This window comes from Lampris incognitus, chromosome 15, assembly GCF_029633865.1.
Source record: "Lampris incognitus isolate fLamInc1 chromosome 15, fLamInc1.hap2, whole genome shotgun sequence".
Lineage (NCBI taxonomy): Eukaryota > Metazoa > Chordata > Actinopteri > Lampriformes > Lampridae > Lampris > Lampris incognitus.
Genome location: NC_079225.1, coordinates 34359202 through 34503380, shown reverse-complemented (window position 1 = coordinate 34503380; position 144179 = coordinate 34359202). Strand labels below are relative to the sequence as shown.

The 144179-nt window shown below is 45.0% G+C and overlaps 4 protein-coding genes across 7 annotated transcripts in view; 2 read left to right on the top strand and 2 right to left on the bottom strand.

The window, feature by feature from the left end:
• The window catches only part of cdc42bpab (CDC42 binding protein kinase alpha (DMPK-like) b), a 127632-nt gene extending 93878 nt beyond the window's left edge, over nt 1-33754 (top strand). For 2 of the 4 annotated variants that reach the window (XM_056294069.1, XM_056294068.1), the window contains 24 exons: nt 1844-1968; nt 5420-5525; nt 5806-5954; nt 6465-6556; nt 7246-7322; nt 8814-8852; nt 9733-9852; nt 12090-12173; nt 12884-12989; nt 13428-13564; nt 14231-14370; nt 14542-14623; nt 15288-15507; nt 16024-16086; nt 16612-16865; nt 17358-17482; nt 17928-18142; nt 18922-19019; nt 19340-19424; nt 20394-20517; nt 23143-23260; nt 23944-24061; nt 25430-25587; nt 31009-33754. In XM_056294069.1, the coding sequence (XP_056150044.1) occupies nt 1844-1968; nt 5420-5525; nt 5806-5954; nt 6465-6556; nt 7246-7322; nt 8814-8852; nt 9733-9852; nt 12090-12173; nt 12884-12989; nt 13428-13564; nt 14231-14370; nt 14542-14623; nt 15288-15507; nt 16024-16086; nt 16612-16865; nt 17358-17482; nt 17928-18142; nt 18922-19019; nt 19340-19424; nt 20394-20517; nt 23143-23260; nt 23944-24061; nt 25430-25587; nt 31009-31140 (2967 nt within the window). In that variant the 3' untranslated portion in view covers nt 31141-33754. The remainder of the gene's footprint in view (nt 1-1843; nt 1969-5419; nt 5526-5805; nt 5955-6464; nt 6557-7245; nt 7323-8813; nt 8853-9732; nt 9853-12089; nt 12174-12883; nt 12990-13427; nt 13565-14230; nt 14371-14541; nt 14624-15287; nt 15508-16023; nt 16087-16611; nt 16866-17357; nt 17483-17927; nt 18143-18921; nt 19020-19339; nt 19425-20393; nt 20518-23142; nt 23261-23943; nt 24062-25429; nt 25588-31008) is intronic. The other 2 variants (XM_056294070.1, XM_056294071.1) reach the window with 2 other exon arrangements.
• A 4211-nt stretch (nt 33755-37965) lies between these two features.
• On the bottom strand, nt 37966-66306 carry fzd3a (frizzled class receptor 3a). The gene is made up of 8 exons (XM_056294656.1): nt 66106-66306; nt 52202-52398; nt 51317-51779; nt 50776-51075; nt 49991-50242; nt 41273-41421; nt 39564-39821; nt 37966-38224 (listed from the first exon to the last, which is right to left on the bottom strand). Exons 1-8 carry the CDS (start codon nt 66304-66306, stop codon nt 37966-37968), a joined length of 2079 nt encoding a protein of 692 aa, XP_056150631.1.
• Nucleotides 66307-70242: 3936 nt separating this feature from the next.
• fbxo16 (F-box protein 16) lies at nt 70243-81614 on the top strand. Its single transcript, XM_056294196.1, has 9 exons — nt 70243-70341; nt 71614-71649; nt 72204-72410; nt 73695-73859; nt 74573-74844; nt 78602-78697; nt 80138-80249; nt 81279-81323; nt 81417-81614. The coding sequence occupies exons 1-9, from the start codon at nt 70243-70245 to the stop codon at nt 81612-81614; spliced, it is 1230 nt and encodes a 409-aa protein (XP_056150171.1).
• A 6517-nt stretch (nt 81615-88131) lies between these two features.
• Nucleotides 88132-137241, bottom strand: fam49a (family with sequence similarity 49 member A). The gene is made up of 12 exons (XM_056294638.1): nt 137129-137241; nt 107931-107985; nt 101333-101412; nt 97203-97324; nt 96368-96473; nt 94706-94842; nt 94373-94450; nt 93404-93520; nt 92144-92223; nt 91062-91188; nt 90616-90686; nt 88132-89064 (listed from the first exon to the last, which is right to left on the bottom strand). Exons 3-12 carry the CDS (start codon nt 101400-101402, stop codon nt 89001-89003), a joined length of 972 nt encoding a protein of 323 aa, XP_056150613.1. The 5' UTR covers nt 101403-101412; nt 107931-107985; nt 137129-137241; the 3' UTR covers nt 88132-89000.
• Between the last annotated feature and the right edge of the window lie 6938 nt (nt 137242-144179).

The following is a 144179-nucleotide window of genomic DNA, read 5'->3' as shown; positions in this document are numbered from 1 at the left end:
AAGGAACAATACAGGAAGAAAAAAAAAACTCTGGCTCGATTGAAAGTGGATTCAAGTGTTGGTCGGCTTGGAGCAGAATCAGGAAACACCCATTTTGGTTGACTGCCAATAATGGATGGCAAATCCCAAAACTTACCTCTTACTGCTACTCTGACTGTTTTACCAGCCAAGTTGACTTCTAGGTTGAAATAGGGCCTTTAGATAAAGGACTGCCAGATATCACAGCAGAGCAGACAAAATAAATCCACCACAGTCCGAGTTTCAAAGCATTTCGCTGGTGTCTGGTGTTAATTCCCTACTCTAGAAAAGGATGTGGGAGTCCAGGTGCAAGGACAGTCTCGGCACTAAAAGATAGATGTGAAAAGGAATCCCTTGGGTGTCACATCTCACCTGTCCCCATAAATCAAATTTGTCCAAAATCATAGTTCAATAGAGAAAATTTTTTTTTGGAGGATTTGATTTATCTCACCATGCAAATGATGTTTCCACTCTTGGAGCCACCAGAGTGTTCAAAGTGCTAAATCAAGCCTTCCTATAGTGGTTTAAATATTTTGAACATTATTAAAAGTCACATTCCAAGCGCCACTCACTGTTTTCATCCATACCTGTTGTAGTTATTCATCATATGGAGTGACTGGTTCCCCAAAAAAACCCTCGCATAACAACATATCTTATACTGTTAAGTGAATTCTTTCATCCAAAGTACATGGGCCAGTATCAGGATCACATATAATGTTGTCACGACCGGGCCCCAGTGGGAACAGAACCTGTGGCAGCGTATGTGTTAAGGTACCCACTGAGACAGGCAGAAAAAAACACATCGCGCTACCCACTGAGACAGGCAGAAAAAAACACATCGCGCTAAACACACTATTCCCACAGCTGCTGTGTGACTTGATGACATTATAAAACTTGAAGAGGAAGTTGCACATTTTTCACAGATTGATTGTGAGTGACTGTGTGGCTTAAACAAATTTGGGCCCACCCTTTCCTGTCTTTGTCCCAGCAGTAGGCAGACTTTTGGAAGAGAGATGACTGGGGCTATCTCTCTATAGATTTCCTCTAAATCTAATTTCTGTGAAGGCAATCTAGTGATGGAATTTAAAAACTATTGCAAAAAAAAAAAACAAACACTGTCTACACCTCACATTCCATCATTCTCTTGACAAAACGGCAACGATACATTTTTTAACTGGCCCCTAATTGAGATATTAAGCAATCTTAAGCTTAGTAAACTAACATTCTGTGTTGAGACAGTGAAGTGTGTCACTATGGGTATATCTTAACACACCTCTATCATTCACTGTAAAGCAGACCAGCAAGCTAAGTTAAACTAAGTTGGAAAAAAAAGAAGAAGCTTTTTTGCCCTTTTTGATACCCCCCACCCCCACCTCTTTGTTTGCTTCCCTTGAGGAAGTGTGGTCTGGCTCGGTTGACCTGTTTGCAAAAGATTTGGCTCAATCACTCCGAAGACCTGTTAAGTTCATCACACCCTTGATACAGTCAAAACATTATCATGGAGTCAGTAATGACAGCCCCCTCCTCACTGCAAGCCGCTCAGCTGTCTGGGTCCACCAGGCTTGGTAAATAGTCTGGTTTGCAAATGTATTCCTGAAAAGTGAAAATTTCATTAAATGGTCAGAATGTGCAGCAAATTGGGAATAATTGTAAATAATCCTAACTTGCTTCACCTCCTGTTGGTGTCCATGTTTTAACTGCACCATCAGCATTTGCCAACAGTGGTTAATATGGTGTGTGTGTGTGTGTGTGTGTGTGTGTGTGTGTGTGTGTGTGTGTGTGTGTGTGTGTGTGTGTGTGTGTGTTCCTAAACTTATTCCCTCAGCTGACGTCCATGTTTGAGAAGTTGAGCGGTTCTAACCGGCAGCTGGAGGAGGAGATGAGGGAGCTGGCTGACAAGAAGGAGAGCGTGGCTCACTGGGAGGCCCAGATCACAGAGATCATCCAGTGGTAAGATGCACACAAATGTATACACACACACACACTTTAAATTTTCCAATAATTGTATATTATATGTAATTGTATTATCCAATAAAGTATAAATACACAAATGCATAACAGAGTTCCTGGTTTACCAACGTAGATATCTGCATGTATTATATCATGCCACGGCACACGTTGAAAGTAAATCCAACACGTTCTTACTCAGAATTACACATACGTGATGTTTCTGACGCACTTTCTCTTCCACACACTCACTCATATCCATGACGTCTAACACGGTATTGTGCTACACCGCTGAGTAAAGTCATAGCAATTCCCGCATACCTCCTGAAGATCGTAGCGCAACTTGACCCTCCCATTCTCTCAGATCATTTCCCATCTCAGCTGACGCCCTGCCAGCTGCTCGCCTTCCCCACGCTGAACAAGCCTGCAGTCTTCACATATCACACATACCAAACACACATGCATACACATGAAGACACAAATGCACGCAAATACCAACACACAAGCGTGCACACACCAAAAATAAAAAAATATCCTATCCATGCGCACATACACAAAACACCGACCTTTGAATGTACATTTATGGTTGTTTATTTATTCGGTGGTTAATGTTGCCCCCTGGCGGCCAAACTATGTTACTGCAAGGGATAAACCAGAACGAGAGGCCTGAAGGTTGTTTAAAAAAACCAAACTGGACAACATACAGTGTCTAAAACGTTAAAAACACTTGCTTTGTTTTTTTTAAGAAGATCGACTAACTGAAATTCAAGTGACAGCTATAAATCCCCTAGTTACGTTGCTAGATATAGTCCAAGGACACGAATGGAGAGAAGTTATTTAAGAAGAGGCATATTAAAGCAAGCAAGTTTATTTATATAGTACATTTCGCATACAAGGCAATTCAGTGTGCTTTACACAAATAAAAACAGAAAAGGAACAACAATATAAAATGTAATTAAAAGAGAGTAAATAAAAACAAATAGTAACAATCATATAAAAATATAATTAGAAGAGAGTAAAAAAAATCAAATAGGAACAATCATATGTAAAAATTAAGAGTACAAAGTACATAAAATGTACTTTGAAATATTAATAAAAAGAGTAATATAATTAAAAGACAGGCACTATAAAAAGAAAATACAAAGTAGTCTCTTCCCCGCTGGGAGTGACCAGAGATCTACTTCCAGAGTTGAAGTGCTGTAGGAATAAGGTACAAGTTTTAATGCTCAATCATAGACATAAGAAAGAGAAATGTTTTTAACCTAGATTTAAAGATTGCTGTTTGGGGCACATCTAAGATCTTCTGGTAGTTTGCTCTGGTGGCATGCAGCACAACAGCTAAATGCTGCTTCACCGTGTTTGGTTTGGACTCTGGGCCGAGCTAACTGACCTGAGTCCATGGATCTTAGAGCCCTACCCACTTTATACTCTTCGAGCATGTCAGTGATGTATTTTGGGCCTACACCATTCAGTGATTTGTAGACAAGTAGCAGCACTTTAAAATTGGTTCTGTAACTAACTGGAAGGCCCTGTAAGGATTTCAGGACTGGAGTAATGTGCTCTGTCCTCTTGGTCCTGGTTCAACCTGCAGCAGCAGCGTTCTGAATAAGCTGCAGCTGTTTAATGGTCTTGTTGGGAAGACCAGTTAAGAGACCGTTACAGTAATCAATTCTACTGGAGATAAAAGCATGGGTGAGCTTCTCTTGGTCGTTTTGGGATAATAGACCCTTGATTCTGGCTATATTTTGAAGATGATAGAAGGCTGCTTTAGTGATTGCTTTGACATGGCTGGTGAACGTGAAATCTGAGTCGATTAAAACGCCAAGATTTCAGACTTGGTCTTTGGGCGCGGTGGCACGGTGGTTAGCGCGGTCGCCTCACAGCAAGAAGGTCCTGGATTCGAGCCCTGGGGTGGTCCAACCTTGGTGGGTCATCCCGGGTCATCCTCTATGTGGAATTTGTATGTTCTCCCCATGTCTGCGTGGGTTTCCTCCGGGGGCTCCGGTTTCCTCCCACAGTCCAAAGATATGCTGGTCAGGTGTGAATGTGTCGTACTGTGATGGACTGGCAGCCTGTGTGTGTGTGTGTGTGTGTGTGTGTGTGTGTGTGTCAGCCCTGTGATGGCCTGGCGGCCTGTCCAGGGTGTCTCCTCGCCTGCCGCCCATTGACTGCTGGAATAGGCTCCAGCATCCCCGTGACCCTGACAGCATGATACACAGTTCAGATAATGGATAGACTTGAATTGTTCGTTTATAATAGTTCCCTTCTCTTTGTTGCCAAACACAATAATCTTTTATTTTTTCCTTATTTATTTGAAGAAAGTTTTGGCTTATCCAATTATTTATTTGCTCCAAACAGTGGCACAGTGAGTCTGTTGGGCTGAGATCATCAGGTGAGAGAGCCAGAGGGATATTTTTAGCCTTGAGATGGTTGAGTTGTGGATTGTGCAAAAAGAGTTTCAACACATTATTTGGACGGCGTGCAACTGTATATATATGTTCCTGTGTAAAGGTTTTTTTTGTTGTTGACTATTTAGTCTCAGTTAGCCTAAACAAGTGCAGCAGTCTTGCTGTGTTGTAGACATAACCCCAATTTATTGTATTCCAGTATTATGGGGAGTCTCTGAAATTGTTGTCTTTGGTTTCTACGGTGTGAGTGTGTGCTTATGTGTACAGGCATGGGCCTGTTTGACTGCGGACGTACGTAGGTGCACGATTTTGTGTTTCATTTGGGTCAGCTTGGGTTTATGCTTTCATCACAACCACTATCTGTTCTGCCTCAGCTGCAGAGGTAAGTTTGGTGCCCAGAGCGACCTGAACATTTGCATGTATTCATGTGTGTATGCCTGTGGATTAATGACACCGAAGTGATGACAGGTTTGGTTCAGTCATAGTGCCTCCAGGGTGTGTACATTGATGTCATCTCGTCTCTCAGTCGGTGTTTACATTATGAGTGTGCATGTGTTCTTTATTATCTGCTATCTTGTAAGGACACTGACAGGAAATGTTGGGAAATTTCAGCAATGTTGGACATGACATTGAAAGGGTTCATCTTGGGGCAGGCGTCAGGATTTAGAGGGTAATGGTAGTAGAGAAACCTCTGGCTTTTGATCGGACTATTGTTGGCTTGATCAGGGAGTTTAAATCCACATCAGGGAAGTCGGTTGAGAAACATTCCTCCTACTTCAGTTGATGGCAATAACATGACCTAAAACCAGGCATTTAACCCCTAAACTGCCCCAGTGGAGCTGCTCGGTGGCCAACAGCAGTGAGCTGGGGCCAGTTCCTGCTTTCTTATATTGGTATTTGTAACTGTGTTAGTGCTGGTGAGGCTAAAGTTGAAGTTAGTTGACATTAGTTGAAACATTTTTCTATGCATACATATTTGTAAAAATGTGTTCACAAGTACATTGTGTGTGTGTTTGTGTGTGTGTTATTGTGCATGCTTTTGTCAGGGTGAGTGATGAAAAGGATGCTAGGGGCTACTTGCAGGCTCTGGCCACGAAGATGACTGAAGAACTAGAGGGGCTGAGGAACACCAGTCTGGGAGCACGGGCCACGGTGAGACACACACACACACACACACACACACACACACACACACACACACACACACCACACACACACACACACGTACAAGTGTTCTCAGAAATGTAAACACAAAAAGATCTGTTTTCATTATTGGTAAATTTGGCTATGAGGGGGATTAGATTAAATTCTAACACATGGTGTTATTCTTCCCACTGTCCCGCTGCTTTCTGTCTGACTAACTTTCTCTTCTCTCTGTCTGTCTGACTGTACGGTTGTGTGTGTCTGTGTTGTGTGTGTCTCTGTGTCCCAGGACATGCCATGGAAGATGCGTCGCTTTGCCAAGCTTGACATGTCGGCACGTCTGGAGCTGCAGTCGGCCCTCGATGCCGAGATCAGAGCCAAGCAAAGCATTCAGGACGAGCTGAACAAGGTGAAGGCCAACAACATCTCCACGGAGTGGTAAGAGACCTTTTATATACACCCATTTTACAATTTTGCCGTTTCTCTGTGCTTTATTTGATGGAAAAGTTGGATACGATGGTAAAATAGAAAAACTGAATATGATTTGTGGTATTCTCTGTGCTGGTTTGCTTTTGACGATTATGCAAAAATGGCAATTTTGTTCACTTTTGGGTTCGTCCTCTAACAGTGAAACAATGTGTAAGAACCGCACACCCGTTTGAATGGAAACACGACGCAGATTATGTATGTTTTGTCTTTCTCAGTGCTGTTATTTTTCTTGCCCTTTCCCATCTGTTTAAGTCAGAGAGTACTGCTGGCGTCGTGTGTGGCTGTCGCCTTTCCCTCTTGTAGCCCCCCCCCCCTTCCCATCCGCCCCTGTATGTGTTATGTTTATCTGTTGTCTTGTTTCACCGCCGTTTAGTGTAAAGCAACTTTATTGTAAAGCGACGAGTGTTAGAAAAGCGCTATATATTTGATTTATTATTATTATTTCTTCCTGCCCCTCAGTAAACTCCAGGATGTAGAGGCTAAGAACCAGGAGCTCCTTTCTGAGATTGACAGGCTGAAAAAGGAGTCCGAGGAGCTGCGGCTACGCAGGGGTAAGAGTTGTACTAATGACCTTTGACCATCTTTGTTACCATTCCACACAAGTAAAAGACATGTACAAAAAAAAAAAAAAAATCTTGTGTTTTCTGTTCAGCCGTCCGAAGGAATAAAGAACTTTTCAGCAGCTGGTCACTTGAGAAACACAAGTTTTGTCTTACCACGTGTGGATTTAGTTCAACTGTAATACATTAAAGCAAGGATTTTCGAATGTGACCAAAACACCACTAATGCCCAATTGATGCCGGATAAAGGGGCTTTTGCAGTCACTACCACTGTAAGATGCCGGTTACACTGCAGCTATGCAAAGAATTCCCACCAGGTTCAATAAATTGGATTTGCATACATCAAGTTTCAAATGGCATTAAAACATATTTTTGAATGTTGACATTGTTTAAATGTAAAGTCTCTCTCTCATGGCTGTTAAGATTGTATGGACAATAACTGAAAATAAGGATTTTTAATTTTAACCTTAATTTTGCCCTGAAATCTGTTTTATTCTAGTGAGCAACCAAAATAAGAGATCAAGTGTTATCCTGCCCCCCAGATTCCAGAAATTAACCTGATCCCAGCTCATTACAACTATTTCTTTTGTCTCAAAGGACCTCCCGGAAATAATCCCATTTGATGTTTTAATATCGGCTAATCAACCGTTGTGGTTGCGTCATTTGTTCTGTGTCTTTAGGTGTTAAGCATCAGGATTCACAGAATTCCTTCCTGGCTTTCCTCAATGCCCCGACCTCAGCTCTTGACCAGTTTGATGTAAGTAGCAGCTCATTAAATCATATAGCACCTAAAACTAAGGACGCAGGGAAACCGGAAGCCGGTGCCGTACTGGGCTACCTGACATGTACATCCATCTACCAGCCTGGGTTTGAAAACGTGCCCTGTCTTCTTCAGAGATGATACTTGTCTATTTGTACATTTTCCTAACCATGGGACACCATGTCCATCAGGACTTCATTTTTACAAAACTAGTGAATCAGGATTAATCCTCTGGTTATTTTCACGAGTTTTTCTCCTGGGGCCTCATGTATCAATCATTACTATGGGCAAATTTGTGCGTACACACCCATGGGATTTTTGAGCCCTGCATTTTGTCTCAGAGACCAGTGTAGAACCTGGGTAACCCCTGAATTTACACACCGATTGGCTAACACTGATGTCTTTGCAGGCCTGGGTGATTGCTTGTTGCAGGATATAGACAATAGATGTTAGGAGGAAGGAATTACAAATACCCATCATGCTTTGCTGCTGACTGTCAGACGAACTTGAGGGCTAAAAAATTCCATGGGTGTGTAAACACAGATTTGCCCATAGCAACGACTGATACACGAGGCCCCTGATCTTTCAGTTCTCTCATTCTTTCGACAGATACAGTCCTTTAAGTTACAATGTTGCATTTCCCGGAGCTTTCCGTTTGTTCATATTAATTTTTGCTTTCTTGCTTCATTTTGTTGTTATTTTCTTGCTTTCATCCTCTGGTACATCAGGACTCTTACTCCTCATCCTCATCCTCTTTAATTGAGTTTTGGGAAGATGTAAGTGTTTCCAGGCTAGTAGGAGGTCTATGTGTATATGTGTGTATGTGACTGTAGTTGTAGTTGTCTGCTGTAGGACTGGGCATTTCCAACTAGTGGAGAGAGAGAGAGAGTCGTGTGCGTGTGTGCGCGTGTGTGTGTGAGTGTGTGTGTGTGTAATAGATAATTATTAGACAATTAGCATGCATGTGTGACCTAGCGCAGTCTTTGCCCTTGTCCTTGCGTTATGAAGTATTCTGAGTGCTGGCCAGTCCTTGCTGTAGTTGGCTTTTGGGCTACCTGAATGGTTCTGCCTCAGCTTTCTTGTGCCTGGGCTCGGCTTGAAACCCACCAACAGATTACTCAGCACACGATTAAAACAGATGCTTAATGCATCCTTTCATTTCCACAGTTAGAAAAAAAAACAGCTGGTTGCTGTTGCTGTACTTGGCATAGACTTTCCCACTTTCCCATCTGTATTTACCCTATCATCAGGTGTGTCCCTCACACCGTTTAGTATTCCTAACCGTCTAAACTCAGTCCCTCAGTTCAGCCTCCTTGTGGCCACATCTTGATTTAACCAAGGACCATTTCCGCTAATTCCTCTATTCAAATGTTTTTAGTTTTTTTTTCTTTTTTTTTTTCTTAGCCATGTTAGACAGCCTTTTTATCACGATTAATGACACGTCTCTTTGTTTCTGCCACTCTCTGCCTTTCCTTCCTCCCACTGAAGCGCTCTCCATCGGTCGGCCCGGCTAGCAAAGGCAGACGCGTAAGCACCGCCTCTGTGCTCACTTTACTGTCCACACAAACAGCCCCCCCCCCCCCCAATGTGCTGTATCCCTCGTCGCATGGAGATTTTGTGGGTGTGTGGGTGTGTGTGCACGTGTGTTAGTCTGGTCCACGTGTGTGTATTTGTGTATGGCTGTCTGGTTGCATGCTATTTTTTGGGGATGGGGGTTCTTTGGATAACAGCTCCCTTGGTTATTGATTGTTTGGTAACAGAGTTGAATAGATAATGCTCATTAATTCGGCTCCTTTAACTTGACTTTTGCTTGCATGGGGAATCGGTACACATGCTTTCCTGCCCTTCAGTGCTCGTGTGTGTGTGTGTGTGTGTGTGTGTGTGTGTGTGTGTGTGTGTGTGTGTGTGTGTGTGTGTGTGTGTGTGTGTGTGTGCGCGCGTGTGTGTGTGCGTGCGTGCGTGCGTGCGTGTGTTTCATGTCTCTGTGTTTTCTCCAAATTGCTCACAGTGGTTCTGTCGATGGCCATGCATGGCGCATGGTGTACGGTCGTGGTGTCTCAAACTAGAGCAGTCGAGGGGTTGTCTGTGGATAGTGTGCTCTCCTATTAACTCCCGATGTGGACGCATATTTTTATATTTTTATTCTATGTGCTGTTTGGTACTGTATAATGTCTGCTCCTCCTTCTAAGCATGGTTGGTGCACTCAATTCTGCCTCGGTCTCCGGTCTCTTCTAACTAACATCACTCCTCTCTCTACGTCCTCTCTCTCTCTTCTCTCTTCTTTCATCTCACTCCCTTTCCCCTCTTCTTATGGTTCCCTCCTACCCTTCTTTATCCTACTTCCTTCCCTTCTACCTTCCCTCTCTCTCCTCTTCTCCTCCTTTCCTTCCTCATGTTACCTCTATAGGTGGACTCTGTGGATAACTTCACCCCCTCCAACACTCCATCCCGGGATGAGGATGCCAAGTCCCACCACAAGTCGCGCTCGCGCTCACCGTCCATGGCTAGCGATATGGAGCCCATAGAGGTCAGAACATGGGCTCTTCGGTTGTTCAGTCTGTTGGCCAGTGGGTCTCAATCTGTTCCTGATGGAACCCAAGTGCCGCTATTCTGTTTTCTATTTTACCATGTAGTTAGATAAGTTCTCCTGTTGTGCCAGGGGTGGCACCGTGGCGCAGTGGTTAGCGCGGTCGCCTCACAGCAAGAAGGCCCGAGGTTCGAAACCTGGGGTTGTGCAACCTTGGGGTTCATCCCAGGTCGTCCTCTGTGTGGAGTTTGCATGTTCTCCCTGTGTCTGTGTGGGTTTCCTCGGGGTGTTCTGGTTTCTTCCCCGCAGTCCAAAGACATGTAGGTCAGGTGAATACGAAATTGTCCCTAGGTGTGAATGTGTCGATGCTGTGATGGACTGGTGACCTGTCCGGGGTGTCTCCCTGCCTGCCGCCCAATGACTGCTGGGATGGGCTCCAGCATCCTGTGACCCCCATTGGGATAAGTGGCTTGGATAATGGATGGATGTTGTGCCGGGACTAAAGAAAAAAATCCCTTATTTGAAGGCTGTCGCTGCTGACAGAGCAGATAAATGTAATTAACTACCTGTTAGAATAGAAAACCAGCAACGCAGGAGCTCCATGAGTACCAGATTGAGGACCACTGCAGCAGGCCACAGCAGTTCCTAAGGTCTCGGCCTTTTCTGCTGTTTTACTAGCCGTGAAATTTGTTGCATGCAAGCCGAGATCAGCAAAACTGTGTTGATTTCTGCTGCTGTTTTTGAAGTGTTTCACATCGAAATTGCAAGCCAAGCGCGCATGTTACCAAGAGTGCTTATGTAGACAATCGGTAAATTGGCAATCGTTCTAATCCCCCAGCTTCATTTTGGTTTTGTTGGCATAGGCTGCTTACGCTTACTGGTTTTGCCTACAAATGTGATAAATGTCTGATTGCTGCCTTTTAGTAGTAACTTGTATGTCTGAGTATCAGTAACAATCAAAACTATATCACATTTTTTCAAGGGTATCAAATAAAAACATCAGACAAGTACATTGAGAATTTTGGTCTACAGAAGGATCGTCTATACGAAAAATCCCCGTTTTATTTTCATGACAGTAGTTGAACTTTTTTTCCGAGAATATGGGAAACGGCACGGTGGCGCAGTGGTTAGCATGGTCCCCTCACAGCAAGAAGGTCCTGGGTTCGAGCCTGGGGTCATCCAACCTTGGGGGTCGTCCCGGATTGTCCTCTGTGTGGAGTTTGCATGTTCTCCCCGTGTCTGCGTGGGTTTCCTCCAGGTGCTCCCGTTTCCTCCCACAGTCCAAAGACATGTAGGTCAGGTGAATCGGCCATACTAAATTGTCCCTAGGTGTGTGTGTGTGTGTGCGCGCGCGCGCTCGTGCGTGCGTGCATGCATGTGTGTCAGCCCTGTGATGGCCTGGCGGCCTGTCCAGGATGTTTCCCTGCCTGCCGCCCAATGACTGCTGGGATAGGCTCCAGCGACCCTGAGAGCAGGATAAGCGGTTTGGATAATGGACGGATGGGAAAAATACAAACCAAGTACTCTTCGTCAGTCCTTTCAGATGAGCACCCACAATCTATTTCCTTACATTGGGGTCTGTTCAGACAGTGGTGTTAAAATGAGTGGTGGTAGAAAGGCAAACTTTTCAGTCATCCATGCCATCATTGAGATGGTTGGACTACAAAATTATTTCTTTATTTTTTAAATATTCTGAGTTCCTGTCCCATGATGCTTAAAAAAAAGTTCCCATCTATACGATTTGAGAAACTCGTCTCTCCACAGATATCTAAATGATGGTTGCGATTATGGCAGATTCTTTATGGAGTGTGCCTCCAACTCTACACAGTCAAAGGAAATGCTGTATTTGCAAGGAAAGTGTGTTTGAAGTCTGTGGTCGTCCACCTTTTATTTGTGATTTGCAAGTGATATACCTATTTTAAAATCTTTTTGATAAGATATTGTTAGCTGTGAGTGAAAATCCTTGCAAATCGCTTTCATGAAACATCACCGGGTCAACGGTGATGAATCGTCAGTGGTCTAATAAGGGACGAGTATAAGAAGACATTTCAACCTCTGACCTCACTCTGAAAGTCTTTTGGCCCATCTCATGCTTTGGGGGAAGCTTTGTTCTGGGTGGCTTGTTAACCGCTGGGTTTTTGTAACTAATAGATTTGTCAAAGGGACAACACACAAGTCTGTGTATATACACAGCGTCTGTGTTGCTCGATGCTGATTTTGTGGCTTGTGTCATGCAGTTGATAGACCATCCTCCTCGTACGGTGCAGACCCCAACCATGCGCTCAGGAGGATATGGCAGTATCGGACGCTCCTCACCTAAGGTAAGATGGTTGTCTGTCTAGTCGTTTGTCCGTCTTTTTTTGTTTTTTTTTTTACCCCCCCCCCCCTTTCTATCTGGCCAATTACCCCACTCTTCCGAGCCGTCCCGGTCGCTGCTCCACCCCCTCTGCCGATCCAGGGAGGTCTGCGGACTACCACATGCCTCCTCCGATACGTGTGGAGTCGCCATCCGCTTCTTTTCACATGGCAGTGAGGAGTTTCGCCAGGGGGACGTAGCGCATGGGAGGATCACGCTATTCCCCTCAGTTCCCCCTCCCCTGACCAGAGGAGGCGCTAGTGCAGCGGCCAGGACACATTCCCACATCCGGCTTCCCACCTGCAGACATAGCTAATTCTGTCTGTAGGTACGCCCGACCAAGCTGGAGGTAACACGGGGATTAGAACCGGCAATCCCCGTGTTGGTAGGCAATGGAATTGGACCACTACGCTACCCGGGCGCCCCCTTCGGTCTGTCTGTCTGTCTGTCCGTCCATCTGTGTATTGAGCTTCATTTAGGAACAACCCAGCCATTTTTAAAGAAGCAATTCTATTGTAAATTGTAAATCAAGTATGATTGCTTTGCTTTATAGAGAGCCGAACTCATTTTGTTGAGGTCTTTATGTCAGGTCTATGCTTGTATATTTACCATTTGCTTCTTTCTGTCTTGTCTCTCTCTCTCTGTCTGTCTCTCTGTCTCTCATTCCCTCTCCAGCCAAAAGCCCACCAGTTTGTGGTGAAGTCCTTCAACACTCCCACTAAGTGTAACCAGTGCACTTCCCTGATGGTGGGACTCATACGCCAGGGCTGCACCTGCGAAGGTAAGGAGAGGAGGAGGACATTCAGCAGGGGGAGGGAGAGCAACGGAAGGAAGACCAGATCGAAATTAAGAGGGAATATAGTTGATAGAAGGTAGCTGATCTTTTTCAAGTCTGCTTGCGTAAAGGTTTGAGTGAGTTCCAATTCCTAAACTATAACTAGATATCTGGATTTTGTGCAATGCAATTTTTTTTTTTATATGTTAGACTAAACCTCACTAGAAATCAGTATGATTTCCAACACTTAATGTGTTTAACCTGTAGTTATTCCTTTCTTTAACATTGCATTTTAATCTGTACGTTTATTAATAGGTCACACAACTGTCGAGTCACACACTGAATCACTTGAAAGGCCCAATACTAGTTTCCATTTTAAACATACATTTGGAAATACTTGACATGTTAAATCTTTATTTTATCTTCATATCTGCAATTCTCCAGTGTGTAACTTCTCCTGCCATGTGACATGTGCGGACAAGGCGCCAGCGGTGTGTCCTGTGCCCCAGGACCAGACCAAGGGTCCGCTAGGTATTGACCCCCAGAGGGGCATTGGTACCGCCTACGAGGGGCATGTTAGGGTAAGTGAGACTGATCATGGTCAGTGATGAAATAATCAAATTCTTTTTTTCCCTGAAGTTCATTGCAGAAGTTTGTTGACCTCAAGTCTAGCCCTGGAATCTTAATCATGTCTGGTATGCTAATCATATAGAATGATGCACCCATGTTTGCCTATTATCATTTTGACCCAGCTTGAATGACCTTCATCCCACAGTCATTCAAAGATAACATTATGCTCGTCATTTGGTGGACATGTCAATGGAAGGCATCTTTTTATACCATGAGGGCATACATTTTTAGCATGGGAACATTGTATTCCCTCTGGGAGCAGGACCCCTATCTCTGGCAGTGTTGGTGGCATGCTATATCCATTGAACTAATACGTCTCCATCACATGGGTCTCGCTATAACCATGTCCACAATTTGAAAAAAGCAAACATTTTATGATACATCTACAGTTACAAAATGAATGATGCCAGAAACTTACTGGTACTAGTGAAAGCATAATGATTAAGGTGATCCTAATTTTTCTTCAAATGGTAAATAGCTTCTTGGAGCTTTCACTTCATTTGACAGCATGCTTATAACGTTTAATATGCATTGAGAAGCCCTTCAGCGTTGTTCACATTATATGACACATTATTGCGAGTCTATGTGTCATTAAATTGTGTCTGTATTTGCTTCAGGTGCCCAAACCGACAGGAGTGAAGAAAGGGTGGCAGAGAGCCATGGCCGTGGTGTGTGACTTTAAACTGTTCCTTTATGAACTGGGAGAAGGAAAGGCCACACAGCCCAGCGTAGTGGTCAGCCAAGTCATAGACATGAGGTGAGAAAACTACAACCTAAATGATTTTTAACCAGAACTGATAATGTTTTGTAACACAGTTAAAATTCCTTTATGATTTAGCAGACCCTTTGTTCTAAGGTAGTTAATATTATACTTTATATAGAGATGCACTCCTTGATGTCTGACCATTGGCCTCATTCTGTCATACAGGGATGAGGAGTTTTCAGTCAGCTCTGTCTTGGCCTCTGATGTCATCCATGCCAGCCGAAAGGACATCCCCTGCATATTCAGAGTAAGTTCTCTTAGAATGATTTACCACTGTCAGCCCGACAGTTTGTTAACCAAACAATCTGATTGGTCAAAGATGTATTCATTTATATAGAGAATACATACTTTATTGAGCCCTGTGATGGCCTGGTGGCCTGTCCAGGGTGTCTCCTCGCCTGCCGCCCAATGACTGCTGGGATAGGCTCCAGCATCCCTGCGGCCCTGAGAGCAGGATAAGCAGTTCGGATAATGAATGGATGGATACTTTATTGTTTGCAAGGCCAGTTATTGCATTTACCAGGGAGCTAATTGATAGCATTCTGTATGTATACCTCTTAAAAGCAACTTTTCAGACAGTATGCGTGCATAGGTGACTGCAGTGTAAACGCCATAATACCTTTCAGGTCTACACTTTGTATCTTCCTATTGAGAATGTAGAACCCCGGCAATAAAAACCAAGAGGGTGGATGATAATTATGCCTTTCATGTTTCTTATGTATATTTAAGTTAGGTTATTTTGACAATGGTTTCTTTACAACTTAGTCAAGAATCACTTCATTCTCCAGTCACAAATAATTTAAAGATATCAGTCTGGGTTTGTGGGGGTGCAGAGACCCACCAACACCCAACAGTAGGAGCAATATTACCCAGCAATATTACCCCTTTGACCTTTTGCCCTTCCTTCCCAGGTGACGGCGTCCCAGCTGTCGCCCTCCAGCAGCCACAAGCCCTCCATCCTGATTCTGGCTGACAGCGACCAGGAGAGGAACAAGTGGGTGGGCTTGCTCAATGAGCTCCACCGCATCCTCAAGAAGAACAAGCTGAAGGAGCGCTTTGTGTACGTCCCCAAGGAGGCCTACGACAGCACGCTGCCGCTCATTAAGACCACGCAGTCCGCCACCATCATAGGTGGGTGATGGAATGTCCCAGTAAAAACCATGCACACATGCACACTATGTGCTTGTAATCCATTTTACAAAAGTGTGTGTTCTTCAACTATTTTGAGTGTATAAAAAAAAAGAATGAACTAACATCTACTAGTATTTCACTTTACAAATATTAGTTGTTTTTATTGCCGTATTTGCTAAAGTGCCCACATTTAGATTGTTCAAATATATATATATATATATATGATTAACTTTATTTTGAATTGATGAATACTGTTAATTTGTTGACCACAAACAGGGATCTGAGGTAACTCATGTTGTATATGGTCTCAATATTATGGGGAGCTTCATGGCTTCCTGCAGAATTCATGGAAAAGTAATTGCATCCTGAGAAACCCTTCAGGGATGGCAGCTGAGCTTTACTATGTTATGAAAATAGAAACTGGGCGGATTGGAACATCTTCAGTCCAGAATGTCCTTTTATGTCCTCTGTCTGGCACTGAAAAAAGCATCTCACGCTCCTTCCCTTTGGTTGCAGATCATGAGCGTGTCGCCCTGGGCAATGAGGAAGGCCTTTATGTCATCCATGTTACCAAAGATGGTAAGACCATCTTGAAAGCTCTTTTTTTTTTTTTTTTTTTTACTTCTCCCCTGTCCTTGTTAATGTCTTTTCTGCACACTGAGCGACAAGTAGACGATGAGTAGACGAGTAATTGACTTTTCCCTTGCCTTTTACCCCCATCCTGTTTTCTGTTTGACAACTCTATCCCTCTTTTCTCTCCTCCCTCACTTTTTCTCCTCACCTCCTGTACCCTATGTCTCTCTCTTTGCCTGCAACCCCCCCTCATCCCCAACCACCTTCATTTCCTCCATCCTTCATTTTAACCCTTTCTCTTCTGTGGGTGCTTCTCCTTCCACACTCATGTTTTGACCCATCGTACCTCGTTAATACTTCTCTCTCTCTCTCTCTCTCTCTCTCTCTCTCTCTCTCTCTCTCTCTCTCTCTCTTTCTCTCTCTCGCTCGCTCTCTGGCTTTCCTTACCCCCTCCATCATGGCGTCATCCCTCTTGCTCCTAACTCTCTCCTCACCGTCTCTTCTTTCCCTGTCTTCCGTCCGCCCACACAGAGATCATCCGGGTGGGTGACAACAAGAAGGTGCACCACATCGACCTGATCCCCCAGGAGCAGCTGCTGGCGGTCATCTCCGGAAGAAACCGCCATGTCCGCCTCTTTCCCACACAAGCCCTAGATGGCCGCGAGACCGATTCCTACAAGCTGGCCGAGACCAAGGGCTGCCAGGCCATCGTCTCAGGCCCCGTCCGCAACGGCTCGCTCACCTGCCTTTGTGTGGCCATGAAGAGACAGATAATCTTCTATGAGGTGAGACATCGGGGTTAAAACCAGATGACGGCTGGTTTGGTGTGAGGACAAGAATAGAATGGAGATTTGGTTCAGTGATTTTAAAGACAGAAAGATGAAAAAAGGCATTATTTGCTTTGATTATAGACCAGAACCATAAGGCCATTAGCAATTGTCACTCCTCTCATGTATCTGTTTATATATGAACAGCATGGTGATGATGTAGATGTAATGTAGCAATTTAATGAACTTGATGCAAGACATGACTTACCTTCTTTCTTTTTTCTTAATTTTTTAAATGATAGACACTGCATCATCCATATTAATTGTCTCCTATATGTTCTGTTTGTTGCATTATAATGTATATTATAGTACATAATATACTATATATATAATATACATATAGTATATTATAGGATAGTACATAAGCCTGTTCCTTGCTGCTGACAAGAAAAACTTTCCCCTTGGAAAATATGTATTATCCTCCTCCTGTTCTCTTCTTCCCTGCCCCAGGTTAACAAGAGCAAGACACGCCACCGTCGGCTGCGGGAACTACAGGCCCCGGGGCCCGTCCAGTGGATGGGCCTGCTGAGTGAGCGCCTCTATGTAGGCTACCAGGCCGGCTTTACACGCTACAGGTAACGCCACGGCTGTTTGCATCAGTTCTGAAGACTGTAGTCTGTCTGTGTTAAGGTTATGTTTTTTTGTGTTTACACTGATTATATGATGTATACAGTAAGTTTTTCTTTTATCCATGACAGAAAGATAAAAATAGAAGATAAAATATGATGATCTTTTTCATGTCACCACTTGACATTTTTATGACTGTTCATATGGATTGAATATATTAATACCCATCATTTGTATACAAATTTATATACAAAAATTTGTATACTATACAAATTAATACAAAATCCCTATAGGGATAAAGTGAATCTTAGCTCTTTATTAAAAAATCTTTCCCATTACTTCCTGAAAACAAGAAAACTGACTCTTATTTGAACTCTAGCAATAAACAACAAAAAATCTCATTCTATATAATAAATCCTAATACTGGTTCACGTTTACGATTTCCCTCCACAGTGTCCATGGAGACATGTCCCCCGTCAGCCTGCTCCACCCGGAGGACCACACCCTGGCCTTTATTGCCCAGCAGACCCTGGAAGCCCTCTGTGCCGTGGAAATCTCCAGCAAGGAGCTGCTGCTGTGTTTCAGTTCCATAGGGGTGTATGTGGACTCACAAGGCCGCCGGTCGCGGCAGCAAGAGCTGATGTGGCCAGCCATACCCAACGCAGCCTGTGAGTTTAGTGCATTTCGGCTCTCACCCTTAAACCCCCCCCCCGCCACTGTGTGTCTAATTTAAGTTTAGTCAGCTGAGCCTATTACACCTAAAATGTATACCCCTATACTGAAGCCTGGATTGCACAAGTTGTCCCATGAACACTAGTTTATTTGATTATAGGCTATAACTTTTTTATATTGGTACAATAAACTGGATTTGACAGAATATGTTAACAAATGAGCAGTATTTGTTGAGATGTGGCTGTGAACAACTATTGTAAAAAAGGGCCAAATCTCTTTCATGAGGGATGTTTGTCAGATGTAGTTCTGCAGTTTGTTCTCATCACAGAAATGCAATATGCTGCCACGGTGGTACATTTTATTATCTTATAACAGATTATTGCATTTAAATGTTGTTCTTTTTGCTAGTGAAAGATCACAAGCAGATCAGTAAAATATCATAGTGTCAAATTTTATAGTTTACATTAAAAAAACAAAAGATTAGACATTTGCCTCTTACGCATAACCGTGAATAAGCACATCATATGTATTGTATCTGACTCTTCTTATTCCTTGTTATTATATAGTCTTTTATGGCATTTGTAGCCCTATTTTTGGTTTTTTTATTGACTTTTATTGTTTTTATGTGCCACTGTGTTTCTTATTGTTCTTTCTTCTTTTTTTTGTCGTCATGTCTCCTCTTGTCTTTATTGTGCCTTACTGTAAGCTGAATTTCTCCCCGTGGGACGATAAATGACTAAACTGAACTGAACTGATGTTATGCTCTTTTCTCCAGGCTACAATGCCCCCTACCTGTCAGTCTACAGTGAGAATGCCGTGGATGTGTTCGACGTCAACACCATGGAGTGGATCCAGACCATTCCTCTGAAGAAGGTTGGTCCTGCTGGCTGATGTTTACATGCCGAAGGTGGTTGGCAAATGTCATTTTTATTAGAGCCTCAGTACAACTGTAGGAAACTTGTCACGAAGTGTGTGAGGCTGTCTCTTCCCTCAGACCCGAGGAGCTTAACAAGGGCTATCTAGCTGCCGCACTGTTGCCGTGGTAACCTCACTCATTCTCTGAAAGTGTTGATGCCTCAGATTTGTGTTATGAAGAATGTGGTACTGTCAAATCAATGGATTAATGTTGCGCTGTAGTATGTGTTCAATCATTGCCAAGTGGCTGCTACTGACTGTTAACTTCTGACCTTTAGGTGCGACCTCTCAATGTCGATGGCTCTCTGAATCTGCTGGGGCTGGAGACTGTTCGACTCATCTACTTTAGAAACAAAATGGCCGGTGGGTATCCAAAAAGTGTGATGCGTGGTGCCCTGGGGGCTCGGGTTGGGACTCATGCTCGTCTACCACTTACTCACATCACTGTGGGCTCTGTTTTCTACATGTGGCTCATAGTCTTAGTCACATGTTACGCTCTCTCCGCCATCCTTTTTAAAATCAGTCTTCAAGTCCGCGGTGGCGTAGCGGTCTAAGCATCGGCTTGGTGTCGATGCAGTTGCCCACTGGGGACTGGGGTTCGCGCCCCGGTCTCGTCAGATCCGACTATGGCCGGACTCGATGAAGCAGCAATCATTGGCAACGCTGTCTTCGGGAGGGGGGCGGAGTCGGCTTGTGTTCGTCATGTGAATGCGTCTCTGTGTGTGTCGGAAAAACAGTGGTTCGGCTTGGATTCGCCTTGTCACGAAAGTGGGGAGGCACTTTCCTTCGAGACTGCCGGCCGGAGAGATGCAGTTGGCGAACGCATGCAATACGAGGGTGGGTGTTTGAATTAAAATAGGGATCAATTGGCCACTAAATTGGGAGAAAAAAGGGAAAAATCAGAAATAAATTTAAAAAAAATAAATAAAATCAGTCTTCAAGGCTCAGCGTTTTCGGTTTTTACCGATTTTCACTGAAAAATACACAGATTTTTTAAAAGGAGCAGATCGATTTAAAATGATTTTCACCTAGATTTTATGTTTCCACGGATCCAAAAGTTGTTCCTGTTCATGTGAGGTTATGTAACAGTGTCCTCTTGTGGCAAAATTCGGCATGCTGGATGGCTTTGAAAAATAAAAACCAAAAACGCTGAGCCTTGCAAGTCTTAACCTGGGTCTGTTGCTGCCAAAGACAAATTGCAGTTTTTAACAGACCTGCGTCTGTAAATTCAACAGATGAACGGTTTTCCCCCCAGAAACCCATTTAATAGAATGATGTCATTAATGTTTTATGGCTGGCCATGTAAAATGTTATGTTGCGGTGATCTTCCAGAAGGTGATGAGCTGGTCGTCCCGGAGACGTCAGACAACAGCAGAAAGCAGATGGTCCGCAGCATGAACAACAAGAGACGCTTCTCCTTCAGGGTGCCTGAAGAAGAGAGGCTTCAGCAGAGAAGGTAGTTTACCTACCACACCAGTTTTTGTCCTCCGTTAGAAAAAGGGCACACTAGATAATGACGGGTGATTTGCAGGTGGGTTTCAGCCATTTTCAGGTGACCAACCTACTGAACCCTGAATTGTTCCTCACCAGTCTGTCTGAAGGATTCACTTTTCACTGCTGTTGCCATTATGTAATCCAGTGTGGCCGGGTCTTAGCAAGCTACCCCACTTTTTTCTGTGCTTGGCGTTGTTTCCTCCGTTTGTTTTGATATGAGAGGTTTTATAGAGCTTTATACATGAATTTCTTGATTACATAAGCTAGTCTTTTTTTTTCCCCCACCCTTTTTCTCCCCAATTGTGTCTGGTCAATTACCCCACTCTTCCGAGCTGTCCCGGTTGCTGCTCCATCTCCTCTGCCGATCCAGGGAGGGCTGCAGACTACCACATGCCTCCTCTGATACATGTGGAGTCGCCAGCTGCTTCTTTTCACCTGACAGTAAGGAGTTTCACCAGGGGGTGTAGCGTGTGAGAGGATCACGCTATTCCCCCCCAGTTCCCCCTCCCCCCTGAACAGGCGCCCTGACCGACCAGCGGAGGCGCTAGCAGAGATGAGGACACCTACCCACATCCGGCTTCCCACCCGCAGACACGGCCAGTTGTGTCTGTAGGGGTGCCTGACCAAACCGGAGGTAACACGGGAATTCGAACCGCTGATCCCCGTGTTGGTAGGCAACGGAATTGACTGCTACACTACCCGGACGCCCCTACACAAGCTAGTCTTTAGTGTCTTTTTTTTCTTTCTTTCATTTAATTTTGCTTTTGTGTATGTAAGGGTAACATTTTGGCTCCTATTTTTTTACTCCCCACAAGTAAGTTGAACGCTTTACAAGCTTAGTGAGTAAACATTTGCTCCTTGGCCAAACACTTACTCACAAGCCCAGAGATCAAGGAGGCTAAAGCTGCATCAGCAGGGGAGTCAATGTTATTTGTATAGCTCAATATCACAAATTACAAATTTGCCTCCGGGGGCTTTACAGCAACACAACATCCTGTCCTTAGAACCTGGCATCAGATAAGGAACAACTCCAAAAAAATAAAAATAAAAAATAGGAAGAAACCTCGGGGAGCGCAACAGAGGAGGGATCTCTCTCCCAAGACGGACAACGTGCAATGGATGTTGTGTTTACACAATTTACACAATACAACATTGAAAGAGGATAGCAGAATTATAATGGAATTATAAAATATATGAAGAATATGATGAGGAGGATGCCAAGCGATGAATGTCCAAATGCCACCAAAACAGCCCAGGACCCGAGCCACATGACCACCATCACCATGTAGACCAAAAAAAAGGGAAGGGTTTGATACGTTTCACTTATATACCACCTTTCCAGAACTCAAGGATGCTTTTACAGAGAGTGCTTTTGCTGTAGAGCAAAACCAGAAGGGGGGAAGAGCAGCAAAATAACCAGGCATTAGGGCGCAAAAAGCCAAAAAACTTTACGACAATTAAGCAGTTTAATGGCGAGTTAAAACAACATAGATGACAGAATAGCAGGACTAAGAGAAGCTAAAAAAAAGTGAGCTTTTCATCTTTGGATTAAAACAGGTGTTGGTGGCTGTCCTCAGGGAGTCGAGTAGATTGTTCCACAGTAAAGAAATCACCACTTTGGGGGTGTTCGGGTAGCATGGCGGTCTATTCCATTGCCTACCAACATGGGGATCTCGGTTCAAATCCCTGTGTTGCCTCTGGCTTGGTCGGGCGTCCCTACAGACACAATTGGCCGTGTCTGCAGGTGGGAAGCCGGATGTGGATATGTGTCCTGGTTGCTGCACTAGCGCCTCCTCTGGTCAGTTGGGGCACCTGTTCGGGGGGTAGGGGGAACTGGGGGGAATCACGTGTTCCTCCCACATGCTGCGTCCCCTCGGCAAAACCCCTCACTGTCAGGTGAAAAGAAACGGCTGATGACTCCACATGTATCAGAGGAGGCATGTGGTAGTCTGCAGCCCTCCCCGCATCGGCAGAGGGGGTGGAGCAGAGACCTGGATGGCTCAGAAGAGTGAGGTAACTGGCCAAGTGCAATTTGGGAGGAAAGGAGGGGGGGGGGCAAAAAAATCACTACTCTATAAACTTATCAACAATAAATGCTACAACTCTACTACTGCTGTCTGAGCACAAGCACCCTCCACTACGAGTGCTCAACACACTTCAGCACAACTTTACAACAGGACAGAAGGGTGGGGGGGGGGGTTCAGGATTGCTGACAAAATGAAAAGCAAACCATTCACAACAGTCTTGTGTTCTTGTGCTCTTCATGTGTAGCATAATAGAGAGGAGTTCTAGTCCAGCAGGCAGCTGTAGGCACTTACTGCGGTCACTCGGTCTTACTCCCTTCTGTGCACCGCTGCACTCAGTCTATCCAAGCCAAAGCCAGGGTGCATGCATATACGTGCACTTATGTTCACGTGTTTTAAGTTTATACACGTTTGTTGTGTTCTGCTCCTCTGTGCTGGACTGTCGGAGCCTGTGTAGCCGTGTGTGTGTAGAAAAAGAGAAGTCCTGTTCATGTATTTGTGTCTATTTTCAAGTACGTGTGTGAGTGTGGACACACTAATCTTTCTGTGTGTTGTCATTCCAGAGAGATGCTGCGGGACCCAGAGATGAGGAACAAGCTGATCTCCAACCCCACCAACTTCAACCATGTGGCGCACATGGGACCGGGCGATGGCATTCAGATCCTCAAAGACCTTCCAATGGTAAATGCATGTGTGCGTCTGCACATGCACAGACACACACTCAAAAATGTACAGAAATTCTTCCGAGACCTGGAAAGTAGTAGCCAGGTGCTCACAAACACACACATAAATGCACACATGCAAGCACACACAACACAAGCACGCCCGTACACACACTTTTTAAAACACACCAAAGTTAAATAGTTATTTTGTATAGACATAGCTTTTTGTGCATGAATAGTGTCAGCTCTTCCCTCCCCGTGTCCCACAATGTACGGCATGCACATACTTGAATCCAGAGAGTTGGGGCAATTTCATGTTTGCCACCCATTTTCCAAATTGGCTGTGAATTAGCATGAATTGCATGATAGCACTCACCATGGGGAGATTTGTGCACAACACAATCCTTCTCTAAAACCCATCCCTTATTTTGCATGTCTCTCAAAACTCACATGACCTGTTCCTTCAAGTGTTGCATCCATGTATGCTTATTTCCCTGACGACACCCTGGCTGTTCACACAGCATAGTCCACATTCACACACCATTGTTTGAATGTGTCACATGTGGACTAACTTCCACATATATGTGCGTATTTGTCTGTCTCTGCTCGCTCCTCACTCCTTGTTCCCTGCACTGCACTCTGTTTGGGGTGTGTCTGTCTGTCTGTCTGTGTGTGTCTGTGTCTACCTTGTATCTAAACCAGAACGTCCGTGTTCAGGAGAACCGTGCAGGCTTCAGTGGTTCTGTCAGCATCCCCTCCATCACCAAGAACCGGGCTGAGCCGGGCCGCTCCATGAGTGCCAGCAGTGGGCTTGGCATACGTGAGTAGCAGAATCCCATAAAGGATTTGGTAGTATATTCCAGTTCAAATCGGTTCACTTCATCAAAGGAGGACAATTATTGAAATTATGGTAAAATAACTTTGCCGACTCCAATGGTTAGAAGAGAAAATAAAATGTACTAGCCCATATAGGCTTTTGTCCAACAAGTAGACTGTTTGAATTACCAAAAAAAAAACTTAAAAAAACGAAATTTTGGTGGCTGGTTAGTCATCTTTTAAGGTAAGTGTTTTCTAAAATTGAGAAATGGACCAATTGAACAACCAGAATTTGCTAGCTCTCTATTCTGAAAAATACACCAGTAAATGTCTTGATGCATGCTCAGTTATCCAGGTAAGGAAATCCCAGAAAGTGAAATCAGTTCATCTGGACACAACATTTAGTGGCAAAAACGTTTCATCACTCATGTAAGTGACTTCTTCAGTCTCACCTGACTGCAGGTATCCTCGCCCTTATAAACAATACAGTTGCATAATGACCCAAACCAACGATCGTTTTCATATGCAGATCGCTGTGACCATTGACTAGAGTTACAATGGCCATGTGTACTATTCACAGAGGATTGGGGAATAGTTGCAATCACAGCATTGTAAGATGGGAACAGATGTTGCTTTCAAACCCCAAAACACGCTGCGCCAGAAATTGGTCCACCCCAAGGATCATGTCCCCTGGCACAAACAGAGCAATATAGTGTACGCTGTTGAGTTCTGGGAGGATTGCTGTGACTTGTACATCGGGGAAACCAAACGGATGCTGGCCAAGAGGATGGCACAACATGGAAGAGCTACCTCAGGCTAGGACACCGCAGTCTACACCCATCTAGAGGCCAGTGGCCACTCTTTCAAGGATGGGGATGTGGACATCCTTGATAGGGTGGAATGCGGGTTTGAACAGGGAGTCAAAGAAGACATCTGTGTGGAGAGGAAACGACCATTACTGAACCAGGGGGGGGCTAAGCGTACATCTGTCACCATCGTACAATGCTGTGATTGCAACTATTCACCAGTCCTCTGTGAATAGCATACATGGCCATTGTAACTCTAGTTAATGGTTATGGCAATGACATATGAAACCGATCATTGATTTCAGTCGTTTATAAGGGTGGGGATACCTGCAGTTAGTTGAGACTGAAGAGATGACTTAGATGAGTGATGAAACGTTTTTCCTACTAAATGTTGTGTCCAGATGAACTTGCTCAACTTTCTTGGACACTGGTAAATACCAACATTAGTATACACCGGTAATCAACACAGTATTCAGCATGTCACATGCCATGTTCTGCTTCTTGTTTACTTTCTGGTGACAAATCTCTCTCCCTCTGCCCTTCTACCCCCGCCTCCCTCTCTCCAGGCTCATCCTCCCAGAATGGCAGTGCATTGCGCAGGGAGCTGTCGGGTGGAAGTTACGGGTCCAAGCGCCAGACCATGACCTCTCCTTCTGAGAGCTCCCTGTCCTCCGGAGGGGGCATGGACTGTGGCGACGCTCCCCTCTCCCAGTTCGACAGAGAGGTTGGTGGACTCATCCAAATCCTTCTCCTAGCACCAAGACTCGCATTCAGCTTCACCATGTGGCTGAGTCTAGCAGGAGTTGAATAGTGCGGCTAACGCTGAGATAGTTTAGCAAAATGTCCCTTTCGGTAATTAGAAGGCATGCAGTCTTAGGATGGGGTCTGAAAACCACAACAAAACCTCATCATTGTACTGATTTTGGAGTGGAAGTGTGCTTTCTGCCAAGCCTTGCTGAGGCTTGAGCTCAACTTCTAAACTGTGAGATGAATTAGAGCAAATCCAATTAGACCTCTTGCTCCCTTGCAACGTTACAGATTTGAGCACAAATTGGGCAGTCTGCTTTTCCTTCTGAAAGCAGTAATGCAAGTTTTCACAGCCGTCCCAACAACCTGTTCCTATTTCCCTTACGGCACAGGACATTGGTCCCATGCTGCATCAGTTTAGAATCTATACATTGCATTGAATTTTTTTTTCAATTGAAACGCATCACATTGTTGCCCATAAAGATCCACCCTCCTACCCCACCCGTCACATACGATGCCAGCCTCTTTTCATCTTCATCCCACCCCCCAGCTCTGATCGGTCATTTCCCTGTGACGTCCAGCCTCGGCTTCAGCGCTTTATAGCAAAGGCAGCCACTCTGCTGAGATGCCTGGTCTCCCTCTCCCCCTGCTTAGGAGCTGTTTCCTCCCCAAGTGAGCTCTGTTGGCTGGTTAGGCAAGGTGTTGCCTTATGTCACGCAAGGTTTTCAATACATTGTGTGATATGATGAAATATGATCTCATTTTGTTTCTTCTTGTTTCTTAAATACCTTTTCAAGCGAATTAACCCTAAAATCATAAAGAAAAGAACAACAGCAAATAAAGAAGTACATATTTGGGACGGTGGGGTTTAAACGCAGATCTCATCACAGCCATGTTATTTACATAATGTAATGTAAGATGTGGAAAACCTTATTTTTTCCATTAGGAGAGTGAACTGATCATATTTTTTCCTGAGGGAGAATGTATTTGCTGGAACATGTTGCCTATCCTGTATATGCATTTTAGAGGGTTTTATTTATTTATTTTTTCTTTTACCTGTCAGCTTGAGGAAATAGTGTTCCTTAATTAGAAGTGCTTTATCTCTCTTTAGATTTGATTTTCTATTTTGCTTTCTTGGGAACCCTTACCCCTTTGTAGAGTTGTCGAGGACAAATTCATTGGAGACAGTTAATTTAGATTTTCACTGGGTCTTGTGTCAGTCCCCGTTACTTTCCTGTTACTAGTTATGTTATGTTGCTTCCCAGCCATGATACCCTGAAACAAGTCCCACTGCATCACAGTTTTAGTACTAGGTCAGGTGCTGTGCAAACCTTCCTCTGTTATGATAGCTTTGGTTGTTGTGAGCAGTCTCTAGCCCAGTCCATCCACCCATCCTCAGATGGCCCCTGGAATAACAACTATTCCTCCCGTGGCTCCTCCACCCACCCACCTACCCACCCCATGCCTGGCCACCGAGTGCCCCATTTTGCCCCATGTCTCGCCATCCTCTCCCCTCGCCCAGCTCTGCTCCACCTTGCCCTGACTTGCCCTCCCACCCCAGCATGCTGTCTGTGGGCTGGGCGCTGAGTCTTGACTTTCCTCTGCAGTGGCAGGCAGTCTCGCCATCGGAGAAGACCCCCGATCTGAAAAGGGCTTTAAGGACCTTGCTTAGTAAGATGAAGGTAATGTCAACAGCTGCAATGACCTCGCACCAAACACACAACACCGTGAGCACTGTGTACCTTTGTAGCATTTGCGCACACATATGTGGCACAGATTAGCGTATTTTGGAAATATAGACATGCACACCACCACACACACACACACACACACACGCATCAGAAAAATGCTTAGATTGTCACTGTTTGTCAAGTTTGGCCCTGAATTCACCGTCCGACCCCAGTCTCTGCCCTGCACCATTTCAACCCCAGCATCCGAAGGCTTCTTTCCAGCACGTTTCACTGGCATTGGCCCCGGGGCTTCGGCCTGTGCCACCGTTCTATCCCAGGCCCGGACGGGTTGGCCCAGCCTGTTCCTCTTCATTGCCTTTGACTTGTGTAAAGTTTGTTGGAATGGTGCAATGCTGCTGCTGCTGCTCAGCCATTTTATCAACCCGTACCCACCGCTGCCCGCCCACCCAATCACCGAGCATGTCTGCTTCCATTCTGCCCTCTGGTGGCCAGCCCATGTTTCCAGTCATGGGCTGTTCAGTTCTGAGCACATGTTGGCTACTATGGTAATGGATGTAGCAATAGACAGTTTGCGCTGTTTAAAGGGTGCACAGGATTCTCTCCTAATAAGTTGTGATGTGATCTTGCTGGGTCGCTGTGACGATAATGAATAATTCTCCAGCTTAAAGTGATTGATTTCAAGTGTCCTGGTAGCGTAGCGGTCTATTCCATTGTCTACCAACACGGGAATCACCGGTTCGAATCCCCGTGTTCCCACCCGCCATGTCTGCGGGTGGGAAGCTGGATGTGGGTGTGTCCTGGTTGCCGCACTAGCGCCTCCTCTGGTCGGTTGGGGCGCCTGTTCGGGAGAGAGGGGGAACTGGGGGGAATAGCGTGATCCTCCCATGCGCTACGTCCCCCCGGTGAAACTCCTCACTGTCAGGTGAACAGAAGCAGCTGGCGACTCCACATGTATCGGAGGAGGCATGTGGTAGTCTGCAGCCCTCCCCGGATTGACAGAGGGGGTGGAGCAGCGACCGGGACAGATCGGAAGAGTAGTGGCTGGATGCAATCGGGGAGAAAAGGGGGGTAAATTTTCAACAACAAAAAAAAGTGATTAATTTGAACCACGTGCACTGATGGGGGGGCTTCACAGGACCACCGTCACGTGGTTTAGGGGAGAATCCTGCTGAAGCGAATGCTGTGTGTGTGTGTGTGTGTGTGTGTGTGTGTGTGTGTGTGTGTGTGTGTGTGTGTGTGTGTGTGTGTGTGTGTGTGTGTGTGTGTGTGTGTGTGTGTGTGATTGTTATGTACGCCTAAACTCTCTTTACTGTTGCCATGGTATCCAGGTGGCTCTTTTAGGGCGATGAAGCTGGGCAATTTTCCTCTCCGTTTGGGATGGATTCAAGAACATTGAGTCAAGGTTCAATCTAGGATAAATTTTGATTTATTGAGGAAATCAGTACAGTTGATAAATTCCCCATCTTCATTGACCTAAAATGTTAAATCTCCTTGTGCTAGGTATGTTTGTCTACTTTTGTATGTGTTGTGAGAGACAGGCTACTGGTGTAGCTTTTGAACCTCTGGAGAACCGGAGTCCGGGTCCGACCAGCTTGCACGACAAGCGCCGGGTGTGCCTATGTTATTACTGTAGCTCCGGTCGTCCTTCTCTACTGTGGTCATGGATGATAATAGAAACGGTACAATATGGTGACAGTAGAGGTCAGTGGACTTCAGTGTCTGTGTGTTTTGTCTGTGGGGGCAAATGCATTTGACTGTAATAGAAGTGAGCAGAACCCAGCTGCAGTAGAAACCTCTGATCGTGCCCATCTGCTCCGTGAGCTTTGCAGGAGAACGTTTCTATTGTAAATGGGTTGTTGTGGATTTTCATGTTGTTTCATACTGTTCAACAGGCGCTTAACAAGTTGTAGTGAAAAATTTTGTTTATTCATGATTTCAGTTCTAGTATCAGCCCTTCTGACCCCCCCCCCCCAACAGGGATACAACAAATACTGAACATATGTTCGGTTATTTATATTCGGGGTAATTGTCAAGATATCTATATGTTATGCCTCTATAGGGAAGGTGTCAGCTACCCATAACCAGATGAAGGTGAAATTCAGAAGTCCAGAATGGGTGACAATGCTTTCTGTTTGTGGACAGGTGAATCTTATTGTTGTCCCTAGTTGTAACTCTACTGTTGAGATGTTGTGAACACCATTTATATTTTATTTTCACACTGTCCTGTTCAAACACGGCCACAGATCATGAACCCGGTCCCCTCGTGTGTTTTACTCGTGCGTAGCGCTGCAGTCCACGACCAAGTGCTCCTCTGAACATCATCCCTCAGGCCCAGCATTACTCGGCTACTTGAGTCCAGATTGGAAGAAGAGATGAGACGGGGAACATCGTCGCTGAACTGTAAAAAGATGCCTACATACAGCGCACGAGATAATCACATGAGCCTAAATCGAATACGTTATCGTTGAACTGGAAGAAAGAGACGCATGCAGTACACAGCGTCCACGTGTAGTCCTGTTACCGCTCAGTTTGGTGGACTTCCTCTTGCTTGGAGGTAGATGAATGGAAAGGTATAACATTGCTTTTCAATAAGTTTACCCTTTTAAAGCGGGGAGGACATAGGTTGGAAGAATTCTGGTCAACGACAGTGATCCTGCCTCCCCCCATCTCGCCTTCGTCTCCGTGTGTTTGTTGTCCCCTCTGCTGATGTTTTCTGGTCAATCAAGCTGCTCGGTCGCTGGTGATGTGTAGAGTAGACGGGAACGGACCGATTCACCAGAGTTGTGGTTCAGTCTGATGCTCAGAGTCTGCAGCGCTAGTCAAACTGCGTATCGACGAGTGGCTGAGATTGTTGCGCTCTGCTGAAAGGAAAACACACACACACACACACACACACACAAACTCATACATGTAGGAAGCAAGGGAGGTCCTGGGGACGTGTACTGACATGGGCCTGTTGAACCCCAACTGAGAGCTGCTGGTTGGTGTACAGTTGAAACCGGGAGTTAAGTGGAAATCGCTGGAAATTTGTGAAAACGTTGGGGTTCACTCCATTTATATATTCATGTTATATGTGATAACCCAGGTCAAACAGATTTTCTCCGCCTTTCCGCCGTCTGACCTTTGCACTAAAGGTTCTGTGTTTGAGTTGTGGTTAGGCACAGAGGTCTTGGCTAGCTTAAGGCGTAGTTTGGTTGAGTTTTCTGCTCGCTGTGATGTAGAGAGGGTGATCATACCATGTTGGTATGCACATCAGTGAAAGAGGGTGCTAAGTTAATAGCCCCGTTGGCATGTCCTGTCCTGGTACTCTCAAACCTTCACCAGCTAGTCTAGGTTGCTTACAAAAGGATGTTGCCTGTTAGATGAGCCCGTAGATTTGTGAAATCGTAAACCTGTTGTCCTTTATATGTGGTAGATGCCTCAACCATTGTGTTTGTACAGTAGCGTGTTGTCCGAACTGGCCTTTGGTGTGAATGCTGGCTGCAGAGTATGGTACGAGAACTGTTAGCATCATATCCTGTGTCTGCAGTTAAATGCAAGTGGAAACTAATTCTTGTTTTCCCTCTCATCTTTTTCTGTTCCCTCTCTGTCCTTACCTCACTTCCGTCTGTCTCTTTTTCCATCTCCAACACACCCCATCTCTTTCTCTCTCGCTCTCTCCCTCTCATCACTCCATTCCCTGCTCCTCCTCTTCTTCTCCCTTCCAGGACTCGGACTCCCCTCGCCACTCCACAGCCTCCAACAGCTCCACCTTCAGCAGCCCCCCCAGCCCGGCCTCACCCCACAAGACCAAGTCCCTCTCACTGGAGAGCACAGACCGCATGGGCTGGGACACATGAGCCCCGCCCACCCTACCACTGACTGGCCGACCGACAGCACAGGACTCCAATCCCCATCCTCCATTATGTCCTCCGTGCCCCCCCCCCCAGGGCCCAGCCTATCGTATCTTATCTTAAAAATTTCCTCCCAACTGCCCAGAGAACTGCACCCGCTGTCTACTGGTCCCTCGCGTGAAACCCCCCCAAGTTTACCCACTTTAAAACCCCTTATAAATCCCAGTTAGGCCGCCCAATGTCGTTTTAAGACGGGGCTAAAACGTCCGTATCACCAGAGGGAAAGGGTCTATAGCCTCTTTTACGCGAGAGGGAAACTTAAGGAGAGAAGACGTCTCTTGATACTAAGTGTTTGTAGTGGCGTGTGCGGGGCGGCGTCCATGGGTGAGGGTGAATGTGTTCGTGTGTTTGACAGGCGGTGTGTGCTTGCATTTGAGTGTGTGGGGGTTTATTAGGAAAGGGCATGTGATATAGGAAAATATATATATGATCCATCACCTCAGCAGATTGGCTCTTTTGCTCAGAAACCCGTTTAACCTGCGCGTTTGAGCTTCGAAGACAGACCACAGCAGTCGATGTGCCCCACTGTTCAGTCTCCCGGCGATTCGCCTCGATCAGAGACGATCAAAAGTCCTCAAGACGCAACAAAACAAAAACGTGGATTATTATGGAAAGAAAATTATTTGTACTTGTACATAGGACCCAATGGGTTTTAGGGGACAGTATTTTAATTTATTTATCAATCTTAGACGAGGAAAGGAGGCGCTTCTTGGCCCGGAGCAAAAGGGTGGATTTTGTAATCCAACACTCGCTTACCTCCTTCAGTAGCTTTCTCTTTGGGTGTTAGTTGGCAACAGCTGAAGCCGGGAAAATTTAAAAATGTAACTAAAGAAAAAAAAATCAGAGAAAAAGAAAGCAATGTTTTTTGGTTTTTTTTCTTGTTTTTGTTTTTCGTTTCCATGAAAGTGATAACTAAGTGCAGTGACTTTACAATTTGTTTTACCATCAGCGAAAAGCTATAGGCAGCCTAAATAAGCAACACGGTAGGGGTGTTTTATAAATTTAGATGACCCGTACCAGCTTCCTGTCTGAGAGAACCTCATTAAATGCGCGTAGGAACTGACAGAACATTCTAGACGATGACGTCGTCGCGACTCTTTTTATGCTACTCTCTCCTTATTGGGCCAGTGTGCGTGACATCATCCAACTATCGGGGACCACTTCTCCACGTAGCGTAGACCTTCCCATCGACATCACCACTTTGCTGTACGCCAAACCGACCAATTTGCAAACGCCGATTTCCCATCACAATAATGTACATAGGTTCAAAGTAGAGAGTAATATATGATAAGGAAAAATGCTATAGAGAAAAATACACGGGAGCGAAAAAAAATTCTCGGTTGTTTTAATTCCTTTTTGTTTTTGAGTGATTTTGGGTTGTATTCACACGAAAGCCATTTAAACCACTTTCCAGTTTTTTTTCCTTTTTACGATTGCTTTTAGATTTGTCATTTGTTTTCTATTGTACGTACGAGTGTTATAATTTTATTTTTTTTAATTTTTTTTCATATTCGGTTTGCGTTTGAAGAAGTTCATCAATGGATCGACACTACTGCCCACGACTGTAGAGTGAACACGTGCATCGATCCGACGCAGGAGTCCGATCATGAAATATCCTGTAACACATGTAAACACGTGCTGACACGTAATCTGCGCACGCATGTCGGAAGAGGCGGCGAACGCCTCATCCTCCCACTCCTCTCTCTCTCTCTCTCCTCTCGGTGTTGGACGATCAGCGACTCGGAGCACGGTCCCCCCCCCCTCTTCTCGGCCACGTTTATCAACCAACAACGTGTGGTGTTCCCCCACCCACCCCCGCAAACTCCCTGTGGTACCCCGCATGTAAACAACCGGTGGAACAAATCTTCGGCGAAGATGAGTTTTGAAAGAACCTTGTTGTTAAAAAAAAGAAAAAAGAAAAAAAAGGAAGTACACGAATAATTTCGAACTGAGATGTGACAGGTCCTTATGGTGTCCTGCTGCCTGGCAGCCTTGCTTATTCTGAAGAATGTTGTGACGATGCTGAAGGTGGAGAACGCTTAGAGCCGAATGGGTCGTCGGCTGCAGTGTGCGGGCAGCCCGAGGACAAACCTGACGCAACACTAAAACGAGAATGTAAAGGCTCTGAGAGGGTTCGGCACTTGTTTAACCTCTGTCCGTTGTTTTGACCGGTTGTCGATGTGTGGAAATCCTGTCCCATCAAACAACCTCAGCGCTAATCATTGTGTCTTCTGTAAAGGAAATGGATCGGGTCTCTCAAAAGCGAGGTGTTTTTGGCAGGGTGGTTAAGGCCTCTTTAAACCAGCTGACTGCTTAAAACATGTTTCGGTGGCGCGCATATATATATATATATATATATATATATATATATATATATATATATATATATATATATTGTGGCAGGAATGAGGAAAAACACAGGAGACCAAGGCGAGTTTGATGTTTATTCCTCAACTCCAAAAACCAACTGCAGCAGGAACAACCCTGCACCGGCCAGCCCGGGAACGTAAACCACGCCCCCAGCTCACAGTCCTGCTGGGTGAGAGGCATAGCCCCTAGTGTCCGCCACTATATATATATATATATATATATATGGGGAGTGGTAGCATGTTACTTGAAGTGTCCCTCATGAGGCATTATTAGTAATTTCAGGGCCGTTTGTGAGCACATTTTATTTATAATCAGAACAGTACCTTGTGAAAGAAGTTGGGCTGTGTGTGTGTGTGTGTGGGGGGGGGGGTCCGGTGTGATCTAGGGCCACAGCAACTTAACAGCATTGGTCATAGCGGTTTTGTAGTGCTTGTGGCAATGCATTCGGACGTCTTAATTTCTTTGTGTGACGACAGCGCACATACACTGAGGCTCGCCATGCCGTGCGGAGCCCTTCAAGTAAGCGGTTACTCCGGCCGGTCTTGGTCTTTGAGAAACCGGTGCTTTTGAGAAACCGATCCCCGATGGAAACGAACAGAAGGGTGCTCGCGCTGTCTTGTCGCTCTGAGTCTTTGGATGTGCAGAGACCAGCAGAACTTGCTAGGATGCCTAACAACATCAGGCAAAGGGACTGCCGATGGAAACTAGCCTCTTAGCTAACTCGGCTACAATTACAGTTGTCCGGATGTTGTTTAATGTACATTGCCCCTTCGCAATTACACGTTGAAATTAAATTAACTTTGCTCCCCTTCCCCCCCATAAGTTGTTGTCTAGATCGAGTCTCATTTGGAAACGGAGGCGGACATTCTGAGAGTTGTTTGTGTCTCCTCTGTCGAGGTGTGTGTGTGTGTGTGTGTGTGTGTGTGTGTGTGTGTGTGTGTGTGTGTGTGTGTGTGTGTGCGTGCCACAATGCATTTTTCTGTCCAAGGCAGGCTAAAATGAAGTCAGAGAAACACAGAAAGGGAGGAATTGGCCGTTCATTCCCGTTAAACGACAGCCTTCCCTAATCTATGCTACAGTTGTATTCCTGTTGAAATGTCATTCCCAACGTTCCCACTATTCCATGTCGCATGGAGGGCTCTGAGCGCGCGGCTGTCACTCAAGTGCAGCAAAGCTGGTTTTTATTCCAAACCATCATCATCTTTCTGAGGCGTCGTTCTCACCATAGTCTCCTTATCTCCTGCCTGCTGGACTGTTATCCGTAGAATGTGCGAGCTGAGGTCGAGTTGAATCGCTTAGTTTGAGTATTTTATTGGCCAAGTATTTTATACTGTACAGAAAAAAGGAGCCCTGAAATCCCACTTTTGAGGAGAGAGGAAAAGAAACTCAGGAAATGTCAGTACCAATGAATATTTTCATCTTACACATGAAAATGATTGTGTTAGGACTTTGAGAGGTATGGATGGGCAGACAGACGGATGGACGGATGGATGTTTTGAGTGATTGAGGGAGACTATAAATCTAGCTGTGTAGTGCGGACTCGAGACGGGTGTTTCTGGACTCATAAGGTGACAGTACCAGGGCTGAAGGGTGCGAGGTTGGTTTGATGGTAATTGCAGGCTGAGGTGCCACAGCGGGAACCTTTTTAGGAAAAAGAAAGATTTAAAAAAAATCACGCCTTTGCATTTCAGTGAGGTCTTATCTACAGTACCTTCTATATTATTTTGCTCTTTCATATCATATTACACTTTTTTTCTAGGATTGCTTTGTAATAATTTGTACAGTTTTGCATGTTATAGATGTAATCATTTTTGTTTTTCGGTTTGTTGTTTTACTTGGACTTGCTTCTTTTTGAATGGTTTGGGCGTTTTACTGAGGATAACCCACTACAGGTGATGTAGATTCTTTTTTGCACAAAAAATATTTAAGGTGTAAGGTCAAAACAAAAAATAATGTATGGATACTGGCTGCCACGCTTATGTGGAGAACTCATATTAACCTGACTCCGATGTATTTCAATAAAGCGGAGGGCTGTTACAAATACAACGCCGTTGTGTTCCCGTGTGGTGATTTCTTGTCGAACATATTCTGACGCTGTTGTTTTGAGAAAGCTTTATTACAAAACTGACAAAACGAACCCACAAAAGTTTTACATCTATGCACATGTGACGCTAGAAGAAACATGGGGGCTAACGTTGTTCTTCACACGTCTGGGCACACTCCAGCAAACAGGATATGGACAAGTCTAAACTAGCTTAAGGGCGAGAAACACACTATCATCTATCGCATCAGAAGTGTAAGGTTGACGCTAGGCCCAACGGGGCGTAGGCACGGAAGTAGACGTGATTGGTTGTTGGTTAGGGTTTAAACTCTTTGAATTTCCATTGTTAGCAAGCGTTAACGTTAGCTATGGTTACAGTACGATCTGGCAATGTTGAGGTCACTTGTAAACTAGCTAAGCCAAATGTTTCAGTGCGCTTCCAGGTTCCGCGCTGTCGATTGGCCGACGCAACAGCCAATCACGGCTACTTCCCTGCCTACACCCCGTTGACTCTAGCATCAACCGTTAAGTGTAAGGCAGGAGTTTGGATTTAGCTGTATTTTGCTTCCTTCCTTCCTTCCTTTAAAATGGCCGACCAATCCCGACAGCACGTGTAAGCCTCGCTCCATCGTTACGTATTTCGTTGTCAGGTGCATCCACCTGAAGTGCAATAAAAAACACAATCTGAAAATCCATTTGAAATGGATAAACCACCAGTTATGACCAAGATAGAAGACTTTTGTAAAGGTAGGGAAAAAAAACAAACCCCGAGTTGCCTTTGCGGACGAGTGCTGTTGGGAATGTGCTTTTTGAGGACTTTTTTTTTAACCCCCCCTTTTTTTTCTCCCCAATTGTATCCGGCCAATTACCCCACTCTTCCGAGCCGTCCCGGTCGCAGCTCCACCCCGTCTGCCGATCCGGGGAGGGCTGCAGACTACCACATGCTTCCTCCGATACATATGGAGTCGCCAGCCTCTTCTTTTCACCTGATAGGAGTTTCGCCAGGGGGGCGTAGCGCGTGGGAGGATCACGCTATTCCCCCCAGTTCAGCCCCCCCCCCCGAACAGGCACCCCGACTGACCAGAGGAGGGGCTAGTGCAGCGACCAGGACACATACCCACATCCGGCTTCCCACCCGCAGACACGGCAAATTGTGTCTGTAGGGACGCCCAACCAAGCCGGAGGTAACACGAGGATTCGAACCAGCGATCCCCGTGTTGGTAGGCAACGGAACAGACTGCTACGCTACCCGGACGAAAACTGTTTTGACTGCATTCTCTGGTGTTTACAGATTTTGAACAATTTCCTGATTAATCTTTATCAATTATCTGCATAAATGGCACAGCAAATAACCTATATTCCCTTATTTCCATTGTAAGCCCTCAGCTGATGTGTTCACTTGTTGCAATACTACACTCAGCCACCACATGCTTCCCCAACCTAAACAAAGGCAAATTACTCCAAAATGGTGGATGCAAATAACTAATGGAAACACAAAGAGCTGCAAAACAATGACAATGGGGGCCCACGTCTTTATAAGATACCCTGCTTTCACCCACCTGAGTGCTAAAATGAACAGATGGACAAGAGAATGCCCATCCAATGTCCAGTGCTTATTGAAAATAGTGTTCTTCGTATTTGAAAAGTCATTTATAAAGATGATTTCAGTACAGTGAAAGGATGAACAAGCCACTAGGGGAGCCTCCTGGCCAGTGTTGGGTTGTATTTTCCTCATGATGGGATCAGCTGGATAGGTCCACACAGCAGGTCCTTATAACAGTGTGTAAATCCATACGTCCGGTAGTCATTCATCATGATCTGGCACATGGGTAACCAGAATCATCACAGCAAGATCAAGTTCCATTGTAAGTTAAGTGGGTCAAAATTAATCTTAATTCCTATTGGACGATTTAAGGCGCCAACTCAAAATCCAGCTGGCATTAAACTCTCAGACTTTGCTAACTTGTAAACAAGCTACACTACCCCCCCCCCCCCCCGTCATGTGTGAACTTCCAGCTCTCCATCCTCTACAGATCTGATTCAGTTAACTGGATAACAAAACAGCGGCTACTCCGTGAGTGGAGCCAGTCTGGGCTCTTTTTGTCCCAGTTTGTCATGGCTCATTTCACATTCATTGACGTTCATTAATAGAGACAAAAGAGTCTTTCCTTTCCAGTCAAACGTACGCCCATTAACCACGTCAGATCCCGTGTTTGCCTGTTGTATTTGGTTCATAAAAGCAACTCGACCCACCTTTCTGATACAGAACCAGTTCCCATCAGAATTATCTGGACGTAACCAGCAACATGAGTCCAGCTAGTTACCTTGAGGACGGACACAATAGGAAACTGGGTTGTATTTCAGGCCGTAGCACCATCTTCCTCTAGGACCCTGTGGATGCTGTTTCCAGGAACACTATGGATGGCTTGGGTGCCGTTGCTAAGGTCCCGAATGCTGCTGTGCCGCGACTGGCTCTCCAGTCTCTGGGTGGAGCCGTGTCGTGATAGGCTGTCCAGGCGGCTGGTGCTGCAGTGTCTGGACTGTGATTGGTCGTTGAGGCGGGGCATGCTTCCATAAGGTAGCCGGTCATCAGCAGCCCGGAAACCTGATGCCGTGTATCTAGGATAGAGCAGAAAGAAGGAGGGAAGAGTGTGAGGGCCCAACCTATAAAGATGCAGCCAACACAGATGTCACACTCTTCACCGCTCATATAAAACCATTCACCCGGAACCATGACTAAACCTCGAGATGTAAAAGTTGTGCTTTTTACACCTACCACTACATACTTCTGCAAGAACTGAAGGCTTACTGCATCCCACAAACACATTCTACACCTTAACCCTAAACAAATCTAATGAGAGTTCACATGTCTCAATAAGAAATAACAGGTGCAGCAGCACTGTTCACATGCAATTTGAACCCCAACCTACAGAAACTTCCCCAAACCTTCCCAAGGCACCTTTGCCACAACCGCAATGCATAAATCTCACTCTTAACTACTGTTGTTTTCTTCCATCCCCAAGAGGTGTTGTTTTGAAAGAAACAAAGATCTGCCCTCTTTACTGGAAAACACTGTTAACCATCTAACTAATGCCAGGACCAGACCACGAATTCGGTCCGATTTTGACCCGATTTTGTCATCACTGACAAATTTCCAGCGTCGGGCCCAATTATGAACGTCGGGAACGACAAACGGGCGTCTTTACCCCATGTAGTGTGACATAATCGAAGAACAGCGATGTGGCGTCTGGCACCTCACCACACCCCGGCGAAAAGTCCAGCATGTCAGAATTTTTTGTGTTTTCCTGCCTCGTCCGACATCTCCTATGACGTGTTCCTTGACGTTGACCAATAGGATGACAAGAGTACTCTCTGGCGCACACATGGCAAAGAGAGGGCGGTGCAGCTGTTGTTGCTGTCAGGTGGACCAATGAAACCGAGGAAAGGTGCGTTGGGCAGCGGCACCAATACCCCCTGCCTTTTTGACGTTTCCTCAAGGGAGGACCATGACAGGGTCAAAAAAGATGGGCTAAATGTGTGTGAGAAATAGCGGAGGCACTCCAGCAACCCGGTGAGTAGCTGGTTAAGCTATGCTAGGTTAGCATTCCCAAGTAGCGCTAGCCGCAACAGCGTCCACAATTGTTTTTTTTTTTCCTCTCTTTTATTTTTCTTTTGGGAACACAAGACCGCTAGCGTCACACTAGCGTTTCTGTACCCATGACTGACGAACCGCCAACTTGCGCATGATCGTGAAAGGCAGCATACGATGATTGGTCGGGGTCATACTTCTAAATTGCCAGTCTGCCGGCCAAGACGCCGCAAGAATTTCTGGCACTATGATCGCTAATCTGACATGTTGACCATCGTGAAAGACAAAAACATCACGTAGTCTGATCTTAGCTTCCAGCAAGTGTGTCTGTGTAAGAAGAGTGTGTAATTCTTCCACGTGCGGACCTACCTGCCGTCACGTGAGCGGTGCAGGCTGCCGTGGTAACTGCTCATCTTGGAGCGGGCACTGTGGACGGAGCCCGCCCGGCTGGTGCTGGCACTGGGCGGCTCGTCCAGCATGGCCAGGTGGGTGGAGGAGGCATGGGTGGAGGTCCCCTGGGTGGAGGTGCCCCGCGACTTCCTCACGATGGGCGTGTTGGGGTCTCTGAGCAGCAACTGAGCAAAGTCAGGCTCCTGGAGCACCTGGCGGCTCTCGTTGACCATCACGCTGCAGGGCGGAGAGCGGCAGGTAGAGAGGGAGGGGGAGTAGGAAGAGAAGGGGAGGGAGGGCAGGGAGAGACGCAGGAGGGTGGAGAGGGAGAGGGGAAAGGTGGAGGGGTGAAAGGCGTGGAAGGGGAAGGCGGAGGAGCATGTGGAGGTGGGGGTGGGAGAGGGGGTTAATGCTCTTGAGTACGGAGGGGGGAGGGGGTGAGTGCAGAGAGGGGCCTGTGTTCACTATAAAAAACCCACACAGAACTGCTGAACACTGCGGGCCACGGTTACACTTGTCTCATCCCCAAGTAACGTGAGGAAAATTTTAGGGTTTTTTGTTCCAATAAATAAATAAATAAAAACAAAAAACTATCCATTCATCCATCCAGTATCCAAACCGCTTATCCTGCTCTCAGGGTCGCAGGGATGCTGGAGCCTATCCCAGCAGTCATTGGGCGGCAGGCGGGGAGACACCCTGGACAGGCTGCCAGGCCACCACAGGGCCGCCACACACACACACATACACATTCATACCTAGGGACAATTTAGTGTGGCCGAGTCACCTGACTTACATGTCTTTGGACTGTGGGAGGAAGCCGGAGCCGCCGGAGGAAACCCACGCGGACAACATGCAAACTCCACACAGAGGACGACCTGGGACGACCCCCCCCAAGGTTGGACAACCCCGGGGCTCGAACCCAGGACCTTCTTGCTGTGAGGCGACTGCGCTAACCACTGCGCCACCGTGCCGCCCAAAAACACTTTGCAAAACTAAAAAAAAGAAAAAAGAAAAAAGCCTGTCCTTCAAAGCATCCTGGCACAACTGCATCATTAAAAATGATTTTAGGAAGACCAGTGTAACCGCAACCATGGATTCTGTCCCTCATGCCTGGCGACTCTCAGGAGACATGCGTGACATAGTTCAGTATCATTACTACATAACCTGTGCCGTTTCACTGTTCAAGTGCATTTTCAGTCAAGTTGCATTTTTTATAGCGCTTTTCTAGCTGTGACAGCCAGTCAGAGTGCTCGAAGCTGTTGTTCGGATGACCAGATGGTGCAGTGAAGTAGTCCATGACAAATACACTACTGTCTAAAGTTTCTCGTACTCGGTCTCTTACACAGCTCGTCTCTCTTGGCGCTCAACAACAAACACGGGAGAGTCGTCTGCAGTTCTGTCTGACCCAAGTCCAACAGTAGGAAACTGGATCAGATTTAAATTTGACTCGTCTTTCTGGTCATTATCACAACAAAGCGAGGCATTTTGCATATTATTAGCAACGCAAGGAAAACTCACATGGTGGGCCAAAACGCCGGCGTGACGTTAAACATGAATTAGCTCGTGTTTAATCTGCAGTTGAAATGGTTTTCGCTGCGGATTTAAAGCTGTTTTTCTGTAAGCGCTGAGCCCAGCGCCGGGCTCGTACACCGCCCCCACAAGGCCCGGCCGTGGCTCAGAGTACCTACTCTTTGCGGCGCTTGCCGTGGAAGAAGCTGGCCCACTCGAAGCAGGTTTTCTTGCTGCCCACCCAGAAGACGGAGGGGATGCCCACAATCAGCATCATCAGGTACTTGATCAGAAACAAGGCCAGGTCTGGATGGTTGGTCTGCTCCACCTAAAAGTGGAAAGAGGCGCACACACAAACACAAACACACACACACACACACACACACACACACACACACAAACACACACACACACACACACACACACACACACACACACACACACACACACACACACACACACACACAGTCAAGTCAATTTTATTTGTGCAGTCCAATATCAAAAATTACAGATTTGCCTCAAGGGGCTTTACAACAACACAACATCCTGTCGTTGGACCCTCTCATCGGATAAGGAGCAACTCCCTAAAAAACCCTTGAACAGGGAGAAGAAACAGGGAGCACAGTACACTGTGTGATAGTGAATATTGTTTTTGTGGATTGTTTTGCAGAATACTGATTACAGGATGACGCATGTGTGAGAACAGTGAATACAGAGATAAACGTATGGATGCATCTTTTTGGACCCCCCCCCTTTCTCCCCAGTTTTATCTGGCCAGCTTTGGGTAGTGACTGAAAGGGTGAAATATGGGATACAAGCGGCTGAAATGAGTTTCCTCCATAGGGTGTCTGGGCTCAGCCTTAGAGATAGGGTGAGGAGCTCGGACATCCGGAGGGAGCTTGGAGTAGAGCCGCTGCTCCTTCGGGCATCTGATTAGGACGCCTACTGGGTGCCTTCCTTTGGAGGTTTACCAGGCACAGCCAACTGGGAGGAGACCCCAGGGTAGATCCAGAACGTGCTAGAGGGACTACATGCCCAATCTGGCCTGGGAACACCTTGAGATCCCCCAGGAGGAGCTGGGGGGGCGTTGTTGGGGAGAGGGACGTCTCGAGTGCCCTACTTAGCTTGCTGCCACCGCGACCCGACCCCGGAGAAGTGGCTGAAGATGAGATGAGATGAGATGAGATGTATCTGGCCAATTACCCCACTCTTCCAAGCCGTCGCGGTCGCTGCTCCACCCCCTCTGCCGATCCGGGAAGGGCTGCAGACGACCACATGCCTCCTCCGATACATGTGGCATTGCCAGCTGCTTCTTTTCACCTGACAGTGAGGGGTTTCACCAGGGGGAAATAGTGCATGGGAAGATGGTGCCATTCCCCCCGGTCCCCCCCCCCCCCGAACAGGCGCCCCGACCGACCAGAGGAGGCGCTAGTGCAGCAGCAAGGACACATACCCACATCCGGCTTCCCGCCCGCAGACACGGCCAATTGTGTCTGTAGGGACGCCCGACCAAGCCGGAGGTAACACGGGGATTCGAACCGGCGCTCCCCGCGTTGGTAGGCAACGGAATAGATCACTACGCTACCCAGACGCCCATGGATGCATCTTTGTGTGTGTGTGTGTGTGTGTGTGTGTGTGTGTGTGTGTGTGTGTGTGTGTGTGTGTGTGTTTGTTTGTTTGTTGCTGGGAGTTGCTGCTGGTCCATTGATTGACATGAGGGAGTTTTGAGGTTTGATTCCACCCACATATAACCTGAGGTGACTGGGAGATGGGGAGTGGGAGAGAGTGTGTGTGGGTGTGTGTGAGTGTGTGTGTGAGTGTGTATGTACACTACCCGCAAGACAGCATTGACAGGGGATAGGGCAATAATGGCTTTGTTAGTCCCCTAGTCCCTCGTGTTTAATTGTAAAGGTTGAATAATGGGGTTTTTAGACTGAACCAAAGCGCACACTGAGTGTGTACATGTGTCGCTAGCTCTGAGGCTATCAGACGAGACTGCTGGCTGAGAGGAGGAGCCAGAGGCAGCCATGTGAGATCTTCTGGCACGACATGTTTACAGTCATCCACTACACTGAGTCACACATGTATTTATGAGTGGATATAAGTTCACGCTTGCTGACAGTGTGCGCTCATTTTGTGTGTGTGTGTGTGTGTGTGTGTGTATTTTCCACATATCATCACTGACAACTGAGCAGCCTCACGCTAGAGGCATAAACACAGCAGCCTTCAACACAGTGTTATGACTCTTTCCCCGTCTGTCAACTTATAACTCTCTCTCTGCAGGTCGCTCAGTGTTTCTCCTATTCTCCCCCGCAGCCGCTCTGCTCCCCCTCCTCTGCTCCCCCCCTCCCCTCTGTTCCCTCCTCTCCGACCAGCGGTGTGCCTTCCAGATGGACCTCCTGCACGGAGCACACACTCCTTGCCTGTTTTTACTCTGTTTTTTTGGCTGCCATATTTAAACAACAAGAGTTCACCAACAGGTTGGAGGTCAGTATGAAGGGTTCGATCACTATTATATAAAGAACATATACATTAAGATGACGTAGGAAAAAAACTTTAATTCATAGCATCCATCCATTATCCAACCCGCTTATCCTACTCTCAGGGTCGCGGGGATACCGGAGCCTATCCCAGCAGTCACTGGGCGGCAGGCGGGGAGACACCCTGGACAGGCCGACACACACACACACACACACACACACACACACACACACACACACACACACACACACACACACACACACACACACACATTCACACCTAGGGACAATTTAGTATGGCCGAGTCACCTGACCTACATGTCTTTGGACTGTGGGATGAAAACGGAGCAACGGGAGGAAACCCACGCAGACACGGGAAGGACATGCAAATGCAAACTCCACACAGAGGACGACCTGGGACGACCCCCAAGGTTGGACTACCCGAACCCCGGACCTTCTTGTTGTGAGGCAACCACGCTAACCACTGGGCCACTGTGCCGCCTATACACACACACACATATATATATATATACGTATATATATATATAAAAATCGAAGCTTTTTTTTTTTTGCAGATGTGAAAACAAGTTCACTTGTCTGCAGTGGCGGCCTCACAGCACACAGCTCAGAACATAACAGCATAAAACGGCACTGCACATCGAGGGTTAGCACAGCCCTATTTCCTTCTACCATGGCAACAGTGGATAGCATGCAGCTCGCTGTGCATGCACGCATCTGCTCACACACGCATGCTGCATCACTGCATGTCCGGTCTCCATTCCATCACTCTCTGCCTCCCTCATACTATACTTCATACTCACAATCTCATTCTCTGTCATTCTTACCCCCCCCCCCACACACACACACAAACACTCACATACACCCACACAGATGCAGACGAAATGGCCTCATTATGAGTTGACCAGGCATTGAGCCCCGGGGCCAAGCGACCCTCAGATGAGGCTCATTAAGGAGGGCAGATCCCCATATGCACAGGTCACCAGACTGAATCACTGCTGTCAGCGTTCTCCTTCAGATCTGATCTGTCGTACCCCCTCTGTCGTACCCCCTCTGTCGTACCCCCTCTGTCGTACCCCCTCTTGGGCTGATACTTTATTTTACTAGTTTCAAATGTCATTTGCAATTTCAACAAGTGAGGGGCAATCTGAGTTATCAACTAATTTTTTACACCGGCGCTGGAATAGCAGGCGATCTGGCAACCCTGGAAAAGCCCACAGCGACGAGGCAGTGCCGGATGCAGCTTCACCGCTGTGCTAGTTAGAACTCCCTCTCCATCCAGAATCAGCTCCGGTAGTTATAGTAACCGAGGAGACGAGGAGATACACAACACTGGCCTCTGTTCTTCTGACAAAGTGTGTGTGTGTGTGTGTGTGTGGGAGTGTGTGTGTGTGTGTGTGTGTGGTTGGGAAGAGCATGGCTCTAGATGTGCGTGAGCGGTACTGAGCAGTAGAGTGCTGCGCCCCGGGGAAGAGCTTTTTAGATAAATATAGAAAGGCACGATGAGTCTCTTTGTTCAGGAGCCATCATTTCATAATTTTGTATGTGCTTGTGTGTGTTTGTGTTTGTGTGTGTGTGTGTATTTGTGATACAAATCAATAAAATACATCTGTTATCTTAATATTTGACATATAATTTGTTAAATCTCATTTTTATCTTATTAACTCGTTCTTTATATCTGATTTATTTATTTATGGCGGTGGGGACTCGAGCCTTTACCAGTCCACACTAGGAAAACACCAAGACTCCACAAAAAAAAAAAGGGGAGCAGAGCTCAAACCTGTGACCTTCTTGCTGCGAGGCAACAGCGTCGTATATCATACAACAGGATATGAAACGATCTCCGATTTAGATAAAGAGCAGCTAGGCATCATAATATTCCAGTTCTACAAGTCGCCGCCAAAACCTGCACCCAGCAACCCCTCATCAAGCATCCAGCTTTTATCACCCACTTCCCCCCCTGTTGCTTTGTCTAACTGACCAACACATATAAAGCCACATCGCTACACCACATCGGTGTGCGTTGTGCTGCTCCTGTGAGCGTCCGGGACGTGATGCGAGGATGTGATGGCGGCGCGTGACCTCACTGACCCCATTCTACTCGAACGGAGACACAGCGGATTATTGCACACCGCTGCTCTCTTACACAACTCCACGTTTGCGTGGGAGATTAAGAGTAGGAATACACATCTGAACGCACAATTCCCCCCCGCTTACTCTTTGTATACATATGCCACTGTAAAGGCGCTAATGCACGGATGCAAAACATGCAAATGTTGTCAAACGTATACAGAAACACGAGACGGCACAGGGGAATAAATATGTACACACACAAACACACACACTAATGCAGCTAATGCACTGTTCTGAGCTGTGCATGATTATCCATGTTGGGGGTCAGATACACAAAGCTGTGGTGGTGGCCATATCTCGATTGTAGTCTCTGGGGGTGTAGCTGTGTCAAACCACGACTTCTACTCTGAAAACGGCGGGACTCAACAAAGATCAGCCAAACGGGGGCGTCTGGGTGGCGTGGCGGTCTATTCCGCTGCCTACCAACACAGGGATCGCCAGTTCGAATCCCCGTGTTACCTCCAGCTTGGTCGGGCGTCCCTACAGACACAATTGGCCGTGTCTGCGGGTGGGAAGCCAGATGTGGGTAGGTGTCCTGGTCGCTGCACTAGCGCCCCCTCTGGTCAGTCAGGGCGCCTGTTCGGGGGGGGGAATAGCGTGATCCTCCCACGCTCTACGTCCTCCTGGTGAAACTCCTCACTGTCAGGTGAAAAGAAGCAGCTGGTGATTCCACATGTATCGGAGGAGACGTGGTAGTCTGCGGCCCTGCCCAGATCGGCAGAGCGGGTGGAGCAGCGACCAGGGATGGCTCAGAAGTGTGGGGTAATTGGCCACATACAATTGGGGAGAAAAATGGAGAACCCCCGGGAACCCCCCCCCCAAAAAAAAAGGATCAGCCAGATGACTGACTTAAACAGCTACATCTCTGTAGTGGGTCTTTCCCCGGGCCGTCTGGGTTGAAGACACCATCACTGCAACAGCATACTGTCTACAGCCTCAGCGCCGCCCCCATAAGGCTGTGGATGACCCAGCTACCATCAAGCTGGGTCACCCTTAGACGCTCGTTGAAAAACGAAGAAGAAGAAAACTTGTTTACTTTGTCCCGTTAGCAGACAGGAATCCGGGTCCATTTCCGCTCAGGTGACAAGTCAGCGTATGTCCACGTGCCACTTCTAGAATGAAGTAAGAACAAGTGTTTGTTCCAAGCCAGGTTACTGCAGTGTCAGTGCCTGTCCGTGAGTTAGAGAGCTGCAGTGACAGGTTGTCGGTTCGTCAGATCCGTTAATGACTAAAAGCCAAGACAAACAAAACCAAACGGGCCTTGGTGGTTCCGGCAGTCGTTTGAAGTGTGTTTCTATATGTGCGTCTTTAAGTCAAACCTGCGTGTGCATGGCTCCTTATGACTACTTATGACTCGTTATGAAGCAGATTAAATTATGTTTAATTAAGTTATGATTACTGGAAATGAAACACACACGCCACCTTGTGAGCATGAGCAAGCAGGGTGCTACCGAGCTCACCGGGTCATTCATGGCTCCACCAGGGTGTGAGTGTGTGTGTGTGTGTGTGTGGGTGCATGTTTTGTTGTGTTTGAGTGTGTGTGTGTTGTGTTTGAGTTTGTGTGTGTTTTGCTGTGTTTCAGTGTGTGTGTGTGTTGTGTGTATGTGTGTTGTGTGTGTATGTTTTGTTGTGTGTGTTGTGTGTGTGTGTATGTTTTGTTGTGTTTAAGTTTGTGTGTGTGTTGTGTGCTGTGTGTGTGTGCTGTGTGTGTATGTTTTGTTGTGTTTGAGTTATGTGTGCGTTGTGTGTGTGTTTGAGTTGTGTGTGTGTGATGTGTGTGCATGTTTTGTTGTGTTTGAGAGTGTGTGTTGTGTTGTGTGTGGTGTGTGTGTACAGTTGCACACACTCGGTATATCAGTAGAGGTGCATTTCAGTTGTGTAGAGTGCTGCCTGTTGTCGTTGTTGCAGCAGATCAGGCTACGTGTTAAAAGAAATTGCGTGTTGAAAATGTCGCTCGCAGACAAACAAACAAAGCTGAGTGTGAAACCTGAACTGCACCTGCTTCACCTGTGCATCCACCCTTCTGAGCTCCACACAACAGCCGTTCCAAAACAGGAGCTGTGAGGGCGGATGTGGGATCATGGGTGCTCTCCTGTGGAGCGGTCTTTGTGCGGTAGGCATGAAAAGAGAAGGAGGGCTGTTTGAATTATTAACTGCCCCGCCAGATGAGTGGGGGAGTGTGTGCCCCTGCCGGGGGGCACAACAGTTCTGTGAAGAGCCTCCTCTGTGGCAGAGAGGCAACGGGAGAGTCACACCGACACACTTCCCCCTATGAGCACCGCTGGGTTTTGCTTTAAGTGTGTGCATGTGGGAGATTGTCGGCACGGTTGTGCACAATCTTGCATGTGTTTGTGCTGTGTGTGTTTGTGTGCACACAAAAACGCACGCATGTATGCGTCCGCAAACATGTTCACCTGTATGTGTGCGCATGCCTGGGCTTGTGCCCCCGATACATGTGGAGTCGCCAGCCGCTTCTTCTCACCTGACAGTGAGGAGTTTCACCAGGGGGACGTAGCGTGTGGGAGGATCACGCTATTCCCCCCAGTTCCCCCTCCCCCCCGAACAGGCACCCCGACCGACCAGAGGAGGTGCTAGCGCAGCGACCCGGACACATAGCCACATCTGGCTTCCCACCCGCAGACACGGCCAATTCTGTCTGTAGAGACGCCCGACCAAGCCATAGATAACACGGGGATTCGAACCAGCTGGTAGGTGACGGAATAGACCGCTACGCCACCCGGACGCCCAGAGGAGCGAGTTTTAAGACACAAACTAGAACATGACAACATAGCCAAAGACTGGAAACAGGTTCAGGAGTTTTAAAATGGAGGCAGCTGATCTGCTGAAAGGAGGGGAAAGGGTTTTTCAATAGGCCCCGACTGCTGAAACACCACTGCAATTACAACGTACCACCACAAGAGTCAGTAAACAAAAAAGATTCAAACAACAGAGAAAAGATCCAAAATGAAAAACAGAAAAATAATGTCTAAAACAACTGAGAGTATACCTCAGTATACACTGGCAAAAGTATGTGTGTTTCATATTGTGGGGTAAGCTTGTGGAATGATCTAGATCAGGGGTCCCCAACTACCGGGCCACGGACCGGCATCGGGCCGCAAGGAAACAATATGATACACAATATTCAAATAAAAACCCGGTCTAACTGGACCGTGTAACACTAGAGGGCTTTTAATTTGAAAAGGATACTTTGAAGTGTGTACAATGATGTAATATTATCACTCATTCACGTGGCACTCGGCAGACCAAAGGTAACTAACTTCATAACTAATGGTAATTAACTTCATAACTAATGGTAACTAACTTCATAACTCAGAGCCACTCGCTACTAGCAGCTAGCTAGCTACCATGAGTACCGGTAAAAAATAAACGTTACTTGAGAGTTTCTTCGGAAGAGGTAGAGGAGATAAAAGGTCTAATGACGATGACAACGCAGAGACAGCAGAGGCCAAGACAGCAAAAAAAAAAAAAGAAGCTTCCTTCAATAGGAAATAAGACAAGTCATACCTAAAATACGGCTTTATTGCGACCGGTGACTCGCATGCTCCGAGCCCCCTTCGTGTGATATGTGGAGACAAGCAATCTAATGAGGCAGTGAAGCCCCCAAAAACTGCTTCAGCTCGTTGCTTTAAATGTTATGATACTATTGACTTATAAGCCTAACTTATATTCCGGTCGTTATTAACCCACCCCCGCCCCTCCCCCGGTCCGCCAGAATATTGTCAATATTAAACCGGTCCGCGGTGCAAAAAAGGTTGGGGCCTCCTGGTCTAGACGAAGAACTCAAGGAAAGCACAAGTTTAAGTCAATTCAAAAAGAGGTACAAAAAGAATATTTTCAAGAGGTACAAGGATGAGGAGGAGGTTTCACTCCTCTCATGACTGTGACACCCATGGTGGATGCTGTTGTAGCTGTTTCTTGGAAATGATTGTTATTGCTTTCTTTCTTTTTTTGTTTGTGTTGTTTTATTGTTTTTATTTTTTATCGCTTTTATTATTTCTTTTATTGAGTCATTGAAAAACTAAGTTTATTATTTATGTTTAGAGAGGAGGCAGGGAATTATAAGTAGTAACTTCCTCCTGCTCCCTTTTGAACATATAATTTTTGTTGGATTCTCTATTGAGAATTCTTGTTGAATTCGTCTGGTTTTATTTTTATTATTTGTTGTTATTTTTTTTAATGCTTGGTCATTTTTATTTTATTTTGCATGTTCGAAATAAAGACATTTGAATCTGAATTTGAAAATACCTGGAAGGGACAGGGGATGTGGTAGTCCCGGCACTTCTCCTGGACCCAGGTGGTCTCCCAGACAGACCGGTAGCTGTTCTCGTACAGGTAGCAGGCCAGAACGGTCAGCAGGGGGACCAGGTAGAGCACCGAAAACACTCCGATCCGGATCATGAATTTCACTAGTTTCTCCTGGTTCTCCTTCTCCAGGGGGATCTCCATGCGGACCCGGTTTAACGCCGCGATGCCCGCCAGCAGTAGAGCCACACCCACCTGCAGGAGCATGGAGGAACCGACAAATCCAGCGATCAATCCATCAGCCAACCAAATCTATTCGTGTAGTACATTTTGGTTCTGAAATACATGTAAAAAAATTTTTTCAAATATATATATATATATATATATATGTACGTGTGTGTGTGTGTGTGTGTGTGTGTGTGTGTGTATATATATGAATATATATAGTATATAGTATATAGTATGTGTGTGTCTTTTCCTGTTCCTGTTTAATTCTGTAAATTTGGCCAGGGTCCTCGTGTTTTCTACTCACCTGACTAAAGTAGATTTAAAATAGAAACACTACACACAATTGTCGAATTATTGATCAGTTTGACACTACTAATAATAATGATAATTTCTATTTGTGTAGTGTATTAATGGCTTTCTTACACCCCAGGACACTTTACAGAAGTGAAAAATAAAAGAAGATAATACAACATGCACTAAATTAACAAATTGTTCATCAACTTTATAACATAGAAAGTCTTCAGCCTGTCTGGGTTTGTCTCACTTCCTGTACAACGTACCACTACGTCCAGCCCCAGTGGGGCCAGCAGGAACCAGCGCAGCGCCGTCACATCGTAAAGCCCCACGAAGCAAACGCCGCTCACGCTGTCGCCCTCGATCTTGTTCATGGCCAGCAGGGTCACGGTAAGGGCCCCCGGGACGCCCCAGGCACAGGCGTGGAAGAGGAGGGCCTTTTTCTCTATGGCCTCACTGCCCCACTTGGGGACCGCCGCCAGGAACCAGGTGATGGTCAGTATGACCCACCACACACTGCCGGCCATGGTGAAGAAGTAGAGCACCATGAAGAGGAGAGTACAGGCCTGGAGAACGGACAGACAGACAGACAGACAGACAGACAGACAGACAGACAGAGAGAGAGAGAGAGAGAGAAATACATATAGAAAGCTAGTGATGTCACTGCCGGACAATCTGTGAATGTGAAACTTGCTTCCTGGTTTGCCAATAGGCTATGCTGTCTAATTCTGAAAATCATGACTGTTTCCCTTTAAAGGTGCAAAGATAAGCAAAACCTTGGGTGACCAGAAAATGTTGCAGCCTTACCTTATTGTGTGACCCTTGCGTCACAGTTGAGGCTCGGAATTTTCCGGGACTCGCCGCATTACAGGACACTCTGTCCTCCAGCAGGAAGCCCAGGAAGAAAACCAGGGACACCATCATGTAGCACACGGCGTAGAATATAATGGGCCGCTCCGGGTAGCGGAAGCGCGACACATCGATGAGGAAGGTGAGGAAGGTGAAGAGGGTGGCGGACAGGCAGACGATAGACACCACCCCAATGAAGTAGCGGGCGAATGCCAGCTCCTCCCGCTTGAAGTACATGTTGGGGCAGGGGGGCGAGCAGTCGCGGATCCCCATGAAGGAGTAGCCCAGGTCGGGGTCGATCTTGAGCTCACGAGGGCACCAGAAGCCATAGTCACGCTGGACGGAGACGGGGGATTCGGTGGCATCCGAGACGGAGAGGAGGTCCACGGGACGGGGGTAGGGCTCACTGCAATCTGGAAACCTAGACGGAAGACGGACGGATGGGAAACAGCTGAAAGTTACACAGCGTTACACAAACCTGGAACGAGCCTGCGTCAAAGAGGCACATTTAAAAAATCTCAATCAAATCTATTCTATTCAATTCTGTTCTACTCTGTACTAATCCAGTGTGCTAAGAATAGCCTGGGTCTTGGCAGGTCTCCTGACTCGGCCTGTGCTTCTTGCAGAGCCCTCTAGTCTAATCTATTCAAGTCTATCCCCTTTCACACATGCACTTCACTTGCACTTTACATCCTCTCTGCATGGCTGCTTCACTGCTGCGTCGCCCGCAGGAGGAAGACGCTGCACTTCAAATGCAGAACAGTGCACTTGTGCCACGCCACTGTAAGTAACCCAGAGCAACATTTAAGAAGTAGAGAGACGGGGTCTGTTTCCTCTCCCAACCTGCTGCACTCCATCTCCTCGGGCCAGCTGACTCCAAACATGTCCATGAGTTTGTAGCAGTCGCTCCTGGCGCGCAGGCAGAGGCCTCGGCACGGCAGCGTCATCCGGCCGTACTCGGTGCAGACGGGGGCGTACAGGGCACACAGGAACATCCTCAGCTCTGCAGAGCACTGCAGGTTCACCATGGGGTGGAAGGGCTTCAGAGAGGGAGAGAGAGAGAGAGAGAGAGAGAGATTATTTCATCTGTGAGTCGCCGCCCTTATGTGGCATTTAATGGCATTTGCTACAACAGCCCTATGTAGTGTTGTTATTCACATTTTCATTTACAGTATAGCCAACTTCAGTGTAGCCCACCAAACACAGTGGGAAATCAGGAAGTGAGGGATGTATTTTTCACACTCGCCAACTGTCCGCCAGTGACGCCACTGACACTCCCGTGGCGTTTCAGAGACGTACAGAAAGCTGCTCAGCATAGTGGCACCTAATGGAGCATTATCCTGACAACATATATGTACAGGGAGATAATGTGGAAAATGGGACCGTTTCCCTTTAGGGATTTGTTTGGAGTTTGGTCATCGCATTCTCATATTGGATAACTGTCCCTGTCACGCCTCCAACTGCTCCTAAATTATGCTCCCAGGCTTCTGACCGCCTCTGGAGAGAGAAAGTGAGTACATTTCCTGGCCACAGAAAACAACTTTTGGGGTCTCCCCAGTTGTATCCCCCCCACTCTTCCGAGCCATCTTGGTTGCTGCTCCCCCCCCCTCTGCAAATCCGGGGAGGGCTGCAGACTACCACGTGCCTCCTCCGATACATGTGGGGTCGCCAGCCACTTCTTTTCACCTGACAGTGAGGAGTTTCGCCAGGGGGACGTAGCGCGTGGGAGGATCACGCTATTCCCCCCAGTCCCCCCCCCCCGAATGACCAGAGGAGGCGCTAGTGCAGCGACCAGGACACACACCCACATCCGGCTCCCCACCTGCAGACATGGCCAATTGTCCCTGTAGGGGACGCCCGACCAAGCCGGAGGTAACATGGGGATTCAAACCAGCAATCCCTGTGTTGGTAATCTGTGTGTGTACAACAGTTAATATGAAAGGTTTGCAGCTGCAAAAGAAACGCCACGACACATGTAAGAGGTAGTATGACTGGTTTTCAGTCAGGGACAAATACTACGTATATAAGAAAGATGGAGGTGTGTCCTGTTGATGAAAGTGTATTTGAGACAACGAGTCACAACCTGCTCACTCACTGTACATCACTACATCTACATCTACAACTTCAGCCAAATCACCAGAAGTTAACATGCAACAGGTCTCTACTTCTCTTGGAGGGCGGAGGTCTTAAATATAACACACAAACGGTCCCTAAACCCTCCCTACAGTAATTATTCTCTGAAAAAAGGGTCCATTTAAAATTCTCCCTCTGAGTATAACCCGGCACATCTGACAAAAGTGGCGAGAATACTCTGGCCCTGTTTACCCCATCTGCCCCCGTTTGGACAGAACTGATATTTACATTACTGAAGGTCTCTGAGCCTCAGGCTGAAAGAGATAGGAGTTGGGGTTAACCTATGCTTAAAAGGTTATTTATCCCCCCCCCCCCCGGGTCCTCAGCAGGGACACGGCTGCCCATGTCTGCCTGGTGTGGTGTGACACACATGCACACACACTCGCAAATGCATGGAAGCAATAGGTTTCCCAACAATGCATGTTTAGACATATGCATTTAGTCTCTCTCTGTCTCTCTCTCTCTCTCACACACACACACACACACATACACACACACACACACACACACACACAGAGACAGACAGACACACACACACACGCACACGCACACCCCTTCTTCTCTCCAGGGATTTACATATTTAAGACATGCCCTCAAGATGCTCCCTTCCCCTTGGTGTGTGTGTGTGTGTGTGTGTGTGTGTGTGTGTGTGTGTGTGTGTGTGTGTGTGTGTGTGTGTGTGTATGTGTTTTGTGCAGTTGTGTGTGACCATTCAATGTGGTCATATCAGGATGTACAAGTGTGTGAATAATAGACCTGGGATGGTATGTGTTTTTGTGTGTCTGGTGTATGTTACTGAATGTGTGCATGCACATGATAGCAGTGTGTCTGTCACTCAGTGTGGTTCTCCCTCTGACACAAAGACTTTGTCAGCCCCTCCCCTCACTGTGTGTGTGTGTGTGTGTGTGTGTGTGTGTGTGTGTGTGTGTGTGAGAGAGAGGTGGGGGTTGCTTGTTCAGCTCCTCCTATCTCTGTCTCATTGTGCCACAGAAGGCATTGGACAGAGGGGAGGAGAAGAGAGGGGGAGTTCAGGGAGGGGAAGAAGAAAGGAGGAGAGAGGAAGAGAAGAGGTCACGGAGGAGGCGGAAGAGGAGGAGGGAGGAACGGGGGTGCGATATCGGAAGGGGGATTATTGGGAAAGGGGCCAGAGTTGTTTTCATAGACTCATCTACAGAAATGATGTCTGACAATACGCTCCGGCGTCCTCTTTGTGCGCCCCGATTCGAGTAGTCCCCGCGGCGCCTTCGGCTTCGAGCTGCGGTGTCAACTTACCAAGCGCTTTCAAATACAAAACCGGCGGAGTTGAGGTTAGCCCGGCCTGTTTCGCCGTTATGCCTTTTGTGACCTGGCGTACAAACACACAAAAGTGCACATGCAAACTCAACTCGTGTGCAAACAGCCATCGCCGGCCACCATGACCTCTGATCAATACGTGCACAGCCACGGAAGCCACGCTTTGCATTTTTCCTCCATTAAACTGGCCCACTGTGGCAGCTGCTGCAGCGCCCCCCCCCACATCTATTAGCACTGCATACAGTGGTGTCTATTGTAAAAGACCTCGTCACTCCACATATACTTTTACATCAGCATTGTGTACCGTGGAAGCCCTTTCAGGGCTCTGCTCAGCAGTCATCCATCCTGCACCGAACACTGTAGGGTCTAGAGAAAGGGTGCAGCATCAGAGGATGGAGCCAGCACATTTCACTCTCCGGACATATAAGCCAACCCAAACACATCAATAATACACCGAGGAAGCCTACTTTCCCAACCCCCTCCGTCGCTCTCTCTGCAGATCTCCCACCCCCTCTTTGGTCGGCGCCATAAAAAATGAAAAGCACATCTTAAATGGCAGTTTAATATTTCAAAATGTGACTGTCAGTGGTGATTGTTAGCATGGGAAATCACAGTGTGTGACATTTTCATGTCTGATGTGTTTGGTGACCAGTACTGACGGTCTTCGTGACTTTCCTCCAGTTACATGATCTGTTCTTGGTAACCACAACACACCTAGAGATACTTTATTGAGCCCAGTGGAGAATTTACGCTCTACATTTAACCCATCCTAGCTGTGTAGCTAGGAGCAGCCGCCGTGCAGCACCCGGGGACCAAATCCAGTTCGTCTGTCCACTGCCTTGCTCAGGGGCACAGACAGCAGTATTAACCCTAACATGCATGTCTTTTTGATGGTGGGAGGAAACCGGAGCACCTGGAGGAAACCCACCGCAGACACGGGGGGAACATGCAAACTCCACACAGAGGACGACCTGGGATGACCCCCCCCCAAGGTTGGACAACCGCGGGGTTCGAACCCAGGACCTTCTTGCTGTGAGGCAACAGCGCTAATCACTGCACCCCCGTGCTGTCATATTCTCAGACATAGTTTGCAACACGATCCATCTCAACCGTCTTAGAAAAACCAAACGCAGAAATCCCTCTTCAGAGAGTTAGAGATGCTTATGGTGGGCGGTGATTTGGGATTTTGCACCAATCAAATTAAATTTTCAGAACCGGAGCTTAGCTTTAATAGATTCTTGGCGTTTTTTCATCCCCGGGTCTAGACTCACGGTACATCCCGATAGCGCGACACGCATCCCACTCGTGACGGCGTGCTGCATCTAGTTCGCCACCCACGTGTCACGTCGGTATGCAAAAGGGATTAGAATGGCTGTTAGGCTCGGGCCCCCGAGAGCACAAAGCATCCACATCCGAGCAGCCTTTGTCAGCGTCTTGCTCATATCTCACACAAATGTTCTGGCAGGATTTTCAGCTGTCGTCATGAAGACAGAGAGCGACGGGGAAGCAGACAGGCAGGCGTTGAGGTGGTCATATATAGCGGTTTCAACGGTCGGGATCAGATGTCACTACTGAGTGACGGGATTGGCGGAGAGGGCGATGACACTGTGTTCAGAGGTCAAATCCATAACGTGAGCCTTAACTAGACGCGGATTAATATTTTTTTATTTTACCCCCCTTTTTTCTCCCTAATTGTACCCGTCCAATTACCCCACTCTTCCGAGCCGTCCCGTTCACTGTTCCACCCTCTGCCGATCCGGGGAGGGCTGCAGACTACCACATGCCTCCTCCGATACATGTGGAGTCGCCAGCCGCTTCTTTTCACCTGACAGTGAGGAGTTTCACCAGGGGGGTGTAGAGAGTGGAAGGATCATGCTATTCCCCCCAGTTCCCCCGAGCAGGCGCCCGGACCGACCAGAGGAGGCGCTAGTGCAGTGACCAGGACACATACCCACATCCGGCTTCCCACCCACGGACACGGCCGATTGTGTCTGTAGGGACGCCCGACCAAGCCGGAGGTAACACGGGGATTCGAACCAGCGATCCCCGTGTGTTGGTAGGCAACGGAATAGACCGCTGCGCTACCCGGACGCCCCACTTGAGTCTTAACTAGACGCAGATTATTCATGTTTTGTCTATCACGCAGAGGGACAATTTAGGCTACTTACACGCCTGTCATAACTGAGAACAATCAATCGGTGAATCGTGTAATTTCCGGACAAACGGAGTCATCACGTTTCATTAAGCACTACTGTACGATGACACAATAACACAGCCGCCCGCACCATGTTGCAAGCCCCAAGCGAGTATGAGGCATACGCACATCTACCGCGATAGAGATCCCTCTGGAAATGTGTCTATTACTCATTACTCCAGATGTACCGGGCGCCATCGACCTCGTGGCATTCCTTCCCATTAAAAACCTAATCCCGACGTCAGCCAGCCCATTTCCAAATTAAATCTCGGTATCATTTTAGTGTCATCACTTTTCAAAAATATTCGCATGCAAAACATTTTTAAGAGAAGAGAGAAAGAAGCAGATTTTTCCATTAACTGCACCTCTTTTCTTTTTTTTTTTGTTGTTGCATATTTAGATATCCATCTAACACAGCGTTTTGTTATTCAGGGAAAGCTGCCGGGTTACCGAATAGCAACTAGAGATACAACAACACAAACGGACGGATCCTTTTCTGCTTGAAATGAAAATAAATACGATGAAACCAGAATTGTAAGTCAAGAAGCTACAGGGACTCTCAAACGGGGGGCAAAAGAGGTCACCAGAGAATATTGGCAGGTCGACTTTCTGGGCCCGAGTCCACCAAAACATCTCCGGTCCATTTCTTAATAATCTCCGATTTCAACCCCAATCTTATGTCAACCTTTCTGTCAATATTGGAGAAGATAGGTGCTGTTCTCCTGGTCCTCTGTGGCTCAGCTCCCTTTTGGCCAGTGAGCGGTCCTGTGACATCCATTACCTCATCAGTGGCGACCTGTCAGGGTGAGTTAACCGCTCAGACATGATCTAACGCAGCTAAAGCGACCTTCCCCTTTCACTTCGAACCCTGCAGGCTACCAATGCACATGATGCTGAGCTATACTACTATGTATATCATGCAGTACTACACTGTACTATACTGCACCCTGTTTTACAGCAGGACAGGACAGGCTGAGATGCTGAAAGAGGTGAAATAATATAGGTTTACAAGGTCTAGTTAGAAACCAAACAAGAGAAATCTAATCTTACTGAGTCTATTGTTGTTCATTTCTCCTATTAATCTCTGTTCAGATTTCAGATAATCCCTTTATTCCTGCCCGTGTATTTTTTTTTTCATCCATCCATCCGCCCATCCATCTATTCGTTTGTTCCCCGGGCTCTGGCCTTTTTCCTTCCCCTTATCGCCCCTCCTCATTACTATCTCCATCCTGCCTTTTCCTCCCGTCATCTGCAGTATAACAATCAGACCATTAAAGATAAACAGCCTGAGAGTCAGTGCCGGCCTGAGCACACTGGAGTATATTCACTTCATCCATAACGATGCCTAAACAACTAGAAGACAAACTTAAAAGTACACACGCACACACACACACACACACCACTGCCACACTGGGAACAGCTGGTGAACCCCTGGCTGACTGGAAGCCGAATGGCCAGGGGTTTTTCCACACTTTTACCGGCGCAGCTTCACCCGTGTAAGGAGAACCAGGCATGTAATACACAACTGTCGACCGCTGTCGGCCCGAGGGAGGCTATGCTAATGTAATTTCTTTTGCTTCCAAACGCTGCTGCAGCCATTATGTATTCACGGGAGGAGGTTAGGGGATTTTTGATCGGTGAGAATATGGAATAATAGAGCACCCTGGAAAAAGCAGCCTCACACACAGTTAGACATGCAAATTAACGACATGACGCCGTAGAGTGTGTGTTTTTGTTTGTTTGTGTGTGTCTGAGTGTGAGTAGCTCAGTGTAGCCGTATGTGTTTCAGTAATGGTAGAGCAATTAGTGTTTCATTAAAGGCACTTTACGAAGCCTGGATGCTGATTCAATCGCTGAGATTCGGTGATTGATGAATCATCAACAATGAAGCCGATGGCGGCCGGCAGGGATTTGCTGTGTCTGAAAACCTTGCAGTCACCTCTCTTCTCACCCCCCCACACCTCCTCCTGCTCCTCCTCCGCCACCCGCAACCCCCTCCCTCTTACATTTTTCTCTCATTTTTCTTCCTTTCCCCTGCCTTTCTCTTCATCTTTCTCTCTCCCTCTCCCCCATCTCAACCCTTCAATTCTCTACATTTCTAAAGCTCAGCACCATGACAACGGGAGATGCATCAGCAGGGAGGAGGAGGAGGAGGAGGAGTTGGAGGAGGGGAAGGAAGGGAAGGGAGGAGAGTGGGGTTCGGGGAGGTCAGGGTGCGGGGCGCAGGGGACCACCTCCCGGGAGGGGAGAAAGTCCCCCCCACTCCCTTTGTTAACATGCACAATTGGGACGGTTTCCCAGGCAACCGGTGTGCCCCGCTTGTGGGGGCTGGGGGAGAGGAGGGTGTGGACAAAAGAGGTAGAGAGAGGGGAAGGTAGGGGGTGGAGAGAGAGGGAGAAAGAGAGAGAGAAGAGGGGGATGTTCTGGCCGAGTCAACCGTGTCATTCACCACTACAACGTGTTTGAAAATCTTGCACACTCACTTGCGCGCGCGCTGTGCGCACACACACACACACACACACACACACACACACACACACACACACACACACACACACACACACACACACACACACACACACACACACACACACACACACAGGTTGTCGTCAAGCAAGCACCCCCTTTCTGGATGTGTTTCTTATTCACTCTGGAGCCAATAAACACAGTGTTGGACATTAAATTAAACAAGAGGCTCCTTTATGGCCCAGGTCACGCTGGCTTGGATTTATCAGACATAGTTTGTGTGTGTGTGTGTGTGTTTGTGCACATGTGCACATGTAAGCACACCTTTGACCCGAATACATTGTTTTTTAGGTCACAAAATGAGAATGTTAAGGAGTATGTCTTAAACACACTTGGCAAGTTTTACCAATACATTTTCCTGCTTGCTAAGCGTGTTTCTGAAACACACACACACACACACACACACACACACACACACACACACACACCCCAACATGTCTAACCTCTTTTTACAAATCCATTCACACCACAAGGGTGGGGTATCTCATCTCTCTTATACAATGCCGGTAACCCAACACGGTTTCTCTGTGGAAACTGTAAACCTGAAACAAGAAGCCGATTAAATGACCTGAAAGCAGGAGGGAACAAGAAACGGGAGGGGCAGCTTGGGCTTTTGATTATTCAAAATGGTCTCATTTCATGGGCCATATGTTTATTGTCTACTCATAATGTACTGACATGCCCACTGACCTGATAGCAGAGACAACCCAACTGCAGGAAAATAACCAAGCTAGAGTAATAATGTAATAAGGCACTGTAATACTGTTTATGACTTGGCATAGCTTTGTACAAGAACTAATACTATAGCAGTATACTGATGTTTGTAAACTATTCCTCCGTTGTATTTTTTCATAATGGACCTGCTGTAATGGAATACCCTTGTCATCCATTTCAATTTCCACTTTCCAACAGTTCAAACTGAAAGCCAAGTCAGGAAGTTGTTCATTATCTGTGTAATAAAACTAACATGGCAGGCATCTGGGTGGCGTGGCGGTCTATTCCGTTGCCTACCAAAACGGGGATCGCCGGTTCGAATCCCCGTGTTACCTCCGGCTTGGTCGGGTGTCCCTGCAGACACAACTAGCCGTGGCTGTTGGTGGGAAGCCGGATGTGGGCATGTGTCCTGGTCGCTGCACTAGCGCCTCCTCTGGTCATTCAGGGAGGGGGAACTGGGGGTAATAGCCTGATCCTCCCACGCGTTATGTCATAACTCATCTAAGTGACCTCTTCAATCTAAACTGCCTGACTGTAGGTATCCCCACCCTTATAAACAATACATTGATTGACATAATGACCAAAAACAACGATTGGTTTCACATGCAAATTACCTTGACCATTAACTAGAGTTTCAATGGCAATGTGTACTAGCATCAACCTCTGGATAATGGATGGATGGATGGATGGATGGATGGATAATCGTAAACCTTTACACTCGTGCATGCGCAACTCACATCTACCGTTGACAGATCGGGTGTTTGACGCGGAGCTCTAAATTTGGAAAAAAAAATTCCCCCCCCCCCCCCCCCCCATATGTCTTTTCTGTGTGATCAGGTATTTGTTGGCTGATTGGTGACTGTTCTGCCGTATTTTACTGGCTGTTCTGCGAAGGAATGCTGTCGTCCGAGACGCGCTGTCTACGTCCATTCATCCGATAGTCCCGCCGGAGCCCAGTGTGACGGTGGAGGGAGAGAGGAGGCTTTGTTGGCCGTAGGAGAGCAAGTCGTCATTGTGATTACCTACTGGGTGTTGGCAAGAGTCTTCTGTGCTTGTTTCTCACTAAAAAGGATGTTAAAAAAAAAGAAAAAAGAAAACTAGGCTAAAACCTAGTATATAACGGCTGTATTGACATCAATTCCGTGAAGATCGGCTGTACTGGACAGCAGTTTTCAGAGCCTGATTATTTATAGTGAAATAGTGCCAATTTATTTTTCTGTGAAATAATTACCTGGCTATAATCACTGCTGCCATGGTCACTGGAAAGTCTGAGCGTGACACCCCTTATAAATACGCTTCAGTTAACCATAATTACTCTGAAGATTCAAATAATTTTCAGTCTAACTGCGTGTGGCTACTAGTGCTAGTGTTGGTGAATTGGACTTTTTTTGCAATGAGGTGTTTCTGTAGTATCCATCCATCCACCCATCCATTATCTGAACCGCTTATCCTGCTCTCAGGGTCGTGGGGAAGCTGGACCCTATTCCAGCAGACACCCTGGACAGACCGCCAGGCCATCACAGGGCTCTGTAGTATCCATGAGCAGCAAGATATTATGTTCGTTAGCGTGTGAACAGCTGCGCCGATTCACGGCCCATAGGGTCACTGGCCAATCGTGTAACGTCAGTGACATCATTGTCGCCGTTAGCTTGGACCGTCGTCGTTGGTCACCTAATCCAGTGGCCCAATGTGTCAAACTGATCAGTCAGTCGGTCAGTCACTCTATGGTCACTCAGCCAATCAGTCAGGGACATGCACGTTTGTAGGGCTGGCCCCCCTGGTCAGTGTTCTGTCCAGATGTGCTACTTAGCGGTTCTGCGGGTGGTTAGGAGAGGTTAAGGTTAGGCTGCTATCAATTCACGCTATGGTAGCATTTTTCGACAAGGCAGCATAAATCGGCAGAACACCGGTCCAGCCAATAAGATGTGTCCTATCTACGATGCAAGAAAATTGTTTTTCTTAACAAAATGTGAGTTAAAGTGATTCCAGTATGTTTTAGTGCCATTTTAAGAGTTTTAAACATATTTTCATGATTCTCGGGATAATATCATGAATTGCAATTATTTTGGCCAGGATAATCGTGACATGAAATTTTCATATCGTCCCACCCTTAGTTAAGGTAGTCCAAAGATTATCGTCCATCTTTATACCAGGATGGTTCACATGGAGTTGCGTGGTTATTGCATCGAGATTGCACCTTAATAAACTCACTGTCCCGCATTATTTTTTTTCACCCGCTGTTTGGCATAAATCATTTGCTTTCGAGACCACGGGATAACACATATTCATTTGTTTTCCATAAAAATAGGTTTACCCCTCATTTTCCCCCCACTTTGACATCTATCAAATCCCCTGCAGTCCCGCCAATCTCACACACTGTGGAAGACTGAAATAGCAGTTTGCAGCCTAGAGGCTACTGTCCCACTTCGGCGCCGAGGTCATTCTGTGGTCACCGTTGACTATGAGTGGATTTACATTCAAACAGAAAATCCTGTTTTTAGAAATCACCCTCTATACGGTTTCTCCTGGTTCAGACAACCGTGAAAAGATTAGACCCATCCAACAAAGAGTTAAAGAGAAAAAGTATTTAAAAAAAAAATCCCATCTATTGTGCCTGTGTGAATCCGGTGTATTTCTCAAGGAATTTCTGGTACACTGACTCGTCATCTGTCAACACCATCGCACCCAAGCTATTTGGCTGACACAATGACGCAGTGGTTTTCAGAAATGGTACTTTTCAAGAGGCTACGAAACAGTTTATGCTGAACAAATTATCACAGCCCCCGACTACTGACCCCCCTCCCATCCCACATAATACAAAAAAATCCAACATGAAAAAAAAAGAAAAAGCACAGAGAAAGACACCACTTCAGGGGGGTGGGGGAGTGGGGACAGAAACTGGAAGAACGGCAGGCGTTGGTTCCCCTCCAACTCCCGTTTTTTTCTCCACGGTGCAAGGCATTCATCATCATTACCAAGGCTATTCAGTGGCCCTAATTCCCTTTAAAATCAACTGTCAATTCTCATTTGGCTGCCCTCTGCCTCTTGCTGGGTGAAGAATTCCCCTCACAGACAGCATCTCGAGCCAGCCGCTGGGGAAACAACAGCGAGATGGAGGCGTAGTGTCTGCGATTTCAAATCTGTTGGGTTTCCGAGTGTTTTCCGTCGCCAGCGAACGTTTACTCTGCCCTAAAAGAGACTTAATTGCACCTCCGTGACTAATCAAAGTGAACACCGTCCAAACCGGGAGTGCCTCAGTCTGTTCAGCGCACCCACACACTTAAATTAAGCATAAAAAGCTAAACTAACCTCCAAAACAACACAGCCCTGGGGACCAGCAACGTGGAGATCATTCAACCCAAGCTACACCCGTTAATCTGGTCTTTCCACTATGAATTCTACATCGCACTGCCATCTAAACAATTGGATGAGTGTTGTTTATGTTCAGATAAACAACAACAACATAACAATTGAAAAACATCCCCAAAAGTGACCGAACTCCAGCAGAACAAAGGGAACGTTTGGGGGACTGTGAGGGAGGACCTGGCAGATGAGCCCAGAGTCTGGCTGCTCGGCGAGTAGAGATGTGATGTGGCGCTGAGTGATACGTTCTCGGAGAACACTGCAAGGTTACATAACCCTGGAGTTTAATGACATAAAACCCCTCCCTTCATCTCGCTATCTCTCTCCTCCTCTGTGTGTCTATCTGGGGTACAGATGGCCGGGCAGGGCGTGACACATCAACTACACAGTGGCAGGAAGAGCTGGACATGGCAAGGAGAAGTATGTGTGTGTGTGTGTGGGGGGGGGGGGGTTGTCTGGGTTGAAGGAAAGACGGGGTGGAAGAAGGAAAAAGCGGTTGGGTAAAGGAATAAACAGACAAATGGCCGTATGGATGAAAAAGACACAAGTATGCTGGGGAATGGATGCATGGATAGGTGGGTGGCTGACAGACAGACAGACAGACAGACAGACAGACAGACAGACAGACAGGTAGGATCGATAGATAGACAACAGACATGACATACAGATTAGCAGCATGGCCAGTAATTGCTGGATAGATTGAGATCTCAGAGGCATCTGTGTACATAAAAGGATGGGATTAACCAAACAAGGTGATGCATCTGTTCCATGATTGAGTTTAAATGCCTAACTCAGCATTTCAACGACGGATAACAGCTCAGCCAGTCAGATGTTATGGGTGGTAAATCTATAGATAATCTTAAGAGCAGGTAAGAATGATAAAGCACGGGTTAAAGACTGCAATCCCATTTTAATCCATCAACTGAGCTAAAACTGAAACGGTGCAAGGCGTTATAGTATAGTCTGTTCCCTCCAGACAGCCAAGTTGACTGACTGGTCCAAAGCCTGTTATGTAAAATGGTTTTAGTACAAGAAATGATTTGAAGGAGCAGCTAGATGATGTTTCAAATCACCTGCCTGTCAATGTGCTTAGGGCAGAGCTCAAAACCATTTTAACGCTGCTATAAACAATATTCAGCACCCCCCCTCCCTTCACATTCTTGGTTATTATTTTGATTGGTTCGGTTGGACTATTGATTTTTTACAGTATAGTGTTATTTTATTAACATTAGTGACATATTCAGCTTGGTAAGGAGCTATTCCTTCAGTTTGTTGAGTGACCTAAATCCATGTAATGTAATTATTAGCTTGATGGCTATCCTGCTAACGCTAGCTAGCTCACATGCACTAACATGCACGCGTGGCCGGACCGGTTTCCAGAACAAAAAAACAGAAAAACTCGGATTAAAACATGCACAGAGGGAGTGTGACTTCATTTTCGGCTCAGGACACCATTACGCCACCATCTCTTTACATAGCAAACAGTTGTTTGCTGCCATACTAAAGTTCGAAATCTCATGTATAGCATCTTTATGGACAACACGCCCTGTTAAAATCACAACTGCATTTGATAGTGTGCTGTTCACACGCACCCCCTGGGAAACACTTAAAACTTAATTTTCTGCTTAATGTTTTGATAATATGTTCCCAGTCCCTTAGGCCAAACGGGCCAAATGAAAGTAGGTTAGCACTTTGATATTACCAACAGTTAGCAAATGTTCACTTAGCCATGGTGATAGCTATCTAGGCTCCAACCAGGATGTCCATGGGGCAGGTTGCACACCAGACGCAGTGAAACACTTTTTCCTCCACGTGACCCAATTTTTGTATGAAACCGATGGAAACCCCAGAATATAACAAATTCTACGTGTGTGTGTGTGTGTGTGTGTGTGTGTGTGCGCCTGCATGCATCTTTGACAGAACAGACCCTGCCACAGTAACAAGAAAATGTCTAACAATAGTATGTCTGTTCTCATGGTGCACGTGAGAAGGCTTGAAAGAACCAGCAAAAGACAAGTGCAAACAGATGGAGAGAGGAGAAGGAATTAAAATGAATGAATAAATAAATGAAACAATAAAACAAAAGAAAAAAAACAGGAGCTAAGCAAAAGCAGAAAAGAACACAGCGTGGACCCCCCACCCCCCCACACACACACTATTATGCTGTTTTCGGGTAAGTATATATCGCCAGATTCGGTTGTTCTGGAATTGAGAAAAATTGCCGTGTTTTTTGTTTGACTGGCAACTTCAACAGTACAACGAAACAACAAAAAAATTTTGGTTTTGGCCAAACAGTTGCTTTTCAAATTTTGAGTACTACATAATGTTTTCAACCTGAGTTCACCGACTGCTTTTGTCATTTAGGGGCCCGTAACTTACTTGTGTCCCTGACAATGGATAATTTAGTATATCTATATTAAAAATCATCTATATTTTTTTGAAATGATACTATTGAAAACAGACAAAAATATTGATCTTTTTACAAGATTTTTCTCATCTTTCACATGTCAACACTGGACCGTACCTCCATGGCGAGAGCGGCGGTTTGCTGGTCATAGTGGTTGAGTATGTTGGGCATGAACGTGGAGTTGTAGGGCAGCCCCTGGCACATGCGGAGGGTGATGGGTTCACAGGTAAACATGCTATGGCTGCCCGCCGCTGCATCCATCGGGATGGCCACGCACACTGTGAGCATGGACACTGACAGCACCCACAGGAGACCCATGGCGGCTCTCTCAAGGCAGAGGAGGGAGAGGAGAAGGGAGGCCCTGGACGGTGGTTTGGAGTTGGGGATGAGGCCCTGCCGGCGTCAGCTTCATTCACAGGTGAAAGAGAACACGGGGGCGCGAAGGAACCTTTTCAGACAGCAGAATTCATGAGGCTCGCTGAGGTAGAGCTAGGTGATGGCGTCGGCGTGGTAGGCTGGTGAAGACTCGATGGCTGTCTTGGTGCCTCTTCGTCTCACAAAGAAGCCATCTGGAGGCGGCGGCGTATTCCATCAGATCCATAGTCGAGGCCGGTTGCGTCCATCACAGTGGAAATCTTGGGACCGTTGGCAGTGTTCACGTCATAAGACCTCCATCACCTGAAAGATAACCTTGTTTCTTTGGGTGGTGTTGACTTCGAAGATGCGTCACCGGCCTCCGCTCTGCCGCAGGAAACAATGATGATGCTTCACACCCAAGGAATGAAATTATGGCCAACGGGCGACAACTGCAGATGGAGTCTAGGTTTAGTGTGGAATCTGTGGAAAAAAATTGCACAAAATTAGGATTGAACAATTGTTGAATGGCACAAATAGCTGGTTAGTCAACATTTACAGTGTAGTTCGTACATGGCCCTGAATCTGACCCCAGTATTCATGAAAATAAAATTGACCATTTAGAGACAGCAAATAAATGAGGGTGGGAGGGTATTGCAAAAAGGCTGGTAATTGCTATCATGGCCACCACCATTGTGGGTGGGTTCATTAAATGAATGAAGTACAGTGAGACCAGTGTGGGCAACGTGTCCAGTGTGTCACTCCACTGGATTGTGTTTTATTCTAATTATCTCATTCCTCTACAGCACGCGCACGCAACGACACTACAACCTTAAACACATTGGCGAGCGGAATCGTGCAAATGTGTAGCTGTGTATATTTCACTTTGCGTGTTATTTCCTCTCATCTGAGGCGAAACCACCGCACCAAATGGATACTGAGGACTAATGGCGATACTCGCGCTCCCTCTTACCTGCATGTGAACGCTAAAAGCCTGCCGTCCTAATCGCCGTTCACCGATATTCACCAGTTCAGCTCCCCCTCAGCGACGCCTGACCGCCGGGCGGGGAGTCACGGGCGTCTATCCGTCTGTCAGTGCCATCTGTTCGTCTCCCGACAAATTTGCGTTACGGGGATTAAACATCTATAACCGTTAGGCCCGATACATACACACGGGATATGTCATGCGTCTTAGCAGCAGCAGCAACAAGATGAAGGCTTGTTACTTCATCTCGAACGGACCGGTCACGAGCCGCCCGGGCCGCGCCGAGTCGCCGTACTGACTCGCCCCGGCGTTGGAGCCTCGCGCGCCCATCACCGGTAAACGCGCGGCGACGCGTCCGCTGCGCGAAATGTCCGACGGCCGACGGACGCGAAGCCGTTTTATCTAATTAGAGGAAGTTTACCTCGGCTCCTGGAGACGGCGGAGATCTGCGCCACTCCTCGAGTTGGTAACAATGAGTGAATGACCCTCCGCTACCCCGCCTCTCCTCCTCCTCCTCCTCCCTCTCCCTCTACACCTCACACACCCACACACACACACACACTCTCTCTCTCTCTCTCTCTCTCTCTCTCTCTCTCTCTCTCTCTCTCTCTCTCTCTCTCTCTCTCTCTTCTCTCTATACCACTCTCTCTCCTGTATACCTTTCTCTCTACCTCTCTTCTCCCCCCCCCCCCGTGTATACCTCTCTCTACCTCCTCCCCCCCGTGTATACCTTTCTCTCTACCTCTTCTCTACCTCTCTTTCCCGCTCTCTTCATCTCAATTCAGTTCAATTCAAGTGGCTTTACTGGCATGAACGTTTTAAAAAACAACGTTGCCAAAGCATCTAAGTGCAACTTGTCCAAATATTTGGACAGCACACAATAACACCATCTCTCTCTCTCTCTCTCTCTCTCTCTCTCTCTCTCTCTCCCTCCCTCCTTCTCTCTCTCGCTTTTTGATACAACACTCTGGTGGAGCCCCCCCCCCGACAGTCCTTATAAAACTATCACTAGAATCCAATGGCGTGAATAGGATGATATTGAAATATTTTGAAATTGAGAGGCACATTTATATTTTCATATACAGTTCCACATAGCAAGTAAACACAATGCAACAGATCGACATGGTCAGAATAAACCTAAGGTCTAGACACACACACACACACACACACACACACACACACACACACACACACACACACACACACACACACACACACACACACACACGTTCTATTGTTATTTGACCTTTGTCATTGTACTGGCATCTTCCAACAGCCGTCTTTACTGTATCAGACTCCCAGCCCACCCAAACACAGGCATCTCAGCAGACACCCAAAAGGACACAGCCAGACTACTGCTACTACTTTTGGCCGCTAAGACTACATAAATTAATGAAATCCATATATGGCAACAGAAGGCTCATTAAGATGAACCCAACAGCCTTTGGTGACGTTGTATATATGTTCCAGTGTTTTCTACACAAGGCCCGCGTGCTTTTAAACCACCCAGCTGCTCGTGTATAAGCAAATTCCCAAAGTCACCATTTGTAAGGAAAATCATAGACGAGCATATTTCTTTCAGATTGTAACAAACCCTGTTTAATGCAGCACCAGAGGCAGAACGTGCAGCAGCTGCAGAGTGGACTTGCTAACGAGCACAACTGGAATACCCACACATCTGTTTTCATACCGGTGGCCTCAAAAGTAGCGTTTCATATTTACTTAATCTCAGACCAAGACTCTAGCTTCTTTTAAATCTCATCTTTAAACTTTCCTTTTTGTGAAAGCTTTTACAAATGTTTGATATTTGTTTTTATTTACTCATACTGTTTTCATTTTTACTCTTACTTATTTGGTCTCATTCTTATTTTTTGTCTTTTCTGGTTTTATTTCTTTGTAAAGCACTCTTCAATATTGTTTTAAAAAGTGCTATATAAATAAAATTAAAATTATTATTATTAATATTATTATTACCATTATAATTATTATTATTATTATTGTGCATAAATATCATCTTCATATCTGGAAATGGAGGGGTGTCAGGCCCTCCCTCAGCTTAATGACTTTAGACTGTATTTCAAATGACAAATGAAAGCTAAATGAATTTTTAATTTCCTTTATTATTTCAATATTTTATTGAATGAAAATGAAATAAATCAGTGAAAGATATATCCATTAGAATCAATAAACTATGAAAGTGTGTATAAGTGCCTCTTATATGTATGTATGTATGTGTATATGTATGTGTATATGTATGCATGCGTTCGTCTGTTGCACATGAATGCATGCATATGTGTTGCAGAATGAGGACTGTATCGCAGCGCCTCCTGTGGGACAAGCGGCGTGTGTGTGTTGTCGCATAATATCGCTTTGAGCACCCCCCCCCCCCAGGAGGAGGAGGAGGAGGAGGTGCGTGTTAATCACTATGGATACAAGTAAACTGTGTGTAGGTCTGTGACGTGTTGAGGAACAGAGGCCTGTTTGGTGAACCAAGACCGAGAGTGAACCAGGAATACATGTCCGTAGCGAGGGAGAGGGTTTAGATTCTTAATTTATGTCCCTCCATTGGCTTAAGGAAAACCTAATGGTGAGTTGGTTGGTGTGTACTGTGCTGTGCTGTGCTGTGCTTTATGTATTCATGCAATGTAATTTACCTGTTTTGAGGTCAGACAGGGTGGCTGCAGTGTGATTTCAGCACAACCATAATGTGGTTAGGTGGATAAAGTGATTTGGTACGCTGCTATTATTATATTCTCCGACAGAAAAGGATTGCGTGCTCTGTGTAAACCCCCGAAATTGGACGGGAATAATCCAAGTCCTCTAAATAAATTCATTGATGCAATTTTCAGGTACAGCACAACAAGTAATATTTGACAACCTGCTTTGCGTGACGACCACAGCCGTTGAGCGGAGACATGCCGCTCGCAGCAAGGCCGAGTCTAAACTCCTCCGCTAAGATGCAGACCAAGATGAGTGCCTGGACCCCTCTTAACCACCAACTCTCCAACAACAACGTAAAATGAGACAGCTCCTCTTCTCTGGCTCTGCCTTGTCTCTGTGGGGGATTTCTTATTACAAGAGGAAATTATTACAATTAGGAAATTATTTTGAAGTTGTAAATATGAAATGTAAAATCCTACAAAGTGAAATACCTACACATAAAACAGCCTCACCATCTAACCCAGACACAGGTCTGTTTTTAGGTTAACTGTAATGTCTATAATCATTATAAATATGTGAGAATACAGTATAGGGTAACTGTTTGCATAGACCCTCATTGATTCAAATGAAACAAAATGTGGCTTGACGCGTTGGTGTCAAGCTTGTCTTGCTGTTCGAACGCCCGTCCCGTGATCAAAAGGTCACAGGTCAAAGGTCGCATTTTCAGTCCCATCAGCGCTCAGCACCACTTGGCTGATGTGTCGTCTAGCAAGACACAAAACCTGCTTAAAATTGCTCATTTTAAGCCGCCCTGGCCAAGAGTGTCAGCGAAAAACCCAGAGATGGGATGATCACATTTGAACCCATACCAAAGTGGGCCTTTTAGAAAAGATGCAGAGCCGGCCAAGGCATAAGCGAACAAAGCGATCGCTTAGGGCCCCCCCAAAGAGCGCTTAAAATGTCAAACACGACAGGTTGATAAATATATATATTTTTGTGTGCGTGATATATCATATCAGTAGTAATCACCAAAAAACAAAAAATATTTTGATATCATGTTGTCAACAGACAGACAAATTAATGCTACTGGTTTAATCATTTTCGCTGCCTATGTCAGAGCTGGGGTCAGGTTCTTGCGCATTATAACTGTAAGCAAGTACATCACGACAGTATGTCACCTAAAAGTGTTTATCCGTCTGGCGCAGAGAAGCACCAGACGGATATGCACTGTCTGCTGGTTTATTTTAAGACTTTCCAGCACAGTAGTAAGTCATGACAATGGTATGGTAACAATCAAGCATGGACATAATATTGTCGGTGTTGGGAGATGGGTTTAGCGTGGGGTGGGGGGGGCAAATCAAATTCTGCTTAGGGCCCCATAAAGCCTTGGGCCGGCTCTGAAAAGATGACTTTATAAGATTTAGAAGACACAGATAGGGGCATATATTGTCGTATTTACCCTGTATTCTGGAGAGGCTGTCCAGGTGTGTGTAGCTCAAATGTCTATTATACCATTCTTAAAAATCTATAAGTATCTGTTACTGTTATCTGGTTTAAGGTGATAATTTTGTTCATGACCTAGTTCTGAGAGATTGTTTACTTTCTTCCTTTGACTTCTTTTACAGGTTTTTGTGGAGAGGCGAAGCCTTTTGGGGAAATGGGTAAGCTGACTGCACAGATATATTATCCATAACATGGCATGCCTCAGCTAGGCAGCACTGACAACATACTGCCATCTTTGGTTTTACTTTAAATCACATTAGTTGCCATAGCGTGATGGCTGCTGTGCATTCATTAATCATACAAAATTAGTAAAGGTGAAAAGTGAGCAAAAACACTATATTGTGCAGCACAACTTTGATTGAATTTGAACTATACAGTACAGTAGGAATTGAGTTTGAAATGAATTAACTCAAGAGTAGGTGAGAAAGGGTAGTAAAAAGTAAGAGTTTACTTCCTTCTACTCCTTTTTCAACATGTAACAAATAATCTGATGCATATGCAGATTTGCTCACTGAGTTTGATATGTTGATTTGTTGATCACTTCAGATTATTGGCAATGGCTTATCTGTATGTTATATCCTGCTTATTCACATGTTCAACATAAACCATCATCATCATCACTGCTGGCGAAGGAGGTTTAGTCTATTCTATTTTGACTGTTGTTAGAATCTCTCTCTCTCTCTCTCTCTCTCTCTCTCTCTCTCTCTCTCAGTTTGACAAGTGGTCGGACAGCCAAAGGAAGACGGTGCTGCAGGACTTCCTGTCCAGGTGCTCTGTGGGCCAGCTGAGGTTCATGAGCCGCAGCCTGAACACCCAGCTCCCCCTGGAGGCTGCTGACTTCACCTGCATCCTGCCCAGGGTCCTCTCCCTGTACCTCTTCTCCTTCCTCGACCCCCGCAGCCTCTGTCGCTGCGCCCAGGTACAGACCTGTACGAATGTCACCTTACTCCAACTCTTACTAATCATCTATCTCGTGGAAAATACTGAGTCCCTGGTTGGACCTATGCTGGTCCAACACAGATGAAGACGTTTTTCGAGATGTACCTCCTTTAGATGTGTTGGATTTATTGGTAGCACTTTACAATGATGCATACTTTATGAAGGGTTTTATAAGTGGTTGCTAATGACTCTATTAATGATTAATAACATCACTGATAATGCATAAAGTGCTATTATTTTTTTAATGTACTGAGTGAAAATTGATTTTAGTGTGAACATTGTACAACATTTGCAAGTCATGATATTTGTACGCCTCTTGTTGAGATCGGCAGTCATCGGCAGTCACCTGGTTTCTGAGTGAATGTCTATGGAGAATCTCTCGCAGTGATAAATTGTGGGCTCCCAACCTGACAACCCAAACATTATTTTTATTAAAGGAGTATTTTCCTACTTTGTTGACATATTGGTATAACATATGCATGCCTTCGAAACACATCTGGGACATTTCTTCCACCAAAGCTTGTTTGATTTCACCCAAAAGTTGTTCTGAACACCTGCCTAATGAACCAGGCTGTTTGTGGTGGGGTCGTTAACAGAATAACTGCATTATTCATGAGCCACTACTCCAATTGGCTGAGAGTATTGCTGGCTCCGCCCCCTCCCCTGACAGAGACAATGGCTACTCTACCGGAAGCTACCTGTTCTCAGAATGGGTGGCCATACGAAAAATCTGGGTCGACTTTTCTCGGACATCACCCCGCAGGAATTTTGAATAGCTTGTTCAAATGACGCTACATATAGTAATATATACTAGACACAGAAACGTTATTTAAGTGCTGTCAAAGCATGAAAATGGTACTCCTTGCAGAGAGCAAAATCCACCAAGACTAGACAAATGCAGTTTTCCATAATACCCCGTCTACAATGCATTCCAACATCATTACTAATGTTACATTATTGCTAATTTATAATTAATTAACAAAATGCGTTACAAATAGTTAACAAACTAATTATTAGTAAAGTAATTAATAATCACTTGTGAACCATTTTGAAAGTATACCATATTGTAAAGTTGTACCGACTTATCCTTTCTGGCAATGAACAGTGTTCACACTTGACAGTGATGAAAGTGTATAGAAAATGTACTTAGGTAACAGTTTACAGATTTAAGGAGCATAAACTCGTAATTCATGAATGTGCATCGCCACGTCCTCTCGGGATCAGGTCCTCTATGTGTCAGTATGAATTGACTACCTGTGGGCAGGTGAGCTGGCACTGGAAGAGCATAGTGGAGCTGGACCAGCTGTGGATGCCCAAGTGTATGAAGCTGGGCCGGTGCATCAGCTTCTCTCTGATGCCCTTCGAACAGGGGGTGTGGAAGAGACACTACATGGAAACTGTCCAGGAGCCTCGCGCCGGCAAACCTCAGGTTAAGAGACAAGACAGTTTGTTAATGATTTCAAGCTGGCGTTTTAGTAGTACCCATGTTAGGTTTGCACATGTGAGGAACTTGACTTGTTGGGATGCTCAACATAAAGAATGCAAACACAATGTTCCAAGCAAATATAAAACCCAAGGCTATCAAAATACATCAACATATCTAAAAAAAGTAATGAAATATTTAAACATCTAAACATTGAAATAGTGAAATGGGCACGTGATACTGTAACTGTAACTAGCTTAGACACCAGGTACGTTCACCTATACAATTTTCCTTGTATGTGTGAATCATAACCTGTTTGCAGTGCACCAAAATAAATAATACAACATTGAAGAATATTCTGACATGAGGTAACACTGTAATGTACATAGGAACAGACACACAGTTAAATTTTGTGTATTCACACAATGTATAATATTTGATTAGTTAAGCTATACTTATCTAAGGCACAACTGTCCAACAGGAAGCAGGCTAGAAACAATGCAATAATACTAGAACTAGACTCTGTGTGTGTGTATGTGTGTGTATGTGTGTGTGTGAGTGTTTGTATGAACATGTAGGTAAGCAGGTATTTAGGTTGTGTCAGTATCTTTGCTCAAAAATATTGGTGCATGTCTTCAAAATTTATGCACTTGTTTGAATCTATGCTAAATGTGTGATTCTGTGTATTAGTGTGTATGTATATGTATGTATGCATCCAGACCCCCGCTTCCCAGTATAGGTTTGTGGTTCCAGAGGTGTCAGTCGGCAGCTTTGGGAGTCCAGAACCACCAGAACCAGCTCCTCTTACAGAGGTGCATTCGACGCCCGCCGCTCAGCTAGCCGCAAGCTTGTCCAGGAGGAGTTTAGGCACGAGGACAGAGAAGCAGCCTACTGGACTACCGCCATGGAGGGATGCCGACAGACACCCCAAAGACACCCTACGCTTCAACTACCTGGCCAACCTTGATCCCGCTGAACAAGCACAACGAGTGTAAGAACACCTTTCCAAGAAAGTAGGCAAGACTGTACATAGGCAGGGAGTCAACATGAGACGAGGTGAGAAGTTAGCGACTATGTCCTTGTCAAAATCAGGAAATGCATCATTCGATTTAATGGTGAAACGAGAGCAAAACTGAAAGAAACTATCAAGTTAAGGTTGTGAAACAAACGTGTCCAATTGTTACACACAAACTGGTTGCCTGCAGAAAGATGGACTCCCTGACTCCCCGTCCTTTGTTGCTTGATAATGAAATGACAGATTTCACTTGAAATTGGTGCTGTGTACATATACCTTATAGGTCCCACACACACACACACACACACACACACACACACACACACACACACACACACACACACACACACAGAGGTACTTCTACAGCTGTAAGAACTGCCCTTTTACTAATTCATTCCCTATAGCCACTAAACCTAACCTCAACCATTAGAACTACAAACCTAACAATAACTTACCCTAACTTCAACATAATCCATCCATCCATTTTCTGAACCGCTTATCCTGCTCTCAGGGTCGCGGGGATGCTGGAGCCTATCCCAGCAGTCATTGGGCGGCAGGCGGGGAAACACCCTGGACAGGCCACCAGACTGTCACACACTTCAACATAATCCTAATTCTTACAATCAGAATCGTATTTATTGCCAAGTAAAACAACACACAAGGAATTTGTCTTGGTATGTTGGTGCAAGATGCAAAGATTAACAGTAAATAGTAAGATAAAAGTTAAAAAGAATAATAAATAGATGTACACAATTACCAGTCAATCTTTGTTCCAACCCTCACCTATGGTCATGAGCTTTGAGTAATGACTGAAAGGGTGAGATCGCGGATACAAGCAGCTGAAATGAGTTTCCTCTGTATGGTGTCTGGGCTCAGCCTTAGCGATAGGGTGAGGAGCTCGGACATCGGGAGGGAGCTCGGAGTAGAGCCGCTGCTCCTTCACGTCGAAAGGAGCCAGTTGGGGTGGTTTGGGCATCTGATTAGGATGCCCCCTGGGCAGGGGTGCCACCAGGAATTTTGGGCCCCTATAGAGAATATGACTGAGTACCCTTTATTTAGTTAATTAATCAAATAATTATTTTATTATTTTCCCGACTTCTCTGAACATTAAACCCCTTCCTTTACCTTCATCCCATGCTACCAGCTTGCCCAATAATCCCCTAATCAACAGCTTCTCCAACAAGGGACCCATCTTCTTAGTTTGACAAATTTACATATAAAATGTTCTTAACAAAAAGGAATGTGATACCACCATAGCCCAGACTGAACCTGTGGGTTCTTTCCTGTGGATCTCGCCTTCCTGTGGATTGCGAATCAGAGTGGTCTTTGACAAGATCTGGCCATATGCCACTGGGTAATCGGGTGGGATAAGGCGAAAAACTAGAATTTATTAAAAAAAAAATGTGAGCACCGTTGTGGCGCCCCCTCTAGTCTGGCGCCCTTAGAATCTTCATAACATTATACCCACTTACGGCGCCACTGCCCCCGGGCACCTTCCTTTGGAGGTTTACCGGGCACGGCTAACTGGGAGGAGACCCCGGGGTAGACCCAGAACTCGCTGGAGGGACTACGTGTCCAATCTGGCCTGTGAACGCCTTGGGATCCCCCAGGAGGAGCTGGAGGGTGTTGCTGGGGAGAGGCCCTACTTAGCTTGCTGCCACCATGACCCGACCCCGGAGAAGCAGCTGAAGATGAATGAATGAATGAATGAATATATACACAAGGTAAAATAAAACTAAAATTAAAAGTGAGGGGGGTTGGCGGCACGGTGGCGCAGTGGTTAGCGCGGTCACCTCACAGCAAGAAGGTCCTGGGTTTGAGTCCCTGGGTAGTCCAACCTTGGTGGGTCATCCCGGGTCGTCCTCTGTGTGGAGTTTGCATGTTCTCCCTCTGTCTGCGTGTGTTTCCTCCGGGGGCTCCAGTTTCCTCCCACAGTCCAAAGACATGTAAGTCAGATGAATTGGCCATACTGAATTGTCCCTAGATATGAATGGGTGTGTGTGTGTGTCGGCCCTTTGATGGCCTGGTGGCCTGTCCAGGGTGTCTCCCCGCCTGCCGCCCAGTGACTGCTGGAATAGGCTCCAGCATCCCCGTGACCCTGAGCGCAGGATAAGCGGTTCAGATAATGGATGGATAGCTAGATTAAAAGTAAGGTGCAATAAGGTGCAATCACCACTGGTTAAGATTTGAAATGAGAGACCACGTGGCAGTGCCTGATGCCCGGCACTGGGTGCGAGGAGCTATTTACAAAAAGTTATTTACAGAATAAGAGTTATTTCCAGGATAGTGCGGGTTTTATGCAAGGTGTCCATATACAAAGAGCCCAGTAGGGAAGATAGAATGAGGGTGGAGGGTGACATTGTCAGGATCTGTGGGTGTCTGGGGGCTTGTTAGAAAGGCCTACTGCTATAGGAAAGAAGCTGTTCTTGTGGTGCAAGGTTCTGGTTTTAACAGAACTCAGCCTCTTGCCAGAGGGGACTGATTTGAAGAGCCCATGCCCTGGGTGGGAAGGGTCAACCATGATCTTTCCTGCTCGCCTCAAGTGTTCTGGAGGTGTACAGGTCATGGCAGGGATGGCAGGTTGCAGCTAATCACCCTCTCCTCAGAGCGAATGATATGCTCCAGTCTGCCCCTGTCCTTGGCAGTGGCAGCAGCGTACCAGATAGTGATGAAGGAGGTGAGGATGGACTCAATAATGGCAGTGTAAAAGTGCGCCATCAATGGTTTTGGCAGGTTGAAAATTTTCAGCTGCTGCAGGAAGTACATGCTTTTCTGTACCTTCTTGGTGATGGAGCTGATGTTCAGCTCCCACTTGAGGTCCTGGATGATGTTGGTGCCCAGGAAATGGAAGGATTCCACAGTGTCCACTGTGGAGCCAAATAGGGTAATGGGGGCGGGTGGGGCTCAATTCTTTATAAAGTCTACAACCATCTCAACTGTCGTTATAGCATTGAGCTCCAAGTGGTTTTGGCCACATTAGGACAACAGATGGTCAATCTCCCAACTGTAGGTGGACTCATCCCTACCAGAGATGAGCCCAATAAGGGTGGTGTCATCAGGAAACTTCAGGAGCTTGACTGACTGGTGACTGGAGTTGCAGCTGTTTGTATACAGGGAGAAGAGAAGAGGAGAAACGACAAAGCCTTGAGGGGAACTGGTGCTGATGGTCCGGGTGTCAGAAATGTATTTTCCGAGCTTTACTTGCTGCTTCCTTTCAGATAGGAACTCAGTGGTCCACTTGCAGGTGGAGTCAGGCACGTGCAGCTGAGAGAGCTTGTCCTGCAGCAGATCTGGCATGATGGTGTTGAAGGCAGAGCGGAATCCACAAACAGGATCCTGGCATTGGTCCCTGTAGAGTCTAGGGCCTGGAGGATGAAGTGAGGTGCTGTGTTTACTGCATCGTCCTGTTAGCTCTGTAGGCGAACCGCAGCGAATCCAGGAATGGGTCAGTGATAGTTTTCAGGTGGGACAGAACATGGTGCTCAAAAGATTTAATTACCACAGGTCAGGGTGATGGTCCTATGGTCCTTTGTTTTTTGGGGATGGGGATGATGGCGGAGGTCTTGAAGCAGGCTGGTACATGGCATGTCTCAAGTGAGATGTTAAAAATATCACTGAACACCGGAGACAGCTGATCGGGACAGTGCTTCAGGGTGGAGGGACAGACAGAGTCTGGTCCAGCTGCATTGCAGGGGTTCTGTCTCTTGAACAGCCTGTTAATGTCCCTCACCAGGACGGAGAGATTCATCTCTGTGGTAGGGGAGGAGGGGGCCTCTAAGGTGGGCAGTTGTGGAGAGGCCTGGGCCCCTGCTGAGGCAGGGGAGGAAGAGTTGGTGGTCTGGAGCTGGTGGATGGAGTCACGGGGGATGGTGTCAGGACTGTCCCATAGTCTTTCAAATTGACAATAGAACTCATTCAGATCATTGGCCAGGCTTAAGTCATTAGTGGAGTGGGGGCTTTCGGTTTGTAGTTGGTGCTCTGTCTGAGGCCCTTCCAGATAGAGGCCAAATTGTTCCCTGAGAACTGCTGTTGAAGTCTGTCAGAGTACAGTTGTTTAGCATCTCCCACCGCCTTGCTAAACCTGTATTCAGATTCTTTAAACCAGATCTTGTTCCCCATTCCTAAATGCTTCCTCCTTTTCCAACTTAAGCCTTGAGGCAAATTTGTAATTTGGGATATTGGGCTATACAAATAAAATGGACTTGACTTGACTGTCTGAGTTTAGCTGTAAACCGGGGTGTGATATACTATATCAATCCCCATGGGGAAATTCCTCTCTGCATTTAACCCATCCAAGCTGTGTAGCCAGGAGCAGCCACTGTGCAGCGCCTGGGGACCTACTCCAGTTCAACTTGCCATGGCTCGGTCAGGGGCACAGACAGGAGTATTAACCCTAACATGCATGTCTTTTTGATGGTGGGGGAAACCGGAGCACCCGGAGAAAACCCACTGCAGACACAGGGAGAACATGCAAACTCCACACAGAGGACAACCTGGGATGACCCAAGATTGGACAACCCCGGGGTTCGAACCCAGGATCTTCTTGTTGTGAGGCAACAGCAGTAACCACTGGGCCATCGTACTGCCCATTTGTCATTGTTGTAACTAACCCTGGTGCATGATGGTACACAGCTGTCCTCACAGAAGTTGATGTAAGACATCACAGCCTCAGTGTACTCATCCAGACTGTTGGTGGCAAACCTGAAAACATCCCAGTCAGTACAGTCCAAGCACGTGTGAAGATCCTCCATAACTTCACTGGTTCACTTCTTAGATGTCCTCACAACAGGTTTAGAGAGTTTTAATTTCTGCCTGTATGCAGGAATCAGGTGGACCAGGTCAGAGTGTTCCAATGCAGCGCATGGGACTGCGTGATAGACACTCTTGATTGAAGTGTAACAGTGATTTAAAGTGTTCTCCATTACACTACAATGCCGTTACACTACACTACAAGTTACAATTCTAACCTTAACCCCAAACCCAAGCTCTAATCCTAAAATTTACCATTAAAGAGGTGGGGATTAGCCAAAATGTCCTCACAATCCAAGTTGCCCTCACAAAAAGGTGGGCAATCAAGGGTTGGGCCTCACAATTATAGCAATACACACACACACACACGCAATCCCCATCATCTCTAGCCTCACTTAAATACAAAATGTTATGTATATCATAGCGATATGTCTTCATCACTAAACAGATGAACTAAAAGGCTCATTAACTTGTTTCATGTGACCACCGTTTGCTGCTGACTCAAATATTTCTCCTCCAGGCGAGCGAGAAGCAGAGCATCTGTCGCTGGCGGCACCAAGGCAAAACCGGAAGCCGCCGGGAGAAAAATGCTGTCTGACACCAATTATAAGCTACGCAAAGCCAAGTCACTGGTAAACAACCCTACATTCATCATCACGATAACCCCTCACTATGACGGTGATCCCGTTGCCTGGATCAAAGTGAGGCAATAAACGCGAGTGAAACCTCCGGAGACTCCAGGAGTGGCAGGCATCATGCATTATGGAGCAGCTGTTACATGGAAATTCATGTTAATGATGAGCCTCTCGGGGAGGGGCGGTGACAGAGAACAACAACAGAAGAAGAAGAAAATGCTGATAATGGTGCTTCGAGGAGGGGGGAGGAGAGTGTGAGAGAGAGGACACCGTGTCATTGAATATTCGAAGAGGTTCAGTTCAGCCTGGAAGCAAAGCGTTAACCAAGACGAAGGATACGGCTGAGGAATAAAACACAATCTAATTATGAACCTAATGGCTTTAGTATTTCAGGCGGTTCTCATTTTCTTTCCTCAACAATGTTGAGTTCTGTGGAGGCTGAAAGGCACTTCTACCTTTCTAGTTTCCCAGGGTTTTTTGGAGATAAACCAGTTTTCCTTCAGGTCACCCTCCTCTCGACCCTCAAATCTCCGTTTACTCAAATGATGATTCATATAATTTCTATTCTGTCTTTTTGTATAGTTAACACTATGGCATTACATCTCACAACACATGCCAATCCAGTGATTTAAAAATCTGTAAAATGATGTATTTGTACACAGCCAAATATATGTTTTAAACATATTTTCTTTTTACATCCTCGTATTTGATAACAAACACAAACACTGACCAAACTTAACAGTAAGTTCAGAAGCCAGGCGTGCAGAGATGAGAATTTTCCTCTGCTGTTTACAGACAAATGGGGTTTATGTGCAATAATTACAGAAATAGCTGTATAGTTTAAAAAATAAACTGTAATATGTCAGGGGAAAAGAAATGGAAAAATGGAATCCACACAAGAAGAGAGGAGGCTGGTCAAACGTACAACAAAAATTAAAGAAATTAAAAAATGTCCCTCCATTTCTTACTGATACACCGCTATTAATTTCTACAGCCAAAGATTAAACGTCTCTCTCTCTCTTCCAGATGTTTCTCTCCTGTGACTTCAGCTCCAATGGCAGAGCTCATCACCCACCTCCTCCACCTCCACCTCCCCCACCCCCACCTCCAGTACCTCCTTCCCCACCTCCAGTACCTCCTTATCCTCATCCTCACTGGAATCAAAGACGGCCCGACTGGGCTGCCCACAGCCCGGACAACCCCGTCACCGAGCAAATGGTGAGGAGTCAGTTGCAGCTGGCCCGGTGGAATGCTGGGATACGACCGGGGCCGACGAGGTCTGCGGTGCCCCGGCTGAGTGCGGAGGGTCTGAGCGCGGCATTGCGTTCACACAGGAGCACTCCCAGTAAGACACTAGCTTAACCCATTAGATCAAAGCCCCCTTAATGCTGCAGGCATAAACATGATGTAATTAGGTAGCAATGGCAACAATAATTCATGACAAATACTGACTTTTTGTGGAGAAAACTGTGGACGGTATAAGAAACGTGCACTGAATCTCCTCAGCGAGGTCGTCTTACAACTTTTAAAGCTAGGGTAGGAAGTTTTTTTTTTATGGCGTCACTGGGCAAAAATTCCATAATCACCTTTCAGCATATTGTAATTCAAGTAGTCTGAGAAAAAAGCTAGACATCTGCACCTCCATTTGGCTCTGTATTCAGGCTTTAAAGACCCCCTCTGATGAAAATCAAGTATCCCCCCCCCAATTGTACTTGACCCATTACCCTACTCTTCCCACACGGCTTCCCACCCGCAGACACGGCAAATTGTGTATGTAGAGACGCCCAACCAAGCTGGAGGTAACATGGGGATTCGAACCGCAGACCCCCGTGTTGGTAGGCAACGGAATAGACCGTTACGCTACCCGGATGCCGTTTTTATCTTTTTTAACATGTACATGGTGTTAGGGTAATGTTACAGGACAATATCAGGGGCAAAATAAGTAGTCAACGCCAAGGCTGAGCCTATCTGTTTTGAAACTACAGTGTAACGACAGTCTTCAAAAAATGGATTCAGACAAGTAGGATTTGCTACGTCATAAACCTAACCAATCCCGTTAGTGGACAGGGTGGTGCTTTACATATCATTACGTGCACCCGCTTCGGCGACGCAAGCTAGGTGTAGATGCTGGTCGTAATTTTGCTAGCTGTAAGTTTTGTTTTCAGCTGCAAATTTACAAAAGGAGAAACAGTGAGCCATAATTTATTACCAAAGGACCCCAAAATCTGCGAGAAATGGGTGCAGTTTATTTGAAAAAATTGTAATGTCCCAGCCAAACTTCCAGAGAAAACGTGGGTTGCAGCAGCCATTTTCAAGAGCACCGTCTTGAAAATGTATCACAAAAACAGATTGGTTGTGCCACAAAACTTATATTGAAGCCCGACGCTCGTGGGGACACCACGGGTGCGATCCAACATGTTGGTCAGGTGGTAAATTTATCTTTCTTTTTCGCCAGAGACTTTCTATGGTGTTCAAAGTGTTTCTTCCTAACCGCATCTGAGTGTTGATGTTTACAAGGTAGATAACTTGTCAGAGCTGGCGAGCTGGACCAAGATTTATCTAACATTAGCAACACATCATTAGCTGATTGATAAGTATTGTAATGAATTTGGGGGGCAGCCGGGAATCTGCCGCAGCTGGGACGCGAACCCGGGTTGCCCGCACCACGGGTGGCTGTGATAACCAGTCAACTAAAGGGTCCGACCCGTTAGCCAAGGGCTAGCGAGTCTAGTCATCCGTGGTCGTTACAGTATTTGCGACTATGGCAAGGCTGTTGCCACGAGGGGGTTTGGACAGAGGGGCGGAGGCAAATATTGTCAGCCACAGATATATTCATTACGACACATACACGACACGACAGAGCCAGCCACAGATCTGGGTGGCACGAAGAGCTTCCCCAGTCTTTCCCCGGCGTACCACGAGCCCCTTCCTCCCTTCCCAAGCTCTGCTTCCTCGTGGTGGCAGCCACCCGGCGGCGGCCCCGCCTGGCACAGTGTGCCAATGTTACCTACTGCAGCTTTAACAATCTGATCACTCATATTCAATAAAGGGCAGGCGAGTGATTGGTCTTTTGGCAGCATCCGCATCAGCCGTGTCAATTCACATACATTTTATTCCTTATAAATTATAGTTATTCTGAAGAAAGTGGCTTTAAAAGGTCCCCTGAAATGAAAAATGTATTTTTGTTGTTGTAAATTAAGTGCAGCTAAAAGAGGTGCTGTAGAAATTTACAAGTTTTATTTTTGTGTTTGAAAGACTGATGTTTTTCTCTTACTGACAAACGTAATATTCTTTTTTAGTAACGTCATCCTGCACTTGCGAGCATAAGCCAACAAAAATGTCCAATGAATAGAGCTGAAAGGCGACTGTCCACTGTTTCAGCAGCCCTGGTTCCAAAAGTAAATGTCACATTCATTTTCTCTGGAGACATTTCAGATGATCCCAGCAACATGGGTTTTAAGTCTTGAACTAATCTAACCAGCCGCGATATGAATCATGACCTTATAGCAATTGATTACATGCAAACAATATTTGGTGAAAAAAGAAAGGTGCAAGACTAAGGGAGTGCACTACTCACCCCATAAAGCATTGCAAATTATGTCATCAAAACGCTTTCCCTTCACTTTCAACAGGTTTCATCCAACTTTTGCAATTGCGTACGTTTTCTCTTTAATGTCGTTTGTATACGCCGATCAGCCAAAACATTAAAACCACTGACAGGTGAAGTGAATAACATTGTCTCTTTATATCCCACAGAAGAGGTACTGTAGTTCAGATTGCTGAAAACGTTAATGCTGGCTATGATAGAGAGGTGTCAGAACACACAGTGTATCATCACAGCTTGCTGCGTATGGGGCTGCGTAGCTGCAGACAGGTCAGTGTCCATGATGACCCCTGTCCTTCACCAAAAGTGCCTACAATGAGCACGGGAGCGTCAGAATTGGACCATGGAGCAGGGGAAGAAGGTGACCTGGTCTGATGAATCACGTTGTCTTTTACATCGTGTGGTTGGCTGGCTCGTTTACCTGGGGAAGAGATGGCACCAGGATGCACTATAGGAAGAAGGCAAGCCGGCAGGGGCAGTGTGATGCTCTGGCCACTGTTCTGCTGGGAAACCACGTACCACCTACCTAAACACTGTTGCAGACCAAGTACACCCCTTCATGGCAATGGTATTCCCTGATGGCAGTGGCCTCTTTCAGCAGGACAATGCACCCTGCCACACTGCAAGAATTGTTCAGGAATAGTTTGAGGAACATGATGAAGTGTTCAAGGTGTTGCCTTGGCCTCCAAATTTCCCAGATCTCAATTCGATCAAGCATCTGTAGGATGTGCAGGAAAAAACAAGTCCGATCCATGGAGGCCCCACCTCGCAACTTACAGGACATAGAGGATCTGCTGTTAATGTCTTGGTGTCAGATACCAGCGGACACCTTCAGAGGTCTTGTGGAGTCCATGCCTCGATGGGTCAGAGCTGTTTGGTGGCACGAGGGGGACCTACACAATATTAGGCAGGTGGTTTTAATGTTTTAGCTGATCGGTGTACATTTTAGCATGAGTTTTTATATCAAGCATTTCATACAAGCTACCTACATTTAAACACAATTTAAATCGGACGACAGCGATAGAGATTGCTGAATAGCTAATCATGGACCAATAGACACAACAAAGAGCAGCTCAACAGAACCCACAGATAATAGGATAAAGGTTCAGCTGACTCGAACCTCAGTAGCATCACTTAGCCCGGCTGTGGAAACTGGCTATGGACCTGAATATACGGTTTGAATATATTTCTGTTTCAGGTACAGCCCTGTTTGAGGTTTTACCTGTGGCCATCTCAAACTAAGGATCATATGAAGAGTGAACCATGCCGCCCCCGTCAGGAGGACATCAGTACTGCAGTACATGCCATCGATGACTTTACTGTATGAGGAGAGGCTATGACTCCAAACATGATCTCATTCATCTGCTACTTAAACTAAAAAATGATTTCACCAAAGGATTTGTCTTATTCATGGAGAAGACAGCAAGGGGAGGAGGAGAACTGATACCTGTGGATCATAAACAAATAGATCAACAATTTACTGGATAAGACCTACTTAACTATTATCAAACTTTGCCTGGTTGGAAAAAAAAACCCTCAACTTTGCAGACAAAATTGTTCATCAGCAGTTTTTGAATACTGATTTGTTTTCACAGGATCACCGCATTTTGGAATATATTGTTTTGTTTTTCTTTTGTCCAATTGTAAGCATGTACATGTGGATATTATGTTATTGAAATGACCAAAAAGTTAAAAAAAAAAAGAAAAAGATTCTGCATAAGAAATGTACCACATTTATTTATCAACCACACATCCCATTCATTATGCAGTACATAGCCAGAGCAACTTAATGTACACTGAATCAGAACTTCAAAAATATTAAACAACAATAACTGTCAGTTAACACAAACAGACTCTGTCTCAATATTCAAACACACAGTAGCATATTTTGGGCCAAAAAAAAAAAGCCTTGTGTACTTCGAGCCTGACAGAAGCTTGACAAAAGACATCTGCAGTGCAGGTTTGAAGTCCCTCCAGTCGGCTGGTGTACAATATCAACATCATACGTAGGCTACACTTCGCTTCACACCTCCAGTTCATGTACAGTATTCATTCATTGGATAGAAAACATTGCATCCGAAATCCTACGTATGGCTTACACACTTCTACTATCACTAACGATGGTAAAAAAAAAATGAACTGTAAGTATCTGCGTTAGTAATGAACATTAATGCGAGTACAGTTAATCGATATGCAAGAGTGTGTATGGTTCAGTTTATGGCTTGATGATGAAATACAAGAGTGATCAATTCACCATTTGTGGATGAGAAAAGTGAAAATGCAACTTAACACGGTCAGTCCTTACAATATTTACCAGCTTATATAGCTTCAAAGGCAACGTTGTGATCCTTCCATTAGCCTCAGCTATTAGCAGACAATTAGGCTAGCTCAAATTTAAGGAGGTGGATGGAGCAATGCTGAAGGTTAAGTGTATAGGCAGCCATGGCAGGTATTAACAGTCGTTCACTGACCCTCTCTCACCAATTTACTATTAAAATATAAAAAAGGTGGTAGGTTTCCACTACAGCCAACACCTAAACTGCTGCCACACAGCTGGAATGCTGTGAAAAACAATAGGGAGATGGCATCCCCTCCCTTATCCCCCAGCAGAGATGCAATGTGAAGAAATAAAAAAAAACATGTTGAGGATTATCTAGATAAGATATCTTTGACAGAATAGCTGATAATAAATGAGATTGTCTGACCTTGCGAATAAGTTCATTTTGGTCACCAAAGGATTATGTCTAAGTAACAGGCTGGTGCTGCTGCACGCTCACTGAGCAGCAACAACCAAGTTCATGTGTGTTGTAAAATTAGGCTTACGAACAACTGTACAACGGCCTATACAGCACAAGAGTTTTAGATGTCATCTATGACATTCCCTTTAGGTCTGTGATCTCTAGAATAAGACGATGGTTCAGGAAACGGTAGACAAAATTGATCAGATATGAGACGAATGGGCTTAACAGAAGTCTGAAATTATTTAGCGAGAGCGAAGTCTGAGACTGACTATATCAATGCAAAACCTTTAAGACTTTGCAAGTGACAAAACCCAGATTTTTGTTCAGTAATTTTGCGCAACGGATGCAAGCTGACATCCAGGGGGCCTTTACTTGACACTGTGAGTTATTAAACGGAGCATGTAATGGCTAAGAATAACCTGAATGTGGTAGGTTCATTCTGCAGGCGGTATGAACCTACAGCCATCTGGCGTTTCATCTTTGCAAAAATACGATAAAGGACTTATAAATCACATGGTATAAACAATCGGTAAGCCCTTGTCCCATTTTATTGCAGGATAAGCTGTAGCCAAATGAATGAGTAAGCCCAAGCTAGCCCCATTTGTCCCCATGAAGGGATCCAGGTGGACTATATTCTCCTACAGGAGATAAATGGATGTGCAGCCTTCATTAGACCCTTCAAAGACCGACAGCCCATCTCCTTACCTGAGCAAAGAGCACAAAATACTACAGAAATATTTTTTCTGCTCACACTGTAAAAAAAAACCTAAATTCATTTAGAATTAAAGCCATTTTTGTTTTCCTTAAGAGAAATTTGGATTTTCAGTTAAGCTACAAAAGCCACACAGACATAAACGAGGAAAAAGTCACTTCAAACATGACAAAAGACACAACTGTGTCATTCTGAGTGTTGCCATTCAGCAATTAAATAAAAACATTTGGTTGGTTGACTGATTTCTAATGCTGTTTCTGATAGCGCGTAGCTAACTTGGACATCAACCTACTTGAGAACACATACATACAGTGCCTTGTAATAGTATTCAACCCCCTTGACAGTCATCACTAACTTCTGGATTATAGAAGATACTCGCACATCAGTTCCTGAACAATATTATTTTTGTGAACCCATAAGCTCTAACAGCATGTTCCCATAGCCAAAAGAGTTATGTTTTGCTGACTTTTTATTAATAAATTAAAAACTAAAAGTATATTTAAAAAATTAAATTAATTAATTTAAACAACTAAAAACTAAAATATAATTAATTTAAAATATAATTAATAGAAGAATTGTAAATAATAATTATTAATTTAATTATTAATTATTATAATTGATATTTGCAGTTATTTAACTTAACATTAATTAGTTTTTAATTTTGTAATAAAAAGTCAGCGAAAAAAACTTATTTTGGCTTTGGGAACATGCTGTTAGAGCTTATGGGTTCACAAAAATAATACTGTTCAGGGACAGATGTGCGAGTATCTTCTATAATCCAGAAATTAGCGATGGCTGTTCAAGGGTGTTGAATACTTTCGCAAGGCACTGTAAACAAGTCAGCAGCGTGGATCTTACCACGGTCACATTTTACTTAAGCGGTGGACATATTGCTCCAGGTGCATGTGTCGGGTACAATTTCAGCCTAGAGGATGTTAGAAAACAGCTTGACCTAGAGAAAACTGCCCATGACCCTAATGTGCAGGGTGACAAATCAAATGCACCTGCTAATTGAAGCACCAAGTTTTAGGCTTTGGAAAAAAAAAGAAAAAGAAAAAAGTTGTCGTCAAGGGATTCATGGTCTTATTTTCTATTAAAAAAAAAAGCCGTATTTATCGTTAAACAGATGGAAGAAGAGAAAATAAAAACCCAGGGAGATGATTTTCCTCATCCCAATACAATTCAACAGGTTTAAGAAATGTTCTGCAGGCAAGAAAACAAGGCAGATAAAACCCCGTTGGATTCAAGACATGATACAATTCTTATAAAACTGTCAAATGGAATGAAGAAAAATTAGCTATCCCAATTGCCGGATGAATTAAAAACAAAACAGCGAATACAAAACTTCAGCTAATTTTTCCTGTGCTGATCACCTTTATTCTCACTCCTAGTAAAAGAGGGCTGGGTCTCCAAATGCTACCGAGAGAGTTTTAATACGAAAAGCTGATAGGCATCCATAGTTTGTGCTTCGAAAACTATCACCAGTGTAGTCGAGTCATAATTTGTTGGGTTTTTAAGTAAATGGTACTTGATCTGTGGGTTTCAGTAACTTGGAGGGAATGACTATGCAAATACACACGAGTGTCAACATCAATTCTTTTTTTTTTAAATAATGTAAACATATACATCTTTTTTTCTGAGGTCAGAACATTGAGCCTCTTCATATCTGTTAATGTAAAAAGAGGAGAACATTACTGAAGCATTGTCCGGATATTCTTCGGGGTGGACTCGTCGTTCAGGTGTTTTGTGGTAAATCTGAAGAGAAACAAACATCGCAGGTAAAATGTTAAAACAAAATAGAGTGACGTTCCGGATCAATAACCGTCATCATTATCCTCAAACCGTCGACACGGCCTGCAGAGGATCGTGGCCTCTCGGTAGTTTATTGCCTGTGTCTCTTAGGTCAAGGCCCAACAAAAATGCCTGTGTCATCTGTATAAACGTCATGAATTCACATTGGTGACCACAGGGTTACGCTAGCCCTGCTATGCTAGCCCTGCTACTGTACACATTTTCCTCCCCAATTGTATCTGTTCAATTACCCCACTCTTCCGAGCCGTCCCGGTCCCTGCTCCACCCCCTCTGCTGATCCGGGGAGCACTGCAGACTACCACATGCCTCCTCCGATACGTGGAGTCGCCAGCTGCTTCTTTTCACCTGACAGTGAGGAGTTTCACCAGGGGGACGTAGTGCGTGCGAGGATCACATTATTCCCCCCTCCTCCCTGAACAGATGCCCCGACCGACCAGAGGTGGTGCTAGTGCAGCGACAAGGACATATACCCACTTCCGGCTTCCCACCCGCAGACACGGCCAATTGTGTCTGTAGGGATGCCCGATCAAGCTGGAGGTAACATGGGGATTCGAACCGCTGATCCCCGTGTTGGTAGGCAATGGAATAGACCGCCACGCCACCCAGACGCCCCTTAATGAAACTTTTGGAATGTTGAAATAAACCAAAATGTAAAAATAAGTTGGTTTTACGTATTCAAACAATCTCCCCCGTTTTAAGACTATCATAAAAAACATGGGGGGGGGGGGGATGGCTGACAATTATTTTACATCGGAATTTTTTTTCAAAATGTATCTCTCGTTATCACAGTACTACCCCTTTTAACAAATCAACTGAGCCACGTCAAGTGACGAAATGTTTTTTTTCTGTGAGTGAAATTTATCAATTTTACACTATTTTGACATTTCCAGTCAGTGTCTCTTATTCACAGCTTCAAAATTCACATAAATACAACTTTCGCATGTGCTGACTGAGTTGTCCATCAGTAGCTTAACAAATTTATCAGTCAAAACCCCGGATTAAAGGGGCATTCACATTAAGTTATGCAGTCTACAGTTGTGTGTGCACCATGCACTGACTGTTCAAACAGCTAAATCCTTAAGCCATGCACCAAGGGGAGCCTGGTGACTGTAGTTTCCTCTTTCTAGTCTCAAATCATTCCCACAATGGAATGGACAGTGTGTGTGTGTGTCTCTGTGTGTGTATCTGGATTTCCTGAGCTCTACAACAATACCATAAAGACGTAAAGCGACCACAACAGAAAGGCATAAGCAAGGGCACATTTAGGCTAGCATACCTTGCCTACAATTTGGCTAAAGCAATGTCCAGTTAACACCACCCACTTTGCAGGAACAGTAAAACTCTTCACTTCATAAAGCAGCGAGTGCCCAATCCTTGGTGCCATAATGTGACTAATGCTCAAGAGCAGCATACATAAACACTATTTCTCTGTGTTATAAGATGTAACGCTACTGTTTAAGGGAAGGGAGTGGCGATGGGAGGCAGGAAACCTACTTGAGGGCATTCAGGAGGCCTTCGACATTGTCTGCTGGCTGATCCTTCAGGACCTTTATGCAGCCTTTCATCTGAGAAGACATGAACCCAGGTTAGATACGGTGTGCACTGATGGAGGTGTTGCACTACAGACATAGTTGTGAGGCCCAAAATGTGCTAGTTACGTCGCATGACCTGTAGGTATGACCAGGCAACCACAGAGATGGGCATATGCTAATCCAATCACATTTAGAGAAAGCCTCATCTTTGCTCTTCAACAGGATAGAATGCATGTGTGTGTACCTGTGCATAACTTTGTGATTTTTTTTTGTTGTTTGAATGTGCAGATCCATCAGAAATTTGCTGTTTGCTTGCATCCAGAGGTGTTCTTTGACCATTTAAATACATTGTTCAGTTGTATAGCTGAGCACTCATCTGTGTCAAAGGTGTATGTGTGTTCATCTTACGTCTATCTTGGAGGACTTATTGAAGGCTCCGTTGGGGTGAACGTGGTCGTAAAGGATGATTACTCCCACCATGACCCTCATACAAAACAACAGGGTGTCCTCACTGCTGAACCGACTAGCATAGTCCCTGCAGAGATATATATATATATATATATATATATATATATATATATATATATGAGAGAGACAGAGGAAAAAAATGGGAATCAGTGGTGAAAATTGCACGCTTTGGTTCATAATGAAGGTCAACATAGGAAGAGACTATTAGGGTTCAACCTTACACCTGGCGCAAAGCAGCACTGAGCGCAACACAACTGTCTTTGCTAGTTTCAGACCAATACTTTTGTCATTTTCCCATCCAGCGGCTATACTGTTTAAATAGCAAATGTACTTGTGTCCATCTGAGTGCCCACGGGCGTATTGGTCTTAAAATTAGGTGTAATCAGGTGCATTGTTAGTGCATTGCTATCTTGAGGCAGAGGAAAGCGTTGTATGATTAACCAACAAAAACCTGGCCTTAAGTCAGTGGCACAGTATTTTACTGTTATTTTAAGGGTGCATTATTAAGATAGCAATATGCACCTACATAGGCGGGTGCACAACACGTGATATTTAAAAAAATACATGTCTTAATGGTTAGTCAGACTAACCATTCTCCTCGTGCAATGTTTCCTCTGCAGAGAAGCATTTTTTCTACTACTTGGCAAATTCGCCATTACAATAGCAAATCGCCAAGGTGCAAGCACACCTGGCTTTTGAAGGGAATGGGAGATGACACTGATTGGTTTATTTCATGTTACGCCAAGACACACCTACGATTAATTAAGAGACTAAATTCAACCCGTTTGAACCAAGCACCTTACTTTGTGCTCAGACTGTCTGCCGTTAAACCAGCAAAATTGGATTTGGACACGTCCTAAAATCACTTGCGCCATGCGCTTCAGACCGTGCGCTTAGATCGTTAAAACATGGCCCTTAGTTTCATCACTTGAACAAGATGCAGCTGAGATCCTAAAAATGTTCTTTTAAAGTTCACATGTGTCAGTACAGTGAGACATGCATTATTCACAAGTGTGACTCACGGTGTTTCGAGCATGACTTTACAGACGCTGGCCATGGTGCTGAGACAATCTGTCGTGTTCTCCAGAGGTAGGGTCTTATTCTGGAGCAAGCAACACAGACCAGACGCACAACAGTCAATGACAGTTTAGTAATTGGTCACCAATTTATCCTGTGAAGACTTAACCAAACATGCATGCTGTTCTTATCATTTTACACCCTCACAGTTACACACAGTGCAGTAGGAAAAGGAACACTATCCCCATGTATGCAAGAGGTAATATGATTTGCTCACCAAAGCAAAAGGACATGCTTTCTGACTAGGTATACAATACACAGTATGACGAGTTCACAAAAGCAAGGAAATATGAGACTGTGGCTCTCCAATGTACATTGTACTACACTGTACTTTTCTTCGGCAGTCCATCGAAATGATGACTGTGATGCAGTTTAAGCTCGGCAAGCATGCTTGCCTGTATACAATCACCCTCTGCATAAATAAGGCCGAAAATAATATTTCTATTAATAAAGTAACTTATAATAGATAATACGTGTCACATCTGTCAATTACCGGGGAGTCAGCCATTAAATTAAATTAGGTTAAAAATGCATTAATCCCTGAATAGGGCAAGCCCTGTAGACTTCTTCGATCGCAAGATGTATTTTGTAAATTTAACCAATTCCATAAATATGATCCAACTATATCTGCATAAAATGGCTAGATGAAAATAGGGTAAGACCATTAAGATGGAAATTTTTTGGGAAAAAAACAAACCTAACATTTGTGTTGCAATAGCTCCTAAATATGACATATTGTTTTAAAATGTTCTGTCTCTCACAGAGATGAGTATACAGGACATCTGATTAGTGGCAGAGAGCTGTCACCATGTAAAAACACGGACCAGGTGTCACTGATCACTACACATTTGAAGTAATCTGATCTTGACTAGTACGGCGCTCAATGGTTGCAGTGGCACAAGTTACAAATGCTAAATTACCAAAACAATAAGCAACTATAGTAAGGACTGTAAAGGCCGTAGTCCCATGCCAGGAGATATACCAAAACATTTCTCAACCCTTACAATGACCATGCAAGACAGAATGGTCACAAGGAAGAAGAAAGTAGGGTAAAGATGTAGGAGGAATTTTAATCCTCTTCTCAGAAATGATCTGTATGATTAAAAAAAAAAGAAAAAGAATAAAATCGAACCACAGTCCTGGGATGGTGTGGCATATATTAATTTTTATAGATATGTACACAGTTACAGTGACAACACCCTCACCTCTGTCACAAAGTTTGTGGTGGCGTTGCTGAGGGTCTTCAGCATGGGTGTGGCCTCGGCATAGAAAAGGGACATCCTATTTGCCATCTCGTTGTTGACCTCGTTCTCAATGTCCAACTGCAGACACAGTCGCAAAGAACAGACACGAACTGATGGGTCAGCACGGGTTCAGTTGTTTTGCTGGATTCTACTTTTTCTTCGGACGAAACCACGGTGTTTCTGCTGTAGTCATTCAGCAGTGCCCCCCCACCCCACCCACCTACCACACTACCAACCCCTGCATGAAGAACAAAAGTGCAATAGTAGTAACATAAACAAAACAAAGGAGTGTCCTGGGTATTTTCCCTTGGCTCTAGAATGACAGTATTTAAGAAGGGGCATGCTGCGAGGAAAAATGAAAGTGCCAACTACCCCACTCTTCCAAGCCGTCCTGATCTCTGCTCCAACCCCTCTGCCGATCCGGGGGGGGGGGGGGGCAGACTACCACATGCCTCCTCTGATACATGTTGAGTCGCCAGCTGCTTCTTTTCACCTGACAGTGAGGAGTTTCGCCTGGGGGATGTAGCGCGTGGGAGGATCACGCTATCCCCTCCAGTTCCCCCTCCCCCCCAAACAGGCGCCCTGGTCGACCAGAGTTAGTGCAGCGACCAGGACGCATACCCATATGCGGCTTCCCACCCACAAACACGGCAAATTGTTTCTGTAGGGACGCCCGACCAAGCCGGAGGTAATACGGGGATTTGAGCCAGCGATCCCCGTGTTAGGCAACGGAATAGTGTATGCGTCCTACTCTACCCTGACGCCCTAAAAAAAAAACTCTCACTCTAATATGTAAATACTAAAAAATTAAAATTAAAAAGCTGTTGTGAGTGGGACATCCTGTTTCTGGAAGAATAATTATCTGAACGCAAATCACCTCACATTCAGATAATGTGAATCTGAATAAACTGAATCATTAAGATATCTCACATTCATGTTGTTTATCCGGTTTCGACTGATGGTTCTTCTGTAGTAGCTGAAGTCGTTCTGGATGGCAGGAATCCTCATCTGAATATAAAATAATCAAAGCACGGACAACAACAAAAGTCCCAAACTATCACTCTCAAAAAAGACAAAACAACAAATGTCAGATGACTTGACCGAGAGAGAGTGTGTGTGAGAGAGTCAGTGAATGAGAGAGAAAGTGAGTGAGGAAGGAAATGGGTGTCGGGGGAATAGTGAGTGAGAGGGAGGAAGGAGGGGAGGGAGGAAGGAGGGTAGGTTGAAAAGGAGTACATCAAGCCGCCCTGATCTTCAGCAGACCTTGAGTTCATCGAAGCGCAGTGTGAAGTGGAGGATCTCTGCAAACTGTTTGGCCAGTGCCTGCTCTTTCTCCAGGTGCTGTGTGGGAGTGTAGGGCGGGCAGGTGAGGGACTCCAACAAACTCTGAAGTGCCTCCTCTACACATACAAACACAGAGAGACAAGTGCGGCAGTTAGGTGTGTAAGTATCCGATCCCTTCTGCAGACTGCCACACACTGGTACTGAGCTCTAAAGCAAATGAAACTCAAATCCTGCACTACTGCTTATCATGGTTTTAGTTAATCTTCACAAAATATAGTCTAAAGTCCTTTCAAATAAGATGCAAAAAGTAGAGTAAACGACTTCCTCCTGATCACTGAAGACTTAAAAATGCAATAAATAACAGAGTACAATCTTGGGTGAAGCTTTACTCCCCCCCCTTTCCCCCCCAATTGTATCTGGCCAATTACCCCACTCTTCCGAGCTGTCCAGGTCGTTGCTCCACCCCCTCTGCCGATCCGGGGAGGGCTGCAGACTACCACGTCTCCTCCGATACTTGTGGAGTCGTCAGCCGCTTCTTTTCACCTGACAGTGAGGAGTTTCGCCAGGGGGACATAGCGCGTGAGAGGATCACGCCATTCCCCCCCAGTTCCTCCTCCCCCCTGAACAGGCGCCCCGACTGACCAGAGAAGGTGCTAGTGCAGCGACCAAGACGCATACTCAATCCTGCTTCCCACCCGCAGAAACGGCCAATTGTGTCTATAGGGACGCCCGACCATGCTGGAGATAAGGCGGGGATTTGAACAGGCAATCTCCGTATTAGTAGGCAACGGAATAGACCGCCACGCAACCCGGACACCATGAAGCTTTACTTCTGTGTCATTCATATAGACCTATACTGTACAGGAATAATCCATCCATCCATCCATTATCCAAGCCGCTTATTCCAATTGGGGTTGCGGGATGCTGGAGCCTATCCCAACAGTCATTGGGCGGCAGATGGGGAGACACCCTTGGACAGGCTGCCAGTCCATCACAGGGTCGACACCTGGGGACAATTTAGTATGGCCGATTCACCTGACCTACATGTCTTTGGACTGTGGGAGGAAACTGGAGCACCCGGAGGAAACCCACGCAGAGGATGACCTAGGATGACCCCCCAAGGTTGGACAACCCCGGGGTTCAAACCCAGGACCTTCTTGCTGTGAGGCGACCGCGCTAACCATTGCGCCACTGTGCCGTCCTGTACAGGGATAGTAATAAACCTATTTAAAAAAAAAAGGACTTTGTGATACTTTGATGAACTATTCCACTAAAAATACAAGATTAGGTGTTGACAAGAAGGGAATAGAAATAACTTGAAAGGAATGGCCTTGAAAATATTTTGGCAAAAAAAGAAGTTTGGCTAAAGAAGAAGAAAAAAGAAGACGCTGTCTCGCACTGAAATACAAAATCAAAAAAGACAACAAAAACTTCTTCTTATATTAAAACATAAATCTAGATGGCTATCATCATTTATCATTATATCATTCTATCATTATCATTCTGTCATTATCATATGATTCTATATCATCATTCATCATTTTAAACTTCTTTCTGCCATGTTCTCCTCAATCTAAATCAGGAATCAATCTTTTCATGACATGAATTTTCTTCTTCTTTTTTTTAAATTGAAGATATTACCTAGTCGGAGTGAGAAGCCGTAGAACTTCTTTAGCCTGATGACCAGGGGGCAGACTGAGTTCCAGGCCCGCTCTTGCAGCGGCAGGTCATTTGGGTTCTGGATGGCCTGGATGGGACAGACACAGACAGGACAAACATTGGTACATGATGTACAGTCAGGGGTAACATGCAGCCAGTGCCTGCTCATGATGGTGGTCTTACAGAACAGAGATCAGGGTCGATTTGAATCCTTGGGCTTAGCTCTTCCCTCCTGACTTCTTTGTCTCTATCCAAACTCTAAAAGACCTTTATCATACACAACCTAGTGCATCCAGCAGGTGAGGTTTTGGATGCCTATGCAACAGTGGGGGTGGTGAAGTCCTGGGTGTAGGTCCATTACCTTCTCCCCTTTAGACTTAAGAAAAGCTTGCACCAGAAAATGGTCTACCCACAGGCGCTAATTCACCAGTCAAGGATGAATGAACATGAAACCCCACTATTTAAATTTTAAATGTTTTATCCATTTTAACGATGATACAAGGCTCATAATCTAATAATTGCAAATTTTAATTATTCATCAAAAATATACTGTTGGAAATGTATTCTTTGAATGTGAAGACATAAAATACAGGGAGAGACAGGGTTAAGAGAATATACATACTGCAGAAATATGGAAAACATTACAAATAAACAAACGAACAAAACACTCGATTCTTTTGTTTACACAATCATGCATAGATGGGAGTAAATAAAAGTACAGGTGACAAAAGTCTTGTATCGAACCGTGAATTTAGTTTACAACTTTACACTGTTGTCTCATGTGTGTGTGTATGTTGTTTATGTGCATGTCCCCTACATCTCTGATCTCCTGTCCTGCTCCCTTGTACGCTTGCAGGCCAGACAGGATGCTCTCAGAGTCCTGCAGGACAGAGTTCACCTGGTTCCATACCTCACGCTCACCTTCACCAGGCTGGGCATCTAATAAACACATGTACATGTGCAACATGTGCGCACACACACACACACACACACACACACACACACACACACACACACACACACACAGACAAAAGTTAGCCAAGCTAACAGTTGTTTCTGGATGGTAAAACAAGACTCAGCTCTGAAAAGCTCTTAATTCTTGCCTTTTCACATCAAGAACTAGTTTTCTGTGTAACCCCCCCCCAAAATTAACAATTGGAACTAAAGCCAATACTGCAATTTGTTCACACTGGTGTGAAAAGACTTTGAATTACGAATTGCATGGTGTTGATGGTTATTTTTATAAATGTAGGGACGAATCAGTAAACGAATAGCAAGTTGTTTTCCCAATCAAAAAAAAAATGTGTTTGTTTCTTTTAAAGGATAGAAGCGTTAAGTACATGAAACATAAAAACATAGAGCAAGTGTTACTTGTTACGTCTGCATGTTTGCCAGCGCCCCAGCAATATTTTACTTTTGTAAGCACCTATTCTTTTAGCTAGCACATATCTACGTAAAGAGGTCCTGGACAAACTATACCAGCTTCCTTTTTATTCCTAACAGAGAGGCCTTTATTTTGAAAGTCGAGAAATCATGTTGTACATCTAGTAACCTCATTGATTTGACTGGGACACCCTAATCCAGTGGTTCTCAACCTTTTTGGGGTCCTGGACCCCCTGCGTATTTTTGATCTACCCTGAGGACCCCTCCACCTGATCTTGGGGGAGGGGGGTTGCAATTTGATAGAAACAGTAGAAACTGCATTTTAAATTGCATTATAGCATTTATTCACTCTTTGGGGCAAAAATAAGAGCTTTCAGTTATAACTTAGATATAGTTAACAAAACAGAATTCTTATGCAGTAACTTTCAGATATATGTAACAAAACAGAATATGTATTCAGTAACTTTCAGATATATGTAACAACAGCATTTTTATGCAGTAACTTTTAACAATGCAAACGGGAGCGAGATCTCTTATTAAAATACAATAAATTACACTTGTGAAACAGATGTAATTAAAGAAAAAAGTCCTGTTACCCTTTATAGTTTAGGTAGATAAAGGTCTCAGTCACATTTGAGTAAAATAATCCTATTTCTATAAATGTCACAGGATCTTTTTTTTAAAGATATTTTATTTTCACGGACCCCTTGCAATTACACCCCGGACCACTAGGGGTCCACGGACCCCCGGTTGAGAAACACTGCCCTAATCAACACAGCAGTGATCCAACAAAGCAGCGAAGGCTTCCGACCTGCTTCGCCTTTACATGTGCAGTTTTAGTATATCCATCCATCCATTATCCAAACCGCTTATCCTGCTCTCCTGGTGGCGGTGATGCTGGAGCCTATCCCAGCAGTCACTGGGTGGCAGGCGGGGAGACACCCTGGACAGGCCACCAGGCCATCACAGGGCAGACATACAAACATACACATTCATACCTAGAGACAATTTAGTATGGCCAATTCACCTGACCTAAATGTCTTTGGACTGTGGGAGGAAACCGGAGCCCAAGTGTTAGCTTTTACAAGCAAAGTCTATCCAAAGGACAGAACTGTTGAGTGCTCATGACTTATGAGCATATTTGGTTATAGTATAGTCATGGTAAAAACAGAATATACTGTGGTGGGGTGTAGACCCGTTCACATTAAGAGTTCAATGGGGAACTCGTGACAGGGTATACTGGTTAATAATACCCTTTGAATAAAAGCGACTTGTTCTTGTTCTGACCAACATTAGGGAAGAGCACTGCTGTGCACAGGGCATCCACAAACCTCTGTGTGACCGAGATCCATTTTCTTTTCCCCTGGAGGCAATGTGAAATTTTTTAATTTCTGAAATTGTCTCATGAATAAAAGTAGGACTGAATGTTGCTAGCGACTACAGATATTTTTTTAAGGAGTGAATGTTTGGAGGTTGGCTGTTCATGAACTTATAAGGAGACATGTCTGTTAAAGTTTCAATATTCAACCAAAGAAAAATATCGCCGTGGTTCATTGAAGAGGGAAGTCTTAGCCAAAGCGTGCTACATTCCTGGATAGCCACAGGGCCCAACTTATTCAACAGAGATAGTTTTTTTTTTGGGGGGGGGGTTGCTAAAATGTACTGAAGATCTAGGTCTAGATTTATTTAAAATACTTTAAGTATAATGTACATGCATACTCTATTCAAATGTGTTCAGCAGGAAGCATTGAGGTTATCAACCAGAAAACTATTATGGCCAATTAACAGTGCAAATTTTGAGTGAAATTTATTTTTAGGAAAATTCTTCTGGCTGAAACAGCTGAAACTTGCCAGTCATCTGTTTGCCCTGCAAGCACCAGATAACCAGAAGTCAGTTGTTCTTTTCGGCACCACCGGCATAGCTGCAGAAAGAACACATGCTATGCTCCAAAACAAGTTCATCAGCTTTTAAATCGTCTATTTTCTGTAATGCCATACACTTCAGCTATTAGCTTGGCTTTGCAAGGCCCAAAAATGTAAGGGATAATATCAGCTGCTGAACGATATTAAACATTTTTTTGCAGGACATCAGATCTCCTAAAATGGCCTATTTCTCTGGCTAACATGCACCGCAGAGGATTAACTCTTATAAAAATGACCTCTTATAAATACAGAACATTGCTTTGTATTAAAACTCTGCCCCGAGTCTTATTTTGCATTTCAAAACATTTTCACTCTCTTCTATTTCCATGCCCTTTCCCTTCCTCCGCTGAACAAAGAGAGCCTGAGAGCGGCTTCATAGTGACAAGTTGAAATATCGCTGTGGACGTGGTTAGCTTTTTTCCCCTTTGTTTTATAAAGACCAAAGCAGATTTATTTACTGTGCTAAAAGTACAGATGATTTGTCTAGATTACGTGAACACTGTGAGGCAGTACAGTAAAGCTGCTAGAGAAACTGGTTCGCATGTAAAATCGTTGTGAAAATGATTATAAGCTATATCGTAACTGTCATGCAATGGAAGACATTTTTTGTACATCGCAAATATAAATCAGTCAATAACTATGTTAGCTGTATTTCTTTTGCAATTAACCGCCACATATGAGTTATGACTATTTGCAACAATTCCAGTAGGACAATGCTGGGGGATGCAAGGATCACACAGCGAGAGAACAATTTCAACAACTACATAAAAAGAGCCGGTGTTTTGTTAGTGAACACAAAAGACATGTAAATGTAAGGAAAAAGACTGGGACTGTTAGTGCACAGACTGGAGCATGCAGGAGAGTTAGCTAGCAGACAGCAAAGGTCAATGAGTCGCTCCACTGCTACCCAAGTCGACGTAGGTTTGGGCAATTGAAATTCTAATTCAAGAATTGCATTAAAAATCCGTCACATATTACAAAATGGCCCTCGGAGCCTGCATGAGAAATTCAGAGAAGGAACGTTTGGCAGAATAGACTGACCCTTGACCTTTGATAGAGTTGCTAGAGAGAGATTAGAAAATAGAAAAAGAGAGGAAGGAAAACACGGGGCGAGAGGGAGACGGAGGGAAAGCCAGGCAGAGTGCAGGCAAAAGCTGTGCTCACTTTCAAAGTCAAGGAAAAAGTTTGGCCCTTGTTCAAGCTCTGTGCAAGTGAGCACTTTTAAAAGGTTCCCCATTTGGTTTCTGCAAGAGAAAAAAGGCGAGAGAAAAAGACAGATTGAAAGAAAGGTGTTTTGTGGTGTTAAAAAAAAAAGTCATCCATAAGTCATTGGAACGAACGCAGATGAAATGGCAGATCTGAGAACTGAAAGAGTAGGATGAGGAGGGAGCACGAGGCCCGATTAAAAGGGAAAGGAGACACGAGGAAGAAAAAAAAGATGGAGGAAACTAGAGGAAATCGTGCGGACTTCTTTGCGGCTTCGTCAATGGGAGAAGCCAGCCGGCGAAACAAACCACCTGCTGACAGGGAAGAAGACCAGAGAAAGAAGGAAAGATCCAAATTGGGTTAAACATTTCTCTCCCTGCCTCCCCCACTCTCCTCCCATCTCCCTCTCGCCTGCACTCGGGCCGCCAGACTTACTTTCAAAGTCCAGGAAAAAGTGGGGATAGTTCTCAATTTCCTTTGTTAGGACTTTTAGCAGGTTACCCATTCCAGCAAACCTGATGGTCAAAATACAATGGTGAGGAACACACAGCATGTACAAATATCATCAGTCAAAGCACCGTCAATACTGGTCAACCTCAGCAGAACCAGTCACGATGGCTGAAAACAAAACACAGACAAAAACAAGACCGATCTGCCCTGCGGCACACCCAACAGAGGCTGTTTCATTTTGCTCCTTTAGAAAAAGAATTGGCAGGAAACTTTTTTTTTTTTTTTAGTAAGAGGTCAACATTAAATTTTAGGTTTCGTCAATGTTAGTGCGATGTGTGTGTGTGTGTGTGTGTGTGTGTGTGAGAGGAAATTAAATCTTTGAGGATTAAAACTTTAAATAGGTCCTTTTTGGTTTTTCATTGGTGTGTGTGTGAGAGAGAGAGAGAGAGAGAGAGAGAGAGCGCAAGAGAGAGAGGCATTAAATGCTTATGTAGACGAAAACTTTAACTATCTAACCACATTGCAAGTCCATTTAAAAGTCCTATTTAAATCTTGTATTTAGTCTTAAAATCTTTTACACCAAAGAATGACAATTTAATTTCCAGTGCAAAAAAGTGACGACACCGTGAAATTAGTAAAGTGATCTGCCCCATTTCACAATACATCACTTGTTTTAAACCTTATAAAAAGTACATTTGTACTGAAACATGACAATACAGTGTGTGTGTGTTTGTGTGTGCTGCGCATGTGTTTGTCTCTATCCATCCCAATCAGTAAAAGAAGCTGACTGAAAAGACCCCCCCCCCCCCATCCTCCACTAAAACCTCTGCTTCAAAACAGCTTCTCAGCCCTTCCAGATTTGAGCCGTTAAAAGTTGGAACTAGGGACTATTAACCCTAAACACCAGTTAGGTGTCTCTATAAAGTTTTCATTGGAAGCAACAGGCAAGTCGGTAAGTAGTAATTTCCAGCGGGCAGCCGACTGTCTTAAACACCGAGGGTGGTCACCTGAACTCTGCAAGAGCAGCAGGACCTCCAACATTAAACACCAACACACCATCATTACTGTGAAGGAGCAGCTCACTGTACCTTCATGGAGTTGATACTGGGTCGAGCCTTAGTGAGGTGGTTTCAAAAAGGAAAATCATTCCAAATGGAATAAGAAAAAAGAATCATCATTGGCGGTCACTCAGGGTGGAGTATGACGGTCCTCCTTCTAGGTCCTTGCATGACAGCTTTTTACGTGGAGTGGCTGATGCGCCTGTAGCCACCACACGGTCCTTGGCAGGGGGTGGCCAGAGTCCAATGGCATGGAGAACCAAGACGATTGGGGACCACCCTCTGTTGCAGCCTCCATCCACCTTCACTGCTGTTGTGACCTGGAGACATCTTTCACCAGTTCCACCGTTGAGGTCTTTGTTGGATAGCACTTTGTCTGGAACCTCTCCCTTGACCTATCCGCCTTGGGTGACCCTACCAGGAGCCAAGCTCCGGACGGCATAGCTCTTGGGATCATTGGTACACGCAAGCTTCTCCACCACAACAAGGTGGCGATCCAGAAGTGAAAACAAAAAAGGGATATATAGATATATACCCTCACATACAGCCAATATATAGTATTAAAAAAAAACAGATAGCTCCTTGTGTAGGAGAGTCCCATTTTATAAGCCTTACATATAGCCGTCTTGGTTAAATAATGTTAATTAATCAAAAATAAATTACCTATAATTACACAATTTATTACTTTGACTTCAGAGATGTAAGCATTTTGTAGGAGTGTTGCCTCCCTTTTTCGATGATAGCATTGTTTTGTTCTTATTCAGAAACTAAATTCATTTCTAAAATTCAACAGCGGTGCACATTCTGTCAAGTATCAGACTACTCTGACAAAGTGTTACTCCCTGCCCCGTGACTCCAGTTATTTGAGTCATATTCATTAACGATTTATTGTAGTGTATTTTTAAGAATGTGCGATGTTTTACAAAGGTGCAAGCTTTGCAACGTGGCAGCGAAACCGGGTGCTCGGTAGATATGTACAGCTGTGCACGAGTGTGGTATCTCTCTCAGTGTCTCTTGGACACAACGGCTCGCTTCCTTTAACTTTGGTCATAGTCTGAAATCAGACAAAAGAGACTGTGTTGCTGTGTGCACATGATGATCACACAGCATGTCTCTGTGCAGCCCCCCAGCAAACCGTCTACTTCTGAATCCAGACTTTAGTCCCTTATCTTACACCCATCACACATCCTCATGTGAGAAGGAATGCACATTAAACAGATAAAGGATAAAAGGTCATGTTGAAGGAATTAACCTGCTGTGACGGATTATTGCCCTGATGCATCCGTTCACTGTCACCACTGCTGGGTCGGTGTAAGGATGACACCAGGAGGGGGCAGTGCACTCACATTACAGTCTACTGCAATTTTAACAGCTGTTAAGCGCTTCATGTTGGTGCATGTGCTGGAGGAGTGTACCACGGCATTATTTCTAGGAGAACCTTAACCCACGGCTACGACAAACACAAGCGCAGCGCTTCACAACACTTCTCATTTTGCTTAATTTTGTTGGCATTGGGGACCGGCCAGGCAGCGGTTTCGCTTCGCTTAGGAACCACAGCAAAACTAACAGCTAATTCTGGACCTGGTAACTATCACAGGGCTGAATCAGCAACATTGCAGGGCAGTGTTTGCCTAAAATGTTAAAAATAATAATAAAAAAAAGCACATCGATGGTGGTGCTCTAAGGCATAATTTTACAACAAGTGACAACAAAAGTCTTGCTAATACCAGCAGCAATTAAAGTAGGCAGGGTGGTGGTTAGGCTAGGCAGGGTGACCCCTTCAATGGTAAGGGAGGCGCACCCCCCCCCCCCCCAAGAGACCGCCACAAGCTCCTGGCACCAACTTTGAGAAATGCTGGCCTGGACTATCCACTGTGAAGTAATAGGCCTATATAGTTCAGCAGCACGGCATCCTGAGTTTCCATTTATCAAGCATAAAGTGCCCCAGAAACCAGTATACAGAAAAACATTTTCAACCCTTTACAGGAGAATCAGTACTTTATCTTCAACCAGCTAGACCAGGTCTTTTTCACCGACTGAAGTAACAGAATGTGGATGATATTATTCAAAGACGACCACGTTCACTACAATGGATCAAAACCTACCTTAGGTACTGCCATACACTTATCCACTTATCCACAGATCTAGTCTAAAGGCAAGGTTGGGTAGCTTTCAAACTAACCAAACCACAACAGAACTCAAACATCCATGAAAACAAGATAAGAGCTGATGAGGAAATATCCACCCCCGACTGACATAATCCTCAGCACAATGGATCAATTTCATCCAATAAATTAAGGAACATGATGGCGTGGTAACACCCAGTGCTTTCTTCAAATTTACATCTAAAATAACACGAATGCATGTCCAACTTTAATGCTCATCAGAGAAACGCCATTCCCTTTTCATGCCTTCTCAAAATAGACACTGCCTTAAAGTTTTGCCACAGCTCGCAGTCGATCGATCTGCTTAAGTCCTGAAGTAAGTCGTGTCTACAAGTAGCTGGTGAGTGAATGACGACAACAGTGGCTGTAGTGTGGTGCAGGTAGCAGAGGTCAGGTTGTTGCTGCAGATCATAGAGATAAAAACAAGCACAGGCCCAAGTCCTGTGGCATTAGTCTGGGTTGGGGTGCTGTGCGTCGCATGAACAACAATCTGATCAATCTCTTCAATTCAAAGAAGTTAACCAGTGCCAATTTGCATGCATTGTACTTTGCCAACGTTTTGTCATGGCACATTCCACTCTTTGTTTTTATGCCCAAGATATACCCAGCAGTTCCAGCAGACTGCCATACTATTTCCTGTCTCTCATGAAGCCAAGACGGAAATGAAAAAACAACAAGGCAGTTTGCCAGTCCAAACAAACTGGAAGTACCGCACATGCTCAGAGGCAGAAGGGCAGGAAGTAAAAAAGGAGGAGGGGACAGTGACATCAAGTGTTTGGGGGGTCCAACTCACCGGCATACTGTAAGAACTGCTAACAATGAAATCTTTTTTGTCATATTGAGTGAGATGATAGAGTCTCTATGGCTGTTTATGTGTAACAGTCCAAGTTCCACGCCCCTGTGGCATGCACTGAAATTCTGCTCCTGCTCATTCACTATTGGTAATGTGGCTGCTTTGTTTGGTTGGTTATTACAGCAACAATACTGGGCCGTTCAAGCTGGGCCTGCAGATTATTGTCTTGCAGATTGTGGTGGAGCAAGTTATCATTTGAACATACAGTAAGTCATTGTTTCATGTGAATGCCGTTTGTGTGACTTTATGTTCAACCAAGGTCTTGCTCAAAATGACACAGGAGAATTTACTCCTGTATGCTTGGTTTCCCCATCTACACTTTATCTAGACGACCTAGTTCTGAAAATCTGGACAGTTCATCATTCCTCTTTCCTGGAAGGGCTGAATTCCAGGGGAAATATGCCCTTCCTCTTCACAGGGATACATTTGTGAAAAAATTACCAAGCTATTGGCATTGGCGGTGCCTACATCAGTGAGCGTCATCATCATGCAAGCATAAAGTACACCCAACCCAGCTGTTAACAAGTGATTCTCTTCTTTATTTTCCACATCATTCCTTCCTTACGATTTTCCAAATGAGTACCCTACATAACTACTGTAGGTTAGGTTTTTAAAAAAAAAAACAACCACTTGATATTGAACTAGTAACAGCCACATCCATAACTACAACTTAACCATGCAAAGGTCTTTTCTGAAGTTTGATTAAGAACAGCACAATTGACAGAGCCAAAAAAACTTCGAGGGATACAAGTGTTGAAGTTTTACAACTGACCTACCACGGCTGAATAGCCACATGAACCCAAATGCCGCGAAAGCAATTCTCACTCTCTGTACACCTGCATGGCTGGGGAGCATTTTATTACCCAGTCAGTCAACTTGTCAGTGTAAATGAATGACCCGCCCTCTCTTTCCACCTTTACTCTGACAAAGGTTGTTCTTGGAGACAGATGCCGAGGTCAGCTCATTCAATAGCCCCACTGTCCTCATTTAACCTGTGTTTTAAACAGCCCTGCTCTCTTGAAATTTTATGTGTGAAACCTATCGATAATCACTGACCTTTTTATGCTTTGTAATTAAAACCAGCTTCGTGCAATGAAACCCCGAAAAGATCAGAATGTTTAAAATGGTTTCTCCTGCTTTTTGGGAGCATGAAACAAACTCTGTTGGGTGGGAAAGTCTACTCTGAGCAAACAGACAGATCTAATGAATGCTTGACTTGGTGCAAGTGCATAGGTCTTGAGATCAAATTCCCTATTCCGGGACATAATTCGCATAGTTTAGTCTTGTGTGGAAAGTGGGAACGTCTGTCACTGAGCGGTGGGGTACCTTACACCAGCATTACCATTTGGATCCAATGTCTTAGCGTGTTGTATCTCAGGGAATTCGCCTGCCACAATATAGGTTTCAGTCAAAACATGCTTGAGACACATTTGTCTTGTTAAGGTCTTAATTCTCTTGTTTCGCCTTGGGGGTGGGGGCGGGGGGTGGGATTGGAGAAATGCTCACAAATACCGAGTTTGACTTCACAATAATTTTCTATTCACTAGACAATGAGAGAACGTGTAAGGGTAAGTATCTTAATTGTGGCTCTCACTGTATCACTCCAAATACAGTTGAGAGGAATAAACAAGTGTTTACCAAATCACAATTGATGGCAAAAAATCTTTAGAGATGGGGTACTTTTTTTTTGTTGCCCTCCCCCCATTTTCTCCCCAATTGTACTTGGCCAATTACCCTATTTTCCAAGCTATCCCGGTTGCTGCTCCAACCCCTCTGCCGGTCCAGGGAGGGCTGCAGACTACCACATGCCTTCTCTGATACATATGGAGTCGCCAGCTGCTTCTTTTCACCTGACAGTGAGGAGTTTCACCAGGGGGACGTAGTGTGTGAGAGGATCACGTTATTCCCCGCCCCCAGTGCCCCCTTCCCCCCGAACAGGTGCCCCGACCAACCAGAGGAGGAGCTGGTGCAGCGACCGGGACACATACCCACATCCGGCTTCCCATGCCACAGACATGGCCAATTGTGTCTGTAGGGACGCCCGACCAAGCCAGAGGTAACGCGGGGATTTGAACCAGCGATACCCATGTTGGTAGGCAACAGAATAGACTGCTACACTACCTGAACGCCCTGAAATGGGGTACTTAACACCTGAAAGGTTTATCAAATGGTCTGTGGGGTAATGCTGATCTATATCGGGGTTCTTGACATGGAAAAGTTTGGGGTACCCATATTGGGGGCCTGGGGAACACCATGCAGCATATCAATGTTGAATCAAGTGGGGTTTTTTTCACCCGTTTTACAGCCCTGAGGGCACAAACAGCTCAGCACCCACAGAAAGGAGAAAGTCTTAGGCTTAAAAGGAACAGGTGTAAGCTTATCCCTGTGTGTAATCATTTACATGGCACCATTGTGGCTGAACCGCTCTACATCAGTGACAAAAATGAGCTCTAATGACCACGTTTGTAACTTGTATCTCTGTGCGTCTTCATGTGTAAATCATTTACCTTCTCTATGGAGGACCCTGGTTTGGCGTCTAGATCATCCGCTTTCTCTTTGATTCTGAACACAAATATAGGGGGGAGAGAGAGAGACGAAGACAGATAGAAGAGGAAGAGAAAAGAAGAAAGAAATATGAGAAGAGACAGGAATGAGATGGAGACTTTGTTAGCATAAGCCTTAAGTGACATATGAACAAACACAACAAAACCAAACCACAAAAACAAGCCTGGTATGGCCTGCATCACTGACGCACTGCTGTAACCCACCATAAACCACGTTTTTAGTGTGTGTGTGTGTGTGTGTGTGTGTGTGCGTGCATCTACCCACACGATGCATTTCATGTGTGTGAGGCAAACAGGTACAGTATCAACTTTCCACATGAACTAACCTCTACACACACACACAATAATGTTTACGACAATAATACCTGCCCACAGGTACAAACACAGACAAAACCCCTATCCACAAAAAAGGACACATCTAAATTATTCAACTCGAATCCTACACCCTGGTTCGTTCTTTAAGAAAAAGAGCTAATTAAAGTCTTGTCTGTTCATACTCTGGAGTATCACGTGTCCTGCGACATACTGCTAACGGTCATGCCACAGTGGGTGGGGGGTGGGGGGGTCCAATTCAACAACTAATGTAGTCAAGTGCCAATGCAAATCAACTTGTCTGAAAATGTTTTGTGACATCAACTCCTTGAGAAGTGGAGTAATCTGACCTATTCTACATTACCCCAGGATGTTTCTAGAAAACTTGAGTATAGCAAGCCATGTTCACAAAATATAAAAAAAGATATTTATATTATAAATGTACATTAAACATTAATATAAAAATTAAGAGATCAATTTAAAACAATGGAAATTCACCCACAGCATGATACGTCCAATTTCTGGAATCCAGTGGCTTTCACTGTGCAATTTTTCCCTTCCTTTTACAGCCTTGTGTGGGAATTCATAGGCCATTAGCTTACCGGTAGGCTAGATAATGCCGGTTAGATAATTCTGGCACGAAAATGAGACAGATTGAGCTCAAATGCCAACTCTTAGCTCTATGTAAGGAGTCAAATGCAGAGCAGATTGGCTGCATGTGTATGTTTGCCCGGGCATTCTGTGTGCCAATATGCAATTTACGGATAAGCAAAGTGAACGGTAAAATAATGTTTATTTCACAAATCACTGAGATCATTGATGAAAGCCATTCTTAACAGTGTCTCAAAATACTGAATTCAAATATCTCAATCCCCTCTTTAGACAGACACACACACACACACACACACACACACACACACACACGCCCAAACGCAAAATCCCCTCCAGGCTACTGCCTAGCGGAAATAATAAAATGCAAGCACTGTTGAAATTAATTCATACTTAAGAGCAGCAGAGATGACAATGTCTGCAAAGAACTAATTAGTCAAGGTGAGAGAAGTAGATAATATGCATTTTTCTGAGACAATGAGCCACATCTTAAGTTGCAAGAAGAAAGAAAACCACTTCATTTTGTCACTGCACAGTTGTTTGGTTACAATGAAATATGTCTTCTGCATTTAACCCATCCTACTGTATGGGAGCAGCGGGCAGCTACAGTGCCCGGGGACCGACTCCAGTTCTCCGATCCCCGTGTTGGTGGGCAACGGGACAGACCGCTACGCTACCCGGATGCCCTCATGCATGTCTTTATGATGGTGGGAGGAAACCGGAGCACCCGGAGGAAACCCACGCAGACACGGCGAGAACATGCAAACTCCACACAGAAAGGACCTGGGGCGGCCTGGGGTTCGAACCCAGGACCTCCTTGCTGTGTGGCAACAGTGCTAACCACTGGGCCACCGTGTCGTGTTGTTATAATCATTATAGGTTTAGCAAGCCAATTAAGTCAGTCAATTTAGTTGTCATGCCTATAAAGCTTAAGTGGATCGAGATAATCGTTGCACATAGTTTACCGTCATGCACTAAAACAGTTCTATTGTCAGCACACGAATGCGGAGCAGCACACACACACATGCATCTACCAACTCATGCTACGGTGGATATTTCACATACCGTCTTGCGGAAAACACACATCACATTTACTGCACAGAGTATACACACCCACATGCACACAGACAGGGCACCGTACACCCACATCTATAAGAGAATCCTTCACGTTACTTTTTTTGTTTGTTTGCCTGTTACATGTCACATAGAAACACACAGAGTCCTCACTTGTGAATTTTCCTTGTGGACACACCCTTATTATGAGAGAGTGGCAAGACAGACTCAACACACACATGCACGCGCACACATGCACACACACACCCAGTGAGAATAAAGCATCTAATCAATATCTGACATCACATTTATTTGTATCTCACTTTTCCATCCTAAGGCCTGTCGCATACAATCTTCATCATCCAGTCAACCCTCACAACCACGAAACCTGTTATGTCCTCTAAAAACCTGATGTGGTCTACCCAGAATTTTGCATAGCTTTTTTTTTTTTTTTTACAATTTCGGTGATTTAATATTTTAATCTTTATATCGATATATTTAGATGGTTTTATATTCTAAGGTTGTTGGGCACGCTTAGTATTTTTTTAAAACTGCATATGATCACATCCTTGTGCGTTTATGCACCCACATCTCCACAATGGGTGACAATGGGTTTCAGGTAATGGTTTTTTTCTTCAGATATGGATTTACAGTGTTTCAGTGAGGCATATAAATCCTGTTAACAACAGATTTTGGGAGGCAAAACTGACCTCTCTACAGTTTTCGGCATTGGATAAATGACCACAGGATGTAGGCTAACAGGTGTGTGTTATGTATGTTGTTGCTGTTGGGGGGGGGTGTCACTGGAAAATTCCACTCTGGTTTGGTAATTCCTGAAAAACATGTTTATATCTGGCATTTGCAGTCGCATGTCTCTCTTCCTGGCTCCACCACCTGCTGGGATGACTGACTGATTTGCTCACTGGTTGGCTGATTGTTTGGCTAACTGACTGAATGTTTGACAGGCAGGCTGGCTGGCTACTTCACCAGTTGGCCAGCTGGGAGTTGGGTTCACGAACCAGTTTATTGACTGGGTGGCTAACTTCTGGATGACTGAATGACCATCTGGCTAGATAATGGCTATCTGTATGGCAGCTAATCTGTAAAGCTGCTTGCGGGCTTTTTAATTTAACTGAGTGACTGGCTAACTGGTTGATTTAACTGATAGGTCATTTCTCTAACTGTCCTGTTTGACAAGCAGAGTGGCTGCATTAAGATTTTCCCCCCCTCTTTTTTCTCCCAAATTGTACCCGGCCAATTACCCCACTCTTCCGAGCCATCCTGGTCGCTGCTCCAGATCTGGGGAGGGCTGCAGACTATCACATGCCTCCTCTGATACATGTGGAGTCACCAGCCGCTTCTTTTCCCCTGACAGTGAGGGGTTTCGCCAGGGGGACGTAGTATATGGGAGGATCATGCTATTCCCCCCAGTTCCCCCTTCCACCCGGAACAGGCGCCCCGACCGACCAGAGGAGGCGCTAGTGCAGCAACCAGGACACATACCCATATCCGGCTTCCCAACTGCAGACACGGCCAATTGCATCTGTAGAGACGCCCGACCAAGCCAGAGGTAACAAGGACTCAAACTGCTGATCTCCATGATGGTAGGCAACGGAGTAGACCACTATGCCACCCGGACACCGGCTGTTACTTTTTAAAGAAATAATTCCCTAAATCTCGATGCAGAGTTTCAGTGAAAAGTTAGATGAGACAGGTACGTGCTGTGTTTACTCTGAAGCGCAATGATTGGTTGATTACGCAAAAAAAAAAAAAAAAAGCCGTCGTGTGCTCACGTGAAGAGGGCACGTTGAATCCTAACGAATCAATCAGGGATGCTCGTGTTGCAGAAAGCACAGAGAGCCATGGCTAGTGGAGGAGCGGAAGAACGTGAAAATCCTCCCACATCATTTAAGCCGTATATATGGCAGCACTTTGGCTTCCCTGTAAACTGTATTGATGGAAGAAGGGCGGTGGACAAAACCGTTACGGTGTCTGATTGGTGTTCCCCACATGGTGTTTTGAAAAGTGTCTGTGTGGGATTTGCAGCCCAGAAGGAACGGAAAAGGTGTGTCTGCCTCACACTTCCATGTGTATGTGCACATGCTTGTGTGCGCTGTCAATTGTTAATTGAGGGGCCCAGCAAAAAGGGTCCGTGTTTGTGTATGTGTGTATGTATGTGTGTGTGTTTATGTATGCTAACCTAGCGTGACTTTGAGGTAGAGAAGTCTACTCATGTGTCAGATCACGGGGGCCAAACACACCAACATGTCCATATAAGGAAAGCTGCTCTAGCCTGTTTTATCCCTGTGGACCGCCCATCCATCCCTCCCTCCCTCCCTCCCTCCATCCGTCCGTCTATCTGCAGCATCCCTGCTCCTCTCCCTGCTTCGGTTGCCATGCAGGTTGGGTAAGGGAGGGGTGTGGGTACAGGAGGAGGGGTGAGAAATATTGGCTGTGACAGATGGGAGCTGAGGAACAAGTTGAGCATGTGTGTGTGTATCTAAGTGGAAATAAAATTTCAGGATTTACTGGTAAAGGCTCTTAGCCTTCTAGTGAGTATTTATCAATTGTGCGATCTTGTGTTGCCTCGCCTTGTTAATTCCCTTAAAAGAGTGCATGCAGTCGACAGCTTTTTCATTGTATTTCTACAACTTGAGTCAATAAACACAACGAGTTGTTAAAAACACGCGGTTACTCTGCAATGCTTTTACATCTACAACTCCAGCTCGAAAATCAGATGCCTTCTGTCATGTCCTGATGTCAAGACCTGCAGACAAACGACACTCCCTCCCTCACCCAAACAAGGTGTGAATAGCCGAGACAAGAGGGCAATTTTTCACCTCTGGCGAGGCCATTACCGGCAGGGACTGCCGCTACACATTCTCAGCGAGCGGGGTACAAATAGCACCATTTAAAAAATGTCGTGCATTGCAAAAGTAAGTTTTTCCACCGCGGCGACAGAAACCACCTTTACAGTGGGTAAGTTTAGGTAGTGGTAAGTGAGGCTGCAGCTGGGGTGAGCCGGAGGAAAAGGAGACGTGGGGCGGGATGCAATGTCTGCATGCTATGTGTACCATGTCTCAAAGTTGAGTTTGACCTGAGATGCAGGCATGCGGGGGGGGGGGGGGGGTTGCAAGACTGTTGGTACCATCAGCCAGTCATGGCTTTTCAACACCAACACGCCCACAGCAACAGATGCAGCATTTTACTAAGAAGTTGAACCTGGCTGGAAAAAAAAAAACGTTAATTTTTATTGACACTTTATCAGAAAAACACACATATTGACTTCTTATACGTATGCTAGGGGTGCAAGAGAAATTAATCTGAAGATGACTGCAGGTCCTCTTTAATTCTCATGATCAGAGTAAGTCAAACAAAGAATTTGCAAAACGAACAAAATCTAGTCTTCAACATAGCTGCTGCACAACTGTATAAATGTTTACTTAATAAGCTAGAGAGTCAACGGGTCATAACTTTGGTGATTGGCACGCCGTTCAAAAACACTGCAGTTTGATAACCCAGCGAGCAGCACGCATGATCATGCTTCATTTCAAAACCCGCCAAACAAAACAGCAAATTACTGAAAAGAATACAAACTTAACAGCCAAACATTACATGTTGGTGACCTGACGTCATCGAGTTTTGTTATTCTCTTAATAAACAGCGAATAAAAACAACAATATTATCTATTTAACCTTTCATATACATTTGTTGGAAGATTAACTCTGAAGGCATATCCCCCTCCCCCTCTGTACCCAGCCAATTACCCCACTCTTCCGAGCTATCCCGGTCGCTGCTCCACCCCCTCTGCTGATCGGGGGGGGGGGCTGCTGCAGACTACCACATGCCTCCTCCGATGGGTCACCAGCTGCTTCTTTTCCCCGGACAGTGAGGAGTTTCACCAAGGGGACGTAGCGCATGGGAGGATCACGCCATTCTAAACCGACCAGAGGAGGCGCTAGTGCAGCAACCAGGGCACACACCAACATCCGGCTTCCCCCCCCCGCAGACACGGCCAATTGTGTCTGTCGGGACACCCAACCAAGCTGGAGATAACACAGGGATTCAAACATGCTCCCCGGACGCCCTGTCAATGGGTTTTTAAAGACATCTTGCAAAAAGGGGCCCTGGCCAGAAGCTAATGCTATTTGAGGGGCCGTGGCATGGAAAAGTTTGGGAAACCCTGGTTTAGAAAAAGGGACGGTGTTTGAGGGAGTGGGGCTGTCATTCTTGATTGATTTCCTGATGAGGAGGCTGGCCAAGTTCTCTTTTTAGAGTGAAAATGACAGCTTGACACACAAGATAAACACAAACCCAAACACCAGAATTGCAGAGAGCAGACAGACCAGAACATAAAAGAGATAATGTAACTACATCAGAAATTAAAAAAGGAGTTGTGCATGCAACCCCCCCCAAAAAAAAGCTGAAAAGAGTGCCTCACTATTCAAGATAATTGAGTGCAGCTTACAGCGCCTAAAAACAGTTTTACTGTATTAATGTTACCACAGTAACAATTCAAAACATTACTCTTATCTTAGCAAAGCATAAAACTCTTGTGAAATTTGAGTGTGTATCCCTTTTTTGTATGCATGTTGGATCCTGGATAGCTTTAATGTTCCCAGGTTTTCTGCAATGATGTGGACACGTGAGAATATTGCGTGTATACACACGCACACATAACGTGACCTGACCTGATCTGACAGTGGCCAGAGAAGGCCACAAGACAGAAAGACTTCAGATCCCAGAGTTCACTTTGTTAAATGGACTGGAACGGCGACTACTCCAGAGCCCCTCTAGTCGGCTTTGGTTTTACCTTGCCTATTTACACAACTCCACTAATATCTAGCATGTTCAACTTTTGAATTATTGAGTCAGAATATGTACAGGAAGGTTTAGGATTGTTGCACATTTATATGCTGTATTCATATATTAATATTGGGCGGCACAGTGGTGCAGTGGTTAGCACTATTGCCTCGCAGCAAGAAGGTCCTCGGTTCGAATCCCAGGGTTGTCCAACCTTGGGGGGGGGGGGGGTCATCCCTGGTCGTCCTCTGTGTGGAGTTTGCATGTTCTCCCCGTGCCTGTGGTGGGTTTTCTCCGGGTGCCCCAGTTTCCCCCACCATCAAAAAAGACATGCATGTTAGGGTTAGTACTCCTGTCTGTGCCCTTGACTGAGGCATGCCAGGATGAAGTGGAGTTGATCCCCAGGTTCTGCATGGTGGCTGACCACTGCTCCTAGCTACACAGCTAGGATGAGTTAAATGCAGAGTGTAATTTCCCTACGGGGACCAATAAAGTATATCAAAATCAAAAATAAAGAAAAAGTATTCAAGTTTTCAAAAAATTTTAAAAATTGTTTAGGCCTGCTTTGTCTTTTTCCCACTGCCGCTGTGGGCTATGCATGGCAAATTGTGGTCACTCACTCACTCATGGATGACGTGAGAGGGACATCAGCTGTTGTCCCCCTTTCTCAATGGACACTGCCTTGCTGCACATACACGTCCAGTGCAGATGCGCCATGCGTCTGGACGGTTTCGTGCGAGGCAAGGTGAAGTTCATTTCTGCACATGACAGCGTCACATGATGTGCTGTTCACTCGATACACTTCCATAGAGTTGCGGGGTATATTGTAGAAAGGGGGACATCAGCTGTTGTCCCCCTTTCTCAATGGACACTGCCTTGCTGCACATACACGTCCAGTACAGATGCGCCATGGGTCTGGACGGTTTCGTGCGAGGCAAGGTGAAGTTCATTTCTGCACATGACAGCGTCACATGATGTGCTGTTCACTCGATACACTTCCATAGAGTTGCGGGGTATATTGTAGAAACTAAATCAGAGTGCAGAAGTGGCCAAACACTGTAGGCCTTATGTGGTTGACTGGGTCTGAATGACATTCCAACCCAAGACATGAGGTCATTGATGCGAAATGTCCTCCACTAAACACTGAACTGTATATGGTAAAATGTCAAGGGTCTGCTTTTAACCGGTTTCCTCATCAAACTTTTGAAATACAAATCAATGAAATCAACCCTCTTCGGATGAAAAAGACAGCATAACGATGAAACTACCGCAGACTGGAAATACGCCAAGTTGCAAAGTCAGAGAGGATACTTGCTAGGTTGACCAGTGGAACAGGTGGCTTTCTCTTAACAAAACTACTCACTTCTCCGCTCAGACGGCTACCGGCGGCAAGAAAACACAGACGGCGCTCCCACATCAGACAGAAAACAGATCCATCAAAAAGGCAGCCAGGCCATACAAAAGGCTTTCTTCAACGATGGAGCTACCTGTATTTGAGAAATTTAGTCATGTGTGAATATGTAGCAAGGCACTGCTGGCAAGGAGAAGGTTTTCTCAGTGAAAATTTCCAAGACAAATAGAGGCAAAAATAAAGTTCTTGGGAATCAAATGTCACCATAGATGACTGATAGTAATGGATTGTTTTAAAAAGATTACTGATCTGCAGCAGTGTGCGACCGGTTTGTGTCCTTTCTAGCCATCTACAACAACAAAAAATGCTATCTAGAAGGTCCCTCTTGCATCTTATTTGCCTTTCATCCATTTTTATAGTCAGATCAGCTGTTGCTGTAGTGCCATATCCTCCTTAGAGCCACTGGGCTGCCCCTGGATAACGTGACAGCAGTTGATGTTCATCGGCATGCAGGATCTAACCTAAAAATCAATTATTTACATGGATGAGCGCTATCTTCTCTATTGGAAAATGCATATTTCCAGCAGAGCTCCAGGACACGCAAGCGGATTTCAACGTGCGACTAGTATACAAGAAAGGAGCCTGTGTACGTATATAAGACGCTTGTCACGACCACCTTCGGCCCAGGATTCCCAGGGTGGATACGGGTACGTATGCAGGCACACAAGACACGCACACACACTTTTCTGCTCCTTCTCATCTTTTTGAATTGAAATTCTTACTTCATTCTCATCTTTCAGTGTAGCTTATTTCCTGCATTGTGTTTCATTTGATTTTATCTACCACGTTCAGTACATTGTGTTTCAACTGTTGTTTAAAATGTGCTATACAAATAAAGTTTGAACGTCTGATTGATTGACCCACACAATCCTACACAGTCACACAATGTGGGTATCAATTCATTAATGTGTGTGTGTGTGTGTGTGTGTGTGTGTGTGTGTGTGTGTGTGTGTGTTCAATGTGCTGATGGTAACTGATCCTCAGTTTAAAAGTAAAAGTTTTTCGCTTTCTGTGCTGTGCTCATCAAATGAATGAAAAAGGGGATGAAAGTCAGCGGGAGAGAGAGAGAGACAGAGAGAGAAAGAGAGGATGAGAGGCACATCTGGCACCAAATGAGTTCCCTTTGGTGGACGCTTTCAGAGGGTTCAACCAAGGGTTAGACCCCAATGGAGGTTCAATAGACTGGAAGGCCACAACTCTCCCATGAGTAAATGACTGTGTGTGACGGACAGAGAGCAAGAGCAAGAGCAAGAGCGAGACAGACAGACAGACAGACAGACAGACAGACAGACAGACAACCCTTGGAACATCTTTTTCTGCTCTGCATGGCAACAGTCAATGAATGGATGGATGAATGATGATTTTCTAACAGGCCAATGAACTTGGGGGGGGGGGTTGGGTTGTTGGTAGTGGATTGGGGGAAGGGGACATCCATCTGCAGTGTGATTCAATCATCACAATGTCTCCTGAAAGCAAGTCTAACCATCGAGGAAACCGCCACTTAAATGCATTATCCATAACACTCATCAACTTTTAAAGACTGATTAACTTCAATTGAATTCAAACATGAAGAGTATGTCAGCGCTGGCTCTTAATCTCATTTTGCCATTATGTCCTTGTCTCTGCAACTTTGCGTTTGCTTTCAGTAGACCCATACAAGCCTTGTCGCTTATTCCATGTATTCTTGTGGAGTCATGTCGTTCCCTTCTTTCACCCTGCACAGCGGTTGTTGAAAGTAGTGTTAAAATGAAAGACGTACAACTGCAAGCATGAAAGTGGCGAGTTGTCAATGTTTGATGCTCAAAGGTATGAATGGTCCTGTCAATATCAAGCCAATATGAAACTATACATTATTTCATGAAACTAGGTGACTGAACTCAAAGAGAATCGACATCAGACCTCACTTCAAATGAGGCCTCGTCGAGCTTTAAGGGGGAAAACCCTTTAACCCATCTGTTACCACTCTGGCTCAGAATTGACTCCTCTAATCTAGTGTAGGAACCAGGGCTTTAAATAGGTTGAGGTATAGAGCTGCAATGTTGGGTTGCGGAAGGAAAAATGTGATGCATTGTCACCATAGGGAATCGGATTATTAGCCATAATGTATCAACTGTACAAGGTAGACGTAACCATGACCTACGAGATTGTAAAATGATATATGCTTCTTCTGTAAAAGCCATAAGTTAGTCTGATTTCAACTTTGCTTTTTTTTTGTGCCCCCCCCCCCTTTTTTTTCTCCCCAATTTTACTTGGCCAATTACCCACTCTTCTGAGCTGTCCCGGTCGCTGCTCCACCCCCTCTGCCGATCCGGGGAGGGCTGCAGACTACCACATGCCGCTTCTGATACATGTGGAGTCACCAGCCGCTTTTCACCTGACAGTGAGGAGTTTCACCAGGGGGGCGTAGTGTGTGGAAGAATCACACTATTCCCCCCAGTTCCCACTCACCCCCGAACAGGCACCCCGACCGACCAGAGGAGGCGCTAGTGTAGCGACCGGGACACATACCCACATCGGCTTCCCACCCGCAGACACGGCCAATTGTGTCTGTAGGGATGCCTGACCAAGCTGCAGATAAAACGGGGACTCAAACCGGGATCCCCGTGTTGGTAGGCAACAGCTACGCTACCTGGATGCCCCACAACTTTGCTTTTCAAAAAAAATAAAAATGTATTCCTGCAGCGCTGATGACGTACTACACTAACCACGACCCTACCGCGAGTGCCACCAATCAGAGACGGTGCTGCTACCACAGAGATGTAATTTGGTTGAAACCAGGGCCACTTTCAGTGCCTATAAAATATAGCAAAACATTTATTTAAACGGAAAAGGTGGTGCGAAGTTTAACCCCTTGTTGTGTTACGCATGCGTTGCAACTATGGCAGCTGAGAAGGCCATTCTTTGCGTTCTTTTTTAAGGAATTGTCAGAGCCTGATGAAATCGGTTTAAATAGGCATTTAACACTGCAAAATACTTATGACAAACACGTCTTCTAATGTCATCAATCGCTGCATACAACAAGCTGCAGTGGACGAATTTGTAAAGGACTTAAGTTGGATCCATTGTGCACATTGTAACGCACCGGGATTTATATATGCGTTGCTGCTGATTGGGTAACACCCACCAACTGAGAGAAAACGTACCTATAAGTCCGTTTCACACCATTTCGAGGAAACATGTCGTTCTACACAGAAACTGTGGCGAAACGGTGTACACTGTTTTCAGGTTGAAAGTGCCCCAGTCGAAAGTGAGGGGAAAGGGATTCAGTGAAATTTACAACGCTTTATGGGATGAGTAATTCATTCATTCCTAAAAAAAGACATTAAATACACGGCCTTGTACGTTTGTAATTTTTTTCTGTTTTTCAATTATTATTTTTTTGCTTGGACTCAGAATAACAAATTTCACAGCAATGGTGTCTGTCTTGTCTGGCAACAATGAAAATCCTATGGAGGCTAAACAGAAACTGAAACGCAGGGGATCCATACCGAGTCTTGTAAACAGTCAAGTCTGCAACATCTATAACATGACAAATCGAAGGCTAAAAGATATGACTAGTAATCAGGGACAGTATCTAGCAAAGTGATCCAGGATATCATTTTAGGTAGAAAAGTGACAAACATTTTTCTGTTCCTTTTCATGTAAGAATCCATGTCAAATTAAACAGGAAATGCACCTAGTCTCACATCAAGCTGGCTGAACTTCTTTCACTTCCTCCCAAAACAAGTGATTGTTTGAGCGTCTTCACACCGTCTTTTTTCGATCTCAGACCAACATCACTGCAAACATGAAAAAGGGGGGCGGAGAGTCTGCCAAAAAGTAACATGGAGTAAAGAAAAACATTAATTTCCTGTTGTGTCTCACAGAAGACAGATGTCTCAGTCAGTTGTATAATGAAAGCGAATCGAAACATCAACAGTCAAGTTTACTGCATTGCTTTATTAGGTAGTCTCTGTGATGCACGCAACGCAGAAAACTGTCAGCAAATCAAAACATGTTGCCCTTTCAATTAGCTGGCCAATTCTGAAATCAAAGTAAAGGCTTTTTTTAATCTTACTCTAATGAAATTCCGGAACCCTCCTCATCTTTAGTCCAAGTGATTGATGCTTGAGTGGAGTTCTTTGTGAACTAGGCCGACTGCCTTCAAGGCCAACTAGGGCCTTACCGAATTGGAAAATTAAATCATTCTTACTGGCCAGCACTATAAATTCATCTAAACAGGTTATATTAGAAAAAAAAAAGAAGTCCTTTCAAACATGAAGCTGTACTTTTTTTTTTTACATTCTTATCCGGTTAGCCAATTGAAATCTTGCTTGCATGCAGTTATTTACAAACTGACCGTTTCTATTTAAGGGTATTTTCAGTCAGTTGAGTAAAGAACTGAACTTTAATTTATAGCCAAATCCTTAATCTTTCAGCGGTTCAAACTTGAAATCACATCACTTCACGGTGACTCTGCACCTGAATATGGTGGTCATGTAGACAATTTCTCTAAAATGGAGTCTTCATTTATTTCCACTCCATCTTTTTGTATTGCTCGTCCTTACATTGTGGTAGGATTGTGTCAGGAGAACAATGTACACTTTTGATCATGACACTAGCTGGACTACACCTCCCCCACCCCCACACACACACACCATATGGTCTTGACAAATCAATAGCAATATGAACCCAATTCGGTTTCTGCAGGCACAGACCTGTCACTTAGCGTGTCCTGGTGGGATAATTAGAGTCCTTTTGAAACAAGTGAAACTCTATGCCTCAGTTTCCTGCCCACAAGGAACCCACCCTGTGTGACTGTAACGACTACAATCTCCCTAAGCAGTGGCAGAGCATTTTGCTCTGGAGTCATGTCTGGGTGAACGGGTGTCCCAGAATCCCAGCATGCTCTTGTTTGACACATGTCGGTCACATCACATTAAACACGCAACTAATGAAAATGCATAATTAAGTTTTGGATATGCACATGCCCCTTGAATCCCCTACATTTTAGCTGCAGTGTGGAGCTGAGGTAGCAATGGCAAAAAAAGCAATTGAATGTTGTTTGAACACTGGCAATATATGATTATTTAAACACACTGGGACAATATTGTCAAACTGCCATTGTTTCAAGCTCAATTTAAACAAGTAGCTGACAATATGGAGGTGGGTAGGATGGGGTCTGACCTAACTAAATACAGGAATTCGCTCGGTGTGTGTCAAGGGGAACTTCACAGGGTAAAGGTGGAATCAACTCGGTGATGTGATAGGGGGTTTTATCAACAACCCCAGGGTAGAAAACCCAGGGGAACAATAGCATTTTGGTTTGAAAGAGGCTTAAAACACTGCGCTGACCAGGGACCTCTGAGGACCCGACCCCACCCATTTCCCTTTGAGAAGAAGCTTGTGTAAACCAGGGTACCCAAAATTCAACACCAGGGGACCAAAAATAACTTCTGTTTGAGAATCTCTAAGGAAAATTTGTGGAGAGGGCAAACAAAATGTTCAAGTGTTGTGTTCTCACCGCCAGCAGGCCTATACCATTTGGTGGGTCTCTGAGAGTCCATGACATTTTACGACTTTGCTGGACCCTTTTATAAAGTACTACAACTGTATTCATTTTTAGATTGGGTGGCCCTTCAAACCACTAAACCTGGAAATCTTAGTGCCTCGCTTGCCTTTTCAAAGTACAAAGGTACACAATATACTCAGAGTACTCAAAGCCAAAGTAACACTTTACTTGTGTAAGGATCACAATAGAGCATTACTCATGTTGAAATGGTTAAGATCAGTTTTTTCCATGTTTTGGCCATATCTGCAGGTGGGAAGCCAGATGTGGGTATGTGTCCTGGTCGCTGCACTAGCGCCTCCTCTGGTTGGCCGGGGCGCCTGTTCGGGGGAGGAGAGGAAACTAGGGGAAATAGCGTGATCCTGCAAAACACCTCGTTGTCAGGTGAAAAGAAGCGGCTGGCGATTCCACATGTATCAGAGGAAGCATGTGGTAGTAGTCAACAGCTCTGCGCGGATCAGCAGAGGGGGTAGAGCAGTGACAGGGACAGCTTGGAAGAGTGGGGTAATTGGCCGGATACAATTGGGGAGAAAAATGGGGGGGGGGGGGTAAAAAAATTCATTCTCACCAGTGTGGATACAAAAATTCCTTTTCAAATTCCCCGGGTTTGCACTATTCTATTCGAATTATTTACAAACTAAACACCTGAACATAAAATGTCTGAGAAGAGTGTGAACATGACAAATTCCATCCACAGACCTTAGCAGCATGGTTCAGCTTTTGAAACAATTCACATTTCAACACAATGCCTTCTACAATGGAGCAAAGCATGACCTAGATGCCATGCTAATACAGAAATAACTAGGCTAATGAAAGGGCAATACATAAGCCCCTGAGTGCTCAGCTTTAGTCATTAGCCTGACCAGTGAGAGGTAGTTCTAACTGTGTGAAATACACAAACACAACAAGAATCTGGTCCTGTGTGACCCAATAGATATCACATGGCACCAACAAACCCAGGGTTATGAGTCCACGTTCCCACCGGGACCACACCCACGCTAAAGAATGTATTCACTCGTGGAACTCCGTGACACATTGGCTATAATCGTCACCCTAACAGCTAACCTTCTAGCCAAGTTTATAGTATTCCCCAAAGCCAAGCCTGCAACAATAGACCCTCATTAACACACGACACCCCTGCCACCACTACAACAACAAGAAAGAGGGGGGCGGGGGCGAGCGAGCGAGAGAGAGAGAGAGAAAGAAAGAGAGAGAGAGAGAGCGCGAGAATGTGGATTTTTCATATCCATTTTTTAAAGCCCTCTGTTGTTGTGACTACCCATAAAAACAAGCCTTCAAACTGGGTTAGGGGAGCCATGTCTCCCTCAGGCTCCCTTTGCTGCAGCAAATGTGACAACAGGGTGTGTGTGTGTGTGTGTGTGTGTGTGTGTGTGTGTGTGTGTGTGTGTGTCAGCTCTACTAGAGGGGAAGGGTTGGCTGAGTTTTGCCCTAATATGGGCACCGGCTGGGGGGAGGGGGTTGTGGGAGGAGAGCGGGGAGAGACTGGGTGGAGTGGGGGGAACCTGCCCACCACCACAATGGCAGTCTCGCTACCCTGGCTACGACACTGGCAGACTCTCCATCTTTCTCTCTTGCTCTGACACACAATTGCAGGACTGATTCCCTCTGGAAAATACATTTACACGCCATCTGACAAATTCTCGAGTACTAGGAGTGCACAGCTCATAGTCTCAAAAACAGGCATTTACACATCCATACAACTCTGTGATGCTCTCTGTCAAACACGAGAAAAAAGCAAAAAAACAAAACAGAAAACAACCATTATCGTGGTTAGAGCAAATCTTGCTTATTGACACTCTCACACACCCAGATGGGCACATATTCACATGTCACAGGTACCCCACACACATACACACACACTCGCAAAACTATACTTGTGGGGCCCCCTCATTGACTAGATTAATTTCCTAGCCCTTAACCACACAAACTATATGCCTAACCTTAACCTTAACCTAACCCTAATTCTAACCTTAACCCTAAAACCAAGTCCTAACCCTAAAATAGACCCTTGTACTTGTGGGGCCCCATAAAATGGCCCCACAAGTTAGGTGGTTTCTGATTTTTCTATCCTAATGGAGCCATTTGGTCCCCATTAGGATAGAAAAACATGGCACACACACACACACACACAATTGAGTCTAATAAGGAGCAACAGTGAGTTCTCCCCTCAGCTCTGCCCAGCTGCTGGCTCTGTGAGCCCTCTGGCAGAACCAGCTGGGTCGGCTGTCTGCTTCCACACTGGTCTCCATTACAAACTGACCACTATCCCCTCGCCACATCTGGCCTCCAGTCGAGAGAGAGAGAGAGAGAGAGAGAGAGAGAGAGAGAGAGAGAGAGAGAGAGAGAGAGAGAGAGAGAGAGACAGAGAGAGAGAGAGAGAGAGAGAGAGCTAACAGCAACACTGGTCTGTTGGAGCTGGTATCCGGCTGACCTGTCAAGACAGGACGTTTTCTATTCAGACATCTGGACGAGGGGCAAAGAAAAAGGTGGTGGTGGTGGTGGTGAGGGGGGTCACTGGATGTGGTAAACAACTCAGACAGCCTTCTGTCAATGAGGGAGAGAGGGGAGAATGAGAATGTCTGTCTTCTATAGCGCATGAGAGAGAGAGAGAGAAAATCAAATACACAAAAAATAAGAAGACAGAAATAAGTGAGGCAGTTTGGTATTCAGGGAAGGGGAGGAGGGGTCTTAGGCTACTACCAGCCATTACAGCGTAGTGTGCAATTCCAGGCGTAGAATTCCTCCTACGTCGCCTCTCAATGCCACTTCTGTTCTGTCGAGCTCTGCATGTCAAAAGTACTACTGATACAAAGGGGACCATGTCTGTGAGGGCCCGACTATTTGTGAGAAAGCAGTGTGAGGGTGCGTGTGTGTGTGCGTCTACTACAGGGTTCGCTAAAAGGGCGGAGGCTGCTCGCTAAGTTAGCCTAGCACGAGTTCACAAGACTGCCAGCAAGCCTCAAGACACCTCGAGACAACAACCTGTAAACACATGCATTGCAACGAGATAAAGACAACCTGAGTAGACGTGTAAGCCACCAGATCCAAAGTGGGATTCAACTTGAACACCAAGAAGATGAAAAATGTCCCCAAGCTGCAATAACTTCTGGGGGCATGTTTAATCATCTATGCCTCATCTACTGGCCACTTCTTAGCATTCAAACGTCGCTGGGAGGGGGGAAGCACCCCGCAATCCATGTGCTTATGGCTTTTGTTATTAAGTTTTTAAGGTCTTAAACTGTGTAGCCGCTGATGCAAATCTTGAGTATCCTGCAAGAGCCAGTCCAAACTGGCAATAAAACACACCCAGTAGGTAATAAACATGGCCAGGTAAATTCTCTGAGCCACTAGGGATGAAGCATATAACTCTTCTTGGGCTTTTTAGTTGGAGGCTGCTCAGTTTTCTGCTGCTGATTTCTCAACTGGTTGTCCGTTCCTCCGTTTCAGAAACAAGTTCAAAATACTGCACAAGTTGTGCAGTATTTTTCTTACCGAAAAACGAGTCCACTGTAGGCCAACACTTCATTGTGAGCAGACACATCTCCTTTTGCAGTAAGCGACAATCTGCATGCGCAAATTTGCTTCCGACTGCTTGCAAGCGGAGAACATTTTCATAGTTAGGAGCTCGGGGGGGGGGGGGATGAGGGGAAAAACAAATGTCGCAAGTAGGTATTGCAAAAGCAGGATAGTAAAATAATGCACACAAAATCAGTTAACTGTTTAACCAGATCATGGTTTTTACAACATAAAAAAAAAGAAAGACAGACAAGCGTCCGAGTGGCGTGGCGGTCTACTCCGTTGCCTACCAACATGGGGATCACCGGTTTGAATCCCCGTGTTACCTTTGGCTCGGTCGGGCCTCCCTACAGATACAACTGGCCGTGTCTGCGGGTGGGAAGCCGGATGGGGGTATGTGTCCTGGTCGCTGCACTAGCGCCTCCCCTGGTCAGTCCAGGCACCTGTCCGAGGGGGAGGGGGAACTGGTGGGAATAGCGCGGTCCTCCCATGTGCTACATCCCCCTGGCGAAACTCCTCACTGTCAGGTCAAAAGAAGCGGCTGGCGACTCCACATGTATCGGAGGAGGCATGTGGTAGTCTGCAGCCCTCCCTGGATCGGTAGAGGGGGTGGAGCAGTGACCAGGATGGCTCCGAAGAGTGGGGTAATTGGCCAAGTATAACCGGGGGGGGGGGGGTAAAAAGGAGGAAAAAAGCGTCTGCGGTGGTGTAGCGGTCTAAGCATCAGCTTTGTGTCGATGCAGTTGCCCACTGGGGACCGGGGTTCGCGCCCCAGTCTTGTCAGATCCGACTATAGCCAGATTTGATGAAGCAACAATTGGCAACGCTGTCTTCGGGAGGGGGGCGGAGTCGGCTTGAGTTCGTCACATGAATGCGTCTGTGTGTGCGCGTCGGAAAAAGCAGTGGTTCGGCCTGGATTCGCCTTGTCACGAAAGTGGGGAGGCGCTTTCCTTCGAGACTGCCGGCCGGAGAGATGCAGTTGGCGAACGCATGCAGTACCAGGGTGGGTGTTTGAACTAAGAATAGAGATCGATTGGCCACTAAATTTGGAGAAAAAGGGAAAAATCAGAAATAAAGAAATAATACTTTTTTTTTTAAAAAGAGGAAAAAATCCCCCCCCCCCACACACACAAAAAAAAGAAAAAGAAAAAAGAAAGAAAAAGACCAATGAGAATCAAAACGAATTGGTGTGACCAATTAATTTTTTTAGTGGCACTGGGCAGATCTATAGTCCAATATGCGACCAAACTGGTCACAGCCTGGAGCACTGGAGTAGAAAGGTGACATCCAGGAATTAGCCTACTAAACTCTCAGGGTAGACTTGTGAGAAGCGGGCCGAGGTGTTCTACTACAACAATGACACCTTCAGTCCTCCTACACTGCCATTACTGTCTTCTTCATCTACATCCCTTCTATCATCTTTTTCAAAATGCGAATAGGAGGAAAACAGGCTAAAAATGAGTGGTTACTTACACTTTAAAGCTCAGTTCCATGACTGGATGAACGCTGGCCCTAGTGAAAGTGAAACAGCTTTCCCCTGCACCCTCTGCACATATCGAACTTTACGGAACCACGGCAGTCTGTAACGTCTGCTTGAAAAGCAGAAACATTACACAAAAATGAATAGGGAAGTCTCACACAGTAAATTATATTGCGTGTGACAGCGTTACTATAAATGGGCTACACGATAATGTGTTAAAAAGTGATAGTGTTATCTAATCACATCTGATTCAGCTTATTTCCTCAATTGTAACTTTCCAGTTTGTTGCATTTGCTCTGTGACTGCCTGCAGTTGCACACCAAAAGTACAGTAACTCTGGCTCTCTCCACACGCCCTTAAATCACCAAGTTTTGAAGATGCTGCAGCATAAAACCCCAGCACAGCAGGATGTCAGCAGAAAAAGGATCTGAAATTATTTACAAAAAAGACAACAGTACAAGTGCTTTGTTTTCAAAATGGGTCAAATAGTTCTTAATTTCAGGAACTGCCGACCTGTGACAGTTACGGATTGCCAGCACACACAAAAGCCCACATACATTTTGACTGCAAAGTTAGTTGTCTGCATTTGTGTATCATAATTTTAGTTTCCATAATTACTGGATCCTAAACCCTGCCCTTTTTTAGCCCTGATGTTCCAATTACAGTGGAGCAATCACCGCAACGACGACGTTACGTACGACGTTAAACTGCAACCGTCGGGTCATTGGCAACTACACCGGCACCCCCACTTCAACCCTTGGGTTGCTGTGAGGAAGGTGCGTGGACACCCAGCAGGACTAAAAACAAAACCTGTCAAAGGGCGGATGAGTTCCTCTGTGAACCAACGGCCATCCATACCTGGAGAGGAGATAGGGACCACCGGGTACTCCCCCTACTGAAACACAATGATGGCTCAACCGAGACTCGTTCAGGCATCAGCTGTGCTCCTACGACCTCCATAAGCTACGGAACTGATGATGATGATGAATCACAGCAAACCACTATAACCTTGGTCAACTTTCTGGAGTACCGTGGGCCCAGCCCACACTTGTCAATGAGTGCACAGTGGATGCAAGGTGGTTAAAGATGTTACTGAGGAACATGGAAAAGTGACACCAGGTATCCAGATCAAATTGATGATGTCTTTTTAACCATTTCCAAAATGGAAGACAAATTTGCTAAAATGTTTGATCCAACGGGTAATTACTTCTTCTATAGCCATGTCTCATGGAGTTCATCAACACTCTGCAGTTGACTTTGATTACAGAAAAGTGAGGAATCATGTAATGTTAGTCAGCTACATCCTACATATGCTACTTTCGGTTTGATGCTCAGACTAATATAATCCTGTTGCAGGACAGTGCCAAGTTATTTTTTTTCCCCCTTCAGATATTTTCCCTCTTTTTCTCCCCAATTGTATCCAGCCAATTAACCCATTCTTCCAAGCTGTCCTGATCTCTGCTCCACCCCCTCTGCCAATCTGGGGAGGGCTGCAGACTACTGCATGCTTTCTCCAATACATGTGGAGTCGCCAGCCGCTTCTTTTCACCTGACAGTGAAGAGTTTCACCAGAGGGACGTAGTGCATGAGAGGATCGCGCTATTCCCACCAGTTCCCTCCCCCCTGAAAAGAAGCCCCGACCAACCAGAGGAGGTGCTAGTGCAGCGACCAGGACACATACCCACATCCAGCTTCCCACCCGCAGACACAGCCAATTGTGTCTGTAAGGATGCCTGACCAAGCAGGAGGTAACACGGGGATTCGAACCAGCAATCCCCGTGTTGGTAGGCAACAGAATAGAAGTGCTAAAGTTCTGTATCAGCCGAGGCTGCACCTGGGACATGGAGTAGGCTGTTCCTCAAACAGAAATCAAATTTTTAATACCAAATAAGCAATAAGCAATTATCAAACTTAGCACAGCAGCGCAAGGTTAATTGGTGATGGCATCATTCTCAGCCTCAATTGACAACTGATGGTGCTTTTACCTTATTGTAGCAAGAGTACTGATTTAGCCTCAGTTTTCCCGTTATTAATGATCCAATTCATAAAGACTGTTCTAATATTTTCCATGTATCCTTTAATGGCACATTGCAGGCCTTGTTGTGGCTTCATGAATAAAAGTTTCATGACCTCCAGAAACTATCGCTTATAGCTTGCAGTAAGTGGCCAAATGAAATAGACATCTGCATTGGAGGCTTGTAAAATGGAGGCTAGCCCAACATAACTTAGGCATGGGCAGGGCGTAGGATTGATCAATTTGAAAAAAAAAAATGAAAAGATACATTTTGGCACATCCACCATTGTGACAATTCATTTTGATAAATAATGGTGATTAAAATATCTAACAAATTAACCAGGCTTATCATTTTAGGTGTAATCATACAGTCTTAGAAAGTGTATGCACCTTAAGACATAGCTTCTCATTCTCATGTACAGATAAATCATGTTTCACACAGGTCACACTACCTTGCCCTGCCCGAGCTACTGATGTTATGGGTGGCTTGCGCTCTCTTTGAAATGTCCTAATAGCCCCTTCTTCCACAATCCTTTAACTTGCCAATGCCTGCACATGCTGAAATCAATGAATGTGCTGCTGGATCTTATAAAGCCAGTCAGCAAACCAGTAAGCCAGAGGCCAAGGTTGCAGCCAAGATCATTTTACCAGCTGTGAAACACAGAAAAACAGGTGGAGCAATTGCACCTGGCTAGATGGCCAATAGCCACTGATGTCGAATGTTTTGAACTAGGAGGTTTGGTGACAAGATGCCTGTGAGGAAAAATGGCTAAGCAGCTTTTTTTTTTTTTTTTTGCCTGGATAATACAGTGGGATTAAAAATAAAAAAAAACAAACAAAAAAAACAAAATACTTACATATCTTGAAATACTGTCATGACAGTGTCATTACACAAAACCAACATTGTGAAATAATGCAGATTGGATATATTTCTTGCAGAGGTCATGTCAATGGTAATTTAGAATCAATCAAAAAAAGGGGAACTTAAAAGAGGAAGGAATTCAGCAGCAGTAACTGGCGGACCATTAACTGAACTGATATTTCCATACTAAGAATATGTGTGTCTTTTGCAATCTGTGAAGCCAATTTTCAAAGACTTTCCATCTTCCCATGGACTAGAGAGATCTGTGCTCCAGGCATTACATAAATAGATAGTGCGGAGGCAAAGAAACCCGTTGTTGGAGAAGTTTGGACTAGCAGGGCTGGAAAAAAAAGAAAAGAAAAAAAAATCAATATAACAGAGGGTGTGCATATTCAATATCCCATCATATTCCCAACTCAGGTTTCAAAAACACCAGACTTGCTTTTTATGACATAAAGTAGCTCTTGAAGGACTATATAAAAATTTTCAACCTTCAGCCAGAGCGGTGATCACACACACAAAAAAAAAGTAGTAAAAACTGTGGGGACAGAGACAAATCTTTAAAATCATGAATCAAAATAATGGTGACTTGAGTGTAAAAACTACAGAAATCTTGCAGGAAAAAAAAGTGAAAGCACATTCCTGCAGTACTGTCCCCCTTTGCCGTTATTGCAAGTCACCGGTCAGGTCATTTTGAAATACATCAGGTTGCGATGTTGGTGCCCTGACGGCCCCCAGGTTCACGTCAAAGCCCCGAGAACAGACTTACAGGGAGCTGCAGTCTCACTGGCAGGATGTGAGTGTAAAAAGTAAAACGTGAGCAGGAAGTGTCTTGGGTCATAAAGCGGTGCGGTTCAAACACACACCCCTCCTGCTCTTACATGCACACACAGATATACTGTACAGGAGTCCTCCATTTTACTGTATTGCTCTGCTGTTGTTTCAGTGAGCTTCAGCGCTTGTTCCATAAAAGTAAGGTATACAAGCAAATGAGAGGTGGAGAGATGAAGAGAAGAACAGCGAGATGGGGAGAACACACACACACACACACACACACACACACACACACAAGCAGTGGACTAGCCAGTTCGATTTACATAGTATTTTACTGCGGGACAAAAGTGGATGGAAGTACAAATAATTTATTGCCCCAGGAGCACAAAAACAATATAAAAAAGGACCACAGGACAACATTAAATCCCAGACAGCCAATAAAGAACACAAACAAAGACAGGCCTAAATGGGGAATGTGGTGCCTGGTGAGGACTAGGTGCCAGCGGCACTGGTGCTTAAATATCAAGCTGATAAGAGTTAATCTGCTATAATTAAGGTACCCCAAAATTAATTTATTAATCCCTCTTGACTAAAAAGCGAGAGGGAAAAGGCTTGCTGTGTGAATGCCCACATGGGTATGCCAGCCAGTCACGCCAGGTGAAATGGACCCGAGCTGGTGGCTCAACAGACTGGAGCAAAAGACGTCGCACTCACAATACCACAGGTCAAGAGCAGGGCAACGCAATAATGGCCATGATGATAACCCTGATTATTTTACTACACATTTTGAGCAGAATAATTCAAATCAAGAATATTTGCCTTGCTGATCTGACGTAGAAAAGTGTTACTCAAATTCTTTGCACGGATTTGCCACCGTTGACAGCTTGAGTATTTTCCACTGAAGTCAGCGTTTAAAGTGAAAAGGAAAAGTTTCAGTTAAGCAGGTATACTGATGTTAATGGAATTATTCACCCGGGAGACCGAAATGACATTACATAGTCATGCTTGATGAATTTTATTAAGGCTGCATTAAAAGTTCATCCTTCCTTTCCACTGACTTTCCCTTATATACTTGCCTAGTTAAGGGAAAAAAAAATCCTTTAAACTTTTTTTCTACCCCCCCCCTCCCACACACATGCACATGCAAACAGAGCTAGGCTAACATCTCTCCGAGTCTCTGCAGCCAGTGAGAAATCTGTTGTGTTTTTGGTTCCAGCCCAGATGGCAGTACTGGCTGACTCAGCGGTTACATGGTGGACCACTGTAAACTGGGTGATTAGTGGCCGATAAGGAGGAGGAGGAGAGCCAGGGACTGGAGCTGAAGGGTCGAGGGGACTAAACTTCTTAGCTACGCTGGTATATATGAGGGAATTAATGTGCTTAACGAGTACCGACCGACCGCGGGCTACTCTGAAAAGAGATGTGTAGACTGCAGTGATTATTTCTGTGGTTGCCGTGACCTTAATAGAGATAATTCAGCGCTAGTCTCTCAGTGTGCTATGAATTTTAGTAAATATCAAGCATGAGCTCAGCGTTCATTAACACAGTCAAGGTTAAATTCAGCACACTTCTTTGTAGTTTGATCAATGCCCATTTGAAATGGTGGAACATGGCAATTGTGTTTATTTCTTTCAAACTGGGCATATCTTTAATGGTCTGGTTCAATGCTTGATAGATAACCACAAAATTTAATTATAAAGATTTCTTAAAATCCGACAAATGTTCATACGTATTTGTATGATGTGTGTTTTTCTTTAGTTTAATGAGATTAAAGTAACTTGAACAATTCAAACTAGTTTTTCGGGGTGGCGTGGCGGTCTATTCCGTTGCCTACCAACATGGGGATCGCTGGTTTGAATCCCCGTTACCTCCGGCTTGGTCGGGCATCCCTACAGACACAATTGGCCACGTCTGCGGGTGGAAAGCCAGATGTGGGTATGTTGGATGGGGCACCTGTTCGGGGGGGGGGGGACTGGGGGGGAATAATGTGATCCTCCCATGCGCTATGTCCCCCTGGCAAAACTCCTCACTGTCGGGTGAAAAGAAGTGGCTGGCGACTCCACATGTATCGGAGGAGGCATGTGGTAGTCTGCAGCCCTCCCTGGATCGGCAGAGGGGGTGGAGCAGAGATCAGGACGGCTTGGAAAAGTGGGGTAATTGGCCGGATACAATTGGGGAGAAAGGGGGGGGGCTTCTAGTTATTCACAAAAGGGAACAGCACCATTATCATATTATTCAGATAGATAAATATATATGTATGTATATGTAATATGTATTCTTATTAGGGATGCACCGATATCACCACTACACCACTATTACAGAAATAAAGGCTTCCATGTGCCAAAAATGCAGTAAATAAAGTCATTTTGCTTTTATTTATAACCTGTTTCTCTTGGCTGTTGGTATGGAATTTTAGGCTTGGATAAAATCTCTGATATCAGTATCCATGTCAGCCCAATGTTGGTGAATCAGTGTAATAGGTTTTCAGCCAAGTCAGGCCCCAAATAAAAGGTTGAAGGGCAGAATGGCATTGCCACAGTGGTCAGGTTCATGGTATAGACTACAATAATGCTACTCTGCATTTGAATATGTTTGCTAAGTTGGAAAAGGGGCAGATGATGCACTTTCATCATCTTTACATTGTGCTGTTGACACTGGGGCTGACTGTTTAACACGAATCCACTTCTAGTTAATCAATATAATGGAAATACCTGAGAAAGAACTGTTACTCTATAAGTGTTATCGGAATATGTCTTCAAATCTGGCTAAGAAGTGCTATAGGCTAGAATATCCATCACAACAGTATAGTCATGCAATGATACAGCATTTCCCATGTGGCTCCTTGTTCATCTTATGACCAAGTCAGATCTCGAGCTTGGCACCTGTGCAGTACTGCAAGGAAATCTTGTTGCATTTTTGATTTTTTTTTTTTGCAATAAAGCAACTTGTGATTCTGTGTGGACTCTGGCTAACAAACAATCACTGGTGCATGCAGTTTCATATGGAGTTCTACAACAACTTAGTGTAAAAGCCTATTATCACGTTACTCCCATCTGGCCTGGTAGGACGCTTGAAGCAGTTCACTTCGTGCCTGTTTCATTGTGACTTGCAATAAATACGGTAATCATATGTCACACATTAGCGGTGGAATCATGTTCAGCTTGCTAAGACAGCAAAATGGTCAAAGATAGTTTTAGCAAGATGCATTAGCTCGTGCCAACACACATTTCACGAAACGCCAACGTGTTGTAATTCCAAACAGCCTGGAAAAAAAACTGGAATTCAATATAACAGTGCTTCTAGTGGTGTACATATTAAATATAATTATCAATATAGTAGGCCTATTCTATATTGCCCTACAACAGTGTAGTTCTTACTAAAGAGCATGTCGAGATGTTAAAACCTCTTATTTTGATAACTTACCATGAAAAGCTTTCATTCCTAACATCAGCCTTATACTTATCCATTCTTTGGGGAACTATAAGTGTTTAATTTTGGTAGTGTATAGGCATTATATTCTCTTTAGAAGTAGTGGAAATGTTTTTAGCGCTGCTAAATTACGATAGGAAAAATAGTGCCAAAGGACGCAAAGGTTTGCCCTCCCTCCTGCTTTGGCCAACCTGCGCTGCAAAAGCAGGTTGAAAACCACAATAAAAAAAAAAAACTAAAAAAACTGAACACTCGTGAGTGCCGCCATATCCTGTTTTTCTGTCACAGATGCAAAAAAAATGAGCTGAGGGATGCCTGAGCTGTGTGTTTTTACACCACAAGTTTTTTTTCACCCATTTCTCCTTCAGAAAAATGGTCAAGGATAGACTTTCAGACAGGGACACACACGCTGCCAAGAGACATTTGTAAACTTCAATGTCTCATGCTTTCCACAGTTTTCTGCCATTTGGTGGGCCACATCACATCAGCAACATATCAGATTGCTTTAAATGTTCGAAAAAGGCCACCGAAAACCAACATGAATCGATTAGTCACTGCACAACGGTAGCAGACTTTAAACAAAGGGTAAGACTGTCAGCCAAATACAGCAATCAGTAGCTTCCTAAAACAATACCTGACATCACCTGTGTATTGTGAGTGTGCACGATCCCACTGTTCCCTAAACCAACAGCCAGGATCCCAGACTGGCTCCTTGGATGTTGCAAACAGGTTCTAGTGATTGGTTATAGAGACATTCTTTAATGCAAGTTGCCCCTGCAGGCTCCAAAACCTACAGTATCGCTGCTGGTCTGAAAGCACCAAAAACGTTTGTTTTTTTTTGAATGCTGCATGACACAATTTTAACTGGTGCAAATGGCCCACTAGGCACCTTCTGAATAGTAACTAATGCAAAGTCCTGACATAACTAAGTGTACTTTTTCTAATACAAATATTTCCTCTATTCCATCTTTATTCTTGGGGAAAATATTTTCCCTTTTGAAAGACTTCTAGATTTTAGCAACTTTGTAAGCATCAAATGCCACCCTGTCCTCTTCTAATTCAAAGATAAAACACAACACACAATACATGATTTTAGCATTCTTTTGATAGAATTCAACCAGCACATTTATTTTTGGTCTGTATGGCACTTAAAGTAATGTTGGGCCGAATTATAGGGCCCCTGAATCGGAGAGGATATTCAAACACGTTAGTCTGATTCCTTGATGAGGCCTAATAAGGTGCGCCTTGGCTTAATTAAAACCCACCATTTAATTTGCCTCATAAAAATATATTGGGGATTATCTACACATTTTGAACATCTTCTCAATTTGGGTGACCCATAGCACTATTTGAGCCCATTGTGCAAAAGCGACATTGTGGTCTATTGCTAGGTTAGGCAAAGAACACGCAAAGCATCCTTCACATTCTTCTCAGGAGCTCCTCAGCTTCATCTATAATAGTCATTGTCTCATGTCTTATATTCTCAAAATTGATCCAGCATACCAGAAATGCTGCAATTAGATCTTTGCATTCCAAATGAAATGACACACACACACACACACACACACACACACACACACACACACACACACACACACACACACAATGTTGTAAAAAAAAAGTGCAGCTGTTGCTGTATGTCCTGCCCAACAGCAGGCACTGTTTCAATGGATCAGGAGCCCCAATAAATCAGTCTTCAAGCCAAGGGATTCCCAAACTTTTACAGCCGCTCATACGTATTGGGGAAACTAGTGTGTCACCCAGGACGCAAATTTGAGGAATTCAGCCTCACCCTGGGAATGTACTGAAAACATGCAAGTAGTGTTGGTGTCATTTGGGGCCCTGCCAGAAACAGGTCCGTCACTCATTATGGGCCCTTACACGTGAGCCATTCAGTATCCACCAGCTTTGTTGTGTCTGAGACTGCATGTCCAGCGTGGTTGTTACAGCCTAACGTATCTTCATTTCCCCTCTGTTCTGTACAAGCAATGCAACATTGCCATGCAATCAATTTTACATAATTTTAAAAACGTTTGGACCAACTAATCTAAATATCACCCCAATCCCATCAGTCAGTTTGTGATGTTATCCTTGCACAGCATTGCTAAAGCACACGATTCTCCATGGGGAGAACTATATCAAATGTTCATCTCGGTAAGTGATGTATCTGAGTAAATTTAGCTTTTAAGTCACTAAAAAAAAAACATCATAGGGGAAAACGGGGCCATTCTTTGGCAGCTCATGTCAAGACAACAGAGGAAAAACAGCTGTCGCAGTCTGACATTTGCAAAAGCAACCTGTGGCGAGAAAATATTAGCAGAATAAACAAGGTCGTTTCTACCGGTTGGGAAAACAAATTACAACCACAGAGCAAGAGGAAGTAAATTGTCCAGATTTGTTTCCCTGCAAGGCATCCACCTGTTTGAATATATCCTCAGCTATCAGCAGGGGAGTTATGTGATGATGAAGTGAGCATAAAATGACATGGCAGAAAAAGAGGCAACATCTAACACTTACTTGAACTTTTGATTAACAAAAAAGCTTGCTGTGTTTTACTTCAAAAGAACATCATAAACCTTTACCAATGGGGATCTCCATGCCCTGAAGACTCAACATGAGGCAAACTACCCTATGCATATAATGTCTTGCCCTGAATATTATGTCTGCTCTGCTTGAGCCATAACAATAACAACAATATCATATTAGATCTATCACTAGTTATTGTGGCAGCAGTGGTCGCATTAGTGGCTTACAATGCCTCCTCGCATCTCTGTTTTTCCACTTGGGTACATGACCGACATTTGCACTCTCCTGTAAGTACGCTATTCCAAGTTCCGTTGTTCATGTGCACAATATGAGCAGCGACAATAGAGCTAATTAGCAGTAGTACTGTAATAACCGTCACGTGTAGTAAAACGAACTTGTAAAGAACGTGTCCGGCAGCCACCCCACCACGGTGCAACACCGGCACTTCTGTCAAGTCTCTCCGCTATACACACTTGCAGGGTTCAGGAGAAAAAAAAAAAAAAAACAAACTACGACACAGTGCAAAAAGTATAGCTAGCATGCTTTTTCACGCATTTGCCCGCGACTTAACGAAGCCAGGAAAAGAAACGCAAAGAAAAGGGAAACACACGTCTACAGAACCTAACGTTAGCTAGCTCATTAGCACTTCCTCCGGCGTGTCCGTGCGGACTCTTGACAGGCGCAATTTCTCAGCCCGGCACGGCGGCGAATTTCGGGCAGAGTGAATCGGGGTCCCAGCGCTCATTAAACGTATCTAAAAGTCGAGGAAGACGTCAAACTCACCGGTTATACTCTTGAGACGGTGCTTTTGGGGAGTTAAAAGTCGAACTATTGACCAGGCAGAGCTTTACTTCCACCTCCCTAGTTCAGCGCCCGGATAGCTGCGGAGTACGGACAACGCTCTTTCTCTCCCCTCCCTCTGACAGGCTTCATGCCCCGCCCATACGCGTTTTTAATTGGTCTATAATAGGGATTGTACAAAATTAACCAATGAAACCCCGACTCTTGCCTTGCTCTTTGTCCAATAGTCAGAAATGAACTTATTTTGGGGCGTGTCCTGTGGCAGTTTTGGCGAAGGTTGATGAGAAACCAAATTAAGAAGAGGGTGTAAATTAAAATGCAGCGAGTTCGTTCAAAAAAACATGCACCAGGAACGTCTCTAGACTTAATATGCGACACTTAAAGCGGTAATATATTTTTCCACGGTCCTTCTGGAATTTGAATGACTTCAAGTGTCAGTGTTTTACCATTATAAATTACACATGTATCTTCACGACGCTCCTTTTGGCCCCTGTTGTTGCATGTGTAAAGCATTTATTGTTTCTTAAATCCCACTAAGACAATATATCTTAATGCAATAATGATTATGCGTTAGTATTACAAAACATATATATCCAAGTGGCCCTTGACAAGATGAAATATGATTTCTGTTATCTTGTTGTCGTGTTGTGTAAGTTGTCTTGAATAAATGCTGTCTTTGAATGCGGTTGTGTCCATAACAAGGTCAGGATCTGGATAACCTATTAGAATGCACTGTGTAGGGAACTTCCTGTTTGCAAAGAGTGGTCTCAGTAAGATAGTGTAAAGATTGATGGATGCACTCAAAAGCATGTTTGAACATTCTAGGGTAGGAGCAAGTATGTGTGGCCCCCAGGGCTGCAATGCAACAGAGAACACACACACACACACACACACACACACACACACACACACACACACACACACACACACACACACACACACACACACACACACACACACACACACACACACACACACACACACACACATGCACACAAGCACATACATTACCAGCCTTTGAAATATGCCAAGACTTTACAATCAAAACATACAAGCATTTTAGAGCAAGGCCACTTGTAGCTTGCTCATGCTATTCTCTCACAAGTGCTGTAATCCCAGGGTGCAATGAGGCATGCAGCGACCTTGAAGACTTAACAGTGAGAAAGGAACCCCATATTGCTGACAGCAGTGGAGAATATATGAAGTGAACATAGCGTTACAAAGAGCACAGTAGAGTATTTGCACTAGTCCGGGCAGGGAATACATAGGAGGATACACCCATTTCATGAGAATTCTCTCAACCCCAGTAATCCAACAACCCCACCAATATCCCCCTACATCTATATTGTATGTGTGAGCACATGCACGCTCACAAACGTTTACACACCACTGGTGCTACTAACACAACACGCACTCCAAGAGCACATACAAACACCTTAGTAGTAAAAGCCTTTTTTCTCCCCAATCAAGTCATCTCGTATATCATATCAAATTTAGAGTCATTTTAACTACAGTAGGTCCAGTAGCTAAATTGTACTAAACAGGTTTTGATCCTGTGCTGAAATGAACTCTGCCCCACCAACGGTGCCAGAGAAATGTCTGCATGCAGCATTTGGGCTCCATTACAGCCACAAACACTTAGACACTGTTAGACACACTGTTTAATGTTTTGGAAGAAAATTGTGAATTGTTAATGGCAGCGTGGCTCAGGTTCAAATCCTTGAGGTAAACCTCCAGGTAGACTGCCAACATACAAGAAAATGTATCAAAAGGTGACACCTGGTGGTCACTAAAAGTAATTTCCAAGTAACGGGGGAAAAATAGGGACCAAATCTCGTTGGAAGTGACCCAATTTCAGTTAGCTTAAACATTATCCCCGTTTATGATAGATTATTTGCCATACCGAAAAAATATGATGAGAAACCAACCTACTTTGAATTTGTATATTGGCAATAATTACCCCCCCCCAAAAAAACGCAAGTTTAAAACACCGTGAGAGCTACCGCCTCTGAATTTGAGGACAAAATTTGATGCAAAAGCAAAACGGAAATGACCGCGTTGCCACTAAAAACAACATACTGCAGGAATGGCTATGCTGGGGGTGTAGCTGGTGGGGGGGAAATCACATTGATGAATATTACAGAAAATAGCACCTGAAACAAATAGTGCGAGTCCTTTTGTCACGTTCAGTATTTGCAAAGTATGCAGTTGTCAAACGTCTTCACATGTATTCAGATGAACGTCAGGGGTTTTTTTTTTCTTATGAATGAACGTCAGCCACCACACACACACACACACACACACACACACACACACACACACACACACACACACACACACACACACACACACACACACACACACACACACACCTTTTTCTCCCCAATTGTACTTGGCCAATTACCCTACACGGCCAACTGTGTCTGTAGAGACGCCCGACCAAGCCGGAGGTAACACGGGGATTCGAACCACCGACCCCCGTGATGAACTCAGGGTCGCCAGCCTTACTCAGCAGTTTGGTAAAACGCCGAGGAGGATGTGCGACCACGCATGCGCACGGATTGTTCGGTTTAGATAGCCTGTGGTTGGTTAGTTAGAGCGCTCAATCAATCAATCAATCAATCAATCAATCAAGTTGTATTTTGGTTAGTTGGTTAGTTGTTCGTTTTAGATAGCCTGATGGTTGGTGCTAGGGTTAATACTGTAAACTACTAATAAGACACGTTAGTCCCTAGCTAACGGGTCTGACCCTTTAGGTTACAATACTAATCGGTGCTGATCAGTTGTTTTTTCCTTCTACTGTTGGCATATGATTATAGCTATTCCACGATATGCAACGCCAAAATGTTGATGACGGTCTTTTCTGTCAGTAATGGTAGTGTAACCGGTTACTTTCTTGCCCGGTGCGAGATTCGATACGAGTGAACTGCACCACAAGGCGACGTCATTAACCGCTCGGCTAAAGGGTCAGACCCGTTAGCTGGGGGGTAACGTGTCTTATTAGTAGTTTACAGTAGACTCTTTGTAAATTTTCAATTTACAAAACTACCTTTTCCGAGTCCCGGTTTCCAAATCATGTATGATGACGTCACGTGTTCAGCAACTAGATTACATGATTGTCAAGTCAAGTTTATTTACATCGCACATTTAAAACAACCACAGTTGAACCAAAGTGACGTATGAGCTTAAAATACAATATTAAACAAGCGACACATATGAATATAAAAATACATATCGATCCATTATCTGAACCGCTTATCCTGCTCTCAGGGTCCCGCGCGGGGATGGGGAGCCTATCCCAGCAGTCACTGGGCGGCAGGTGGGGAGACACCCTGGACAGGCCGCCAGGCCATCACAGGGCTGACACACACACACACACACACACACACACACACACATATTCATACCTAGGAACAATTTAGTATGGCCAGTTCACCTGACCTACATGTCTTTGGACTGTGGGAGGAAACCGGAGCCCCCGGAGGAAACCTTCTTGCTGTGAGGCGACTGTGCCACAAGCCCGTTCCAGAAGTCATTTTATGAATTAGAATCACAGTATGTTTTATTTTCACATTTGATGTTTAAATTCAATAAACTAAAAATGTTTCACTTGTTCAACGTCCACTGCTTTTATTCATTATTCATGTAATTCATTGATATTGATATTGCAGTGGCATTGTATTGATGGTTATCATCACTGTAGTGGTTGTGTCAGTAGAGGAGAGTACCAGTCCCCTCATCCATTTGCACCTTCTGACTTCTGGTTTGCAGCTTTGTGATATTCGGCTTCACGATATGTTTATTCTCTAATTCTCTCTTCTCTAACCTCCTACTGATCACATTATGTTCTGTGCTTAGTTCACTTACCACTAGATTCACGAGTTTTCTTTCTCAAACGACTCATGTTAGTGGGCAGCCTTTTGTCCCTAATCTGTTTATTAGCTAAAAATACATATTATACTATCTAAAAATACACATTATAAAAATATATACATACATATTAAAAAAAAAACATGAATATAAAAACATCAATACAGACACTCCCATCACTCTAACCATGCAACTGCAATGACTCTTCGTGACGTCTATGGTAATTACTGCCTCATGAAGAACAACATTACATCCAAGGATGAAAGATTGTCTTGGAGGAGCCAAGACAAGAAGATCTTTCAGAGCCTTTGGCTGAAAAAAAATGAAACGACCAATCACAATTCAGGTAAGATTTTTTTTTCAAATGAAAGATAGCCTCTGTATGAGGAATTCCTACTGAACTTTTGCAAACCAAATATAAAAAAATGGACAATTATCAAATGTATATGTTTAAGACACACATTTAATATGTAACAGGCACATTACATTGTGTAATTACATTCATTCATTCATTCAGGTCTTGACTCTTACCAACATCTTAATCAAGATGGAACGTTTTCTTTTCTTCTTCTTTTTTCTTACATTTTTCTGTCCTTCTCAGGGACAACCATGAAGAAAAAAACCACACAAAAGTATGAAAACAAAGACTACCAGTACTAATAGTGAAACATATATTGAGAGTAAAACTAACGGTTTCCACTTAAACTTGAAAAAATAATCACGATGCAAAAGTGGACTAGATAACTATGTCATCATCATCATCTATATGTCACTCATAATCTACAAGAGTGTTATTCATAATCTGTATCTTCTCAGTATAACTATGAACTGTTCCGTTGTCATTTTTTCCCAATTGTTTCTTTTATTCAGCACAGGTTTAACTCAACAAAACAGAAAGGAAATCACTGGCGAACACATTAAGTTCTATCAGATTGTACATATTTTCACAGATGCCAAAAAAAAAAAAGGTCAATCATCCAGTGAGGGAAACTGTATGAGGGACAAATCGGGGTACCTGCTCTCTGAGCTGCACTCTGGTGATGGGGGATCGTCATTCGGCTGTTCAACCTCATCCGGGGGGAGTGGGGCATCCCAAGGGCATGGAGAAGAGGGCTGAGATGCCTCAGGAGTGCCAGTATACAGGTTAGGAAAGCCAATGTTTGAATAATAAATGGGCACCGATCTCTGCTCCAGGTATAGAGGATTGTCAGCCGGGTGCAGGCAAGGAGGCAATGGGATATCCCAAGCCCCCAGAGAGGAGCTGTGCTCTGGAGGTAGAGGAACCTCGGTGGCCATCGGGATAGGAGCTGGAGCCAGGTTGCTGAGTCTTGTAGATAGATCTTTTGCTGGCCTTGGACTTCCTGGCAGTCTAGCATCCTCATGCTCAGAGTACACAAGTACAGAAGCGGCCATGAAACTGTACACGTTGCAGAAAGATGTCACATAGTTCAGCATCAAAACAAACAAAACAAAACACTAAGATTGTTATCTTTCTTGTCAATTTTCTCATCACAGCATGTGTGGTTTTGAGATAATCTAATTTCGTCTGAAGTACTTGCCTGCTGTTGGTTCCTAGGGGAGGTGGTCTGAGATATGCTTGGTTTCCTGCAGCGCTGCAGGCTTTATGAAGTTGAACGAAGTACCTAAGAGCCCTCAGCTGCTTGGCGTTTACCTAAAACAGAAGGTTGCATTCACTTCTGACTTAGTTTCATTAACAAATACACCAGGAGAGTGATGTACATGGTGGTAAACAAAGTTTCTCTTCGTTGTAACTCATCTATTATCCAAACCACTTATCCTGCTATCAGGGTGGCGGGATGCTGGAGCCTATCCCAGCAGTCATCGGGCGTCAGGCGGGGGCGGGGGGACACCCTGGACAAGCCACCAGGCCATCACAGGGCCGACACGCACACGTTCACATCTAGGGCCAATTTGGTATGGCCGATTCACCTGACCCACGCTTATCTCTTTCCGTGCCGTTCGCTTGGCCAAAGCAATCAAAACGCATCTGTATAGGAGCGCCACTGCAACGTGTTTTCATCATGAGGGCTAACGGTACCGACTAGCCCCGTCATTTTAGCTTCGTTAGCGGTGTCCGACGCACCCGCTTCCGTCACTTTCACGGTACGCGCGACCCCCTCTTTTTCATGTCTTTTTCCACGCGCCATCCTCCCGACGATGAGGCTAATTAGCTTTTTTTGCTAGCACCCAACGATCACGGCAGAAAGGCTCCAAAAACAACGGCCCGGCTTGAAATCGTCCTCCCAACTGAAGGCAGGATACACGTGGGTGCCTCGTCGCCATTTTGTTGCAATTCGCTTGATAATGTAACCATTATCCAAACCGTCGGTCTCCGTGATTCGTATTGTGACTTGGCAGTACAAGTTGGAGAAATACTCAAGTGAAGACACAATAAAGTGGTGTCGTAACTTAAAGTATGGTTAATTGTAATGGAAACAAGCGTCTTTGAAATCTCAGCAAGTCATTCAATACCAAATTTGCGCCGTCTATCTCATATCTTGGCAACCGTCTTTCGCTGGGTTCGGTTTGAGCCAAGATCGGCACGGCTGAGCTCTTGTATAATTCCATAAATGTATCTCTACATCGGCAGCATTTGCTTTGCTGTTAATTCGTTGTACACCGTAGACCAATTTAAATTCTCCTCCAAATACCTTCTGCGATATGAATTTGCGCTGCACTTTAAACTGAGAAAACTCACGTTGTGCCTCAAAGTTTGCCTGAAGTGTATAAAGTCAGCCTCATTTCATTTAATGTATTAGCATTACAGACCTTTTGATACGTCTTCGTGAAGCGTAGACCCGACCAAGGGCCCATGATGCACTCAGGTCCGGGCTATTGTATTACTTGTCTAACTTCCACGAACCTCCTCGTGACGACTGGACAAGTGTTTTGGCGGAACGGGTCCGGAGTGTATTTGAATAAGAAGTGCATTACACAGTGTGACTGCTAGGCGGCACTGTAACTTTGCTGTTGTGTTACTGTGTTTGTATTGAGACCACAGAATAAAAAACGTCGTTGCCTGACTAGACATGGCTTCCACCACATCATATATTACATGGTGTCAGAATAAAACTTGACGAAACCAAAGAAAGGAAGAAAATGGAGCAGATGAAACCTCCAACCTCATTAAGTCTAGAAGGAA

Excerpts from the sequence above, each read along its gene's own strand:
- fzd3a (XM_056294656.1), bottom strand. The coding sequence starts at position 66,306 with ATGGGTCTCCTGTGGGTGCTGTCAGTGTCCATGCTCACAGTGTGCGTG. Across the intron at positions 51,076-51,316 it reads CGCAAGGGTCACACAATAAG|GCCTGTACTCTCCTCTTCAT; the intron begins GTAAGGCTGCAA and ends TCCGTTCTCCAG. Across the intron at positions 39,822-41,272 it reads CACGGCAAGCGCCGCAAAGA|CGTGATGGTCAACGAGAGCC; the intron begins GTAGGTACTCTG and ends TCCGCCCTGCAG.
- fbxo16 (XM_056294196.1), top strand. The coding sequence starts at position 70,243 with ATGCCGCTCGCAGCAAGGCCGAGTCTAAACTCCTCCGCTAAGATGCAG. Across the intron at positions 73,860-74,572 it reads CTCGCGCCGGCAAACCTCAG|ACCCCCGCTTCCCAGTATAG; the intron begins GTTAAGAGACAA and ends GTATGCATCCAG. Across the intron at positions 81,324-81,416 it reads CCAATGGCAGAGCTCATCAC|AGACGGCCCGACTGGGCTGC; the intron begins CCACCTCCTCCA and ends CACTGGAATCAA.
- fam49a (XM_056294638.1), bottom strand. The coding sequence starts at position 101,402 with ATGGGTAACCTGCTAAAAGTCCTAACAAAGGAAATTGAGAACTATCCC. Across the intron at positions 97,325-101,332 it reads CTTTTTCCTGGACTTTGAAA|ATGCCCAGCCTGGTGAAGGT; the intron begins GTAAGTCTGGCG and ends TGTGTTTATTAG. Across the intron at positions 90,687-91,061 it reads ATAAGTCCTCCAAGATAGAC|ATGAAAGGCTGCATAAAGGT; the intron begins GTAAGATGAACA and ends ATGTCTTCTCAG.